The following is a 121896-nucleotide window of genomic DNA, read 5'->3' as shown; positions in this document are numbered from 1 at the left end:
GGGCATAGCCCAAGGTTTGGACTCCTAACATTGTGATCCAAACTTGCTAGCAGTGCCCTTCCGAGGGTGGGGTTGCTGAATGCTCTGGGGTCAGATCCAGGAAGGTCGAAGCTGGGTCAGCTTCTTGCCCTGGTGACAATATGCTCAGAGAGAGGATGCATGCTACACCAGAGTCCTGACTGGCTTCGTATGGAGTAGTTCCAGAGCATTGGCCCGGTGATTCTGTGACACTAGGTAGGTAGGCACTAGGCACTGATTCTGTGACACTAGATAGGCCTTCGTGGGACTGGGAGGCCAGTTGCAAGCATTAATTAGGAGGCTATTCCAGGCATACAGGCCTGCATGAAAGAAGGCATGGAGTTGGGTGTGGAAGGAGGGAACAGTCAAGAGAAAGCACTGGATGGAGCTAGGCAGTGGAAAGGGGTGTGGGAAGAGATACTTAGCATGTGTGTCGTGCTCCTCGCCATCAAAGGGCTTTACAAATATAAACAAATGAATCCTCACTACACCCTACAATATAGCTATTATTATTATTCCATTATACAGATGAGCAACATGAGGCACAGAGATGTTAAGTGACTTGCCCATAGCGACAGAGGGAGTCACTGTCAGGAGTGGGATTTGAGATCAGGTGTTTCGTGTTCCCAGTGCTGTGCTCATGCCAACAGGCTAGTACTGCATTTGATATGAATTATAGTACACAATCACAGCACAACCCTAGTGGTTTCAAATAGAGCAGGATTAGGCCCAACAGCACACATTTATTTATGCAAATAAGTCAAGCAGGATTTGGGCCAGGTAATGACCCACACTTCTAGACAAAATAAACTTGGTCACTTTCCCCTCCCCCTAAAATAGCCCCAGGTACTCACGTGCATTATAAACAACAGGACTCCGCAACATCAGCTTAAATGACAAAATCATTTTTGAGTATAGTGGCATAAAAGAAACAACTGAACTCAGCAACTCATTGCTTTTGCTCTCCTGTGACTTGAAAACAAAGACATGGATTTTTTTTTTCACGTCAGGTTTTAAATCTTGTCTATTTTTTATGGCCTAGCAACAAATGCTGAAATATAAGGTTTCTGTCACAGAAATGGTAACAAACCTTAAAGTACAGCCGTGCTAGTGGGCACTGTTATAATAAAAGAAAGCTCCTGTTTGGATACACATGAAATAGAAAAATCGAGTCCAAACTCATCCTGTTAATTAACTCCCCAAATGGGCCAGAGTATTAAAAAGATTAAATTAATTTGTCATAAGAAATCTGAAGTCTTCCAAATATATGGGTGTCAGTTATACAGCAACCACCTTGTCAGGCTTTAAGCAGAAGAATGTGCATAATAGATGCACCAAGTACAAGAAATAAAGAGCATGACTACATCTGCATTGTTTACAGCATTAACCACATTAGCACAGAGGACTGTTCTACACAGAACCAGAGTTTGAGAACAATAGGCAGAAATATATGTGAGTATGCTCACTAAATCCAGAGCTCAGTTTGATCCAGTCACAATCAGATCATTTTTGTCTGCTTTTCTACAAACATTGCCTAGCTGTGTTGTGTCTGCATAAACACTTGCGGGGGAGCGAGGGGGGGTATTTGTGTGAATACAGGTAGTAGGGTTACCATATTTTGAGTGTCCAAAAAGAGGACACTCCACCGCTCCAGCCCCGCCCCCGGCCCCGCCCCAACTCCACCCCTTCCCCAAAGTCCCCGCCCCAACTCCGCCCCCTCCCCTGCTTCCCGCGAACATTTGATTCGTGGGAAGCCTGAAGCAGGCAGCAGGTAAGCTGGGGGTGGGTGGGTGGGGGGAGGAGGCGCAGCCCAGTCTGGCCCCCCCAAACCGAGCAGCTCCCTCCGGCGGCCGGCCCCGGCCCCAGCGTCTCCAGCCTGGCTCGGCTCCTGGGGTGCCGGCCCCGGGCCAGCCCCCGGCCTGGGCCCCGGCCCAGCACCCCCGGCCCCGCACCGCCGGGCCCGGTCCGGCCCCGCACCCCTGGGCCAGCCCCCGGCCGAGCACCCCCGGCCCCAGCCCAGCACCCCCAGCCCGGCACCCCCAGCCCAGCACCGCCGGCCCCCGGCCCGGCACCCCCGGCCCCGCACCCCCGGGCCAGTCCCCGGCCCCGCACCCCCGGGCCAGCACCGCCAGCCCCGGCCCAACCCCCGGCCCAGCACCCAGCGGCGCCGGCCCCTCCCTATTTTCCCGGACATGTTCGGCTTTTTGGGATTTCCCCCTGGACGGGGATTTGAGGCCCAAAAAGCCGGACATGTCCGGGAAAATCCGGACGTATGGTAACCCTAACAGTTAGCTGTTTATGATCAAGAGTATTCTCTGTTCATCTGAGGTCAGAAGGTAGAAACCATATCCTGTGACTTTGCAGGCCAGTCACACAGCTCGAACAGTAAACTCTGAATACTTAGTATGAATAGTTAGCAAAAATCCAGCAGGCTGAAACATGGTTCCTAAACTCTATTAATCAAATAACAAACAAAACAATTAAAAAGGTCTAAATCTGCCAAATTAATTATTTCTAATGAACAGTTCATGCAGTTTTACTCAGAAGCTCAGAACCAGGATTTTCAGATTGATGCATGTACAGATATGCACACAAAAGTAGGTATGGATTTACATGTCGAAATTGCAAGTACTAGCAATACTGCTAGTTGGTCATTTGTGTGTACAAGTTAGATATACAAATGAATTTGCATATTTGAGTGTAACACTGTCCTGGGATATTTTCTTAATATGTCTTGTACAAGGAGCACAATATCAGCTCTTAGCACATCACAATTAATTTAAATGTAGTTCAATTAAGTAACTGTAAGACTTTCAAGAGCACATTGGGCAGAGAAGATTTCAAATTATTCAGATGAACTCCCCCTTTTTTACACATAGGGGCTAATAAATATGCATTAGCAGGGCCAGATATTTTCTTTTCCGGGTGTTGTGATGCTGACCTACAGAGATGGATTTAGCTGCAAAACTCTAACCTGGTGGGTTTGGATTCGGGATGTTCAGTTAGCCCTGAAGTCAATGTAGTTACCCCTGTGTAAAACTGGTGTAATGTAGTGCAGGCTTAGGCTCAGGGAACCATTAAGTTTTGGAGTATGATCTGGAGTTTGGTTTGAGCCTGAGCCCACCTCTGCTGGTAAGTCTCCCACATTTGGCAGCTGCCTTTTTCCCACACTGGGTTGTAGGTGAGTTCCTACATCTTTGAGCATGGGGAAGGAGACAGCTAACATGCAAGCTGAAGCTAACATGCAAAAGAAAGGAAAGATAGTCTATATCTGACAGGGGCCTGGTCCACACTAACCCCCCACTTCGAACTAAGGTACGCAAATTCAGCTACGTTAATAATGTAGCTGAATTCGAAGTACCTTAGTTCGAACTTACCGCAGGTCCAGATGCGGCAGGCAGGCTCCCCCGTCGATGCTGCGTACTCCTCTCGCCGAACTGGAGTACCGGCATCAACGGCGAGCACTTCTGGGATCGATCGGGATCGATTTATCGCGTCTAGACAAGACGCAATAAATCGATCCCAGAAGATCGATTGCTTACCGCCGGACCCGGAGGTAAGTGTAGACCTACCCATATGTGGCCCATTGACTTTAGTGGGATTTAAATGTGTGCTTAAATGCTTTGATGAATCAGTGATTAAGAGTGCTGATTATCCCCCATGTGGACTACTGCAAACCTAAAGTCTGGTCTACACTAAAATCTAGGTGAAAAATCCATACCCCTGAGTGACATACTTAAGCCAACTTAACTCCTGGTGTAGACAGCCCTAGGTCAATGGAAGAATTCTGTTGACCTAGCTACTGCATCTCAGGAAGGTGTATTACCTATGCTGATGGGAGAACTCCTCCCATCAATGTAGGTAGTATCTACACTGAAGCACCACTGGGGTGTAGCTGCAGTGCTTCAGCTGTGCCCCTACAGCATTTCAAGCGTAGAAAAGCCCTAAGGGTCATTTTTGGTTCTCTCTCGTCTACCTTTAATTCCTATCTATTCCCAGCATTTAGTACCATTTGCATTTTTAATTTTTTTCCCCAAATGGGAGATTTTACCTCCTCTTTCTATATTTAGTTTATTCCAAGTAAATCCTGCTTATTTTCCTCCTTTGCTCAGTATTATTCATATTAGCGGAGTCGGGCGCGGGGGGGGGGGTTCTTGCTGTTCTATAAATATCCAATTCCAAAGTCTTTGCAAGAGAAAGCATGACAGAGTGGAAAAGGTGATATCAAGCAAGAGAGGCCTTTGCCCTGCTCTGAATACAGCCGCTACAGTGGCTTCTATTCAAAATGATTTTTACCTCATCTGGAGAACAACGGTTCAAAGACCAGAGTTATTGCCACTAATGATTTACTTGGCTGCACTCAGGTTTTGCTGACATACTGTGTAATATTTTTTGCATGGAAGTGTCACTATGAGGGAAGTTAATTGCTTTTAATGTGGATGGTGATGAGAATGTTTTCAAAAAGCTATTTGCATACATTTTCTAGAACATAAAATGTGTAACTCCATCCAAGGCTGCGTGCTCAGGCAGACTAAGAGTGTTCCAATGGATTAGTGAGCTTCACAGTATCCATCAGAAAAATTAACCACCAGAAATTTCCCAGCATCAAACATAACTAAAACCAGACCCACTCAGTTTGGATGTAGGGTTACATGTAACAAATAAAATAATAATACTTACTCAGACTACCAAGCCATAAACAATATATATGACATTGTAACAAACCATTAGCTACTTGGGGCTTCATAACCACCACTATGCTGTTCAGTAAGATCATTCTGAATTTTATAGCAATGGGAATAGAACCCAGGTCCTCTTATTTCAAAAACATAGGCTTCACCCACTTGAGTCCAAGCAACTTTATTAGTTAGTATATTAATATAGGGCCTGTGACACACAGCTAATCAGTTCTGATTCTTTCCAGCAGAGAGAGAGAGAGAAAGAGAGCGAGCGCGCATATACACTCACACACTCCAGTTCATTGCAATACTTTACAAACAAGTTACTATATAGATCCCATCTTTCTTGATGTTCATTGTTGAATATACTCCGCATGTTTATTTGTATGCAGATTTTACTACAAGGAGATTTTAATTCTGTGTTGTGTCTGATCCACGCAAACAGCTCCCTTTTCCTTTAATGGAACTTTTATACGTGGCCCAAGGCTAGCGTATCTCTCCAGGTGTCCTGGATATTTCTATAGCACCAGCCATTGTATTCTGGCCTAATACTTTTTACTGAAACACTAAGACTCTCCCTGCCAAATTGCTATGTTTTACAAAAACAGAAAACCAGGTGCTTAGAAGCACCAGGTATTGACAAAGACAGGAGTCTGGACCATATGAACCTACTGTGTGGTCTAATCTGGTATGATAATTATCTTACATTTATATAACATCTTTCTGTGCAAGGAGCTCAAGGCACCTTAAAACTGATTTGTTACTGAAATGCAGTCAGCTCTTCGGGAACTTGCAAGATGCAAAGCACTTCCTGTGAGAGGCTAAGTAACCTCAATTCCAAATGAAGTCAATAGGGGGTTGTGGATGTTCAGCCTGTCTATCCACCTACCCATCTTATCCATTATGTTGCTCTTGCCACCACTGTATTTGACACCCTGTACACACAGCAATAGTACAAAAAGATGGGACAGGATATGTGGAATATCATTTGGCAATAAAAACTCATTGGGAGTTTTAGGGAGGCAGAGTGTGATCATCCATATTGGAATTCAGTCAAGACACCATCGCTAACATTCTGACAGTTATCACAAGTGCCATGTGATCTTGAATTGACACAAGGCATAGCAAGAACCAACACCTGGAAGCTGAAGCCAGACAAATTCAAATTAAATTTATGCACATATTATTAACAGTGATGATGATTAACCATTGGCACAAACTACCATGGGAAGTGGTGGACTCTCCATCTCTTGATATCGTCAGATCAAGACAGGATGCTTTTTGGAAGAGATGCTTTAACCAATCACAAATTATATTTTAGTCAGATCCAAGCAGAGGTGAAAGTAAGCCAGTCCAGTCCAGTCCAGCATACCAGTAAGAGCCGGTACACAGCCGACCGTACCGGCAGGGCCACTGATGAGGGGAGCCAAAAGGGGCAGCTTCCCCGGGGCCCAGCAATTTAAAAGGGTCTGGGGCTCCCGGCAGGGGCCAGAGCCCCAAGGCTCCCAGCTGCCGCTACCGCTACCATGGGGCTCCAGTGATGATTTAAAGGGCCCGGGGCTCCGGCCCTTTAAATCACTGCTGGAGCCCCAGGGTAGCACTGGCAGCGACGGCTGGAAGCCCCTGGCCCTTTAAATCTCCACCAGGCCACGCAAATGGCTGGCAGGGAGAGTCTGGCCCCAGCCCTGCTCCTTCTGCCCAACCCCCCCCCCCATTCTGATTGAGCCCCCCAACACACACACATCCTCTCCAACACAGAGCACTGGCACCACAGCTTGCATATCAAGGTGCATGGATTTTTATATTCTTAAGTATCGTTGATTCGTTCTTCACAGCTGCTGAATGTTGCTAAAGGCTATAGTTCAGTGAAGACAGTGCCTTATAACAATGCAAACTAGATTTTGCTTTTCAATGTGCAATTACAGGAATAAACTCTGAATGTTACGTAATCTGTGCTTAAACGATCAAGTTGAAAAGGAATGAAACTTCTAACACCAGGCCAAATCTGGAGACTCTGACTCAGATTTTATTCAGTCCTTTCTCTGGCAAACTCCCATTGAAGTCAATGGAAGGCTGCTTCAGTAAAGACCCAGGTTCTGATTCTGCAGTCACTTATACTAGCTTCACATAGGCAGAATTCCATTGACTCCTAGCTAGTTACTTCAGAGATGAGGGGGTGAGATCAGAATCAGGCCCTGAGCAGGGCCGGCTCTGGCTTTTTTGCCGCCCCATGCAAAAAAGCCTCCCGCCACCCCCCGCTCCCTGGCGGGGAGCGCAGCAGGGGAGGGCGCTGAGCCTGGCCAGGACCCCGTTCTCCCCGACCAGCCGGAGCGCCAGGAGCAGGGCGGCGAGCCCGGCCAGGGCCCCGCTCTCCCTGACCGGCCGGAACGCCGGGAGGAGGTGGCAAGCCCGGCCGGGGCTCCGCTCTCCCCGACCAGCTGGAGCACCAGGAGGAGGGCGGAGAGCCCGGACGGGGCCCCGCTCTCCCCGACTGGCCGGAGCACTGGAGGAAGGGAGGTGAGCCCAGCCGGGGCTCCGCTCTCCCTGACCGGCCTGAGCGCCGGGGGAGGGTGGTGAGCCCAGCGGCCCCGCTCTCCCTGGGTGAGCGCCGCCCTCCTCCAGGTGCCGCCCCAAGCACATGCTTGGAGGGCTGGTTCCTGGAGCGGCCCTGGGCCCTGAGGCAGGACCTCAGGTTCTGGCATAGAGAAAAGGAGTGGTTGCTGGAAGATCCCTACCTGAGGGCTCATTTTTTACACTATAGAGGTGAAAACAAATGAGGCTAGCTGACATCACTTCTCCGTCAGAAGAGAGGATTCCAAGGAGAATCCTCTCATCTGGCCAAGGAAATAGTCCTATTAACTGGATAACGTCAACCCTTCCTCTTTCTTAAAAGTCCCCCATGAATGTCTCACCTCAGCTTTGGAATGCCTAGCTACATAGTTTCTATTCCATGTTAATTCATCATGTTTATTTGTTTCATTAAATCAACTTTGACCTGTGATCAGGGCTGCACTAGCTATAGGCAAACTAGGCAGCTGCCTAAGGTGGCAGATTCTGCATAGGGTGGCTGGGGCAGCTGGGCCAAACCTGAGTGGTGCTGCAACCCCATATGCCAGGTCAGAATGCCCCCCACTCAAATTTTGCCTGGCTGCTCCATCATGACAGAAGGGGAGCTGGGCCAACCCTGAGTAAATGGTGCTACAATCTGCAACTTGACACAAACCCCCGTCACCTCCCTCACCCTGCACCCCTACCACAAGCACTGAAACATCAGAAGGCTCACTGCATCCCTTCTCCCCTCTCTGTTCTAGAGAGCTGGAGTGGGTAGCATACTGAAGTTTGCCTAGGATGGCAGATTGTCACGAGTGGCCTGTGCCCATTGCTAGTGCTAAGCCTTTATCACTCTGGATTTCTCTTTGTATGTCTCTTAAATCTGCACGTCTCCCTCTATCTCAGCTCCAGAGACCAAGGACCCAATTCCAGTCCTTTGTTTAGGGCAAGAAAGGCCATACAGTGTTGGGAACTGATGTCTCTAGATGTAAAATATAGGTCCTGTGTGTAGCGTACTAGAAGTGATTTGTATGCTGTGTGTTCATGAGAGCTATGCTTTAAGAAACATAGCCACTGTTATCCTGAGGAGGAATTACAGAGATAGCCTAAGAAACAGGACATTCTACTGATGAAAGCTTCAGAGATGTGCCCTTGAAAAAAAAATTCCTCTAATAAAAAAGGAACTGTGAGAGAGCGTGTGGTTTGGTAGTTACAGTAAGAGTCGACACACTGAGTTTCTTATTCCTAGCTCTGCCACTGACTTGCTGTGTCACCTTGGATAAGTGACCTGACCCCATTTTATCCATTAGGAACAATGCTCAAATAGCAGAGGCAGCGTGGTCCAGTGGATGGGGCATTGGCCTGGGAGGCAGAAAACCTGGGTTCTATACATTGGCTGCAGAGTATCTGGCACAATGAAGCTTTCATCATTGAGTGGGGCTCCTAGGTTCTACTGCATTATAAGTAAATACATTACTATTTATTTATTATTGTTAATAGTTAGTATTTACAAAAGAGACAGAGGAATGAGCCTGTGAAATCCCTCAGTGGTCAAGGAGATCTGCACGCCAACTGAAGATGGGAAAAGGCTGGTGAAGACATGGATTATGCAGCATTCCATCAGCCAACCAATAAACTCTTCCCTATACTGTCCCCCTTTTAATTAACGTGCCTCAACCCTGACCATGGTCAGAGAGGAGTTCACGCTCCATGGCCCACTGTCCTTGGCCATTCTGCTGAGCCTGCCAGCAAGGGTGTGATATGACAGTATCCCTGAACAATGTCCCCTCCCTGTGCCCTTTGGATTACTGTTGGGCTGGGTCTGTGTCAGTTTCATTCTTTATTATTTTATGACTGATAACAGTCATAAAGTGTTGACTCTGCTGGTACATCATGCCCAGCACTGCCCACAGCCCATAAGGTGTGATTTATTTACATCTCCAACTGTCCTGAATAAACTCAGGATTTATCACTTTAAAATATAGAATTATTAAATGAAAAGCAAACAAACCATTGGACTCCAAAGTACCTACCGATTTCCAAGTAACTAATACAAAGGGGGCAGGAGAGGTGCTATCTGCTGATGGCTCATGCTCAGATCTTTCCAAATATATTTTATTAAGATTAAGATAAGATAAGAAGATATAAAAACAGCTCTGTTATGTGAAGGGTTTGAAACAATTTTCAGTATTTTATCAGTCAGCCTGAGAGAATCCTCCCCATCTGCCCAAAAGCAATAAAGCAAGTACATTACATGACTGTCTCTTCCTCTCCCTTCTTTCAGTGGCATGCTTAGCCTTCCTCTCAAAAATTAATACATATCCTGAGTTTGATAGCAAAAGTCATTCATCATCAGTTCACTCAGCGTACAATGAGTTCTCTTTCCTCAACCCCATTCTGAAGTGTAGGGGGGGAAATAAAATAAGGGACTGCAAGCAGATGATCTTCTGACAAATAGGTAATTTCACAACAGTTCATTAGCATCCACTGTGTCTGGCATGGGTCTGACAGCATTTGAGGAGTCGCTGTGAGCCTGATCCTGAGGAATGCTGAACACTGAGCACCTCTGAGGTGAGGGCGTTCTATCAACAGGATGGATGCTAGAGCACTGCTGGTATAATCCTTCTATAAACTCACAAACATGCAAGCAAGGGACGTGGACCATCTTAGGCCCATTTAGGTTTTGATGTTACATATCATCTTTAGAACACACAACTGATTTTGCCTGCAAAGTGGGCCTGCATCCCATTTTCCACATGCAGCTCCAACAGCCAGCCATTGTCCTGCATGTGCAAAAGTGGGCACCCAAAATCAGAAGCTGACTTGAGGTCAGCTGAAAATTTGATCCCTGTCTTATCTTCACTCAAAGAAAGTAATTCCTTTCACTTATTTTTTCCCATTGCAGAGCCAAGATGCCATGATAAAGAACATCTTATAAACATCTGAGATAAAAAGGCCCAACTTCAGCTATTAGTTTCACTGATGTAAGTCAAGTATCAGGGGGTAGCCGTGTTAGTCTGTATCTACAAAAACAACAAAGAGTCTGGTGGCACCTTAAAGACTAACAGATTTATTTGGGCATAAGCTTTCGTGAGTAAAAACCTCACTTCTTCGGATGCATCCGAAGAAGTGAGGTTTTTACTGATGTAAGTATATCTCAGGTTCTTCTATAGCTCCCAATTATCACAATCTTTAATGTATTTATCTACATAACACCCTGTGAGGTAGAGAAGTACTATTTTCTCCATTTTACAGATGGAGAATTGAGCCATGGAAAGACCAAGTGACTTGGCCAAGGTCACATAGGAAGTTTGTGGCACAGCAGTAACTTGACCCCTGGCTTTCTAAGCCCAAGGCTACCACCCTAATCACTGGACCATTCCTTCTTTCTTCAAGAATAAATCTAAAGTAACTCTGCTGACTGCAGCTAGTTACCTACACATTTACACTGGTATAACTGAGAAGAGAATTTGCCCTAGACCTGAAGATTAATTATTTCTCCCAAGCTTCCAGTGCACGGGTTACATATAGTTAGGTGCTCACGTGTGTCTGCTCTTAATTATAATCATAATTATTTATTTAGGCTACTCTGTATTATTCAAGAAATAAGATTAAATACAATGATACCTACAGCCACATCATTTTGGATGAATTTTAAACAATTATGAAATTCCTGGGATCTTTTAAAAGAAACATTTCAACACACACATTTGCCAGCAGATGCTCATTAGACACACATCAAAAAACCACAAATGAAAAGTCTGCAGAAAGTCCCCCTGCAAAAAATGATCAGTTTGTGTTGTGCTGGTGCTCTCAGAGCATGAAGAGCCCATCTGTGCAATTATGCCACCCTAGTATTTGGTTCAGTTACTATCAGTGTCACTGACAGTTTGTTTTTTGTTTCCTTCAGTGATGTCTCTAGGTCAAAATGTCAAACACTGTGGTAAGTTCCACCTCTGAATCAAGTACAGGAAATGGGGATTGTTCCCATCATCGTCATGGAGTATTATATAGTTTGTAACCTTATATGGTCTGGGTCCTGGCTGTCTGAGAGATGTACCAATGAGATCGCCTGAGATAACTCTGCTAGCAGTCTATAGATTTGAAGGCTGAGACTGGATTTCAATGGAGCTATAATAATTTACACCCCTCAAGTTCTGCCCTGGAAACTATAAACTCTCTGTATTTCCCAATCTTCATGTATGTCTCCCCAGTTCCCATACACAAACACCTTATATGCCTCCCCTGGTTCTTTGTACCCCCTTCCAGGTCCATCTCCCTTGCCCATATTCCTTGCCCTCCTTTCCTATGCTCCTGGGCTCCCCTGCCCATATTGCAACCCTCCTTCCATTCCACATCAGCACCCTGCTCTCCTCCAATGCATCGCCTCCTTTGGCTTCCTTCAGAGCCCACCCATACTAAGGTTGGGAGCATGGCTCCGTGCCACCCTTCTATGTCTCTCTGATTCTCTATTCTCAGTCCAGGTCCCCCAAATCCCCTCCCCTTTATTCCCCTTCCCAAATTCTTGTCCCAATACATTTTCTCTGGTCCCCTGCCCCCCAATCCGTTCCCCACTTCTGCCCCAGCTGAGTCAAGCAGCTGGAGTTAAACTGACCTCCTTCTATATTATAAACAGTTCTATTACTGGCCTTGCACTTTAGACACATTACAATCCCTTTATATTAAAGGCTCACCTCTTCAGCAAAGCCAACAAACAAATATGGAGCTTCTAGATCAGTGGTTCTCAACCAGGGGTACATGTATCTTCTGGGAGTATGCAGAGGTCTTACGAGGGGCGGGGTACATCAACTCATCTAGATACTTGCCTAGTTTTACAACAGGCCACCTAAAAAGCACTATCGAAGTCAGTACAAACTAATATTTCATACTGACAATGACTTGTTTATATTGCTCTATATACATAGACTGAAATGTAAGTACAATATTTATATTCCAATTAATGTATTTTATAATGATATGGTAAAAATGAGAAAGTAAGCAATTTGTAGGTAATAGCGGCTGTGACACGTTTGCATTTTTATGTCTGATATTGTAAGCAAGTACTTTTTAAGTAAGGTAAAACTTTGGGGTATGCAAGACAAATCAGACTCCTGAAAGGGGTACAGTAGTCTGGGAAGGTTCAGAGCTACTGGACTAGATCACACCAGTCAGGAAATATAATAACCCTAAAAAAAGCACAATAAAAAAGTAAACTCCAGCTAAATTTTCAGACTACCATGGCTAGTCCAAGAGTCTGTCCTTTTGTGCCAGGCACAGCTCAGGTGTCAGGGAAGGGGAAGGGGCACAAGTGGCTAGAAAATACCTTTGTTCCACACCAATCCTAGGACCATTGATGAATGAAAGATGCTTGCTGGGCCAGCTGCCCATGGCTCCCAAGGACCATTCCAGAAGCTGAGGCACATCACCAGGGCACACAACAGCCTTAGCCATGTCCCCGTTTCTCTGGGTATGCTTACTGCACAAGGTTCTGGGGTGGGTAGCATATGAACCCTTATGGTGACTCTAACACTTTCACTGATCGTATCCATTAGATAGCTCAGTGGTTTGAGCATTGGCCTGCTAAACCCAGGGTTGTGAGTTCAATCCTTGAGGGGGCCACTTGGGGATCTGGGGCAAAATCAGTACTTGGTCCTGCTAGTGAAGGCAGGGGGCTGGACTCGATGACCTTCCAAGGTCCCTTCCAGTTCTAAGAGATAGGATAGCCACCCAAAGTTGATTATACAGGGAGAGTTGTGGGGGTATATCTGTCCAGAAAAAGACAGGAAGCCTGAGTCATAAACCCTTCTATAAATTGCAAGCATGGTCCTAAAATGGGGGAAGGAGGAATAGCACCTCCTCCAGTTTTAACATTTTTTTTAAACACACCTACATTTTATTCCATTTTGATGCATATTAGAATAACATTCACAAACACATATACAAAGTGAGTATGTAAGTGTCTGCAAAAACCCTAACACATTACTGGATTGTGTATGCATAATGAATAATAATCCCAGTTATTAAACTTGGATTACAACTTCAAAAGGGCCTCCAAAAATGCACCCAAAATGTGCAGGCACATATGCCTGTGTGCACAAACCAGTCATTTTCTTGAGGCACTCTTACTGGAAAGTGAAGTGACAGATCCTTAGATTCCTTGCAGGGGCTGAAAAAGAGCCTTATAAAGGAATAACATGGCACAGATATCTATTTTAGTACTTACACTGTAATATCTCACCTCTTTACCATCTTTAATGTATTTTATCCTCACAACACCAAAGCGCTATCATCTCTATTTTACAGATGTAGAACTGTGGCACAGAGAAGTTAAATGATACAGGCCACACAGGAAGTGCGTGGGAAAACAGAGAATTGAAACTGCATGTCCCTAGTCTCAGGCTTATGCCCTTACCATTCAGTTGTCCTTTCCCTTTCTTGTGGCACAATTTGGTGATATTTTTATCAGTTAGACATTTTCATCCAAGTATGTTTTGACACGGATTTTGAGACACAGTATTCTGATTCAGCTTGAGGGTAGTTTGATACAATGCTATTTAGAGACAATTGCATTTTGGTTTAGCATCAGGATGAAAGAACCATTCTGACACAACATGAAGATATTTTGAAATGATGGATTATCACACTTCAGTGATTGAATCATAGAAGATTAGAGTTGGAAGAGACCTCAGGAGGTCATCTAGTCCACCCTCCTGCTCAAAGCAGGACCAACCCCAACTAAATCATCCCACCCAGGGCCTTGTCAAGCCAGGATAACATCGAGATAATTTCAATGGTGCTTCTGAACCAATCACTACATCAAAACATCACCATGATCAGACAAAAGGCCACGCTTCCAGGCACACAGAGTTTCAGTATCATTGAGTCGGATCACAGCATAAGGCGACCTGCCGGTGCAGAGATGTTTCTTTAGGCAGCACTACACGTAGACGCGGTGTGAGGACCCAGCACGGCTGCACAATCACACCATCAGCTGACGCAGCGTCGCTTGCCAGCACTTGCAAGTGTAGCGTGAGGCTGAAGATATTGAGTGTTTTCTTACAGCCCCAGCTCCTGCAGCCATGTGATTACAGCACGAGCTCGACTTCCATGTAGAAGAGTTAAGTCCGTCCCCTTCCCCCCACCGTTGGCGGCTGTGGTCAGCGCCTCGCTTGAAACCGTGGCGTGGCTGTACTAACGCGTCACTCACTGGAACCGCAGGGGCTGTTGTGCAAGCTCGGGATTCCCGGGGCTGGGGGCAATTTCAGATTTGCGGGCTGGTGACAGCAGCGACGCGATGACACAGCACGATGCCATGGCAACCGCGTGAGGACACAGCACACTGGCATGACGCGGTGGCTGCTCTCGACAGTCCTCCCCGCAAGGCGCTCCCGGGGGGAGGGCGGTGGCTCGCCTCTTGCGGGACCGACAGTTCCCACTCGTCACGTGACACCACCGCCGGGTCACGTGAGCTGTTCCTGTCCCTTTTCCGTCACGGTTAAATCTCACCTTCCTCGTCCCCGCCCCTTCGCTCACCATAGAGTTGCCTAGAGCGCCGCCGCCGGCAGAACCCGGAAGCAGGAGGCGCACTGCGCAGCCGCTCCCGACCCTGAGCGCTGTGGAGGACTCAGGAAGAAGGGGCGGGGCCGGGGCGGAGCGCGCGGCACGATGGCGGAAGTGGAGTGAGTTGATTCTCTGTAGGGCGCTGCGGGACGAGGGGAGAGTTTGCAGGGCGGGGGGACCAGGCCCTCTCCCCAGCGGGGCGGGAATACGGGGGCGGGAGGCCGAGCCCCTCATTTCAGGCCCAGCCCCAGGCCGGGGCTCTCGCTGTGGGGGAGGGGCAGTGGTAGCCACCCCCCTAGCTCCATTGCCTTGGCTTATCCAGTGAGCGTATAGCTGCTGTGTGCCCCTCCCCCCGCCCAAGGGGCCCTGACATCGCTACTGGGCCCCTTGTGAAACGGGGCCACCGGCCCTGCCACCTGGTGCAGGAATCGCAAGGCCCTCTCCCCCGTGAAATGGGTCTGCCCAGTGCAGCCACTGCGAGCCCCTCGGGGGGGGGAGCGATAGCTCAGTGGTTTGAGCATTGGCCTGCTAAACCCAGGCTTTTGAGCTCAATTCTTGAGGGATCTGGGGCAAAAATCATTTAGGGATCTGGGGCAAAAATCTGTCTGGGGATGGGCCCTGCTTTGAGCAGGGGGTTGGACTAGATGACCTCCTGAGGTCCCTTCCAACCCTGATATTCTATGAAACAGGGCTGTCTGGTCCCGCTGCCACATTTGTACAGGCAAAACAAGCCCCTCCCCAGCACACATGCACTGCTGTGCAAATTAACCAAGAGGCAGCTCTGTGAGGCTCATCTGAGTGGGATGGGGCCTGCCCCTTCCCTTGGGTTGTGAGTGAGCCAGCCTGCTCTGGCAGGTATGTTTGTCTTACAGTTGAGGTTTGTCATGATGCAAACCCCGTGGATAGGACATGCACAGTCAAATGATGGCCAGGCAGTACTGGTGCACTGGGGTGTAGCAGAGTGGTTTATCTTTAAAGGTGGGAAGGCTTAAGTACCATTAAGTGAATCATAGGCACATCTCAGTTTTAACATGGTAACAAGGCAAAGAATGGTCATCAAATGTCCTGATGCAGTATTTAATGTATAGGGGGAGGGACCCTCAAAATATTGCCACTTTGCCTGGTACAGTAGTGTGCAAATGCAATACCGTGGCACCTCCATGGAGATTACAGTAGATTTGTTCCACTGGACACACTAAGCCAAATAAGTCCCTGTCCACACTGCACACCTTCCATTCATCTGTGTGCTAAATCCCAGCTCCAATACAAAGTATTCTTTGCACACAGTGAGTGAAAGAATTCAGCAATAAATTGTTCCACGTGCCTGAAATCCTAGTACTTGCACGTGGGCCCATTATTAGGGACCACTTCTTTAAGGCAGCTGCACATGATTATCATTAATTCTGTTGCCAAGATAACTTGCTGATGAGTTTTGTTTTTAATCTTTCAGTAGTTTTGTGCTTCCCCCTGACCGACCTCCCCCACAATGTCCAGCTTTTGCTAAGTCTAATCATGTTCTGTGTTGCCCTGACAGGTTCTCAAATGCTACCCATGAAGTCCTCAATGTCACCCTCCACACCACGCTGTCCGTTACGACCAAACTGGTGGTTCCTACACCTGCCAAACCTATCCTTCCAGTGCAGACTGGAGTCCAAGCTCAGCAAGAGGAGCAATCTAGTGGCATGACTATATTCTTTAGTCTCCTTGTATTAGGTGAATGCTGAACTGAAAAATCTCTTATTGTTCACTGTTGAGTTTGTATTATGTCTGAAACATTTGTAAGATGCATGAGTCCTGGGGATACTTTTTTAGTATGGTGCTGTATTTCTCCTACAAACCCCCAGCCATGAAAGTTTGTCATATAGACCCAGATTTTTAGAAAAGTTGGATATGCAATTACGTGTTCAAAAAGGTGAGCTTGCGGAACTGAGTGACTGTGGAATAAACTCCTAAGGGAACTAAGGACCCTCACAGACCTCACCACCTTCTGCTCCAAGTGCAAGGCATGTTTCTTTGCGCTTGTCTTTACTATAAACACATAGCAATGTGTGTGTCCTACCAAAACAAAATACTGCACTATGCACAGTTTTTCCCCTGAGGAGAGGATGAGCGAACACATGAGAGACATTAGTCACGTCGCTTAAAGCACTGCTGGAAGGCGCTCAGCTATGGTGAAGAGTGCGGTGTAAGAACCTGTATAGAATTTGCATGCACAGTTACCATAATTATACATAAATTAAGTAACTATAGTGAAAATTGCCACCGTTTTTCATAGGCATGTACACTTACCCAGTTTGAACACTAATTTGTGATAATTGCACAGATATTTTGCACATACAAAAAGAAGAACAGGAGTACTTGTGGCATCTTAGAGACTAACAAATTTATTAGAGCATAAGCTTTCGTGGACTACAGCCCACTTCTTCGGATGCATAATACAGTTTGCACATACAGTTGCACACTCAATTTTTCTGAAAATCTGGGCCATCAGTCTGTCTGTTTACATTATACAACTTTTTGATAAACAGTGTTAATTGATATCGATCTAGTGCAGGGCTGGGCCACATCTGGTCCGCAGGACAGTCCTGTTCGGCCCCCGAGCACCTGGCCCGGGAGGCTCACCCCGGCCCCTCCCCTGCTGTCCCCACTCTCCCACAGCCTCGGCTCTCTCACTCCGCTGCCAGCACAATGCTCTGGGGGGCGGGGCTGTGAGCTCCTGGGGCAGCGCAGCTGCAGAGCCCGGCCTGACCTGGTGCTCTGCGCGGCGTTGTGGTGGCGGCGGCAGAGTGGCCCGGCTCCAGCCGGGCAGTGCGGCTGTAGCGCTGCCAGCCACTGGTGCTCCAGGCAGTGCGGTAAGGGGGCAGGAGAGTTTGAGGTGGTGGTCAGGGGGTGTGGGTGGTGGTGGGGAAACGGGGTTGAATGGGGGCAGGGGTTCCGGGGGGCAGTCAGGAAGGAGGGGGTTGGATGGGGCAGTGGGGGGCAGTCAGGGGCTGGGGTTCTGGGGAGAGTCGGGACAGGGAGAAGGGGTGGTTGGATGGGGCAGGGGTTCCAGGGGGGCGGGGGGCTGTCAGGAATGAGAGGAGGGATTGGATGAGGCAGCGGGGGTCCGTGGGCAGTCGGGATAGGGAGTGGCGGTGTGTGGATGGGGCAGGGGTTCCAGAGGGGCCGTCAGGGAACAGGGCAGGTTGGATGGGACAGGAGTCGCGGGGGGGATGGCAGATAGGAGGTGAGGGCCGGGCCACGACCCCCTACCCTAACCGTCCCTCCATACAATTTATGAAACCTGATGCGGCCCTCAGGCCAAAAAGTTTGCCCGCCCCGATCTAGTGTAAACTATACGGTAATCAAAACTGTAACAACACAGTTTCAGTAGTGTGTTTAAGGGTTTTTCCTACCTCTTGCTGTATGAAATACAAGCAAAGTGGGGGACCTATAAACAAACCGCAATAAGAGATCCTTTCTGAAGAAGTATGTAATATTACTTGCTTGGTTCTTCAATATCTTCTAGAGCAGGGGTCGGCAACCTCTGGCATGCGGCTCGCTAGGGTAAGCACTGCTGACGTGGCAGGTTCGGCCAATCGCGGCCCCCACTGGCCACGGTTCGCTGTCCCAGGCCAATAGGGGTGGTGGGAAGCTGCGGCCAGCACATCCCTCGCCCGCGCCACTTCTCGCAGCCCCTATTGGCCTGGGACGGTGAACTGCGGCCAGTGGGGGCCGCGATTGGCCAAACCTGCCGCGTCAGCAGGTAAATAAACTGGCCCGGCCCGCCAAGGTGCTTACCCTAGCGAGCCGTGTGCCAGAGGTTGCTGACCCCTGTTCTAGATGATCACTGTTTGCAGTGTTGATATGTGGCTTGTGTCACAATCTGGCAAACTCAGTAGGAAAACATGTGTGTATTTGTCATAATAGCAGATTTTATAAGTCCACTTGGATAAAATCCTACCTGTGTCACCCTCTTTGAAGTATATTTTATTAAATGCAACAAAGAGAAAACCCAGTCCTTTAGATATATGCACATCTCCCTCTGATGTTCTCCCTGTGACCAATACCAAAGTGATATTTGAGTAGGTATTACAGAAAAATCAAAACAAAATGCAATAGATCAGAAAAAACATGAAGTTTAAAAGAGAAATTCTGAGTGTGTGTGTGTGTCAATTGGAATTTAAAAGGCTTATTCATGGTAAAGTTTCTGCATTTTTTCCTAGGGCTAAAGAGTAGGGTCACAATTCTTGGCTACATTCCAGCCCCGTTACCCCACTCCAGCAGCATAATGGATCTTGGAAGCAGCTGAATTTCCCTTTCCTCCCTCTTTGCCCCCTCCCCCCAGCAAAGGAGAGTTTCCAGAGCAGTGGATAGCCAGTATAAGAGCTCTGTGCTGCCCCATTCATAGCATCTTGTGCTGCCCCATTCATAGCATCTGACAGAGAATGTGGTGGGGATGAAGGAGGGTGTGGCCAGAGTGCTCTGGGCTTTGACTGTTTTGGATAGTAAAGTGGCCCCTAGACAGCTATGGGAAGCTGCCCTAAATTAGAGTAGCCAAAGGAGCTGCTTTACTTTAGGGCTGGATAGGTCCCCCTCTAAGCCCAAAATTCAGCAGGCCAGAAGTGACACTGCTTAGTCTCTGGCCCCAGGTTTCTGCAGTCTGCTTATCTATTAAGACAAACCCCAGTTTAACTTCAGTACCTTGTTTGGCCAAAAGGGCCTATCTTTGTAACACTTCTTTCCATTTTATACAGCATCCTAGTAGATAAACGTGGCTCGCAAGCTCCCCTGACCTGTGTTACGGGCCCTTAATCTTCTTTGCCTTCTTTGTGTGACACTCAAACCCTCCACGAAACCATTTGAAGCATTTTCTTGTCAATCTCTTGACTGCTTCATGTCATGCCCATAGAAGAGGGTGCGGGCAGAGCAGAGTAAATAGTCAATTACCAACTGGACAAACTATTGCCAAGAGAATAGGTATCAAATAGCTATGGGCAACCAACCTGCCACTCATTGTAATATCTGTACTGGTAGGAGTCCATTATCTGAGCCTACAGTTGCACCACAGTATTTCTTTTTTGTTCAAAGAAATAGAAGTGGGAAGGTGCTGGCATTTGGATCTGCTAAACAGAAATTGTATTATTAATAAGGCAGTAGTAAGAGCTTTACATTCACAAAGTGCTATATAAACATTAATTAATCGTCCAGATTCCCTTGGAAGGTAGATATTATCCCCATTTTATAGATATGAAAACCGAGATGCAGAAGGTAAGTGATTTGCCCAGGGCCAACACTTGTCAGCAGTACAGCTAGTATTACTGTATATATCAGGAGTCTGCTCAGTTCTCTAGTCTACCGGGCCTGTCACTTGTAAATTTACTAAATGCAAAGCACACTGTGTGTGAGGTGCCTACCAATATGAGTATAACAATGTGCAGAATTCTGAACACAGTGGCATGACTTCCATTTCTGAACAGTATAGAGGGAAAGTCCTTTTCCGTGGGACAAAGGACAATAAGTGACAAGTTCACTCATGCTGTAGGTACTTGAAAATCATTATTTTCAGTGAGGCCATATTCCAAAGGAATAGCATATAAAATAAGCGATCTGCTTGAAAGCCACAATCAACTCTAGATCAGAAGCACATCAGATTGCCCCCTTGAACAAAGACAGTTCAGTGGTAGCTAGGGGGAGTTGCTAAAGCTTACCATTAGTCCATTAGTAAGAGCAGTTCAGAGAAGCTTTTTAGTTCTTGAGTCAGAAACAGGTTTTGTTGCAGTCTAGTTGCAGGAGCCTTGTGGAGGCTGGAAACTGAATTAGCAAAAGACCCCCAAATGATTATTTGGCACAGTGAGGTAAGGGAATGAAGATAGCCTTAGTAATTACTTTTCTGCTTTGTCACAATAAGCTTTATCAAATATCAAACAGAGTTTAAAGACACACTCGTGGGATTGACAGGTCCATAATTTGATCCATCCCCTGTTAATTTGTGTGTGTGTTTTTTTTATATATATATATATATATATATATATATATATATATATATATATATATATATATATATATATATATATATAATGTGTGTGTGTGTATACATTCCCCTTCCCCTCTGACTAATTCATCTTTTAATTTAACCCATTTCTAGGAATCATTGAAATATTTGAACAACAGTTTATCATCTGATTACTTTCAGATTTATTTTTTACTAGGAAAGTTTCACAGTTTGTATTCATGGAACATTGTTTAGAAGAATGTCTTTTTCTGTCCTACCAGTTACATATTTTAATACTGTTTTACTTCTTCCCCACAGCTATCTGCATCATATTGGTGCATTTACTGATAAAATACAGACTACATTTCTTGCCAGAGAGTGTGGCTGTTGTTTCTTTAGGTGAGTATTTCTGTGACCACACTTTTAATATTTTTGAAGAAAACTTGATTTATGTTATAATATTTTTGGATAAAAATAGGGTTTACATACTTTGGTGCCCTCTTTAACTGGTGTGACAATGCCTGAACTACTTACTGTGTTCACTTCTGCGCTGACTATTACTAGAAAGATGTAGGCACACTGGACATAGTTCAGAGAAGAGCAACAGGAATTCTAGGGATGGAGGGACTAATTTAGGAAAGAGTTAAAGAGCTAAGCATGTGTTATGACCCTGCAAAGTGATACATGTGAGCAGACCCTTCTGGCTGTGTGGAATCCTATTGAAATCAATTGGACTCCATGAGAGCACATTTCCATGGACCACTTTGCAGGACTGGGGCACTTGCCTGATGTGTTTAGTGGGGAATCATGATAACGCTCTAAATAGCTAAAGGTGCAAGCACTACATTGGGAGACGAAATATCTCGCATGGTAAAGAGGGTATAACTGGCATTAAATTAATAAAAGGAAACTGGAATGCTAAATATCATGAGAATCTTTCTGATAGTGAGATCCACTTCCGTAGGAGGAAGTGGAAGCCCCATCTTCGAAATGATTTGAAAACTAGACTGGACAAAGCAAAATGTGTTACTGCAGGGAACAATCCTACACCAGTTGGGAAGTGGACAGAATGACCTAATAGTGCTTTGCAGTGTTGTAGCTGTGTTGGACCCACCTTGTCATTTGTCATTTTTAACATCTAAGGGCCAGATTTTCAAAAGAACCCTGTTCCTATTTCGGTATCTAAATGAAGTGACTAGATTTGCAAAAGTGCTTGGCACCCAGCAGCTCCCATTGTTCTTCATCAGCTGATGAGTGTGATAAATCAGCGAGTAATCAAAAAGAAAAAGGAATCATCCCCCAGTGCTAGTGCTAACATTATAGAATCTTCAGGTCAGATTTTCAAAAGGGCTGAGCACTGCCCTCAGAGCTCAAACGAAATTGCTGGACACTGAGTGCTTCTGAAAATGTGGCCCTGTGATTCTATAATTTTAACACTAGTGCTGGGTGATGGTTCCATTTTCCTTTTTTATTATTCCTACCTGACTTATCACAGTCAGCTGATTGGAAACATGAAGATTGCTACTCTGCCTTTCAGAAGTTAAAATCGGAAGAGGGCAGGAAATCACAAGACTCAGTGAACAAGCCAAGATCAAAAAGATAAACTGGCCAGTAAGGTCAAATGGCAGGATGTTGCTAGTATGCCATATTTCCTTACAGAGTGCTTTATCTTGCTGTCTAGATTTTGAGACCCTAATTCAGGAGAGCACTTAAGGATGTGCATAAGTCCATCCCTGGACAGGAAAGCACTTCAATATGTGCTTAAGTCCCATTTACTTCAAAGGTGGACCTGAGTGAGGTGTAATTCTCTGCAAAACTGGGATGCATCTAGGAGGAGGGGAATACTTTACCAACTTCCTCTCGCACATGCATCCTCATTAACCTGGGGTAAGATACAATGGTGGCACCTGCTACCATGAATCTTCTCTCCATTTATGAGGTCAGTTTATTTTAATTGCAGAAGAACTTTGTGTGGTACATGTGATTTAACCTACTCTGAGAATATAAATTTCACTAGTAGCCTGAAAACTTGCCTGGATTACTAGATGCTGAACTGTCCCTATTGTACACTTGGGCTCTTTCTATGACTTGAGGCAAGAGAATGCCACCCTTAATTCAGATCTAGCTCTTCGCCCCTTCTTAATAAGTCTGAAAAGTTCACGAACCTGATTCTGCTCTCACAGTGGTTATACATTGGTATAACTACTGATTTCTGTGCAGTTACTCCTGATTTACAAATCTGTAAATGAGAAGAGAATCAGGGATCTCTAGACAATATAATATCTACTTGAGTCCTATCACTGAAATAGAGTATTTTCCTTCGTAAGTCATCTCAGGCAGCAGCTTTTCAACTGTCTCTGTAACTGCTTACCATAATCTTTGTGCAGTGGTGATATTTTTACTTCAGTCACTAGTGGCACTCACACTGTCAGACTAAAAATACACCACAAAGGAAAAGATGCTTAGCTATAATACTAAACTAAGGGTATGTCTTCACTACCAGCCGGATCGGCGGGCAGCAATCGATCCAGCAGGGATCGATTTATCGTGTCTAGTGTAGACGCGATAAATTGACCCCCGAGCGCTCTCCCGTCGACTCCTGTACTCCAGCTCGGCGAGAGGCGCAGGCAGAGTCAACGGGGGAGCAGCAGCAGTCGACTTACCGTGGTGAAGACACCACGGTAAGTCGATCTAAGTATGTCGCCTTCAGCTACGTTAATCATGTGGCTGAAGTTGCGTAACTTAGATCAATCTCCCCCCAGTGAAGACTAGGCCTAGGAGTGTAGTAGTGTCATACCTACTGAGCAAGTAGTTCTCATCTTTCTCCTGGACTTCTGCCTGCTGCATTTTCTGGTAGGTTAATAGTGTTTTCATAAAAATTCTCAGAGTTCTCTCCATCAGATTACTGTGCTGGAGGAAACAAAGCCCTCCGGTGCTTGCAAAACCTTAGGGCTTTCACAGAAATAAGAATGTTGCAACCTTCTGGGTGTTGTGCCAAAAGGATCTGAATTCAGAGTCCTTTCTAAGTAGAAAGGAAATCAGATTCTCTCCTCCCCAAGCATAAGACGTATTGCAGATGCTTTTTAGTTCACAGTACTTGATTCATGGCACGTTACATTGCCCACAGCAAGATCTATATTAGGAAATCCTTTAGCTTAAAGGGACACTCATCTGAAAAAACATATTTGGGCACAGATTAGTCTTAAATTGAGAAGCAAATAGTTCTTAGACTCCAAGGCCAGAAGGGATCACTGTGATCATCAAGTCTGACCTAGATAGATTTCTGGAACAGCGGTTCTCAAAGAGGGATCTGGGGCCCCTTGAGGTTGTGCAAGCAGGTTTCAGGGGGGTCCACCAAAATAAACCCAAGAACAGGGCTGGCATTAGACTCCCTGGGGCCCAGGGCAGAAAGCCAAAGCCCAAATCCTGCCACCCAGGGCTAAAAGCTGAAGCCCGAGCAACTTAGCTTTGCAGGGCCCCCTGTGGTGCTGGACCCTGGGGAATTGCCCTGCTTGCTAACCCTTAATGCTGGCCCTGGCTTTTAATTTACTGGGTATTCAGAAGAACAGTTGTGGCACAGGTGGACCGTGAAATTTTTATATGGGGGGGGTGGGGCTCAGAAAGAAAAAGATTGAGAACCTCTGCCCTAGGGCAGGGTTTCTCAATGACTGGTGCCGGTCTCTGAGATCTCCCTGACATAGTTTAGGAAGGCAGCAAGCCAGTCCCTAGTATCAAAATGATTGAAAGACACTGTTCTAGAAGACCAAGCATTTCCTGCTGTATCTAGATTTATTCCAGCAAGAGGTAGATTGTCTGTGTTTATCTAATTTAGACTGTAAGATCTTTAGGGTAGGGTAGTATCTTTTCATGTTCTATAAAATGCCTTACATATTTCAGAAAATCTGTTTCTTTTTCCATTACTTGGTGAGGTGGTTTAGAGCAATGATGTACACACACTTTAGTGGGAATGTGGTATTTTGCTTCGACTGCAGTAAAACCAAAAGAAAATATGATATATGATGGGGTTAGAAAAGCAGCTGACAGGAAACGAATACGTCAAACATTGACTATGACCCCTTAGGGTAATTTTCCTTTTGCATCAAACATCAACATGAGGCTTAATAATGCTTCATTGTGAAATTATGGACGAGATTAAATTGTTGATATTCAGTGCTTGTTAATAAGTAAATTTGCCTAATAACTATTTCCTGAATGTTTTACATTTTCTGTGCTACTTGAAGAGACACATACATTCTGGGCCAACTTCTGCTTTCAGTTACTTTACTCAAGTCAGTTGGAGTTACGGACAGTAGAATTTGGCCCAGCATGTGCATTGTTCCCTCAGAAACTGAGTGACTTTATCATTAGGGCAAATATATTAATAGAAGTCATTGTTAGAAAGGGAGACTCCCAAAATATCTCCTTTGTGCTTTCCATATCAGGGCTTCAGTGTAGTGTTAGTCTGATAGAGGGACAGAAGAGGATATCACCATCCCTCTTTCCCGCACCGCACACACAACTTCCGATGAAAGGGTAGGCGTTTCTTTTGGCTCCTAATCCAGTTAGCTATCACTGTGATTTAGGTAAACTCAGATGCAATCTCCATCCTGAAATGTAGCTATTCACTGATGGCTCCTTCCGGTTTGGTTTTGGCCTCTGACTCTTGGCTTATTTGAAGATTCCGCCCCAAGGGCTTCACAAACAACAGAATTTTACTGATACGAGAAACTAAGTGTTGCTTTACTACTCCTTCTGGGGAACACTGCGCAGGAACTGCAGAGGCTCTCTCTCTCCCTTCTGCAGAGCATTCACAGCAGCTGTGGAGGACTGTGGCTAGGCCACTGTGGTCTGTACTCCTGCTCATAGCACAACCCCAATAGAGACTGCAGTGAAACTTTCTAAGATCTCTAACTAAGTAAGGCTGCTACTGCAGCTCAGGGTATGTAATAGGTAGTGGTGGTCACAGCAAGGGCATCTAAAGATGTTTCCAAATTGGATGGAGTATAAGATTGGGGGGGGGGGGGGGGGGGATAGCTTAGTGGCTTGAGCATTGGCCTGCTAAACGCCAGGGTTGTGAGTTCAATCCTTGAGGGGGCCATTTAGGGATCTGGGGCAAAAATCTGTCTGGGGATGGGTCCTGCTTTGAGCAGGGGGTTGGACTAGATGACCTCCTGAGGTCCCTTCCAACCCTGATATTCTATGATTGTCATGGGCTCACAGGCCCCATGCTCTCTTGGCTCCCTATAATCCCTGGGAGGAACCCCCATGAGTGTGACAGCCTTTCTTATGGGTCACACTCACTCTTGTGGTTAAGCTCTGGGCTCCACCACCTTCCAGAACTGCACCTCTCTGAGCCTTCAGCATCCCTGTCTCTCACTGTGGGCCTCCTCAGGAAGTCCACTCACTTTCTGGACCCCTGGGGCCTCCACACCCAGAGGGCACAATGCAACCCCGATCTCTAGACTGCAGTGACTCTCAGCCAGCGTAAAACAGAAGGGTTTATTGAATGTCTGAACCCAGCACAGGAAGTTCTCAGGGCCCTCGAGCCTGGTACATCTCAGCATAGTCCAGCTGGTTCTGTCTCAGTTCCAATGGGCTCGGGCTGCTCTATGTCCCCAGTCCTTCAAGCTGATCATCCTATGTTGCCTTCCCCAACAGCCCCTTCTCCATCCTTTGTCTGTGGTTCCAGGCAAACAGGTTACCTGGGCCTCTTCCTTCCATCCTTTGTTCCCCCACTGACTGAAATCAGGTCACTGGCGATCACTCTCCTCAGCCCTTTGTCCTCCCATTGACCAGAACTGGCTGACTTCCAAGATGCGGTGGGCCTCTCAATCAGCAGTTGCTAGGGTGCCCAATCTCCAGGCCGTTGTCTGGGATCCCAACTGCTAGGTGAGGTCACACCTGATCCTCTGCAACAAAAAACACCCCCCCCCCCTCACCTCGATAAACATGCAGCACATAGGAGAAACAGAGACACACACAGTATTTATGCAAACCATTAAGAATAGTTCCCACTTTGTCACAAGGATAATACATTCAATGTTGTTTTGAATGTAAACTATTACATAGCTGCTGTCTTTCCAAATCTAGACCTGGTGTAAGCAGGTTCAGTTGCACTGAAGTAAATAGGGGTTGTGGCCACTTACATCAGGGCTGTGTTTGGCCTTGATCTTTTGAGTCTTACCTGTTTAGTTTACCAACAGAATCACATTTTTGCTCTTGTCAGCTCTGTAGAGGAGATACAGCTTCTGCTTCATTAACAAAATTGCCAGCTAATTGCCATAATAAAGAATCCTTATTGCTGGTGATGATCTATGCAGCTGAAAGAGCACAACTACATTTTTAAGTACCCAGTTCTGCCGGTGTGCCAGAAGTTAGATATAAGCAAATGTGCTGTGACAGTCACTGAGGGAGAATTAATAGCACAGCAGAACAGTTATTTTTATAATCGCTTTTCTGCCAATGATCATCTTCTTAATTGTTTGTTCCTTTCGCTTTTAGCAATTTCTAGCTACACTTCTCTTATGAGGGGCAGGAAATGAGTGCATTCACTGGACCAGATTCTGATCTTCCTTACTCAGATGTAAGTCCCAAGTAGCTCCTTGAAGTTAATGGAGTTCCATTGCTGTTGCACCAATGTGAGATCAGAATCAGGCCCTTTGTTTATCATTGAACAGTAACTCATTTCTCGAGCCAAAGATTATTTTCAACAAGGAGCTGGTTATAAAGTTATCAAAGGAAGGACTTTTGGCCTTTGAGACTATTAACTTTCCAGCTTGCACTTGACGAAAGCGTTGAGTAATAACATAGTAAGAAATCTGCTCTGATAAAAGTGCAGCCATTAAACTAACCTCTAAGGAAGAGCAGTTTTAGTGTCTGCTACAAAATGAGGTGGGTTTCCTCCATTATCCAAAACCAGCACAGGAGGTTTTTTCATTCTGCATCCCTCCAAACTAAGGGCAGGTCTTCACTACAGGCGGCGGGGGTCGATTTAAGATACGCAAATTCAGCTACACGAATAGCGTAGCTGAATTTGACCTATCGGAGCCAACTTACCCCGCTGTGAGGACGGCGGCAAAATCGACCTCCGCGGCTCCCCGTCGACTGCGCTTACTCCCACCTCCACCGGTGGAGTAAGAGCGTCGATTCGGGGATCGATTGTTGCGTCCCAACGAGACGCGATAATTCGATCTCCGAGAGATCAATTTCTACCTGCTGATTCAGGCGGGTAGTGTAGACCTAGCCTAATATACTGATGAATTCTATGTGGACAGCTGTCCTTCCTTTTTTATGGTAATCATAGTGGTGTCTTGCATGTTATGTAGCTAGAACTAGCTTGTACCCATTTAAAAAGTCATAAGCTTGGTATAACTTGTGCTTCCTCCCATGGACGGTGTGTGCACCCCCCCTGTTTGGGAAAGCTCCTTCCATTTTCCCCCTCCCCCTTGCTCTCACCGGGTGACCCACCGATGCCGCCCTGTACCCCGGCCAGACTGCCAGTGCCTGGAGCAGTCCAAAGGAGCCCTGAGCCTGGCCACCCAGAGAAGCTCTGAGCCCTGCCATGGCCCAGCCCTGGGTCTGCAGCGGGAAGCATTAGCCAAGATCTGGGGGAGTCAGCCTACCACAGCCTCCATTACCCCCTGCCAATGCTTCTTCCCTTTACTCCTCTTTTCCACTCACACTCTGCTGCTGCCTTATGAACTTCTTATTGTTCAGTAGGCTTATGGTATTAGGGGAAACTCCCATCTACTGCTGGAGGATATTGGGACATTAGAGGTTGTCACTCCTCCTGTTCATCCTTCTTTCCTCATTGCCTTCTATTAATTTTTGTGTATAAACAGGCTGTAAGTGCTGCATAAGTCCTGTGCTGCTCCTCTGCTTGAAGCGAGTTTCACCAAGATACACTGCACATATTTTGGGTATCTCCTGTATTAGCTGAGGCAAACTGCTGGTTCTGTCCTCTCTCACAGTTCAGGGCAATTGCACCCTGTGTCTCCCCCTTTGTGGTCCAGCAAGGGCACCTACTCTAGGCTCCTCAGCCATCCCTTCTCTTTGTCAGAGACGTGCCTCTCTCTCCCTCCTGACTGGGTTTTTCCAGGCTGCACAGGTCCCTGCCTACACTGTGTTATTTGCAGAAAGCCAGATTGCCTAGATAGACCAGCATCTGCAATCTCCTCAGAGGCTATGAATAACTGTAATTGCCCATACTTACAAGTTACCACACAGCTCTTTATAAGCAAGCACATTTATTCTTAAGGTGAAAGCATTACCGAGAAAACATATAAGAACTAATAAAAAATTCCTATTCACATGCTAAATGCTTACCGGAGGTCACCCATCAGTCTTATGTGGCCTCAGTAAGCCAAAGTCCTTCCAACCCTTCCTAGAAAGGATTGGATCCCTCCTTGGACAGACCGACCTGTATGTTTGCTTGGTCAGAAAGCAGTCCCTGAGTCAGTTTAAACTCAGGCCATTTATCTAAAAGTCCTTTCTCTGCCTATTGGTCTCTGGAAAACCTAGTTTGAGCTAGTATATGTGAGCCTCTCCAGGTGGCAGTACATCTTTGGAGACTTTACAGCCTGAGTGCACTTGCCTTATCACCCTGCACTGTTCTTAAATCTTGGAGTAGGTGTGGTCATGCTCCCCTATGGAATTATATATAGTGATACATAAATTTAATACAGTAAGATCTTCCAATGATATTGCAGGAAATTGCCATGTTTGTCACAACGTCCCCTCGAAGTATTTACATCTTGAAATCCTGATGTCTGTTGTAATTCAAGTCCATTTAATCATATCTGTTACCTGCAATATCTATTTAAAAATAAAACAAATGCAAATGTCAGTGTTATATTTAGAGCAGAGTTGCAAACTTCTGCTTTCCCAGGGCAAGAGATTACTTTTCCCAGGCCAGGTAAAATATACATACATATATATTTATCATCATGGAAAAGATAAATGGGTGAATTTTGATTTATTTAGATTGTAGTTCTCCAAGTAGGGACTATCTGTTACTCTAAGTTTGTGCAGTGCATGGCACAATGGGGCCTCAGTACGTTCCTCTTTAGACATTACTATAGTAAACGTGATTAGTAATAAATAATTTGTGCCTAAACTGGTAAATTTTCATGAAGGTTTTGCAAAACTGATTTAGAGGCACGCACTAACTGTTTTTATCACATTGTCTTAACTACTCGATGAATTCCTTTGTAATAAAGTCATGTAATAAATGAACTTTGCAACACTACAGAAGACTAAAGATTATAGTTTTATATTTATTATGTTGATAAAGAATCCACCATTTTAATGCAGTTGCATATAAAACAAATAAAAGGAAGTATTTCTTCACACAACGCACAGTCAACCTGTGGAACTGTTTGCCAGAGGATGTTGTGAAGGCCAAGACTATAACAGGGTTCAAAAAAGAGCTAGATAAATTCATGGAGGATAGATCCATCAATGGCTGTTAGCCAGGATGGGCAGGGATGGTGTCCCTAGCCTCTGTTTGCCAGAAGCTGGGAATGGGCAACGGGGGGTGGATCACTTGATGATTACCTGTTCTGTTCATTCCCTCTGAAGCACCTGGCATTGGCCACTGTCAGAAGACAGGATCCTGAGCTAGATGGACCTTTGGTCTGACTCAGTATGGCCATCCTTATGTTCTAAAGCTAGAAATGATACATCTATTCTTTGAGAATAAGCCATCAAAGAAATCTACACAAGCATTATAAAAAGGTTATTAGCAAACATACAGATGTTATATCATGACTGCTAGTGTGACTACAGCTTTGAGAGGTAGTTGAAGTGTTAGATTAGAACGTAACAGATTGCATTCTTTGACAAATCGCTACCCAGAGGTGTCAGGAGTAAAAAATAAACAGGGAATGAAGACAGTAATTAAAATAGATAGATTCATAGATTATAGGACTGGAAGGGACCTCGAGAGGTCATCGAGTCCAGTTCCCTGCCCGCATGGCAGGACCAAATACTGTCTAGACCATCCCTGATAGACAGTTATCTAACCTACTCTTAAATATCTCCAGAGACGGAGATTCCACAACCTCCCTAGGCAATTTGATAGATGCAGGAGATATGTTGACTGCAGAGGTTTCAAGTAATAAGCTAAATCGCTACCATTTCCCAGACTCAAACAAAGCTAAAGTGGAAAGTTCTCTGAACAAATTTCAGGAACTGGTACAACAGACAGTGGTTTTTCTGGTGCCTTGATCAGAACAGGGAGCATAATATTTTTTTTAAGAGGGAACAAAAGGCTTGGTGAAAGGCCTTCCAATGCCCATGCAACTACTGTGTGGTGCAGCTTGTGATTCAGCTCTTCCATCTTCCCAGAAAAAGAAGTTCTCCCAGAGGGGGCAAATCTGTTCATGCATCCTGAACACACAACTAGATACCTGTGGATGTAGAAAGCTAAAATCGATAGAGGGCCTCGATTCCTATGAGGGTCTGAATAACATCTGTTGGCTGCTGAGCATCCTCCACCCCTCTTGACATCAGTAAGAGTAAAGGGTGCCCAGCAAGCACCTTGAAGATTTGGACACAGGCCAGGTTGCCTGTGCCCCTTCTTCAGTGCTCCTTTGCTCCGTTACTCATGTGTACCTAACTGTGTAGTGGTGGTGTGGTGGAGAGCAGATTGAATTGACCTAGACTGTTAGCCACCCCTCAGTCAATGACAGATTAGTGTGTAAACCCAGGCTATAGCTCAACTCTCTTGTCTGGAGCAATTTGAAAGTCATATATTTACCCTCAGTGTTTGATGATAAATGTTATATAACATCTTTCATATCCACTTCCCGGTATTAATAATGTTACTTTAAAATTATATGTTGCAATATCTAAAGTAATTAGAGAGCAGCAGAGGGAGAAAGAATCCTTCCCTGGGCCATATCTATACAATCATTTCCTCTTCCAGTTTCCACCGCTTCTTCCTCCTGAATGTTCCATTTGTATCCACCTTCCACTCGTCTCTTCATGCCTTTGTGATTGCTTCTGCTCCACACCTGTAATTCCCTCCCAATAATTATTCACTAAGTCACTTCCTGCTTGTCACTGAAGTACCCCCCTTAAAACGCTTATTCCAGCGGGGGGAGCTTCTCAGTGAAAATCTATCAAACATAGAAAGTTTGTTTGAAAAATACACTTCTTGAAGTCTCAGCTGCTGATTTTTGCTTCATATATGTGGGTTATACTGTTTTTCTCATTTGGAATGTATTTTCCCTGGGGTATATTCTGTCATCAGTACTGTTTCTAACACAGTCAAGCCTACTGTTTGTGCTCAGCAAATAATAATCAATTTCCCAGTCATTGGCTTCCAACGTAGCTCGCATCCCAGAGTGGAAGGGCTACAAATTGGTAATGGGACTTATGAATTACCATGGCAGATTCCATCCTGCATCAAAGAACAGCAGATCTTTGGTGTTCCTGTATTAACATTTTGTTTTTGGTCTCCTTTCAAACCATCTCACTGAGGAATTATTTGTATCCGCTTGGACAAGCCCCTTGAAATATTTTTGTATGAAAGAAGGCTTAGTCCTCATGGAACATCATGTGTATGATGCATCCATCAGGAGTGGTCCATGTGATGCTATTGTGAAATTCTTTTGATAACTACAGTGTGACAGAATAAAAATTACATCAGTTTCCTTGAAAACCTACTTTAAAACTTCTTAGTTACTTAGTCATCTTGTACTTTTCATGCAGTGTGTTTCACCTTTCCCAAGCACTATCATTTGATTATTACACCCACACTCTGTATACAAACAGAGAAACACAAAAACGGAGTCTGAGTAACGAGATGAAGCCTCATCCCTTTCTGTAATCCGTTTGGGGCAGGCTGTGAATTATGCCCCTGACTCACACTAAAAGTTGTCCTCCTAGTTTGAAGTCTTCATTCAGATCTCTCTGGAGATGCATTCAGTGGGAGAGCATCATGAGCTTTAGCAATTCAGCCTTTAACATATTTGGTTAGATTAGTAATTATTCTATAAAATGACCATGTGTGAAATGGGCAATATATTTAATATGCTGGTGACTTTTACAGTATGCCAACCCATTTGACGAGTGGTTCTGTCAGTTTCCCCACTCTGATCAGAAGTGGGTTCCTAGTTTGCTGCTTCTTGCTCACATCCGGGTGAAATCCATCTCTCTGCGGAGGGTCTGTGCACTCTCATTTTCCACTCCTGCCCTATTCTGATGGTTTAAATGGCCTTCAGTGTTGTGCAGATCTAGTGCTGACACAAGGTTGGATTTCACCCATCAGTCCCTATTTGAATAATTGACTCAGTAGGAAGAGAAATTGGGTTTTTCATTTGCTTACAGGTGAAGAACCTTTTTAAGTAAGTAAACCTGCTGTTCACACTTGATGAAAGAAATGAAAAACAAACAAATTGCAAAGTTACAAAAGTGTTCTCCAAAATCTATTTTCCTTATTAGTTGTGAACAAAACCCCCTCAAAACTTGTGTATGGCATTTAAATATCCTATCTGGTAATCTTTGGTGCAGTATGAGCATGTTTTATTTTGAAATGTACTACAGAAACTTTAGTAAGACAGAAACAGTCCTCTAATATGCTGTTCTAGGAATGGGAAAATGTTTTGCTTTATTTATATCTTGCCTTGTCTTTTGCTTTAAATAATGTTGTTTAGTATATGCAGAAAATATGTCTATGGAGTTGCAAATAACAATTTAAGATCCTCTCGACAGAGAGTCAGTGACAGTAACCTGAAGAGTTATGTGTTTCATGATTAGTGAATTAAGAATGTTCTCTCTCTCGCTCTCTCCCTCCAGGTATCCTCATGGGAGCATTTATAAAAATTATAGAGTCTCAAAAACTGGCCAACTGGAAGGTATATTTGAAGCAATTCCTTTTTAATTGTAATCATGTTCTCTGGGATTTTTTAAATGTTGATTATTGTTTGCAATATTAATTATTTTAGGCTTAGTTCCGAAGGGTGGTTTTTTTGGGGTGTTGGTTGGTTTTTTTTGCTGCATACCATGGTTATTTTCGAATAACCACAACCAGATACTTGTGTTTCCCTGCTAAGGGCCTGATCCTGCTGGATAGTAGGTACCTTCTCCAAGGTGTCTTGCCTCTTCTATTCCCATTGAATTAAATGGCAGTAGAGGGTGCTCAGTATCTTGCAGGATTGGAACAATTTTAGTAAGGAACAAAGTTCAATTATTTTTTCTTAACAACTCCCCTTCTGGTTGAATCAACGTACTTGGTACTGTCACTGTAGTCGGTCAGTAGTTTAGAAGCTCTTCTTATAAAATACTGTTCTTATACTCAGACAAATGCAATTTTTTTGCCTGTGACTGTCGAGCCAGCCTTGGCAGAGAAGAGCAGAAACCCTTCATCAAAACTATTTTGCTAAAAATCAAAAGAAGCCGCATTTACTGATTTTTATATTTTTAAAATGGGCTTTATGTTTTGAAAATTTAGCAACTGACTGTGTTTAGCACCAATGAGTAATAAATCAAACCCTTCCTTAAAACACTCGCATTTTGCACTCCATGTTTCTTGGGAACCCCTAGAATTGTTTGCCGATAAATGCTACAGAAGCCAGAGGTGCTTGGAGCAGCAGCATTTTCTATACTCTGGGAGCCACGTTGGAAAAGTCACAGAGCAAAGCAGGGCATGCACATGAGTCCTGTTTCCAGTCAAAGCCTACTCAGGAAAATACAACGGAGCATAAACTCTGGGAAGTCAAGTGCAAAAGTATAATTATACAGGCCAAAAAAGTATTGGAAACGCAAAATTAAAAGACACAAAAACTAACAGCAATTTTTTTTTCAATATATCAGAAGGAGGAAGCCTGCCAAACAATCAATGGGGCCACTGGACAATTGAAGTGCTAAAGGAGCACTCAGGGAAGAGAAGGCCGTTGTGGAGAAGCTAAACAAATTATTTGGATCAGTCTTAACTGCAGAGGATGTGAGGGAAATTCCCACAACTCTGAGCCATTCTTTTAGGTGATAAATCTAAGGAACTGTCCCAGACTGAGGTGTCAGTAGAGGAGGTTTTGGAACAAATTGATAATTAAACAGTAATAAGTCACCAGGACCAGATGGTATTCACCCAAGAGTTCTGAAGGAACTCAAATATGAAATTGCAGAACTACTAACTGTGGTATATAACCTATCACTTAAATCAGCTTCTATACCAAATGACTGGAGGATAGCTAATGTGACTCCAATTTTTCAAAAAGTCTCCAGAGGTGATCGGCAATTACAGGTTGGTAAGCCTTACCTCAGCACTGGGCCAATTGGTTGAAACTGTAGTGAAGAACAGAATTATCAGACACATAGATGAACACAATTTGTTGGGGAAGAGACAAAACTCCTTTTGTAAATGGAAATCATGCCTCACCACTGTATTAGAATTCTTTGAGGGTGTCAACAAACGTGGACAAGGGTGGTCCAGTGGATATAATGTATGTGGGCTTTCAGAAAGCCTTTGACAGGGTGCCTCACCAAAGGCTCTTAAGCAATCATGGGATAAAAAGGAAGGTCCTCTCATGGATCAATAACTGATTAAAAGTCAGGAAACAAAGGATCAGAATAATCGGTCAGTTTTCAGAATGGAGAGAAGTAAATAGTGGTGTCCCCCAGGGATCTGTACTGGGACCTGTGCTGATCCACATATTCATAAATAATCTGGAAAAAAGGGGTAAACTGAGGTGTCAAAGTTTACAGATGATGCAAAATTTCTCAAGATAGTTAAGTCCAAAGCAGACTGCGAAGAGTTACAAAGTCTCACAAAACTGGGTTACTGGGCAACAAAATGGTAGATAAATGTAAAGTAATGCACATTTGCAAACATCATCCCAACTATACATACAAAATGATGGAGTCTAAATTAGCTGTTACCACTCAAGAAAGAGATCTTGGAGTCATTGTGGATAGGTCTCTGAAAACATCTGTTCAGTGTGCGGCTACATCAAAAAAGCTAACAGAATATTAGGAAAGGGATAGATAATAAGACAGAAAATATCATAATGTCAGTATATAGATCGATGGTATGCCCACATCTTGAATACCGCATACAGTTCTGGTTGCCCCACCTCAAAAAAGATATATTAGATATAAATGGAAAAAAGTACAGAGGTCAACAAAAATTATTAGGGGTATGGAACAGTTTCCATATGAGGAGAGATTAAAATACAGGGACTATTCAGCTTGCAAAAGAGATGACTAAGGGGAGATACGATAAAGGTCTATAAAATCATGAATGGTGTGGAGAAAAGTGGATAAGGAAATGTTACCACTTCACATAACACAAGAACCAGAGGTCACCCAATGAAATTAATAGGCACCATGTTTAAAACAAAGGGAAGTACTTCTACACACAAAGCACAGTCAACTTGTGGAACTTATTGCCAGAGGATGTTGTGAAGGCCAAAAATATAATGGGCGCAAAAAAGAATTAGATAAGTTCATGGAGGATAGATCCATTAATGGTTATTAGCCAAGATGGTCAGGTCAAGATGACTCACTCGATGATTGCCCTCTGAAGCATCTGGCATTGGCCACAGTTGGAAGACAGGACACTGCTAGATGGACTTCAGACCCACTAGAGCCATTTTTATGATCTTAATTTGTTTCAAAGGGTGTAACAATCCATTAAAAGTAGTATTTCCGGTGTGGAACAGCAGCATGTTGAGGTGCAGGTCAAGGTGACACTGGCTAGGAAGCAAACATGGTCTTGGACAGCAGTTTTATTATTTATTGAACTTGCACTGTGTTCAGTACAAACATAAGGAAACCCATCCTTGCCCTAAGAATTTTACAACGTAGATTTCTTGCAGCTAAGTCTGAGTTAGAGATCAGCAAAGCTTGTACTTACTTTCATGATTCTTGGTGGCTAAAACAGACACCATAATCACTTGCTTGTCCTGTGCTTAAATTTGTCCTCTTCTTTTCCTATGCTCTCACTTTTACCTAGATTTAAAAAATTGTAATACTAGAGAAAGAATGTGTTTAGTGGGTAGCCTAGCATACAGTTATTGAATCAGAGTGAAAACCTGGTATTATTAGACATATTACTAAACTGAATTTCATATAAAGGAAAAATCTAATATTATATTTCCATGAAATAATCTTCAGTGGAAGAGATGAGTTTCGTATGCTGATGAGTCCACATAAATCCTCTGTGTTAAGAAGGTAAATTCATTACATGTGCAAATGTGAATGAGGTTTTAAATAGATAGGTGTTTCTGTTTTGCAGGGTGATACTAGGAACAAAGTTGCAGTTTTTCCTTGCAAGGATACAGCGTAGGAGTTACAGTGTCAGGACTTAATATTGTTCAACCTGGATTTAAAGAATCCTTGTTGCTGTTTATAAAGGCAGCAGGCTTCTTAGGCAGTGCCCCTGGAATCTTGAGGGAACCGGGGGATGTAAAGAGAACCACACTGGGCCAAAGATTGTGCACGAGTGATTCAGCTTCTTTGCTCAGAGTGCCAGCAAAAAAAAAAAGCCATTTTTGAGGGTGGCTTTTTGTAAGGCAGTGCAGCCCAAGTGCTTAGAATAGAGGAAAAGGAGTCAGGAGACTTAAGAGCCTGATTCTCATTTACATTAAAGCTATGTCAACACAGCAAGCTAGGGATCTGATTGTCTTGCTCGTGTACACATACTCGTGTTAGCTCTCATCAAGCTAGTGTGAGTATAAATAGCTGCGGAGCTGCACTAGCGCTGGTAGCGGCAGTGGAGGCATTGATGAGCTGTGCTGAGTACTTACCTGTGATGAGCATGTACTTGGCATGTCTCAGCCATGCCTGTGCTACTGCTACCAGTGCTACTGTGCATACGCTGCTATTTATAGCCATGCCTAGTGTAATGATAGTATGTGCACATGAGCAGGGGAATCACACCCCTAGCTTGCAGTGTAGAAATAGCCTAAGGCTCATTTACATCACTGTGACAGTGTAAAAGGGCATTAACCTGGACATAAATTACATTTGCAAATGAGACTCAAGCCCTTTAAATTTTTTCATTGGCATCCTGTGAGCCTGATTTAAAGCTCATGGAAATAAATGAGTCTTTTCATTGACTGCAATGGACTTTGGATCAGGGCCTATGTGACCTTGATCTCTTTCTTCATTGTTTTCTCTCTCTCTAAAGAAAGGGATAATAAAGTTTACTCACCTTTTGTAAAGCACTGTGAGATCTTCACTTTAGAAATGCAAAGTATTTAAATGCACATGTGCCCACCAGGAACTGTACTGAGACGATGAACTGATTTCACATGGTCCCCTGATCAGCTATCTAATGGCAACAGTATTTGGCAATTACTGTCCTGGACTAGATTCAGATCAGTGACCTAAAGGTGAAAGGTGTGTCCTTTTAGCATTTTCCACCAATTTCCTTTCAGGCTTTGAAAGCCTGCAATAAAAATGGTAATGCTTCTGTAATATAGAAACATTTTTCTTTTTTGCAAGCAGTCTGTTTTCCATACAGTACATTTGGGAACAGTGGTTCATGATAAATAACATGTCCTGTCTCAAACATCAGGTAAAAAAAGTTATTTAAAAGGCAATCCTACGGTTGTTTACCATCCTGTAATCCTCTTTTATTTAGTGGTGGAAAATGAGACAGGTTAAGTATAATTTGTATTTCCAAGTATTTTTGCTTGTTAAAAATGTTTCCATTTAGGTAGAAACTTGAAGGGACTAGATTTGGTATTATTTCAGTTATTGTGCAGTCCTTGAAATCCCTTTGCATTTTTTATTTTGCAGGAGGAAGAAATGTTTCGTCCAAATATGTTTTTTCTTCTCTTGCTTCCACCTATTATATTTGAATCTGGATATTCATTACACAAGGTGAGATACTGCCAGGTAATCATTTTACAACTTGATCTCTCCTTTGGACCAAATTCTGCCTCAGTTACTGTGATGCAACTCTGGAATAATTGCATTGAATTCCACCATACTTACACTCATGGAATTGAGAGTGGAACTTGGCCTCTTGGACCCAGAATGCAGGGCATGTAGTTTCTGCTCCTATTAACTGAGCATTGGCAATGTACTATAAAAACATAAAGAGTCATGTTCCATTCTCCAAGAAGTTTCTAGTCTGATGAAGGCAAATCAAGGAAGAAGGATCTAAGAAGAAATCTAGGCTATGTCTACACTGCCAATTGAATGACAAAACTTTTGTCTTTCAGAGGTTTTAACCCGCCGCACCCTCCAAAAGACAAAAGTTTTGCTGCGACAAGTGCCGGTGTGAACAGCGTATTGTCGGCAGGCGAGCCGACAAACAGTGGCTACGCTGCGCGACTTTTAGCGACACAGCCATGTCGCTAAAAGCTGTGTAGTGTAGACATAGCCCTAGAGAGTTTTCTCTTCCTTTTTAGAACTTGGCTGTAGTGTCCACACTTTAAGCCTTTGCTTTGGGCTTGGCTGAAGTCAAGAAGGCCCTGTTGTATTTTAGTGACAAGCTGGAAGACACATTCCTTGCCCCAAAGAGTTTAAAATCAAAGCTATTGGCCCTAAATAGGAAGTAAATGTATTAAAATATATTCTTCATGTTATTAAAAAAAGAGATGGGTTTTCTTGTTACAACATATTGGGAGGTACTTTTAGCTGCTCAGCTCTTTAATAACAGCTTAAATCTGAATGAACTTTTAATTCCATGATTAATATCAGCCAGGGCTTCTAGTATCACTGTGTGGAGAATCTTAATAACCATACTGAGCTAAATGAGAATTAGATCCTGCATAAAGAAGACTAGGAAAGAGATTAGTGTAATCTATTTTAATTATTAGGAGTAAAGTAAGTATTTGCAATGAAATAAAATTTCACTTCAATCATACTTGTAAAGTACAAACATCAAAATGTATTCGTTTTAAAAAAGTATTGCACCTAAAGGATTTTCAGATTTATAGAAGGAGAATATGTATTTAATTTGAAGGATGCAGAACAAAATAACAAAACAAGCAAGGAGATTCTGAGTTAAGGGTGAAACTCTGTTTGTAAAGGGTCAAGACTGATAGAAATAAACGAAGGCCTCCCAGCTGTGCTTTGGTACATGTCTATGCACACTGTCAAAGCAAGTCTTGTAAATGTCTTTCCCCTGCCTGCTTCGTATAGATATGAATATGGGTACATTTGAGCTCAGTCCAACCAAGTGCTAAGCACATATAACCCAGCAATTGGAAGACAAATATATAGGAATCTGCTTTTAACTTCTTAGGTTGTTTTGGGGATTTTTAGTTTTACGGTTCATTTTCACTACCTCACTCTGTCTTGCTTTTGTGTTTTCAGGGTAACTTCTTTCAGAACATAGGTTCCATCACTCTGTTTTCTGTGTTTGGCACAGCAATTTCAGCTTTCATTGTAGGTGGAGGAATTTATTTTTTGGGTCAGGTAAGAAAAATGTCTTTGAAACTCCTGCATGTAATAGGATGGTCTTTCGAAAGCCTATTCTTTTAAAGAAGGGTCAATAGCCAATGGAAAAGATTATATAAAACAAGAACTGATGATAAGCTTTACATTACCATGTATCCCACACATTACGTTACAAAAAGCGGGGGAAGGTCTATCAGTGTATGTAATTTCCTAGTTAGCTCCTGAAGTCAGGCAACTGAGGTGCACAAAAGGTGGATCAAGATGGAAAAGTGCATTAAACAGGAGAATCAGAATTAATTGCTTTTTCAGAAATGCAGCATGGGCTAAACTAAAGAAGTGATCATAGGACCGGAGTAAGGCACCTCTATGAGTTCTAATCTTAGCTCTGTCACTGACTCACGGAATAGCTTGGGCAACTTCATTTAATCTTTCTCCTATCTCTTATTTCCTCATCTCGACAATGGGGCTAACAATAATTCCCTACCTCACTGATGTCCCGTGAGTTCTAGTTAGAATTTACAGTCTGTAAAGCACTTCTTGGGTATTAATTATTAATTTATGATGAAATTTTTATCATTTTGCTGTATGATGCACACATGTACATCAGGATTAAAGTGAAGTTTGAAACAAAGCTCTTATGAAATTATACTAAATATATACCTAGTAAAAATAATAAAATGAAATCTTTACACAGCTGATTGTAACTTTTTTTTTTTTTTTTTTGGGCCTGTCCTTTTAGGCTGAGGTAATTTATAAACTGAACATGACAGACAGGTAAGTTCTTGGTAAAATTGCCTAGTATCTTCCAAGAGGCATTCTCCAAAATACTGCAGTAGATGTGATGAACAGTACTCACCCAGGTGTTCTGATTGTGTTCTGGATCGCTTAGATTTAATATCACTTGTAAAATCATTAATCAGAATTAACATTTTTAATTCTTGTAATGCCTTTTTCCTAATGAAGTATATTAAGACTTACTAATCGATAGCATTATCTGATCAAAGTGACTGGAGCAACAGAAACACAATAACGAACAGCTTGGCACAAAAATATTTTTTTCCTTGCAAAATCTTTTTTCCCAGACTTCAAAATTAAAATGTGTAAATTGTGATGTGTGTTTGATAACCTGACATAATTAAAATATATTATAAAGGGATGGCCTCCTTACCCAGAGCTTCTCCTTAAACAAGGAGTGAACTTGTGAGAATTAATACCATAGACTTTTCAAAGCACTTGGCTGGCAAAGGCTCAACATAGTTTTCTAGAAACTCCCCAAACTGCACAAGAGGTCAGATTTCTGCTCTTGGTTACACTAGTATAAATCCAGTGTAACTGGATGGAGAACTTGCATTTACTTTTTTGTTTTTTTGTTTTGGTTTGTCTTTTATCGTGTACACAAGCACAGAAGATTTGTATTAAAGTCCACAAATCTGTTGGCTTATTCAGAACCAGGAAACGTGACAAGAAAAAGTATGCATGAACTGCAAATGTCTTCCTTACTGGCTCCAGCATCTGGCTTTGCACAGCTGACAGCTCTTGATTTTGTGGTCTCTACCTTTTGGTATAAGATCTAAGGAAGCTTTAGCATCTTTTTTTAAATGTTTCCCTTTTGTTCTACATAGGAGGAGTATTGTAAGTAGCAACTGATAGCATGGCTAAACCAGCTCCTTGTTTTGGTCTGACTCAGTCTTTTCTATTAGTCGTCTAGTCTACGAATAAGTATGTAAGAGTCAGTTCCTATGTCAGGGTTTTTTCTGACAAAATAATTAAGTTCCCCACTATGTATGCACAACTAAAACCCAACATAGTGATGTAAGGAAACCTACATTAAAAAAATAAAATAAAAAAGTTTGACAGTCTGACAGTGTATGTGAAATCCGAAATGTAAAATATTCTAACTGTGAAAGAAAACTAGGCATTACCTAGTTGATAAAAGCCTCTTTCAATTTCAATAACTTTAATGGCATGACAGTAAATACAAGTGTGACCACAGTCAATTTTTCAAGTAACTGTCTAGGGCAGGTTTTACATTGTTAATGGGATTCTATGCAGTCTGTTCACTCTGTATCATTGTACATATCTGATTTGGTGGTTTGGATTGTCACATATTGAAAATCTGTTTCCACAGATTTCCCTTTCTTGCTTTTAGTGGGACACTTTTACTTACTTCTGAAAGTCTGGGGAGGCATATTGCTCCTACTTCTTTGCAATTTGGACATCCATAGGTCAGCCTGAGTTATCAGGCTTAGTGGAAAACTCAGAGTACATAAGATCCCCATGAATTCATGGTCTATTAACAAGTTTTGCTGTATTTAACAGATGATCCTTTCTTCCAAAAAGAGAGAAAAAAATTCTCTTACTTTTTGTTTTAAATATTGCTAGTCAAGTGCTCCTTAATGAGAAGATACAACTTTCTGCAAAATATACCTATACTGTTCCCTAGAAAATCCACTGGTATTTTCCATGCTTTTTCATTCGTCAGTATTATCTAATATGCTGTACATTTATATTGGCATGTTTTCTTTTTTGGGTTTTATTTATTCTCGCAGTTTTGCATTTGGCTCCTTAATATCTGCTGTGGACCCGGTGGCTACTATTGCCATCTTCAATGCCCTTAACGTAGATCCTGTGCTTAACATGTTGGTTTTTGGAGAAAGTATTCTCAATGATGCAGTCTCTATTGTCCTGACAAAGTAAGTGCATTTGAATTTGTACTGTACTGTAGCACTCCCTTGTAGATGGCCATAAAGCTCTAATTAATTTTGTTACAGATCCCCTTTTAGACTTACAAAATTCCTGATTCTTAACAAAAACTGTATAGGCAGAAAATACATGTTTTTCATCTCATATCGTTGTGTTGCTTGCCTATGTATCCAAAGTTATAACAGGGGAACTAAGTATTGTCATTCTGCTTCTATTCTAATATTATAATAGCAATCACATTAGCTTGACTATCTCTTATCCTTAAAGTGCAGTTCTACTCTGAAAAATTACCTTATAAAGCGACTTTGTTGAGCTTTATTTCAGTAGTAGTTCATTGATTCCAGATCAGATTTGCTCAGTTTACATGTTAAATTTTTTCCCTCCTCACCCCAGTCCTGGGATCTGAAAAGCAAGCTTTGTTCTTTCTGGCTTATTTAAAAAGATTTTGCTAGCCAAATCCTTCTGTCATTGCTCCTCTTTGACTCCTGGTCATTGGTTTATGGAATCCTGACTGCAAGCCAGTGGGGTTGCACTGGTGGCCCTGCAAAGGGAATTAAGTTAATAATTCTATTGACAGTACATGAGCCAGAAGAGAATCCAGTTCACTCTCTCTTAGCTATGTTGGTTCTGCAGGGCTGACAGGAATAAAATGTTCCCCAATTTTACTGTTTTCATTGAAGTCTGTAGATGTCACTAAGAATACATAGGGACAGCAGATCTCCTGAGTAAAAAGGTGCTATATTTACATAGCCATTTTCAGGGAAGAAATGTACTTTAACCACTATCTATCATAGGTACTTTTCAATAAGGCCAGGGGGTCTGCGAGCTCTAACACAATTGGGCTCTTTCTTTCCATATTGCCTCATGCTGTAGCAGTTTCATATTCCATGGGCTCCAAAGAGCTCTCCCCTTTCCTCCCAGCCTCTCCCCTAAATCACTTATTTTGCCCTTCTTCAGTGACCCTGCAGCCTCTCTCCTCTACATGGGGATGGGGCTTTCTGTTTGTTTGTTTACTGTCCCACATAAGGATCATGTGATTTGTCTTTTTATTCCTTCTCCAACCTTTAGTTTTTACCATTGAAAAATGCATTTTCTTTTCCCTGCTAAAAGTGTGGAACCTGTGTTGCTGTGCTGGGCATCATTGTAGCCTATTGATCCATTGTGAGAAGATTTCACAAGAGCAATGTTAGATTTCCAGATTTTTAATGGAATTAGGTTTCCCTTTAGGGATTATACCAACACTTGATTTAATATCTTCTGACATTGCTCTTGTTATATCACAGTAAAAGCCTTTTAAAAGCAGTAGCAACAGAGAACTGTAGGTTGCTTGAATTTTTTTCTAAAGACATTTGGCTTTTTCAGATCAAGTCTTCATAACTGTTTGTTGCTAATGTTTTTTTTTTTTCTTTTTTAAAATCATTCCCAGCACAGCAGAAGGTTTGACAAGAGAAAATATGTCAGATGTAAGTGGATGGCAAACCTTTCTCCAGGCACTGGGTTACTTTCTTAAGATGTTCTTTGGCTCTGCAGCACTTGGCACTCTTACCGGCCTTATTTCTGCATTAATATCCTTTTTGGGGGTAATGTGATGCACATGCATAAATTGGTGAAGTCTACCGTTCTAACAATGATTTTCATCCAGTCATTCTGTAATGTTCCTTAGAGGGATGATTTTTATATAAGGTCTTTTTGTGGGCATGATATTTTCTCTCGCTTATTTTGTTTGTAATATTAGTGCTAATGGGCCTATTTTTAAACCTTACATAAAAGCTTTGTATGCTTAGATGATTGTAATTAAGGTCTAAATTATTGTATACTATTTTAGATTATATGTAGATAGTGTTATAAATTTGCTAGTTGTTTTCTAAATTCACAATATTCTGTTTTCAACATTGATCCGTTTTAATAGCATACGTCCTAGTTTTCACATGTAAAAACGGTAAATTAATCTTTTAAAAATAAGAAAAATATCTTTCCCCAAGAAATTTTAAAGTCAGACCATGAAATCTGCCAGTCTTACATGTCATATTCAGCGACCTGAATATGGATACCGCTCAGTTTGGGTTTATATGCTGAATTATATCTGTGGCTTTCTACACCAGCTTGAATTGGTTGCTAAACAACCCGAGAGCTTCTCCCCTAAGATAAGGAAGGTTTGTTTAAACCAGACACCTTTGTTGCTTTTGAAAGCTTGCTTCAATGTTTAAAATAGAAACCTGTTTCATATTTTTTGTGCTAGCCTTATGCTACAGTTATTTGTTTAACCTGTCCATATTGTCAAGTACTTTGTTTTGTAAATGAGAGGACCAGAGTGTTTGTTTAAACATGGGCACATTTGCGATCTTTGTTCATTAGAATTGTTCCATGCACTTTTGATTCATTCAAAACATCTCAGCAAAAGAGAGAGACTGATATTTTCCTGATGCAGCTATTTTTCATTCAGTAATATCTAACTGACGAAGGCCAAACAGAAAAGCAGTTTAACTGCTCTGATATTTTATTGTTGTTTGAGCCTGAAAATATTAGCTAGCGCAAAATATTTCTGTGAAGCAAATAAAATTTATAATAGTTGCCGGCAGATAGATATGATTGAAACTTGCCTGCTCATTAGCCTGGAGGAACCTGAACTTCCATGTCACAGATGTCTTCTGAATTTTAACAAAGATGAATGTGGACTATTTTGAAAGTGAGACAAGAGCATGATTCGTCAAGTGCATGAACATGTTGATGTAGATGTTATCGCTGATCAGTCATGTCCATTTGGAACGAACTCAAAATCTAGCTGAATATACAACTGATGACATATAGAGCATGTTTGCCCTACTAAACATATAAGGTGAAATCTTGCTCCCCTCCTCTGCAACCATGTTGTATTTCCACTGCATGATATGGCGAGGGGAAGCTCTCATACAGGTAGTAGAGGTCTGCTACAGTGAATCTGAACGGGTGGATTACACTAATTCGCAGGTAGTGTATGCTGAGCCACTGGTTAAATCTCCTCCTGAGTTGGGAATTCACTTGCTTTGGGTGCTGCTGCAGCCCTGAGGCTGTAACACCAGCTATGGAACAGCTCTGATTCTGCTCTGCTCCCTTCTTCCCGAGAGAAGCCCAGCTCGCAGCCTGGCCAGCTAAGAGGTGGGGGTGGGGGTGGGGTCCAGGTTTGGTTCTAACTTAATTAAACCCTTTGCCCTTTCACAGTAAAGAATCATTTTGCTTTTAATTTTTTCCAATCTTTGATGCTAAGTGGGAAATAACTGTATTACAGCTGCTTCAAAAGCAATCTAGGCCAGGGTGAAATCCTGGCTTCATTGAAGTCAGTCCTCACATCTTCTTGTCAACTGTCTAAAATCTTGATTATCACTCCAAAAGTTTTTTTTTCTCCTGCTGATAATAGCTCATCTTAATTAATTAGCTTCTTACAGTTGGTATGGCTATTTCCACCTTTTCATGTTCTCTGTATGTATATATATCTTCTTACTATATGTTCCATTCTATGCATCGGAAGAAGTGGGCTGTAGCCCACGAAAGCTTATGCTCAAATAAATTTGTTAGTCTCTAAGGTGCCACAAGTACTCCTGTTCTTTTTGCGGATACAGACTAACATGGCTGCTACTCTGAAACCAGTGGAAGCTATGCCATTGATTTGAATGGAGCCAGGATTTCACTCCTAGTAAATCTTTCTAGAACGAATACAGGTGCAGTCAGAGGTTAGCTCACATTTTCATAAACGTCTAAGCAAGGACAAAAGAGGATTTTATTTCTGTCAAAAGTAGAAATCAGAGAAAACGTGTGGGCCATTTCAGTTCTGAGTCCCAGCTTCTAACCCATCCCATATTGATAGAAAGCCATTATTGTTTGAAGACTGTTCTGTGACTTCTCTGCAATAAATTTGGTGGTCTCAGTTCAGTTCTGAAGGAACAGGAATACACATCATGATTGGAAATGTCTGCTAGTCTGAGTGGAGGGGTCAACAAGTGAATGTGCATACAAAAGTGGTGCTTCTAGATCCAGGTTTAAACACGTTGGCATGCTGCTGTCCATATTTTATGTACTCGGTAAAAAAAAACAGTGGCCTTCAGTCTCTAGGGCTGTCTGTCTAACAGCTTTCACCAACTTTAATTTCACTTCAAACCCTCCATCCCAGAAATGATTAATCAATCCACAGGATGTTTTACAGGCTTAATATTAGCAATTCACGAAACAAATATATGAAATGTGGTGAATGGTGAACCTATATGGAATAGATGAGAATTTTTCTGTGGATTTCTTTTCTTACTTTTTCCTTAATGGTTTGATATGTACGTACTAAAGCACATTGATTTAAGGAAAACACCCTCCCTGGAGTTTGGGATGATGATTATCTTTGCTTATCTTCCTTATGGACTTGCAGAAGGAATCTCACTCTCAGGTAGGCAGCAAAATGAATATGTGCAAAATTAGTTATTGAATTGTAAAAAGTTAGCAATCTGGATGTACAGGATTTTCAGTTTCTGGTACTGGGTTCTCTTCCCCCCAGTGTTCCAATGTGTGTGAGATACATATTGACACTAATATTAATACTGTAGTTTCAAATGACTCATTCTGCATATTTGCATGCACAATTACTCTGTGCATACAGTCATGTTACTAAGGCATACAAATGGAAATGTGAACTATTTTGAAACCTGACCTAGTGGTTTAATGTGTTAAAGTATTTGGTGTTGCTGTGAAAACAGGCTTTGCCCTGTAAACAAGCTATGCTAAAATACTGACCATATTACATAAACATTTCAAAACATGAAACCTTTTTATTCCTGGTACGTATTGCATAGTAATATAAAAATCATTGTAAAATACTGTAAATTAGTCATTAATTATTGTGTATGGCAGAGAATGTTTACAAATATGACTTCTTAATTGCTGACATTAGAAAGTACTTCACTTCTTTTTTAAGTACGTAACACGTTGTAATGACAAAGTCCCTTATTTGTTCAAACTACTTCCAAAAATGATTAATCAGAAGAGTAGAAACTCTGAATAACCTTGGTCATGTTCTGTAACTACAAAGGTCATCTCTGCATTCCAAACAAAGGATTCTTTTGAGTACACTTCAGATACGTGTTCTTTTCCTTCCATTCCAGTTCATCAGGGCCATCCTGTTTGGGCATGTAGCTGTAGTCAAATACCGTTAGCTTTTCAAACTTTCTTTGTTTTTGACTAAACAGGGCATTGTGTTATAACCCTCAGTTAAGTTTATCATTATTCCCAAATGTCATTTAGTCCTTTCCGTAATCTTCACCGCAGTTGATTTCCTCTTGAGGAACATGTTGTGGCCTTGTGCTTACTTATTCCACAAATTCCTTACAGGTGACAGTATAGTAACTTCACCAGTAAGTAATGTAATGTGTTTCCACAGAACTGCAAAAATCACGGCCACCATCTTGGATTCACTCTTTCACAGGAACAAGACCCTGGGGTTGCTTTTGAAACTTTTAAAGCCTTTTTTAAAATGTTCAGCTCTCCATGAACAACTGAAAACTGCACATAATGCTTTCTTATTGCTTCTTGAGTGCTCAGAGAAAGTAAAACATATAGCCCAAGAACTGGATGGAAAATGGAGTAAAGTAATCCTCCCCCAACTTAAAGCAAGGGTGCAGGACTGCACCATACTACCTCACTTTCTAAGGCTGCTGCTCCAGCCCATGGGGTGGAATATCAACTGCTGGCTCAACCTGCCACTTGCATATGGTGTTAGGGCCACAGATCTTTATAATTGTAAACCTAATGTCCCCTCCCTTAGCTCTCTCCACTGCTACTTTCCATGCTAACCTAAAATGGCTGGGTTAGAGGCCCCCTCTGCATCATTCTGGGCGTGCATAGGCCCACCTTGCACAGCAGCTTTACCCTGGCTCCATCATGGGCCATAAGGATTGTGCCATCTCTCCCTACCAATGATAAAATTCCCCCTCCATCTCAGATTGATAGTGAGCAGTGTGTAGAGCGGGGAGACTAACTTTGCTTGGAGAATTAAATGATGCAATTTCCTAGCCCCATAGATTTGAGTTTTTCCCTTTTGATCTTGCCTATCTTTGCTGTGTGTCAGGGAAATTAAAAGCAGGAAAACATGGTTTGGGTTCAGCGTATTACACACCTCATGGACATCCTGATAGGAAAACCTGAAAGAACAAGGGTTTATTCTTTAAACTAGACATGGAGTTCCAGATCCTGCCCTTGAATACACCTGTGCAAGCTTGATGAGGTGAATTACATTCCAACAGCAGCCAGCAATCCATCTACACTAGAGCTCCCAATGTTCCTATGACTATGGCGCTGAACCAGTGTTAGCAATGATGGGAAAATTTCCCCTACAGTAGACACCCCCTTAACCTCTTCCTCAGCTTTCCCAACTGTAAAATGGGATAATCCTACCTTGTGATGGTGTTGTGAGGATTAAGTAGGCAGTGTTTGTAAAGTTCCATATAAATGCTAAGTATTATTCTGCTGTTTGACAGTTGCACTGTATCCACAGGTATCATGGCAATCCTGTTCTCTGGCATTGTGATGTCTCACTACACACACCATAACCTTTCCCCCGTTACACAGATCCTAATGCAACAGACACTGAGAGCCGTTGCTTTCATGTGTGGTAGGTACTACCTTTAGCTTGAGCCTAATATCCATTAGATTAATATTTGTTTTGTATGAAAGGAAGATTCTGTTAGGGTCAGGAGGGAAGGCTGAGTGATCCTCTAGCCAGTCGTATATCAGTACTACATGTCTCTACCAACACACTTACTACTATGAAGGCTGCCAGGTAGTCTAAAGTCACCTTTACTGACATATTGGGTAAGCTATACAGTAAATCTTCTCCCTCCCACATCCTTCAGTCCAAGCTCTAGCAAAGACTTGACACACAATTGAGAACCAAATAGATCTTCTTGCCTCCTTTTCCCCTCTGGCCTAGTTTCAGTTGAAGGAGACTTGAACATGTCCCTATTTTTAAAATGGTTTTGGATATAAAGAAGCTATTTGAAAAAATAATAGTGTTTCAGACATTGGCAAAGATTAATAGGTATCTCCAGTCAAACCGCTCGGAGCAATGCAATTGGTAGCCTTTCCTTTTTTTCCTGTTGGCCAAACTTGTGAGGAAGAAAGGGAGAAGATTCTGCATCACAATATAAACTTACGTTTAAGGGCACCTGCATGATACCATACCTTTGTGCAAGAGGAATAGCAGAGTATGTCTACACTACCTGCCGGATCGGCGGGTAGCGATCGATCTATCGGGGATCGATTTATCGTGTGTAGTGTAGATGCGATAAATCGATCCCCGATCGCTCTCCCGTCGACTGCTGAACTCCAGCAGTGCGAGAGGCAAAAGCAAAGTTGACTGGGGAGCCGCGGCCGTCAATCCCGTGCCGCAAGGCCGCGAAGTAAGTAATTTTAATTCCATCTAAGATACGTCAACTTCAGCTACGCTATTCTCGTAGCTGAAGTTGCGTATCTTAGATTGATTTCTCTCCCCCCTTCCCCCCCGCGCCAGTGTAGACCAGGTCTCAGTGTCTCTGTCTCTCTTCCTAACAAAGAGCCCGCTTTGCTAGAACTAGATCAGCTGAAAATGCAGTAATCATATACATGCAAAGTCTAATCATTTTAAAACACATTGAATGTTCTAAATAGCATATTGACTTTGTGCTTCAGAAATAAAGTGACATTATGAAAATGCCTTAGTAATTGTTAATGGCATTATCGGAGACATTTGTAAAAATAACTTCCATGTGTTGTTAGAACAATATATTTGCTTGTATAATGCAGTATTTTAATTTATCATGCAAAGCATTAAGAAGTGCAGTAATTTAGTAAGATTTAAATAATTATGCATGTAACTTTATAATCAAATGTTTGACTCAGAATGTTTGAAAGTTCTGTGAGATATTCATTTTTATATAGGGCCTGATCTAAAAAAATCCACTAGGGTCAATGGGCGTCTTTTCATTAACTTCAATGGGCTTTGAAACAGGCCCAAATTCTTCAAGCAGGCAAGCATACCAGTGAAGACATTTTTCAGTAATTTAGGGTAAAATTCTGCTAGCCTTCTTCACGCTGATTAATATTTACTCCTGAAATCAGACTACTCATGGAGTAAGGTGCTGCTCAGTGAGAATAAGGGTGGCAGAATCTGGCCCCTGCATTATGGTAGATATGTCTATTTTGAATCTGGCCTGAGTCGAAGAAGCAGGGAGTGTGTGCGTGCATATATATAATGTATGTAATAGCCTAGTACAGGAGTAGGAAAGGTTGTAGATACCAGCTTTTATTGACCAGCATAGTTTTATTTGAATAACTAAGTTTGATCTCTTTTTCAGAAACCTGTGTTTTTGCATTTCTTGGTCTGTCCATTTTTAGTTTTCCTCACAAGTTTGAAATGTCCTTTGTCATCTGGTGCATAGTAAGTATTTACTTTCCTCTGAAAGCTTTTAAAACCTTTTACAGTAGTTGTAAAAAAAAAAAATTACAGTATTTTTCATGGTCTATAGGGCTCAAGAGTTATGTTTTTACAAAACCTCCTATGTTTATTTTCATAAAATATTCTCAGGCTATTTATATATTGTACATCATGCACCCAGAATCCCCAGCAGTGAAATGAAATTAACTATTTCTTCTGATTGTCCACACGACTTTGGCATGGATTTCTAAGAGCATATTTTAAGGAATTCTAATGTAGCTAGTGCAGCTTGTGTGTATGAGATTATTTGAAAAGACCTCAGGAATCCCTGCTTGAGTCTGACTTTCAGTCAGATTTATTAAAATAGCACCTTTTCAGAAGTCCCAAAGGGTGGAAAGATTATGAGGGGAGCACTTCTTCTCTACGTAACATTTTAAGTTCCTGAATTTTTTACATATTTTAATTATAAAGTAAAAGAAATAAATGATACTTTAGATTATGCCTCACACGAGGATAACGTGCCTGTTACTATTATCATAATATCAGTTTACAAATGCATAACATGCTCCCCTTTCACAGAGGGAAAAGAACAAAATATTAATCCACAGTGGGGCTGGCCTAGAGGGTAGCACCAGATGCTACCACATTTGCGTGTATACTTCAGAAGCGCCCTTGTTCTGCCATGAGAGACGTTGAGGTGTTGGTCTCATCTGTGGGAGCTGAGAGGCTGCTCTCAATACATTACATTTAACTTCCTCTTCTCACAAGCAGAGTGGCATTTCATTCTCGTTGGAGACTGCCTTCACAGCCCAAAGGCAAAGGCAGTAATTATGGCTGGTTGCCAGCCCTAGGAACTCCCACACGTTCTAGCTCTAGGATATTTATCTTGTCAAGGCATGTTTGTTGCGGTGTTCTTTCATGAGCAGCATTACCGGAACTCCACCTTATTAAGCAGAATTTTCCTTTACATTTGTTGACATTCATTGTGTAGAAGAAAATTATCCTCAGTTCTCATAATTCTATTTGCATATATTGGGTATGTTCTTTTATAATGATTTCTGGGAAGTGCTGAGGGACTGAATTATAACCAGCTGTTTGGCTTTCCGCCCGTTTCTCTGAGGCACTGGCCTATGGGGAGGCAGCAGAAATTTCTGCTTGCCTTTCAGCTGCTCCACAAATGATTAAAGGAGCTGGACTGCTTTTGGGGGGCTATCAGAGGCACTCAACCTGCACTCAAATGAATCCCTGGGTTTTTTGGAATGCCCTCTTGGCTTTCAATTCACTTGTCATTTGTAAAACAGCATCTGGTAACTTTTTCAATTATTTCTATAGTCTCTCTGTAATGAGTTTTAGTTCCAGTGACTTGGTGTTTGAAAATGTAAGCTCCACATTGACCTATGCTGAGCAATTGCTTTAAGTTGGATTACCAGTATAGCTAGTTATGAGGCATGTATGTTGAGAGTAATACATTACCTTAACTATTCACAAACTGGTTACAATTTATACTGCTCTGTAGAGAATGGATCTAATGCATTAAATAGCCTTTAACTCGTTATCTAATTTGTTGCTGTTAACAGGTACTTGTCCTGTTTGGCAGAGCAGTGAATATTTTTCCTCTCTCTTACCTGCTCAACTTCTTTCGTGATCATAAAATCACCCCCAAAATGATGTTCATCATGTGGTTTAGTGGTAAGTCTAAGCTTGGAGTTTATAGCATAGTGTATCAATAGTAGGTGCTGCTCTGCATAATATTGTGCCTCTGTCTATGGTGCAAACGCTAAATAGGCATTTGTGTCCTTCTCAAATCTACATGCAGCCGCAATGCTATGTTTTCCCTATGCAGGTGAGCCAGGCAGTAAAGAGCCCAGTCCGGGAAAGTGTACAAAGACTGCCTTTAAAATAGCCTGATTTTAGGGACCTAATAGCTTGACAGATTTGCATTCAAAAGCTGTAGAGATCTGATTTGTTTAGAAATTCAGATAGGCAATCAAATGCTAGGGTGATGGGCACAGCATACGAACCTAGATAGCCTTAAAACATGAAATAGGTTTAGAAGAAGAGACTTCTAATAGGTTGAACATCATGTTCATTTATAAGGATACAGAGGCCAAATCTTGCTGTTGATGTAGTTTTTATTCTTGGTTTATAATCCTCTCTGATCAGGTTTACGTGGGGCAATTCCATATGCCCTGAGCCTCCATTTGGGCTTGGAGCCAATAGAAAAGCGGCAGCTCATTGGGACCACAACTATCATTATTGTGCTATTCACAATTTTATTGTTGGGTGGAGGAACCATGCCCCTTATCAGACTGATTGATATTGAGGATTCTAAAGCGCGAAGAAGGAACAAGAAGGATATTAACCTCAGCAAGACTGAAAAGATGGTTTGTTCCTTTTATTCTTAATTTTTTTAAATGAATGATCATTGATACTTTTCTTTAATTTTCAAAAAAGATCAATGCATAATAAATATAAAGTGGTACTTTCTGTTGGAAAAAGAGATGAAAGCAAAGAAAGGAGTTTTTAAATTAAGGGCTAAGACAGTGTGGAGGGGCACACAGTTCAGACAGAGACATCCTTTAGGGGAGGATTTGTTTAAGGCAGGGGTTCCCAAACTTAGTTTGCGGCTTGTTCAGGGTAAGTCCCTGGCAGGCCACGAGACACTTTGTTTACCTGAGCGTCTGCAGGTACGGCCGCTCGCAGCTCCCAGTGGCCGCGGTTCGCCATTCCCGACCAATGGGAACTGTGGGAAGTGGTGGCCTAGCCCACGCCGCTTCCTGCAGCTCCCATTGGTTGGGAACGGCGAACCGCAGCCACTGGGAGCTGCGAGCGGCCGTACCTGTGGACGCTCAGGTAAACAAAGCGTCTCGTTGCCCGGCAGGGGCTTACCCTGAACAAGCTGCGAGCCAAGTTTAGGGGATTCTCTTTATTGTTGGTTTTCAACTTGTGGTCAAGATAGTTAAGTCCAAAGCTGACTGTGAAAAGTTACAAAGGGTTCTAGTAATTCTACCCCTGTCAGTCCCAGGATATTAGAGAGACAAGGTGGGTGAGGTAATATCTTTTATTGAACCAACTTCTGTTGGTGAGAGAGACAAGCTTTCGAGCCACAGAGAGCTCTTTAGGTCACTATTATAGTGACCATAATGCCACTATATATATAAAAAAACCTGAGGGAAAGCTTGTCTCTCTCACCAACAGAAGTTGGTCCAGATGAAATTCCATGTTGATAAGTGCAAAACAGTGCACATCGGAAAACATAATCCCAACTGTACACACCAAATGATGATCTCTACATTAGCTGTTACTACTCAAGAAAGAGATCTTGGAGTCATTGTGGATAGGTCTCTGAAAACATCTGCTCAATGTGTAGTGGCAGTCAAAAAGGCTAACAGAACGTTAGGAACCATTAGGAAAGGGATAGATAAGATAGAAAATACCATAATGTCACTATATAAATCCATGGTATGCCCACACCTTGAATACTAGATGCAGTTCTGGTCAGCCATCTCAAAAAAGATATATTAGAATTGGAAAAGGTACACAGAGGGGCAGCAAAAATGCTTAGGGATATGAAACTTCTTCTATCTGAGGATAGATTAAAAAGTCTGGGACTGTTTAACTTGGAAAAGAGACGACTAAAGGGAGATACAATAGAGGTCTGTAAGATCATGAGTGGTGTGAAGAAAGTGAATAAGGAAGTGTTATTTACCCCTTCACATAACACGGGAGCCAGGGATCACCCAATTACATTAATAGGCAGCTGGTTTAAAAACAAAAAAACTTAAGGATGAATCTCTTCACACAATGCAGAGTCAACCTGTGGAACTTGTTACCAAGTTATGTTGTGAAGGCCAAAATATAATTGGGTTAAAAAAAGAACTAGATAAGTTCATGGAGGATTGGTCCATCAATGGCTATTAGCCAAGATAGCAAGGGATGCAGCCCCATACTCTGTGTCACTAAACCTCTGACTGCCAGAAGCTGGGACTGGACAACAGGGGATGAATCACTCGACAATTGCCCTGTTCTGGCCATTCCCTGTGAAGTATCTAGCATTTGCCACTGTCAGAAGACAGGATATTGAGCTAGATGGACCATTGGTCTGACCCAGTGTGGCTGTTCTTATGAAAATACACTAAGGGATAAAACCTTTTTCATCAGGGCCGGCTCTGGCTTTTTGGCCGCCCCAAGCAAAAAAAAAAAAACAAAAAAAACAAAAACCTGCGGTGCGGCCGGAGCACAGGTGCAGGGGGACCGGCTTGGGGGGGGGGGGGGGGGGGGGGGGAGAAGGAGCGGGCGGGAGAGAAAGAGAAGGGGGTGGCCAGGGCTACAGCATGGGCGCTGCCACGCGGCCCCTCCCGATGTGCTTCCGCCTGCCGCGAGGGCTCTGCTCCGGTCGGCGGGGAGGGAAGGAAGAGGACTGCCTCTGGTTCTCGGCGCCGCTGCCCCCTACAGGGCGGCCGGAGCGGAACAAAAAAAAAAAAGCGGCCGTGCCGCCCTAGCATTGGGCAGAAGGCCGCCTCGAACAATCTGCCGCCCCAAGCACCAGCTGAGCAAGCCCTGCTTGTCATTTTAAAATATTGTAAAAGCATGACTAAACCAACATTTATGTGAGTAACTCTATTGAAAATGTAGGGATCTAAAGTAATGACTATAACCCAATCTAATTACAAATAGATCAACACAAAATAAAGTAACCCCCATGGAAACACAAGCAAGATTCAGGATGGACTAAGTCATATACAAATCAATAATAGCTAGTCCCGTGTTGCTGAGGGAGGCCACTGGCACCTCAATCATGAGAGGCAGGTGAAAGTTGTTTAAAGGAACAAGTTCAAAACAAAAGCAAAAGGTGGAGTGGTCAGATTTATAAGGGTATTCCAATATGTCTGATCTTTTTAGGGTAATACCATTGAATCTGAACATTTATCAGAACTCACAGAGGAAGAGTATGAAGCCCACTACATAAAGCGCCAGGATCTCAAAGGCTTTATGTGGCTTGATGCCAGGTATTTGAATCCGTTCTTCACAAGGCGGCTCACACAGGAGGTGGGTTCTGCTTGTTTTGTTGTTCTGTGGTAAGTGTTGGCATAGTATTTTGTGGAATTCCATTCAAAGGCTTGCAACTTTTGAGTTGGGCATAGTGAGGTGACCAGTCTTACTTGTTTATTGAGAGTTGACTGCCTTGTAAAATGCTAATTTGATTTAAGTTATCACTTTTCATGGCTTCCAAAGTTTGTAATAAATGTACAGAAGTGTGAGCTTTTATTAAACTCTTCTTTAATGTTACAGACTAAGATACCTATGTCAACAGTTTGGTTACTAAACTTAGGCTTAGTAGACATTTGTGCCTAAAAATGGAAGCATCAGACCTGGCAAAGCTAAAATGTTAGTGTAAAATGTTGCCCACACACATGCATGCTTTTTAAAAACCCTATGGCACAAGCAGGTGCAGTACTGGTTATACCCAGGGCCCCGTGTATATTGCAGCTGTGGGATTTGCTGTAGAATTCACCCCTTGTCACAGAGTTGTGCACTGGAATTGCAGCTCTCACTTAAAAAGTTTCTGCTCCTTCTCCTTGTGAAGAGAACTTTGAAACTGTGACTCGAAAGCAACCTGATGCCTCTGCTTCAGGCTCTCTACAAATTATGACAGAGGTGTGAACTGCTCTACTCTTCTCACTCCGAGCCCCGTAGACTCTGGGATTCTGCGGCCACAGATTGGGCATTTTTCCCCACATGCTGTGGAATTCAGCATTTTTTGTTGCAGAATTCACCGTTTTGCTGCACCGGGCATGTTTTATTTTGTCTCTGGGCCCTGGTAAACCTGCTTTCAGGCTACATCTTGCTCTGCGCCTTTCCCTGCAAGAGAAAATTAATTAGATTCCAGGGCATGCTCCCTGCACTGTTCCATAGAACCAGGCAGTGCGGGGGTTGGGAAACCAGAGCTAGAGTCCATCTTGTGCCAGGGAGCCAGAATATAGGCTGCCGGGAGAACAGAGCAGCATCCAAGGCCTGGGAAGATAGAATGAGCCACTGAAGCTGACTACAAGCTTCCTGCTTCAACCTGACGTACATGCAAAGAAAGGCGATTCGGAGCCAGGCCACCCAGAAGACATTACTGCTGACAGCTCAGCTCTGTGGGCCTCTGGAGAACACGGGGGGGAAAAGTCTGCCATCAGAAATAATCGTTGCTGAAAATAACCACTGACGGATTGTACGTTGATGTTTATTTTCCACTGTGAGCATAACTGTGTCTACGCTTAGGGACAGGAGCGATAGGAATGAAGGGTATTTAATGAAGATATAGTAAATCGTCACTCTCACTCACACAGTGCTGTATCTAAACAGCAATTTTGATTTCCTTTTGCCTTAGGACCTACATCATGGACGCATACAGATGAAAAGTCTCACCAACAAATGGTATGAAGAGGTGCGACAAGGACCCTCAGGGTCTGAAGATGATGAACAGGAGCTGCTATAGCAGGCTAGAGGAGGAGGATTGTAACGAGTTTATGATAGAGCACCAAAAACTAGATTTAAGTAACAAAAGATTCTGACTGTACAAAAGCCCAGGGTATTAAGAATGAAGACTTCCCACTGCAGGTCCCACCATGTGCTGGTGTACTTAGGTTTCACAGAACCATATACACTGTACTTCATAAGACCGGTCGCTGCAGGACCCCCCCTACAGTAACACAAAAGCAGAATGTGGGCGGAGGATAGAGCTGTACCTTTTAATTCTGAATATCACAGCATTTGTAAGTTTCACTTAGCCCATTCAAAACTGCATTGAAATAACCTTGAAGAAGAGTGTCGTCCATTCTGATGTAAGCTGTAAATGCATGTTACAATACAGGTTCCATAATATGGCTCCACAAAACAGAATGAGTTGCACTTTATTGTATACTTTAATACTCATTCATATCTTGGGGAGTCATGATGGTTTATACTGTGAATTTGTGCCAATAAGAATAATTGAATCTTTGTCTGGACCAAAACTGTAATTTGCATATTATGGATCCAGAATGCATAGTGAGCCCCCAGACAAGAAGCAGATGTTGTGCATGGACAAAAGCACCAGAACCTTTTAAATACTCTGTGTGTCTGCCATTGTTGTTTTTTTAATGTTGAAATGACTTAATCCACAGTACTTGACATTGCCTAAAGTGTGTTTTTAAATGAGAAAGCGTAGAACTGGATTTGAAATCCATAAATTTTTTTACTTATCCCCCCACCACACACACACACACACACTCCTGTAACTTATAAATAGTTACACTTTTTTAACAAAAATTATAATAAAAAAGGTTGCTTCTAGCTACAGGCTTTGAATCTCAGGAAGCAGCCGTTTTTGCTTTGCCTAAATTCCTAAAATATCCCTAACACGCCTGAGGGTTCATGAGGAATGTAGGGAGGTTTTTAAATTCTAGAGGCATCAGTAGCAGGCTTTTCCATATAGTTTTTTTGGAAACACAGAAAAAGCCCCCAGAAAACCTAACCTAGCGGTGAAAGACTTTATTATGCATTGCTGCAGCATCCTCTGTTGGGAAATGCCAGACACTTAGCAGTCCATTAAGTTGTCCTGCTACTTTAATTTTTTTATGGTCATAGTAGTGTGTAAAAATGATCAGCACTGTTTTGCTTTTCCCACATGCAATGGACCATTTGTTCAGAACTGCACACACACAAGTGTGCACCTTTTCATGGTGCACACTTACTGTGTTTCAGCTACAGTAAATACAAATTTTTATTGCCTCGTTGGTCATTTGCACATGCTTTAAAAAAAAAAAACTTTACCGAGCATTTTCAATCATGGATCTATTGTATTTTTTCTGGACAAATAAAGGACACTTCAGGAATGTGTTCAAAAAGCATAAATGCTCAAAATCCTAAATATGGATTGACTTACTAGTTTTTCATATGTGTGTGTGTTTGAAAGCTAGTCCTGATGTTTAAGAAAAAAAAGTACAGCTGTTTCTGGCTAATCTCTCTGGTGAGCATTCTGTACTTTCGAGCCACCATTAGTGGTATCTGCATCCCCTAAATCAATACAGATTAAGGTGAATAGGGAAGTGAATTAAAGTTTTGGTTCCCTTTTCTACATACCCACTTTGAAACAAGTCTAGTGGCCGCACTCGAAGCTGGCAGCTTTCCAACAGCTGTAAATTAGACATGCTAAAGTTCGGCATTGATATCTGATTAATTTAGCTTTGAAGCAGAGCATTACTAAATATGTGGGCCTCCTAAAGCTATGCCCCATGCAGAAGCAGAACTGTTAGAGAATGTGCTCTCACCAATGAGGGAGACAATGTGTGATTTGCATGATGCTGCCATTAAAAGGTTGATTGTATAGTCCAGCCCTCCTCACTTTAATTTCAGACTCAATTCTGCATTTTCACTTGAAAAATAATTAATCTTACTAGGAAAGAACACTTTTTTGGGGGTAACAAATCAAGAAACCTCTCTCTGCTAATCAACCATGACATGCACTTTATTTCCTACCCTTGTACGTGAACAGAATTTGGCTTCATGCTTTATAGAACTGGAACATGCTGCGTAATGTGAGCATGAAGGGGAATGAACTCAGATTATTTCCAGTGTTGAGTACTGAAGAATCACATCTTGCTTGTTGTCTGGGAGGAGAACAGATCTGTAAAGAATCCTACTAACCAGGCTGAAGGAAACTCTAATATTAGATCTTTGTTCCTAGTTCAGAGTTAAGGGTATATGCTTGAAAACATTTTTTAGGATGTGCAAATGCTAGCTGCAGTACTATAAGGTAGGGGTGTGTGAGAGAGAGCGAGGAAAATGTAAATTCCACTTTATAATACAGCTATTTCCTCAGGTGCCCATCCAGACTACGCGCCCGTTTGTATGGTTTTTTATGGGATGTCACACTTGCTCACGAAGAATAGTTTAAGCTGTGGGGGCTAGGAACCTTTTGCGGTTGCTGAGTATATGAGGATCGCTTTGCCAGATACATATGCTCTTGGCTTACAGGAGAACGGTAGAAATTGTGGTGGTGTTGTTTTTTTTTAAAGACAGGTGAGACCCAGCTTTCCCCGTTCAAACAATGGGCTGCATGTTAGACAGCAGTTTCTGTTGTTTTGATGCACTATGGTAACTAAATAATTGAGGTAAATTGTCAGTTCTTGGAGGTATTTTTTCATCCTTGAGATGTCAATCATTTCAGCTTTCTAGTAATAAATAGCAGCTATTGTCCTGATTTACCTGTTCCTAAGAATTGTGTGGTGTAGAACACAATGGTACCAATTCTTGGCTACGCCTGCATAGTGCACTGTGCACCTCCAGATGGAGCAGGAGAGCTGCAAAGACAGTTTTAAGTCACTCTGTGCTCCCTTTGTGCCAGACATAACTTAGGGCACCCTGAAGGCAGCTTTAAGATACGCTGGCTGCCAAGAGCCCCAAGGGACTGTTATGGCACCCAGGGACTGCCAAGGTTTAGGGAAGTCTTGGCCATACCTCTTGTTCTGTAGACATTCCACAGGTTAGCTGTGGAGAGAAGGAGTGGCACGTGAGCTGCTATGTTGCCTCTTGCATCACTGAAGTCCCCTGATTGCCCTGTGGCCATTAGGATGGGTTTAGAGCCACTTTGTAATGGTGATGCAACATAAAACAGCCGAAGATCAGAGCCACTGTTCTCAGTTAGCTAGTTATTTCACTGAAAGACGAGGCAATCTATAAAATGAATAAAGGTTCTATGCTAATATATTGGACTTTTGTGGAAGTTAGAGATCATGATAAATTGATCATTTCCTGCCCTCTGCTGGTAATTTTTGAAAATACAGTTGGATCTAAATTAGGAAACATTTGCTGCGAATAATTTAATACACATTAAATGGATGCAATGAACTGATATTTTCTGAATTAACGAAAGCAGCCTGAAACTCCTAATTTCAAGGCATATTTACTTTATTTAAATGTAAAAAGCAACGGTGCAAAAACTTTAACAATGAGATCCTATTTAGTGGATTTATCAAAGACTTGCATCTGAGAGGAAAGGATGGGTTTGTGGTTAAGGCACATCACTGGGGAGTCAGGACTCCTGGGTTCTAGTCTAGCTTTGCTGCAGACTCACTGTGTGACTCTCAGGCAAGCCAGTTAGCCTTTGTGTGCCTCAGTTTCGTTAGCTTATTCTGATTTTTCTTTATTTGTGCCTTTAGGATTGTAATCATTTCAGAGATCTGTTTGTCAGCCATGACCCACCACTGCCCAGCTCTTTGTCCATTTGCAGGACTATAGAACTGAGGTGCCACTTCGGGTAATATTTGAGAGCTTCAGAGACACTGAGGCAGGCTTTGTGTGAACCATTCTGAACATCATGTTTTAGTCTTGCTTCTTGCAGTAACTGGGTTTTTCTCTGACCACAAGACAAGACAGGGAAGAACCCAGTTCTGACATTTTATGGTGATGACTGATTTGTAGGTACATTTATAAATGTGTTGGCTTTTCTGTGGCATTGATCACTCTATTGTGGGCAGCTCAAACATGAACAGATTTATCTTTACAACACTTCTGTGAGGAAGGCCTGTATTATTACTCCCTTTTCACAGAGGGAACCGAATTACAGAGAGATCAGTGGCTTGCACAGGGTGCCACACAGAGTAGTGTGGCAGAGTAGTGAATTGAATCCAATTCCCAGTCCGATACCACAACTGCAACCCCATCCTTCTGCTGGGATCTCAACTTTGAGTAGCTTTCATTTGAAAAGGGAGCAGAAATCATGTTTAAATGGAGACTGTCAAGGTGCAATGATGAAGAGAATGTCCTCTCACCTTTTGAGAGCACTGTTAAGATCTGCCTCAAATCCAGTGTTTGCTCGCTTTCTCCAATCATCCTCGTGTGCGTTTGTCTAGTTAGTTCTTGTGCCACTTGCTGACCTTACTTCTGACTACTTCTATCGCTCAATCCAATTTAGTCTGAGTCCTCCTATCACAAATATGAGCAATAGGTCTTGGAATAAGATCAGGGTTATAAACGTGTTTGCTAAAAGGGTGGTACATGAGGGCAGGTGTCTGAATGTAGGGAGTATCATTCTTGCCAAGTTGACACAAGCAGGCTAACAATTCTCAGCTAACAGCTTTTCTTTACAATTGGGCATGTCTCTCTGAACAGCCTGTTTCATGGTCCATAGATAAAGGATTCTGTAGCATCAGCAGAAAAGTTTGAGCCAAAAGCTAGGATTTGCTTCTCCTCCATGTACCACCAGAAATTACGTTCTAGCAACATGAAGACATTGAGACTGCCATTGCTGTAAAAAGCCCCCTCTCCACCATACCGAAGACACAAAAACGTACAGCTTTTACGAAAAATTCTAAACTGTTGACAGTGATATCCCCTATCCACCTCCCCCCTGCAACATCCCCAGTCAACGTATGGCCAGATTTTCCTGGGAGTTACACTGGCATAACTCCATTGAATTTGACCACTGTAGAAAGCAGATTCCAGAGCAAAACAGCTGTCCGCTGACAGCACCCTGCCACTGGGCCCTAGACATTCTGATCCAGGCAGCATTAGCAAAAGACCTTTTATACTATCTCTCAGCAATTCTACAGCTCCTGTCATCATAGTAGGTCGGTGTCTGAAGTAGACAGGACCAATCGGACTGGGAAGATCAATAGCAAGATCTTGAGTTATAGTTGGAAGGGACTAGGGTGGTTGTGCAATATTGGGAAAATCAATGCAAAAGCTTGTAAATTAATATAACATTTCTGGATAGATTTGGTGTCTCCGTTGCCTTGGAGATGAACTGATTGTCACAGTTCCAGCTCGAATGAACAACAATTTACCTTATCACTGCCATGCATTTTATTCAAAGAGGCACGATGAACATTTTGGCTTGGCTGTATTTCAGCGTCAAACATTTCCCATTGCTCAGAGCTTCCACTCGAACTGCTAAAGGAAATGGCTAGCGTGAGTTGCACTATTTTAGCCGTAGAGTTTCTTTGAAGGTGAGCAAAGCACACTGCTAGTCAGCTTTCTTGGAGGTGAAGCTGCCCTTGTTGCTTCTATTTAACAGTTTTTAGTAGAAGTTAAGCTCAGTGATCAGTTTTCAAGGGTTAATATTTTTCACAGAGATCACTGATGGACAGGGTGGACAACTGAGAAAACAGTTGGTTAGTCTTGAAACTCAAATGGAGTGGGGAGGGAGATGGCAAAGGAAGGTTATTTGCACGACTCTGAGATTTTGTAGTCAGAGCTTTGCTGTAAAGCATAAGCACAGAAGGAAACCTGGTCATACAAATACTTTCGCAGCCCCTGCCAACCCTAGCCTCTGTAGTGCTTGGTAAAGCAATATACTAGAGTGAGCTGAATGAAGCCTACAGATAAATAACTTTTTACTGGGTTGGAATCACAGGCTTCCTGTTTTATCTATGCTCAGCAGCTAGTGTATATGAAAAATGTACAGTTATATGCTCACCAAGAGATGCTCAAAACTGAAGCATGATCCTACACTCTCTTCACCCATTTTGTAATGTATCACCAATAAATCCAAGGGGGCATTTGGTTCCGTTCTGTTCTGTATCATTTGAAACTGTTTCTAGAGACGTCCTGTACAAATTCTAGGGGTTCCACTACACCACGTTTCCATGCACTTGTGCACACCTGGGTATTAAATAGCCCACAAAATGTATCCAGACTGTTTTTAAAAAAATGGATCTTGAAAGGCTGCAGTGATTTAAGATAGTCCATGTGAATAGCACTGCTGTATCAGGGTTCATGCTGCAGTGTGTAATCACGTGAATGAGGCTATAATGATATACAGCCCTGGCTTTGAAATGAGTAGCTTATCGCAATTAAGAATTTACTTTCTAGTTTAATGGAAATTGAGAGAGACATTCTTCTATTGGAGTACACATAGAATCATAGGACTAGAAGGGACCTCAAGAGGTCTTCTAGTCCGGTCCCCTGTACTCAAGGCAGGACCAGTTATTATCTAGACCATCCCTGACAAGTGTTTGTCTAACCTGCTCTTAAAAATCTCGTATGACAGAGATTCCACAACCTCCCGAGGTAATTTATTCCAGTGCTTAACTACCCTGACAGGAAGTTTTGAAGCCCTTTAGAATAAATGGGAACTCGTGTCTAAAGCCATGTTCATCTGGTTGAGGATCTACACAAATCTAAATACACAGATTGTAATTATTTGGCTCTATAACGCTCTGGAGAGATCCAGAGGAGTTGGGATGGGGCGAGGTTCACACCATAATTATTGTATTTAAACTTTGACACTAATGGAACAGGGGAAATAACTACCCCTTCCCCTCATGTCATTTTATTGCATGACCCAGAAGTTTTGCTTTTGATTGTATTTTTGCAACAATAGCCAGTTCTGCTGTGCAACATGTAAAAATTGATCTTTCAGCTTTTGAGCAACACTCTATACAACTTTGCAGGTTTTTCTGCCAACTTTCCTTCCCCCCCCGCCCCACTTTGCAGTGAAAAATGAACACCTCCAATGTTGTATATACTTTGAAGGACAAATGGAATCTGGGCTGTGCAAACAAGTTTCTCCAGCACTTTTTAATACAGCTTTAAGTAATTGGTGTTGCATCCAAACAGAAGTTATATTGATGGTCATTTTCTCCAAATCCTGAATTTCAATGAATGTCACAGTAAATACATTCCATATCTAAAACACAGTTTAAAATCCAGCTGTGACAACTGTATTCCCAGCAAATTATTCAGGCCTTTTACTCAAATGACATGTATGAAAACATACATTTCAATTTCTGCTCAAGTTGATAGTGGAGAAATGCAGGACTGGTGAAGGAAGCTGATAGTCAGGCACTTGTTAACACTGTATAGATGTTTGTACCAAAGTGATTTTAAATTACTTTATTTGCATGCATAATCATGGTCTACTTATGTGCAAATTAAACCCACAATTCTGAGAATCTGGGCACAGATAGCTTTTGAAAATTGCCTTATGATTGTAACTGGGGTCTCTGTTTCAGTCTTTATCAGATTCCTGCCTTTGAGAAATGGTTCTTATTGCAATGAATTTTTTAGTAAATTTGTGTTATTTATAAGGGGTGTACAGAATCCAAACAGACATATTTGTCTGAGCAATATAAACTTCATGGAGTTGTAAACTGAATAGGACATTTATTTATTTTGAAATAAAAGTTATAACCAGAAAACTGCAGTAATGTGTCTTATTCCAATACTACAGGATGTGTAATGTGATGTAATTCTGCTTCATACTATTCATGATTTATTGCTGTTTCTGTGGGGTTCACTCTTCTAGTGTCCGAGTGCTAAATACAACTGAAGTAGTGTGGTGTAGCTGCAGTTTGTGTCATGCTGGTAGAAATCCGAGATAGAAAAGACCAAATAGTCTACTTCGCTACCAGGCTGGATTGTTCTGTCAATACTTTCCAGATGTGCATGGTGGCCCTCACCCCACATGCTGCCCATCTCCCCCTTGCAGACATGAAATATGTGGTGTATTGGATTGGGGCTGCTATGTTGTTATGACCCTGCTAGCTCTGAGCTCAAAAGTTAAATCTAGTTTTACCTGGGGTTGATGGGGGTGGGTGGTCAGTATCATGTATTCTACAGTTCTCCCTTCCTTCCTTGTTTACTTTAAAATGTCTTGAAATCCAGTCTTGTTGTATTAGTTAAGTCCTGGAACTGTACATCAAGTTTAAAATAAGTGTTGTTGGGAAAAGCTATAGAAAAACTGAGGTGGCTCAGGTGAGGGCTTAGTTAGAAATAAAGCCTTTTGTCTTGAAGTCAAGGTTCAAATCCTTTTAGACTCCTTATCTCACAGAGGTTTGATATTGAATGTGACATGAGCTGGTGAGCTCCAGACAATTCTTAGTGGGCTGATGCACACCCTTTCCAGCAGTAGACCATGACTGAATTAGCCCTGCTCTAGAGGGTAGATTATCATTTTTTGTCAAGATCCAAATTTCTTGGTCAAGATAGAGTCAAGGTCCAGACACAGGAGAAAATAATTAAAAATAAATAAAAATATTTCATTTAATAAAATAATAAAAATAAAAAGATTTTGGGGTCCATTCAAAAGCATCTGGCAGTCCAGATTTGGGCCATTGACTACCTATTGCCAGCCCCTGCTCTAGCGCCTAGAGGTCACTGGGTGAGGAAACGTGCATTACTGCTCTCTGTTCCAAAGCTAAATAGGACTTATTGTTCCAGAATTTGCATTTGGCCCTCTTAGAGACCCAGCCACTAAGGCCTATCGACACACAAGTTGCATCAGTCTAACTCAAAATTGGTTTAGTTTAAAACAAAAACCCCACACACAATGCGGTCCCATTGTGTGGACACAAACTGATTTAGTATGCATCCGAAGAAGTGGGCTGTAGTCCACGAAAGCTTATGCTCTAATAAATTTGTTAGTCTCTAAGGTGCCACAAGTACTCCTGTTCTTTAAACCGATTTAAGAGTAGCTTATATTAATTGAACTTAAGTTGGTAAGGAACTGGCTTAAGTCCCATTGATATAAGGCACGCTGGCTGATTTAAACTTCTGACAACAACTTGAGCATCCAGGAGAAAAGTCATCGGCAACGTTTCCTATAACAAGGAGGGGGCTCTCCCTATTTTCTGTACTGGTTTGTGGCCATGTTCCTTTTGACCGAGCCCATTCACAGGAGAAGGTAGCTGGTGACGTGGCCTTTTAAGCCAGCCAGGATATAGTGCAATTGTTTGTTTATTCTGCAGTGGCATCTAGGAGCCTCAGGCATGGCGTGGCCCAGGACCCCACTGCACTAGGTGCTGCATAAACAAAAAGACAGTCCCTGCCCAAAGCAACAACACTAATCCGCGTTGCACCTAAACTGAACCATTCTGCTGCTTTGAGGCGATCGCTGGGGCCATAGCACTTGTTGCCAAGCATGCTGAATTAGTGAGTGCAGGCAGGGCCTGTTGCCCTGCTGCTACTTCAATAAAACGTTAAGAAAAACACTGGGGAAGGCAGGGGTTTTCCACGGATCAGTTTTGTAACACGTTTAGAAAAAGCCAGCTTTTGAAATGCAGTTCTTCTGCCAAGGTGAGATCATAGCCCCATTAACCTTCTTCTGTGTTGGCTTGACCTAAAATTCAGCCATCTAGGTGTTCTGCCTCCCTGTCTACCAAGCCTCTTTCAAAACCAAGGCTGCACCAGAGGCAGGTCATTGAGGAAACTTGCATTACTGCTCTGCATTATCTAAACCCTTTATAGTTTAAACACGGGTTTAGAAGACAAACCATCACCACTAGAGGACAGCAGTTATTCATATTTACATTCCATTGGTGGCCTATGGATCTAGATGCTTGCTAGGAAAGGCATCAGGCAGTAACACAATGAGCCTACAAGCGTCAAGGCTAGCAAGGTAATAAGCGTATCTAATCGAGTCATAAAGCCCAAGAAGCCTTAGCATAAGCAGCTAACCAGGAGTAATCATAGAGCACCAGATATACTTGTCAGCAGTTTATCCAGAATGCTCTAACAAACAAGGACGTGATGCCAGCTTATACCATCTTTAGGTACTTTAAGTTGGGGGGAGAAATCAGCAGACATTCGATGACCAGATGCCAGGGTAACTGATGTATAAGCATGGAGGTAAAAGGCCTCATCACCTACAGGAAAAGGGCACCAACATTATGAGGAGAGGAAATACAAAATATGGGAAAGGGATGGAAGTCCCTACTGAATATGCATTAGGCATAGTGGGAGTCAGCATAACATTACAGAAGCTGTATCCCAGCCTGCATGACTTGGGAGATGCCAGGACGATGACCAGACTGAGGACGATGGTAGTGAGGATGATCAAGATAATAACCAACACTTCAGGTTTTTCTGCAAGTGGTGGGCAAGTATACGGATGCTCAGATGCTCGATGTTTTGACCATTTTGTATTATCGCTGTCTACTTTGCTGGATGGGCGTGTTTGTGCTTTTGTTAACGGGGCTCACAAAAATATTACAAGGGCAGAACCCGTTTCCTAAGCAGAATTGCCTCTCTCCTGCCCAGCAGAGCCCGTGTAATAACTAAAACTTCAGGATCTGGTCACAAGGCTGAACCCTGCAAAGCTAGAGTGTAAGTGGTATTTCTAATCAATCAATCCATAAATATAAGTAATCAAATGAAAGACAAGGTGGATGAGATAATATCTTATTGGACCAACTTCTGTAGGTGAGAGAAGCTTTTGAGCTTCCACAGACCTGTTCTTCAGGTGTAGGAAAGGGGCTCAGTGTCACAGGCCTGGTCTACACTACGGGTTTAGGTCGACTTTAGCAGCGTTAAACCGAATTAAGCCTGGACACGTCCACACAACGAGGCCCTTTCTTTCGACTTAAAGGGCCCTTTAAACCGGTTTCTTTACACCACCTCCGACGAGGGGATTAGCGATAAAACCGGCCTTTGCGGGTTGGAATTAGGGTAGTGTGGACGGAATTCGATGTTATTGGCCTCCGGGAGCTATCCCACAGTGCTTCGTTGTGACCGCTCTGGACAGCGCTCTCAACTCAGATGCACTGACCAGGTAGACAGGAAAAGACCCGCGAAGGTTTGAATTTCATTTCCTGTTTGCCCAGCGTGGAGAGCACAGGTGACCACGCAGAGCTCATCAGCACAGGTAACCGTGATGGAGTCCTCCCAGGATCGCAAAAGAGCTCCAGCATGGACCGAACGGGAGGTACGAGATCTGCTCGCCATATGGGGAGATGAAGCAGTGATAGCTGAACTCCGTAGCAGTAAAAGAAATGGAAAAGTATTAGAAAAGATCTCCAAGGCCATGAAGGACCGAGGCCATAACAGGGACACACAGCAGTGCCGCGTGAAAATTAAGGAGCTACGGCAAGCTTACCACAAAGCCAGAGAAGCAAACGGAAGGTCCGGGGCAGAGCCGCAAACTTGCCGCTACTACGCGGAGCTGCATGCGATCCTAGGGGGTGCAGCCACCACTACCCCAACCGTGTGCTATGACTCTCTCACTGGAGAAACACACAGGGAAGACGGTTCGGGGAACGAGGAAGATGACGATGGAGGTACTGTAGGTAGCTCACAGCAGCAAGGAAGCGGAGAAACCGGTTTCCCCAACAGCCAGGATATGTTTGTGACCCTGGACCTGGAACCAGTAACCCCCGAACTCACCCAAGACCCTCAGGGCACACAGGAGACCTCTGGTGAGTGTAACTTTGTAAATATTTGTAAACATTACAAAAAACAAAGCAAGCAAGTCTGTTAACGTGTATGGGGATGGAGCGGAAATCCTCCAGGGACATCTCCAGAAAGCTCTCCTGGTTGAAATGGGGTGATTTTATTAAGGGGGACATTCAGAGGCGCCCGTTCCTGCTCTTCTGACCAGAAATGTTCCCCGCTGTTAACCACGCGGTGGGGGGAGGGGTGAAGTGATCATCCCAGAGAATCGTGTGTGTGTGTGTGGGGGGGGGGTTATTTGTGTTTGTGCCGCATGTTAACCGGGAAACCGCAGCCCCCTCCTTTTACATTGAAACCCCATTATAAATGGACAACCCAATTCATCCTTGATATGGGAAATGCGCTGCTGTTTGCAACCTTTCCCGCATGTTAAGAAGGTTAAAAAAGCCAAAACACTGTGGCCTACGATGGCTGCCTGCAAGCCGAAATATGCGACCTTGTAATGAAAGAGTGTACCCATTGTTCCCTAAAATGTGTCTTTTTTAACCACCTCTCCCTTCTCCTCCGCCAGCTGCAAATGTTTCTCCTTCGCAGAGGCTCGTGAATATTAGAAAGAGAAAACGTAAGACGAGGGACAAGATGTTCACGGAGCTGCAGATGTCCGCCCAGGCTGATAGAGCACAGCAGAATGCGCGGAGGCAGTCAATGTCGGAGATGAGAAAAGCCCAATATGAACGAGAGGAGAGGTGGCGGGCTGAATCGCGGGAAGAACAGAGCAAGTGGCGGGCTGAAGACGATAGGTGGCGTCAGCTTGCAGACAGACGGCAAGAGGCAATGCTCCGGCTGCTGGAGCATCAAACTGATATGCTCGAGCGTATGGTTGAGTTGCAGGAAAGGCAGCAGGAGCAGAGACCGCCGCTACAGCCCCTGTGTAACCAACAGCCCTCCTCCCCAAGTTCCATAGCCTCCTCACCAAGACGCCCAAGAACACGGTGGGGGGGCCTCCGTCCACCCAGTCACTCCACCCCAGATGATCGCCCAAGCATCAGAAGGCTGGCCTTCAATAAGAGTTAAAGTTTTAAAATGCAGTGTGTCCTTTTCCATCCCTCCTCCCCCACCCATCCCAGGCTACCTTGGCAATTATCCCCCTACCTCTGTAAGGAACTAATAAAGAATGCATGAATGTGAAAAAACAATGACTTTATTGCCTCTGCAAGCGGGAGGGGAGGGTGGGGTGTGGTGGGGTGGTTGGTTTACAGGGAAGTAGAGTGAACCGGGTCGGGGGGGGGGGGGGGGGGTTGGAGGGTTCATCAAGGAGAAACAAACAGAAGTTTCACACAGTAGCCTGGCCAGTCACAAAACTCGTTTTCAAAGCTTCTCTGATGTGCACCGCGCCCTGCTGTGCTCCTCTAACCGCCCTGGTGTCTGGCTGCGCGTAATCAGCAGCCAGGCGAGTTGCCTCAACCTCCCACCCCGCCATAAATGTCTCCCCCTTACTCTCACAGATATTGTGGAGCGCACAGCAAGCAGCAATAACAATGGGGATATTCTTTTTGCTGAGGTCTGAGCGAGTCAGTAAGCTGCGCCAGCGTGCTTTTAAACGTCCAAATGCACATTCCACCACCATTCGGCACTTGCTCAGCCTGTAGTTGAACAGGTCCTGACTCCTGTCCAGGCTGCCTGTGTACGGCTTCATGAGCCATGGCATTAAGGGGTAGGCTGGGTCCCCAAGGATCACGATAGGCATTTCAACATCCCCAATGGTCACTTTCTGGTCCGGGAAGAAAGTCCCTTCCTCCAGCTTTCGAAACAGAGCAGAGTTCCTGAAGACGCGAGCATCATGTACCTTTCCCGGCCATCCCACGTTGATGTTGGTGAAACGTCCCTTGTGATCCACCAGGGCTTGCAGCAGCATTGAAAAGTACCCCTTGCGGTTTACGTAGTCGGTGGCTTGGTGCTCCGGTGACAAGATAGGGATATGGGTTCCGTCTATGGCCCCGCCACAGTTTGGGAATCCCATTTCAGCAAAACCATCCACTATTGACTGCACGTTGCCCAGAGTCACTACCCTTGCTATCACCAGGTCTTTCATTGCCCTGGCAAATTGGATCACAGCAGCCCCCACCGTAGATTTGCCCACTCCAAATTGATTCCCGACTGACCGGTAGCTGTCTGGCGTTGCAAGCTTCCACAGGGCTATCGCCACTCGCTTCTCAACTGTGAGGGCTGCTCTCATCTTGGTATCCTGGCGTTTCAGGGCAGGGGAAAGCAAGTCACAAAGTTCCATGAAAGTGGCCTTATGCATGCGAAAGTTTCGCAGCCACTGGGAATCGTCCCATACCTGCAGCACGATGCGATCCCACCAGTCTGTGCTTGTTTCCCGGGCCCAGAATCGGCGTTCCACGGCATAAACCTGCCCCAGTGACACCATGATTTCCACATTGCTGGGGCCTGTGCCTTGTGAGAGGTCTATGTCCATGTCAATTTCCTCATCACTCTTGTCGCCGCGCTGCAATCGCCTCCTCGCCTGGTCCGGGTTTCGCCTTGGCATGTTCTGGCTCTGCATATACTCCAGGACAATGCGCGTGGTGTTCATAGTGCTCATAATTGCCGCGGTGATCTGAGCGGGCTCCATGATCCCAGTGCTAGCTATGGCGCCTGGTCAGAAAAAAGGCGCGAAAGTAGTATCTGATGGACCAGGAGAAGGAGGGCGGGAGGGAGGGCCGAGTGACGACATGGCGTACAGGTACAGGAACAGGGAGAAACACAAACAACTGACACACAGAATGGTCCCCCCAAAGATTAAACTGGAAACCCTGGGCTTAGCAGGCCATTGATTTCACGGAGGAAGGGGAAGCAAATGAACACAGAACAAATCTATTTTTTACATCTTAAGGTGGCAGCCGACGGTGCAGCATGAGTGACAGCCATACCAGTACGATGACGATGGGTACCAATCATAATATACCATCATCTGCCAAAAGGCAAGGGGCTGCTGCTGTGTAGCAATGCAGCCCCACGTCTGCCAGCCCCACGTCCGCCAGCACCCAGCATCGCCCTCGGCCTCTTCTGGGTGCTTAGCAGACAATATTGGGCAATTGGCAGAAAATAGTATGTTACGACTGGTAACCATCATCATCAAAACAGTAGCATGTCTGCCCAGGTGGCCATGATTGACAGCCATACCAGTATGACGATGACGGGTACCAGTCATAATATACCATAGCCTGCAAGGGGCTGGTGCAATGCAGCCCCACGGCTGCCAGCCCCACGGCTATCACTCATGCTACACCGTCTACCGCCAAAAGGCAGTTAGCAGCTGCTGCTGTGTAGCAATGCAGTCCCACGTCTGCCGGCACCCAGAGGACATATGGTGACGGTGAGCTCAGCTGAGCTGAGCGGGCTCCATGCTTGCCGTGGTATGTTGTCTGCACAGGTAACCCAGGTAAAAAGGCGCGAATCTATTGTCTGCCGTTGCTGTGACGAGGGGGGAGGGGCCTGACGACATGTACCCAGAACCGCCCGCGACACTGTTTTGCATCATCCGGGCATTGGGATCTCAACCCAGAATTCAAAGAAAAGGCGCGAACCGCTTCTCGGCTCTCTGAGCTGTGGCGCAAACGTAGTATCTGACGGACTAGGGGAAGGAGGGAGGGGGGCCGAGTGACGACATGGCGTACAGGCACAGGGAATTAAAATAAAGAACGGTGGCTGTGCATCAGGGAGAGACACAAACAACTGTCACAGACTGGTCCCCCCCAAAGATTAAACTGAAAACCCTGGGTTTAGCAGGCCGTTGATTTGACGGAGGGAGGGGGAAGCAAATGAATACAGAGCAAATCTATTTTTTTACATCTTAAGACAACGGTGCAGCGTGACTGATAGCCCTCGGCATCTTTCTGGGTGCTTGGCAGCAAATACGGGGCGGTGTATGACGATGGTCTTCAGGCCTATTGCAAAATCGGCTGCTCAGGGAAGACTCTGCTAACGTGCGATGACCCGACTTGTAATAGGATGGCTAACAGTCGTAATACACCATTTACTGCCAAAAGGCAAGCCCCACGGCTGCCAGCACCCAGATCGCCGATGAAGGCTACCAGTCTACTGCACCGTCTACCGCCAAAAGGCAGTTAGCAGTTGCTGCTGTGTAGCAATGCAGTCCCACGTCTGCCGGCACCCAGAGGACATATGGTGACGGTGAGCTCAGCTGAGCTGAGCGGGCTCCATGTTGTCTGCACAGGTAACCCAGGTAACCCAGGTAAAAAGGCGCGAATCTATTGTCTGCCGTTGCTGTGACGGGGGAGGGAGGGGCCTGACGACATGTACCCAGAACCGCCCGCGACACTGTTTTGCATCATCCGGGCATTGGGATCTCAACCCAGAATTCCAAGGGGCGGCAGAGACTGCGGGAACTGTGGGATAGCTGTGGGATAGCTACCCATCGTGCAATGCTCCGGAAGTCGACACTAGCCTCGTACTGTGGACGCGGTCCGCCGACTAGAGCACCTAGAGCATTTTATTGTGTGGACACACACAATCGGCTGTATACAACCGATTTCAATAAAACCGGCTTCTATAAATTCGAACTAATTTCGTAGTGTAGACATACCCACAGCTAAATTCCTTTCCTACACCTGAAGAACAGGTCTGTGGCAGCTTGAAAGCTTGTCTGTCTTACCAATAGAAGTTGGTCCAATAAAAGATATTACGTCACCCACCTTGTCTCACTAATATCCTGGGACCAACAGGGCTACACCACTGCTTACACAATCAATATATCAGGCAACACATTGTTTGTAAACAAAACACTTAGCCAAATTTCTAAAGACTCCAGTTCTGCTCCTCCCATCAACAGAATGTAGATGCTTAATGACCTGACTGTTCCTATAGTCAAGTAATATGAGCCACAGTCTAACAATGGCAATGTCAAGAAAAGATGCGACGGGCTAGATCCTCAGCTGCTGCAAGTTGTCCTCAGAGCTCTCTCAATGGATTCCTCTGTCATGATGGTGCTCTAACAAATTGACACCAGCTGAGGCTCTGTTCCCAGGTCTCTGTCCATTTGATCACAGCTGTCTGTAATGGTATCTGAATCTTTTCAAGACAGAAAAAAAAAAACCCCATCAATTGCCTTAGTATCACTAATGAGCTGCTACAGTGGAGATCCTATTACACTTCATTTTAATGTTCTCCTTGACTTGTTTTCAAACTGAAAGCTATTCAAGGTAGATGATGGAACAGTGCCAACCTCTTTCAGATTTCTTCATCCCATACTGTCACAGGGTGACTGGTCCCTTTAAAGGAGAAATGGGGCCAGCTCCACTTGTTCCCATAATTTGCTGCCTCCCAGACTGAGAGGATGGGACGAATGGGGTCAGACATGGGCCTCATAAAAGGCCAGAGAGAAGTTAGGAAGTGAGAAAATACAGGAAGCAGGGCAGGCTCCTGTGGGAGGCCATGAAGCAGGGTCTGCCAGAAGGTGCTGAGTCCCCTGAGAGGAGAGGCAGTGGGAGCCTGCTAGGAAAGAGATTCAGGGCAGGAAGCTGTGGGAGACAGTGCTCAGTTAAAGGGCAAAGAAGAATGCTGTAGGGCCCAGGAATAGGGGAAAAAAGCAGGGAACTTCAGTGAGAGGTAGATTGCAAGAGGGACTCCAAGGAAGGCAGCCCGGGAGTTAGTATTCTAGAACAGCGAGGACTGAGAACCGAAGATGGGGCTTGTCTACACAGCAGATGCTAAAGCAGTACAACTATGGCATTGCTGTTCCTGTAGCACTGTAGACACTTGCTACAGCAATGGAAGGATTTTGTTTCACCCCCTCCCCTCCCCTCCCTTCCCTTCCCCTCCCCATTGCTGTAGTTAATCCACCTCTCCAAGAGGCAGGAGCTAGATTAAGGGAAGAATTCGTCACAATTCAATTCCTACCTGTGCCACACACCTAATAAATAATAATAATTAATGGAGACATCCTATCTCCTAGAACTGGAAGGGACCTTGAAAGTCCAGCCCCCTGCCTTCACTAGCAAGACCAAGTACTGATTTTGCCCTAGATCCCCAAGTGGCCCCCTCAAGGATTGAACTCACAACCCTGGGTTTAGCAGGCCAATGCTCAAACCACTGAGCTATCCCCCCTGACTCCAGGATCTCTGTCCCCTATCTGATCAGTGGATAGTATACTTCTTTTTGTCAGTTTTGTATATTTAGATTGTCAGCACATTGGGCAGGGCCCATCTCCTACTATGTGTTTGTACAGCTGCATTATGTGTACAGTTTGTACACTCCCCAGTCCAGAGGCCACTACCCACTACAGTAATAACATGGTTGCTGAATACCCAGCTAGAAAATTCAGGATTTATAAAGTGTCTTAGCCATAGCAAAGGTCTGCTGGTTTTCCTGGCAGCTGTGAACTGTGCCACTAAACATATGCCTCAGGTCAGTGACAACACAGCAAGGGAATCCCACGTGCAAAATTCCCCCAGTGGCAAAGCCCATTTGTAGAAAGTTTTATCTTGGGTTTGCAGCGGGATCTAGCAAAACCGCCCAAGCAAAGGAAGCAAGTGGTTCTTCGGTGGAGATGAGAAAACAACCAGCAACATCTTTACATGCATCCCTATTCTTGGCCCTCTTTGCCATTGTTTTCCACACTATTACAACAGATGAAAGGACACCTACATTGAGGCACATTAAGTTGCTGCATCACCCTTCCATGAATTCTCCTGCAGCTGCACAGTGGTTGTCTTTAGACTTTCTTCATGGTTCCAGTTCTGCCAGGCTGTACTGGTGCATGGAAAGAGAACAGATGTTAGAGCAGGGGAATGACCAAGAACCATGTGCATATCTGTAATAGCTCCACATCTAATCAGCACATTTAGACTCCCAATGTGTGAGGGGCTTTGAGAAAGCAGAGCGGTGCACCAGGAAATGACCATTTCATGGGACGATAGCCAGCTGCTTATTCCCTAAACGCTGATGGGCAATGTTGGAAGCCAGGGGACCTAATGTCTTTGAATTAGCAGATCTCCGGCTCTCTGAAAGGCTTGATACCTTTTAGGGTGACTGTTACTTGTCACTCAGAGTGAGCCAGTCTGGCAAGAGCTGGCACACTAAGTTATCAGAAGGCAAGTCTCTGTACCATGGTGATGGGCGCAGCACAAGAACCTGAAATAGAAGGCAGGTTAATCAATATTTGATGTTCAATCTCAGCATGGATGGAAGTTCTCCAGGCGTACAAAGAAATTAACATTCCAGCAGCTCTGCTGAAGTGGCCTATTTCAAGAGGTGGCTTTTTAAACAATTGTAAACAAATTAAAAGCTATGGATAGCGCTCCATGCAATGCTAAACTTTTAAAGTGGGGTGTTCATTGTGCCAGCTAAAAACAGTGCTTGATGGAAACAGTATTACTGGCTTCAAGTATCAGAGGGGTAGCCGTGTTAGTCTGAATCTGTAAAAAGCAACAGAGGGTCCTGTGGCACCTTTAAGACTAACAGAAGTATTGGGAGCATAAGCTTTCGTGGATAAGAACCTCACTTCTTCAGATGCAAGTAATGGAAATCTCCAGAGGCAGGTATATATCAGTGTGGAGATAACGAGGTTAGTTCAATCAGGGAGGGTGAGGTGCTCTGCTAGCAGTTGAGGTCTGAACACCAAGAGAGGAGAAACTGTTTCTGTAGTATTACTGGCTTGTGTTCACAGAATTCCTTCCAGCAGCACAGAGCAGTTTTCACGGAATCCAAGAGGAATAAAACGGACATTCAAAGCTGGGACTTTTATTATGAGCCTCTTGGTCCAGGAGTAGCTGGAAAATGGCTTCTAGGACAGGATGTGACCGCCAAGAGAGAACTGTTCCACTGCATGGGAAACAGCTGGGTCTAAATGGGCTCCTTTCAGAATGCCCCGGTTCATAGTCTGCACAATCTAATAGACCCAGTCATTGGTCCAATAGAGTATCCCACAAGAAGGCAGCCATTGCCACCTTTCCTCAAGCAAAAGTTGAGCTGAAGCTGTTTTATTCTGAGGAATACAAAGCCCCCATTTCTATTTCCTTAAAAACAAGGCAACCCGCATTGTACAGTAAACCCTCTAAAGAGTGAGCAATCTGAGCTTTACATGGTCTCCTACAAGCTGTCTTCAGAGGAAGCATGTGAAGGCTAGAACACGAAAAAAAAATCTGTTGACAGTTTATTAGCTAACAGAACCAGGTAACATTGAGCTCATCTAGGCTCTAGCTTGTAAGTGGACTGAGCTAATTAACCTTTGAGCTCTAGGAAGCAGTGAGCAGAACACAGTGCTTTGACGGTGGAAAGCGTAGTGTACATGCTGAGCCCTGAGCTGTCACTGGTACTGCACAGTCAAGATATGGCATGTAGGCACTGTGCTAATGCAAGCAGGCTAATGGGGTGGGGCCAGATTCCCTCTTCTCTTCTGCCCTGGCCAGCAGAGCTCACCAAGGCTGGGGAGCATGTGCTGCCAACCCTGGGGAATGTTTAAAGCCTGCCTTGTTCACTTCTTTATTGCAGTAAAATCCAGAAGTGATGCTGCTGGAAACAGCTTTGGGGCCTGAGCAATGCCCGCCTCTCCGTTATTGTGCCTGAAGTCCTGGTCAGTGGTTTGGCACAATCAGTGAGCACTTCAGCACAGAGAAGTAAAAATTAATAATAATCATTTTGCTGCAAAACATAAGATTAAGGTTTAAATTAAGATTCAGGGCAGATCAAAGAATTGTGATAAGAAAATAATTAAACTAACTGCAGGGCAGTAACAGGGCCCTAATTGCTTCTGCTGAAAAATCAGAGGAAAGGACTGAAGGGGGATTGAAAAGATCCTATTGTTTCTCCTCTTTCAGTCCCTGCAAGGCCTGAGGCTGTTCCAGCCTGACCCTTGCGGGTTGTTGGGTTGGGCTGGGCTGGGCAGGTCACAGGCAAAATGAGGACCTCTCAGATTCAAAGCACCATCCACTGGCTATTACACCTTGGGGAATTCTGCGCCACTGCGCATGCACGGAATTCATGTCCCACACAGATTTCTTTGCTTCCCCACAGAAAAATGACTTTCTGACAGGGAAGCAAAGGGAAGCCACAAGAGCGGTCATGTGACCATCCCCAACAGTATGTTTTGGGTGTCCAGGGCAGCTGGTAGACAGGAAAATCACTGTGGGGAAGAGGGCGGGGCTGGGGACTCCTACCCTGCATTGGGCTCAGCTGCTAGCCCCAGCTGGGCTGAGGAAGACGGGACTTCTTCGTCCCATGCATGGCAACTGGGGCTGGGTCAGATCCACCCCCAGATTTCTCCCCAGGTTGCAGAAAGCTCTGCAAAGTCTCTTCTCCTCCCGCCCCCCCCCCCACTTCCTGCGCCCATCACTCCCCAGCTGCAGGGGAAGGGATCACTGTACAGGAAGCTGTTCCCCCATCTGCCCAACCCCCGTGCATCCAGACCCCCTCATACCCAGACCCTCCTGCTAAGCCTCACCCGCCCACACCCAAAAGCCCCCCTGCCAAGCCACACTCCCCCTACACCTGGACCACCCTGATGAGCCACCCACATCCAGAGTCTCATTACCACTGCACCTGGGCATCCATACCCCTCCCTGCACCCAGATCCCCCACTGAGCCACCTGCTCCCAGATTGCCCCACACAGAACGCTCTCAACCCATACCTGGATTCCCCCCCCCCACACACACACACAATAAGCCCCTCCATACTTGGATCCTGCCAGGATGAGCCTGCCTGCCCATACCTGGTGCACCTGGCATGGAGGGGCAGGGCCCTGGGGTGTTTCTGGGGCAGGCCCAGTCCTTGCTCTGTGTCAGGGTTGGGTGCAGCCTCACTGCTGAGTCCATGTCCTGCAAGAAAGTTACAGAATGATCTCCCACCTCTGTGCAGCCAGTGGCCTGTGCTCCCCAGTGCCATGCTGGCACCTCCACATTTATTTGACAAATAAAATTTGCAGAATTTTAAAATATTGTGCACAGATGGGTTTTTTTGGCACAGAAATTTTAATTTTTTTGGTGCAGAATTCCCTCAGGAATATGCCTATGTTTAAGAAGTGGGGAGAAGAGGCAGCACCGGGCTAGAGCAGCCTCTGCGGGAGTGAGAGACTCTCCATAGCTCACCCAGAGGAGGAGACTCTCCATAGCTCACTGGAAGAGGCTCTTCTCTGGTACTGCAGCCACCATCACCGTTTCTCCCCAACGGGAAGTACAGCAGCAGCTTGGGAGCAGCATGGCCAAGCAGGATGCTGCCTCCATTGCTCCAGAACTACAAAGCCCATTGTATAGCTGGGTCAGGACAGCAGATCCCCGTTCCTCATTGGTGCTGCTGTCAAGGAGGTGAAGCTGGCTGTTCACTGGCCTTTGGATAGGAGCTTGCCCCCACTGCTGCTACTTTTCCAGATGGGAGTTTCCAGTGAAGGACTCACTCCACCCTCCCCCTGCTATCACTGTTTCTGGGTCCCAAGAGACTGGCGCTGTTTCAATATTAGTTATTCTTCCAGAAGGAAGTGCTGCTCCTGGGGGAAGCTGGGCTCAGGTAGGGCGTTGCCTTTCAAAAGGACAAACTGGAGGGAGCTTGGCAGAGAGCAGCCAAAACGACGCATGAGCTGGAAAGTCAGAGCTCTGGGTAAGAGCTAGGTATGGGCATTGTGGGAAAGAGCTAGGGGAGGCCTGACAGCTGTCTACAGCTCTGGCAAGGGCCAGTAGAAAGCAGAGAGGGATCAATGATTAGTCATGAATCTATGGGGATAGAACAGCGATGGGCTTCACTGCTCCAGGGCAGCCCAGGCAGAGCCTTAGGCATGCGTTCACATTGGGACATGCCGCCAAGGGCACTGGTGGAATCACATGCCCTAGAGAGCCAAGGAGAGACTGGACACCCATCTCTCCCCTGTTCTTCCTCAGGACTTGCAGCAAGGCACCATGGGAAAGGGTGGGGGGATGGTCTCAGAAGAGCTTATACCCAGGCGTGTCCATTCCTACTGCCCCAGGAAATGACATGCAGTAAGTGAGCCAGGCACAGCGAGGATGTTGGCTGTGAAGCCCATGTCAAAGGGAGCCCACTGGGTTGTGATGCTCATCTCTGACAGCCATTTTCCTGTCCCCCTGCTGTTTTGCACATGCAGACAGGTCTTGACATGAAGCTGCAGCGTCTTCTGGTTGGCCAGATTGTCTCACTCTCCCTTGTCTGTGCTACAGCGTTAAAAAGTCTCAGGCTTTCACTCCCCCGCAGCTCCTTCTGGAAATATCCCCCTTGACCTTCACTGTCATTTATTTAAGGCTACAGTTCTTTAAAAATGTATCAATGTGGTAATCATGGCCCAACGTAAGGGGGGAGGGGGAGTTGTCAAGTTCCTTCCTGGCACAATTCCAGTGAAGTAAGTGGGTGAGACTCCATTGCCTGCAGCCCAAGGGCACAGCTTACCCTCCCCTGCCACAGGTCTCGTGCATTAGCACTGTTACTAGAATCCCAGTCAGGAGCTACCACAGTTACTCTCAGAGCATGTAATCCACACTCATGCCTGGCAGCAGGAGGCTTTTTCTTTCTCCCTGAAGCATCTCCTGTGGCTGTGTGTCAAGTCTCATCTCTGATCTCTAAGGACACTCTAAACACCTTTCAAGTCAGATCAGGAATCATTAGCTGCAGTGTTCACCCCCCCATCAGAGAGAGGTGTGAGCTGGACCCAGGGTCACAGGCTGCAGGGCAGATCAGAGAACTATTTAAATAGCGACCAAAGCTGGTGGCTGCAGCTTACTTGTAGTGCAGATAGGAGGACAGCCAGTCTGTCCACCAAAAGGGATTTCTGTTCTCTGCAGCAGATATTTGATAAGCAGATAGTTCACTTGTTCTTGATTTTACAGCTTCTGGGTCTCCATCAGACTTTTCCACAATGCAGATTTTGGGGCAGATGTGCAGAAGCTGGTATTATGCAGCACCACAGCAGTGCTGAGCACTAGGCAGGCAGCTCATGGGCAGTTGTGTTAGTTTACAGTAGCACTTAGAGGCCCCAGCGTGCTAGGTGCTGTACAAACACCATGAGACAGTCCCACTTCCAAGTGCCTACAGTCTAAACAGACAAAGGGCGGGAGAAAGGAAACACGATTTCTTTTATATTGATGGGAAAGGAGGTCCAGAACAAATAAGTGACTAGCCCAAGGTCACACAGGTTGTCTGTGACTGAGATGGGAATTTAGCTCAGATCTCTTAAGTCCCAGTTCAGTACCTTAAGAAAAGCTCTTATCTCCAGAGAGGAAGAAGTTTTCTTATTTATCCCCTTTTGCTAAAAAATAGGTAAACATTGGACATTAGCATGCTTGTACTTGAAGCCATTTAAGCTGTATTATGCTAGCTCTGTGTAGCTCAAAGGCTTGTCTCTCTCACCAATGAAAGTTGGTCCAATAAAAGATATTACCTCATCTTTATAATAGCCTGTAATTCTATAGTACCTATCACCCCAAAGATTAGTACCACCCATCCCTTCAGGGGCATGTCACTGTCCCTCAGTTTCTGCTCTGGGATGGTGCTCATCTGCCTTTGTAAAGTTCTTGGAGATCCTCGGAGAAGTGCTACCCCTGTGCAATGTAAGAGCCCAATCCTGCAAACATATACCCAGATGTGCAATTTTACTCGTGCTAGTGACCCCATTCAATGGGACAACTCATGTGACTAAGGTTACCTATGTGCCCAAACGTTATTACCAAAGACTTTAGAATGGTAAGTGAAATTGACACCATCAGAATTTAAAAAAAAAAAAAGCACCAGGCTAGTAGGACACATAATTAGTTTATAAATATTTGAAGGCTGGAAACAACAAGGAAGAGGAATTACAAGCAGCAGAGGAAGGGGCAATAACTTAGGGATAAGGGGGATGAAGATAAGCAAAGGAAAACCTTCCTGACAGCAACATCTGCCAGCTAAATGAATGGTCTCTTCCAGCAGAAGTGCCATCACATGGGACATTTTAAATGAATAGGACAGAACCCTACAAGACATGCTCCAGGGAACAGAGCTAAACTGACAGGTAGAAGGACTAGTCTCCAGTTTCTGTGACTCATCCCTGCACATGCACACATGGTACCATGGCTTGATCAGCTGCTGACAGATCTAGCATATGCCAGTAAATGCATCACATTGAGTCTTTTCAACCAGACAAGGGAATGTAAATGTCACATTATAACTGACTCACTGAACACTGATCCAGAGTCTAATCCCTCACCCAGAGATTTGGATTAGAGAGGGACAGGAATCCCCAAAGCTGAGAATGCTCCAAGGCTGGATCTGTAGCCTTTCAGGTTACAACACGAATGTAAAATCAGAAACTGCAGTAAAGTCAGTGGATCCCCCTTAACAGGGTCATTCACTGTTGGAGTGTTTCCTTGTGGCTGCACCTGGGGATTAGCACCATTCAGGTCTGATACCCTCCTTCCAATGGCTGCTCACATGGTGTCTCTTCTCACTCTCCAAGACTTGCAATGCTCCCTTTTCGTGACTCAGCCCTCCAAACAAGTCCCTTCTTCTTGGGTATCAGAGTCCCACTGGATCAGCTATCCACATGCCATTCCAAGTCCTGGTCCTGGGCCCCATGCCCAGTAGGGGAACCCAGGCCTACCCCCTACTGTAGATTCCAGACAGGGGCTCTACATCTAACAACTACAGTTTGCTTGCTCCTAGACTCCCTCTTCCTTCCCTTCTGTCTACCCCCTCTCCTTTAGGTTCCCAGCCCAAACTTCCTCCTCCTCCCAGGCAATGACTATTGATTACTTCTCCTCTTTCACATTTCCCTAGGTTCTCAAGCCCTAAACAATCCTCTCTTCTCCTAGGGAATGACAACAAGCTATTTCCCCATCAGCCCACTTCTCTTTGCAGCTTCCTCGCTTTATACAGGCCCAGCCTGCTCCTTCCCAGCTGAACGTCATCTTCCATTAGGCTTTATTGAGTGCTGGCCTCCTCCAGGTGCAGCATATAAAGTTAATTTATCTAAATTAAACTACTCTGCCTGGTTGGGGGCGGGGAGACACCCTGTCACCACCCTCAAATGGCCATGTGATACCAGCCCCTCCTCTTCTGGTGCTCTTCAGTAACTGTGTCCGTGTGCTCAATGAATGTTCTTAGGACATAAAGGTCACTCTTATGCCTTTATGTGAATGTTGATATAAGACAGTAAAGATAAACATGGGCCACTGTTGAAGGGATAGTTTTGTTTCAAGATGAGATTTCTCTCCTGCTGCACGCTGGGATTCTAACCTTCTGAAGTCGCAGTCTGTTTTTAGCACTGAGTGGCAGAAGATAAATGACACAAAGTCCCTTGAGACAGCAGCAGATGGATTAAGATTGTCAATATCATTGAGAAGTTGAACATAGCTGCGTGCGCTAAGTGTTGTTCCTACATTGGGCATGAACAGCAGCTAGGTTAAATGCACTGAGCAAATAACCAAGAGATAATCTCACCTAGAGGAGGAAATGAGGCTCTCGGTGTCTGGCAGATTGGCTTGTCACTGTGTGTGCTTCGGGATCCTTCAGCTAGGGGGCAGGAGTGTTTGTGGAGGGGTGTTGATAGTGGATACAGACCTCCCTCTGCAAAGATACTTTGCCTTGATTTTTGCAACCTTGTCTGGTAGTAGCCATGGCAAGAAAACCTAACAAGCTGCAACGGGCCCCAAGCCCAACGAGCAATGAATGAGTGCAGTTGTAATTCAGAAAGACATGGTGCCTCTAATTCTAGGTTGAGCAGGTTTCATGGGGAGTTTAATAATTTTTATTGAGAAACAACATGTGCTACTATTCTAAGTCTCCAGGTTTGGGAGGGTTGCAGCCTGCTGGATCTGACAACGAGCAAGTGTCTGTCTTGATCTGTTAGTTCAACAGCCTTGTTCTTTGGGGTTATTACAAGCCCCCTGTTGGTCGGTCCTGGACATGCTAAGCTCTGAGAGACATCCCTGCAGGTCAGCGATGGGTAACTAATAGCTATCTGGCGAGACAAAATCCTGTTCACACAACCAGGATTAGCAGTTCTTCAGAAGTAACTCAAGACCACGTCTCTTTTCAAAGGAGAGCTAAACCTAGAACTATAAGCCTGAGATGAGATGAGATGCTAACGGTCCCTCACGTGCTCCTTACCTGAAGGTGCTGCTGCACTGCTTAGGGGTTCTAACTGATTACCTTGTCTGCCACCAAATGAATCTTTTTAGCATTTCAGGTTGTTTATTCCCTTTCTATCCCCAGGCCGGAAAATAGGACTTCCCATCTTCTAGTCTGCATTGGTCCGAGACCGCTGGGATCAATTATTTCCATTGGAGTGCAAAGCTTGCCCAGTAGATGAATGCAATCCAAATGGACAGGGCAGCTGAGGGCCGTCTGGTCAGAGAAGCTTGCACAGGGTGGGAATCAGGCAGCAGGGGGAAAGCATCAGGAGAGAAAACACCCTGGACCTGCGTAGCAATCTTTTAAGGGAATTCCACCACTGTGATGAGCTGGGAGCACACTCTGACCATGCAGACCCCAGCACATGGGGGAACACAGCCCACGTCAGCGCAGACTGTAAACTCCTTGGCCATGTCACAGAGAGAGAAATATTCTTCATCTTGCCACACACTAATCATGTTAAAGGGGACGACTAAGCAAGTGAACTGATGCTTTGCACCTAGCAAGGGGCAGCAGGCCATGATCGCATACGTGCCCCATTTCAGAGCCTTCTCCGTGAGGGGCTTCATTCAGAGCCTTCTGCAGCCATGAGCCTGTCCCAGGGCCTATGCTGAAGCCAGCTCTCACTCACTGTGCTGGGGGTGCTGCAGAAACCTGTAGTGTCTGAAATAGCATTGCTGACGGCTCCAAGGTGGCTTGAGAAGGCTGGTGGAATGAGTTAGTGGCCAGTGCTGGGGGATGGAATTCAGAGAGAGGCCGCAAGGTCTGTTCCTCAACGAATAATGTGAAATAAGGAAGCAGAAAGAAACAAAGGAGCCCAAGAGCAATTTCAGCCCAGTCCTACAACGCTGGACAAAATGCCCACCCCCCTCCAAGGACAGCCTGCCTGGGCAACCATATGGACAATTTTTCTGCACTAAGACAGGGGAAGCTCAGCTGAGGTTAACCCCTCGTTCCCTGGGAACCAGGGCCTATAAAACCTAAGATCACCAGACCAAAAGGCCCGCCCCCGCAGATGAGGGAGGGACTACAGAGCTCTGGGTTCAACTAGCACTGGGAAGAATGACTGAGAAAATAGGGGCAAGGGCAGTGCTTAATTTGCGCCAGGGTTTGCCCATTCATAGCCCCGGCACTGCTGGGCTTGCCGCATCAGTTATGAAAGTAAAAACAGTTGCTTGACCCCTAGCACCTAATTGGTTGAGCCCTGGCATCTCTTTCATTACAAATTAAGCACTGGGCAAGGGTGAAGTTCACGGAGAGCTGGGAGGGACACGGAGCAGAGGACCTCACGCCAGGGCCCAGGCTGTGACCTGGTGCTTGGAAGGGAAAGGGAGTGTGTTCAGGACACACAATTCAAGGTCAATTCCCAGAGCTTGGTCTTCGTAGGCAGCTTTAATCCCCATCCCTTGGGGAAAGAGCAGCAAGCTGAGGCCAGGTCACAGGCACTCTGCAGCTGCTGCACCTTGAGATCAGATGGAGAGTTTAGTTCATTGTCTGCTCAAAGCAAAGAGGTAACAGTAAATCAGAACCTGCCTGTGGGAACTCAAAGTTGTTAAGGTCCAGGCAGGCTCAGGAATCCAGCTCCCCTCTCTGTCCTCAGTGTGGTTTGCCAGAGCGTTTTCTGAGTGGTACCTGGTGAGATCTTCCCTATGGGGCTTCTTTCAGGAGCCTCTGGTTTTCAGATAACCCTGAGTGACCTTTCTGAGAGGGTAAGGTCAGCAGGTGCTTGAGGGGGTATGTGAATGGCATTGCATGACTGGGGCTACTTTTGTGAGTAGGGTTGGCAGGGTTGGGCCCACAGCACAGAGGTGCAGGAGCAGCGGCTGATTCGTGCTCCTCTCTCCCAAAAGTTGGGAACCAGAACGTTCCCTGATTCAGGGCAGCCCATGGGAGTATTCACAAACCACAGCTGAGCAGACACCGCAGCGGTCCTGGGGTTGGCAGGAGCAGCTGATCCCCTATTCTGGTCTGTCAGGCCAGATGGCCTGTTCTGCTCTTTGGTTCTGGAGACAGCAGGAAATGCTTGTGCCTTGCCCAAAAGCAAAAACAAGTTGTCAGCTCAGGAGTTTGTTCCCCTTTCTGAAATCCAAGTGGGTGTTCTCAGCTGACCACGCATCACTGATCAAGGGCAATTGCACTGACAGCTGCAGAAGGTCCTGCCGAGCCAGACTTGTGGCTGCTAGGAGAGCTGATTAAAACAGAGAGAGCCTGGAAAAAGGAGCTCTGTACCTGGCAGTAAGATGTAACCATGCTAAAGCACGTTGGCACAGGGCTGGCACATAGGACGCTGGACTAGGAGGGCAGGATTCTGTTCCCAGCTCTGCACTAATTGGCTCTGTAACCCTAGACTTCATCACTTTGTGCCTCTGTTTCCCCTCCTACCTCTTGTGAGTCTTGCCATTTAGACTGCAATCTCTGGGGGGCAGGGACTGCCTCTCGCTATGTGTATGCACAGCACCTAACACAATGGGGCCCTGAGCTCATAAAAATTATAAACAATAATGTGTGCTGCCCACCTATTGGCTCTTCCCCTCAGATTTTAGAGGCCACCTCTTGCTGATAGTGCTGCAGCCTAAGTGAGGCTGTTTAGCTCAGGCAAGCTAGCCCCTAATGTCCATCCAGAAAGGGGCCCAGACTTGCTCTCCATGTTGCTATTTTAGGCTGAGTCGAAGGAAATATTTCCTTATGGGGAGATCAAGTGGACTGTGGAGTGGTGTCCCAAGGGAAGTGGTGGCCTCCCAGCTTGTTTGAGGAGTTATATACACTGCATTAGACAAAGCTTAGAAGAATAAATTGTAAGGAACAATCCTGAACTGATCTGCCCAATGGTTTGGACCTAATTGCTCCAATCCCATGTCTGGAGTGTATGAGCCTTTGATACTCAATAGTATGTTAGTTGGCTTGATTCTCTCCTGGTGTCACCCCACTGACTCACTGCAGTCATTCCTCATTTACACGGATGTGAGTGAGTCAGAATTGGGCTCAGTGTCTATGGGGAGTAGTGTGGGGTGAGTGGCTAATCAGCTGGCTGAGGAGATGTCCCTTCGAGAAGGGCTGAAATTTTGGAGAATTTCTCTCCCAGCAGTGCTAGTACTACTGACAAATGAGCCATTCCTACCATCTCCTTGATATAGTGCTCTTAATCCATGAGATTTCCGTATTCTCATGCCCAGGGGGACTCGCATTAGCAGTTATATTAGTTCAGCAGAAGGTGGAGAGCTATCTTATACAGGAGAGTGAATACCGGCCTAACTGAACTGACTTCAATACAAGTTTTGCAGGAGTGAATTTATTTTAAAAACATACAATTTTTGCAAGACAATGAATATTAAACAGAGAAAGAGAGTGTTAGGTATTTCCTCATGGGCAGGGGTGTCACCGTGGTGGGGGCATTCCCAGCAGTAGCCCTACATATTTCTGTAGCAACTCCTGAATGATCTTGGCCTGGCTCAGGTGGGATTTGCTGTCTTGACTGGCCAAGGCGGCTGTGACACACAGATAGTTGCAAACATTTGAAACTTGGTTTTCCTTTGGCTGTTGTCTTCGTTTGCTGCCCTGGGTTTTTTTGTTTGTTTCCCACCCCACCCCCCAGATTTTGCAAATATTGTAAGTTTTTTGCAAAGCATGAACAGAAACCAAAGCCCAGATTTTCAGAATTTGACCTGTTCCATTTGTACAAATGGATGTCTAACTGGTCACTTGCACATGTACATGAAATCACAGTACTGGGGAGAGGGGTAAATGTGCACTCAGTTCTGAAAAGCTGAGCCCCATTCTTGTTCACAAACCCACTCACATCATAGGGAATTGTTAGTTAGAAGAGGCTAAGCAGAGACCACTGAAGCACGAAGGCATATGCCACCATTCACATGACTGTCATGCTGTCACATGCTAGTTATAGTTATGCAGCAGAAGCTGATAATGATCATACACGTAGAAAGCACCTTTCATCTAGAAGGTCCCAGAGTACTGTTACAAGCCTTGCTGACTGATTTACTGTCAATGTACAGCAATCACTTTCTCCCCCATTGGGGTACAGCCACTTCTGGGTTAAAGTGCAGCAACCATTCAATGATCCATAGCAACACGACACAATAGTCTAAGGACAGGACATGGAGGATACTATGTGTAATAGAAACTGCTAGAAAAATGTAGGTAGGAAGAATATAATGACCCACCTTGGAATTCGATCAGGACATTGGGGGCTAACACCCTATTTCTTTTTTTTTTTAAACTGCCTGCATATCTGCCATCCTCTTTAAACCCGAACGAGACAAAGCCCCTAGAAAATACACAGTAGGGAGTGAAGCACTGGAGTGAAATCCAACCCCCACTGAAGTAATGGGAGTTTTGCCATTGGTTTCACTGGGGCCTAGGATTTTGCCCTAGGTGGCCAATGGAAGGTGCCTTCTATCTCTAACCCCTATGATCCTATTTCCCCACACTTCCTCTGTTTCTGCCTTGCTCCAGCCCTCAGTCCCTTCTGGGAGTCTTTACAATTTCTACAGCACCTGGGTCGCACAAGCGATGGCCCGGGATAACTCTGGATAAGTCACTTGTGCATTTGCACACTGCCTGATTCTATATCAATTGAAAAGTGGGCGGGAAGGTGTGTCAGTGCAGCCAGGAACTGAAACGAGTACGGAATTCACAGAATTCGGGTTTGGGCCTTGGAGGGCGTCCTTTGACATGTGGAGAATGAAGATTTGCTGGGATGTAATGATGGGCAGCAAACTGCTTTCAGCTCAGTCAGTGGCTGGGTGTAACTGGAACCCTTACTGTCTCCTCGCTGGGCAAGGGGCAGCTGCTCTCACTGCGGTCACTTGGTTTACAGGTGTCTCTTCTGGACACCTGTAAAGCAAAGCTTGTTTCTGATGACATTTTTCATTTCTCTGGACAGTATCGGCCCAGTGGAGAGAGACACTTTCTTGAGGCTTCCTCAGTGAAATGGGACACCCACAAATTTATCTCACATGAAGCCCGAAACCATAGCCAGTATCAAATTACAGGAGAAACTTTTGGACCGTGTGTCATCTTATCAGCTGATGAATGATTTGCCTCCTTCCTGTTTCCTGCATGGAGTGTAACTCCCTCTCCCCAGGAATGTGAGATTTGCTTTCCTCTTCGACCCTGTGGCCATTCTTAGCCCTAGATGTTTTAGGCACTATTGGATAAACTCTGTGAACAGGGGCAGGAGAAGTATGCACAAGAATTATAGTCATGGTGAAGGCACAGTACTTGGAGCACAGGCCTGAATTGTATTCCCTGCTCTGCCACTGATTTATTGGGTGGCCTTGGGCAAGTCTCTTAACCTCCCTATGCCTCAGTTTCCCTATCTGTAAAATGGGGATAACACTTTTCTCTTTTGTAAGATGCTCAAATTAATTAATATTTTGTAAAGTGGTTTGTGCTCTCTAAATAACAGATGCTGCTACATAAGTGTAAAGTATTAGCATTACTGAAAAGTCCACACAGTGCTAAGAAAAGATAGCAATATTCCACTGCTCAGAGAGTGAGTTCTAAGAATAGCAATATCTGTATCTGCAGAGAATAATCCATGAGAAAGAGATAAGAATCAGATTACAGAATAGAGAAGACAAGTAATTTATTGTGTGCTGTGGAAAGAATACAGAGCAACATGTTATCACAGTGGCACTGTATATGTGAGATGGTATTTGCCAATAGCTCACTAGAGAGAAAATAATTTACCATTCCAGTTAAGTGCCTTAATGGTCTAATGCCACTCCCCTGCAGTGTTCCTGAATGGATTGTGGAGCAGGGTAGTTTTGTTAATTAACTAATGATACTGAAAAATTGATGTAGAAAATCACTGTTAGGAGTAGCTCATTAAATGTGACCAAGAAGGCAGCTTGCTCTAATCACTACACGAGGGAGCTTGGGTTTGTTCCCACTTCTGCTATTGATTCTTTGTGACCTTAACTGTGTCTCTTGACATCTCTGCTTCTTGGTTGACCCTTTTGCAGATAGGTATAACAATTCTTACCTACCTCACAGGACCGTGGGAAGGTTAAATTACTTGCTGACTGCAAAGTAATGTGAACTCCTGTGATGAAAGGAGCTATGTGATAAGCATCATGATTTCAGTGGTAAACAAAATGATGTGAGAGCATAGAGGGCTGGATTCTGATCAGCACAGCTCCATGACCTTGGGCTGATTCCATGCTGGCCTCAAAGTATTTCAAAGCAGCTCAAAATTATTCTGGGTTCCAGGAGCTGGCTGTATCTGCTAGCTAGAGATTCTCCCAGCAGAGCGGAGTCCCCAGCTAAGGAGACCTGGTTGCTTTCTAGCCCCATTTGCACTACCCAAGACATGTGAAGAGACCTTAATGCAGCTTAGACCCAGAGAGATCATACCCTTCACTTAAGGGTTTCAAAATAGATAGTGAAAACAACCTCTTTCTGTTTTGGCTTCTGCTCTGTCTATGGGCCAATTGTCATGATGTGGTCTAATGGGTGTTCAGGGTTTTCAAAATGTTTTCCTTGTTCTGCCAGGTGACTCTTCACAGTGTTGCCAACAATTTCACAATATTTAGTGTTTTTCTTAAAGCTCCAGCTCCCAGATTCATGTGATTAGGTGAGAATTTCACTTTTCATTTTATTTATTTATTTCATACTTATGGTTACAGAGAAAAGCTTGAAAACCTCATGGAGGCTCAGCAGTCAGAGGGAAGTATAAATTACCCCAAAATTTATTTAAATCTCAGGATGTTTAAGCCAATCTCCTGGGTTTCTGGGACCTGACTCAGGATTTTTGAACAGTTGGCACTGGCAATTCTGCTCCTGTGTTTCTTATTGGTAGTTAGTGTCCCATCTACCTCCATGTGACACTGATTGGAGCAGCTGTTACCCAGTCACTGGCTCTGAGAGTTACTCTGGTTTATGACAGACCTATATTTCTTAGTATGAAACAGAAGTAAATACTTAGGATTCTTATTTTCCAGGATCTCGATCAACAATGCTTTTGCATTTCAATAGCCCCTTTCATCTCAGGATCTAAAATCACTTTAGAAACCTTAGCTATAATCAGGCTTTCACAGAGGCTAAACTATCTTACAAATGAGGAAACTGAGGCACCGAGAGATGATGTGAGTTACCCAAGGTGATGCAAGAACTGAATGGCAAAGCTGGGAATAGATGTTGTGACTGATGCCTCCCAGCCCTGAGTGCTACATTAAAGTAATAAGAGTCAAACCAGGGGGGAGAATTTTGCAATCTTGTTTTAATTATGTTTGTCAAATTTAGTTAGTCTGGAAGCAGTTTCTGTATTTCGAGCAGTGGCGGGAGTTCTTTAGGCATCTGGCCAGCTGAATATTAGTGCAGATACTGTGAGCCATTTAGTGTCTGAGCTGCTCTGTCTTTCCAGAGGATGGGAGCATCTGTTTATTTAGGGCCAAATTTTGCCACCCATACTCACACTCAGTAGATCCTTACTCTGCACGTAGCCCCATTGAAATCAATATAGCCAATTGTGTTAGTACGGTACAATTCAATGTGAGTGTGGGTTGTGGGGCATCAAAATCTGGCCCTTCGCTGTTAGAAAATATGTATTATCTTCCCCCTCCCCCACCTTCCCTGGTGATGGAGTGTAAATCCCACACTGGTCCTGAGAGGGTTAACAGGAGCCTGTGAACTCAATTAGCCTGCCTGCTGGCACCTGTAGGGGTGGTAAGTAGGTCAATTAGCAGATCCACCTGAAGAAGAGTCAGGTGTTCCTTAAAAGGATTTAGAAAGCTCAGTTAGAGAGGATGCTATGAGCTCCTGTTCTCTGAGATTACTGCCCTTAATAAGGGAGTGGTGATAGGAGGGAGTTAGCACCTATAGTGGATTTCAAAAGAGGGATATGACTTCAGGAAGGCAGCCCTGGGGAGCTGGTCTTCAGCTGAGGAGTAGAGTATCAGGGAGGCGTTCTGAAGTCTAAGTCTAGTGAGGGTAGAGGTGGTTTAAGTTTATATGGTTGGTTTGGGATCCTTCAGAGAACTCCAAGGGGAATCCTGCAAACCGTAGCCCTGAAGGACAGGTGAAGCCTGAATCCTTCAGGTAGGTGTGAGGAATGTTGCTACAGGGTGAGACCAAGAAGGGGCTGTTAGGGAGGCCTGTAGATAGCCGAGGTAGGAAGAAGCAGAGGGCCTGAGTAGACAGACCTTGCCTGCTTGATACAAGGTCCCTGGCTTGGAACCTAGAAGAGAGGGAAAGCCTGGGTTCCCCTACCAACCACTGGCAAAGGTGGTTGAAGACCCCAGATACTGGGGCGGGGGGTGGTAATACTAACAAGTCCAGACTTGCACCAAAGACTCATCTTGAGGCCATGAGACTATTGTTTGTTGGACTTTAAGGGGTGGGATGAAAAGCAGTCTGGCTGGAGGGCTGAGTCACAAGATGAGCCACATCACTGCAAGGCTGGAGCAGCTGTGGGCAGGGGTTGCCAGACAAGGAGGGCCTGCTAGGCCATCCTCAGTCATGGTGGGGGCTCCAGCGATGAGCTTACTCTTCTACACCTCCGTTCTTCTTTTATTATATTTTTGTATTTCCTAGTCTGAGCATATTATCATTCTCCCCACCCCCACTGCTGTATTTTAAGGTGGAAATTTTTCTTAGCCAGTAACTTCTTTCAAAATGCAGAACGTGTATGAGTTACCTGGCTTCTGCTCCATTTCCAGTGTGTATTGTTTTCTCTCACTCCCCATTTGATTAGTGGTCCTGGTAACCGACAGAGTTTCTACAGGATCTTAGAAATGTTTTGCATATTATACAACATGGTAGCTAGTGTTCCATGTGCTGAGGATGTTTTTCCTGAGGGTGTTGTATTCATTTCATTTCCCCAGTTTGTTTTATGGTTCTGGATATGTAATTCCAATAGCCAACTCTATAGTAAAGAGACTGGACATCTCTCTTTGTCTTCCATGTAGTCACTCTTTCTCCAGTCTGGGTCTCTTGGACATGGCATTTCTGGAGTTTGATCCTTTTGTATATATCCAGGACATAGCAGCCTTTTTCCTGTCACAGAAGGATATTCTTGTTTTGGGGATTCCCTTATTTACCCAAATGTTCTAGTAAATTGCATTCCTTGCAGTGCTTATGCAGGAAGAGTTGTGCATATATATAGTATTTGTGCCCACTCTGTCAGTTTTGCCATTAGAAGGTGGAGTTCTGAGAACAGGAAGCAATGCGAGCTGACCAGGTTGTGGATTGGTGCACGGGCTTCTCGCTGCCATCTTTTTCTGCCTCGTAAATTGCCCTGTGGCAGGGTTCAGCCCGTAATCGGGAATTTATTCATCAACTTCAATGGACTTTGGATCATGCTATTTGATAACTGCTCTGCTCTGCTCTACCCCAGTCCCCTCCCCTAGGAATGTGTTGCCTACATGTTGTTTAAATAGCACCTAAAAGCTAAATGGACAATAAAGCCCAGTTTTGCATCAGTGCAAATCTACCTAAACGGATGTCCTGCAGTTTCAGTCTTGCTGTTCACATGGTGGGGAGCAGCACATGGAATCTGTACTAGTTGAACAGGATCATCTTAGACCCAAATCCTTATTTGTAGGACAGGGCTTTATTTTATATTAATGGTGGGGGTTTGGGTAATATGGCATAACACAGAGTGATGTCTCTTGAGATTTAATACAATACTGAGTGCTTATATAAGGCTCTTTGGAGTCAAAGCACTTTGCAAACATTAACTACTTAATCTTCACAGTCCTCCTGTGGGGTAGATGAGTGGGAAAACTGACATGATTAAGTGACTTGGTTGCAAAAGGCTACAGGGATCTGGATCAGACCTGGGGTCAGAACTTTCTAGCTCCCAGCCCTGCATGCTAGACAATGCTTCTCAAGAGAATAAAGTTCATGCGTGGCCATCAAAGCACCAGAATATGGAAAAACAAAGATAAAGGGCCCTGAGGAGTGTATTTCAGTGGAAACATCCATAACTGTAATACATAGTCAGATTTTCAGACACCAGTGTCCCTTTTTACAGGGGCAAATTGTAGGTCCAAAATTGCAACAGCAAAAATGGAAGGCTGGTGTACAGTTTTCTGTATCACATAAAGGGCATTTTTGCAGGTTAGGACCCATCAGGCATATAAACAGATTTTTTTTTTTTAATATATGAAGCTAAAATATTCCCTGTTGTCTAGGATGGGGAGGCCTAGCCCTGCTCAGGAGCTCCTGGCCTCTCTGGATGCTCAGATAAGATCTTTCACAAGGTCTGAAGGCAGAACGTTTCCTGCCACGCTTGTAGTCCCCATTCCCGACTTCTTCCTGGTAACAAGCACCATGACCTGCACAGTCCTTTTCAGAGCCGGCTGGCAAGCAGGCCTGTCTGCCAGGAGATTGGGCCTGGTTGTAGGGTCGGGTTGCTGGGTGAGCTTATAGCACCTGGGATAGTTACTGAAACATTCAAAAGTGTCGTTGCAGTTCCTGCAAGCCCCAGGGGACTCAGGGAAGGCTGTGGAGAGCCTGGCAGAGGTTCTGCCCTCTCTGGTCTGGAAAGACTGGAGTGTGACGACACTTTGGTGGCTGCAGCAGATGACGGCACAGATGGCCTGCAGCAGGGACAGGTCTTTGGAGAGGAACTTCTGGAAGTTGGGTTTGAAAAGCAGATAGACCAGAGGGTTGTAGGTCGTTGAGGACTTGGCAAAAACGGCAGAGAGTGCAAAGGCCAGAACTGGAACCTGGCTGGCATCTCCAAAGGCTGCCCACATGGCAACAATTGCATACGGGGTCCAAGCAGCCAGAAATCCAATGCACACAGCAACGCTTAGCTGGAAGAGAAAAGGAAATGACTATGGTATGAAGCATAGTGTTCCCCCAACACTCATGAAGTGCACACAGGCCTATGCCATAATCCCAAGGCCAAGCAACCCTAAGTTTTGAGAGGATGGGAGGTTACACTTTGAACCTAATCCCAATTCAGCCATGGCCCCTAAGGGCCAGAGCCAGCCCTCTGGCTCAAACATTCCAGATCAAACTTTTCCTCAGCAGCCCCTCTGTAGCATACACATGTGTACAAAGAATAATAATAAAGACAGCTCCTAGCTTTGCAGTGAGCATTTTGGCTGCCATCCCATCTGCAGCAATGTATCTAAGGGGAGAAATGATGCCACAGACCCCTGGCACAATAGTTAGGTGGGTCTCTGTTTTTCAATATTCCCTCCCAGTCACCAACAGACCATCCACACTAGATATGTTTGTGGGGTCAGAAGGCCTCACTGCAGGAAATAGCTCCTGAGAGACACTGGTGCTGAAAAGAAACCAGGTGGTGTGTGATATCCCCTTTCTACCTTCTCCTGCTGTGAGGTCTTAACCCTATCTGTATGTTGGGATGGATGTCCGTTGGGGTGGTATTTTGAACACAGTTTGAGAGCCCTACTCCTCTGTTTATTTACATAGCTATGATCTGAAAAGCTGTGTGATGCTTGGACGTGCAGGAAAGGTTCAGTATGTAAATAGTTAAATTGCCAGCCGGCAATGTAATATAGGCAAAGCAAGTCAGCATGTTACAGCTCAGATACGTTAGTTGCTTCAACCATATCATTCTGTTCTATATCACATAGGACGCTTGTTGGGGAAAGGTTAAGAATTCTGAGGCTTTCCTTATCATGATGAGCTGTGAAGGCAAAAAGCACAAGTAGGCTGAACATAATAAGCTCTTTGGGATAGAGAAGAATGATTGTATTACAGTCACACCCAAAAGCCCTAACTGGAACAGGGCCCTGTTGTGCACAGTGAGAGACAGTCTCTGTCCCAAAGAATGTATAATCTAGAGAGAGACAGCAAACAAATGGGGAGAGGCATTTTTCCTCCCATTTTACAGATGAGGAACAAAGGCACAAACAAAAGAAGTTAGTGGCAGGGCTGGGAGCTGAGTGCTGGTTCAGTGGTTTCACCACAAGCACATCCTTCCTCCTATACCGCACGCACATTTGAGTCTATGTTAGAAAATCACATTTTCTTCCTTTAAAAAAGGCATCAATTCTTTTGACAGACTTCTCCCACACCCCCTGGTAAATTATAGTATTAGCGGTAGACTGGGGAACAATGAGTCATGAAGGCAGCATTTTTTTTATTATTTCCAATGTAATTTAATATGAAAACAAATCCATCAGATGGCTTTAAATAAGGAGGAGGAGAAGGGATGTATTACTAGCAGCACAAATATAAACACCTGGAGAATTAATCTGGCTTGGTAAATACTTCTACTTTTCAGAAGCCTTCAAGGAGTCTCATTATTTTAGGTGCAAATAAATATGGATTTGTGTGGACTCGTTCAAATGCTTGACTCAGAATTCCAAACAAACCAGTGTTTGATTGCGTGAGCAAGACCCTAGCATGTTTGGATATTGCCTCCAGGAAGCTGCCTCCATCTGTCACTGGTGAAGGTGGCTTTGCCACCCTGGCTCCAAACTCCTCCATAATAAAAGGAGAACGTGTTTGCCAACAAATCAAGGCAGCTCTGGGAACAGTTATGCTGCTGTCACTAGATAGTCAGGAAACGCTCAGATTTTGAGATACGGGGGGGGGTGGTCATATTTTCAGCCTGCATTTGCCTTTGTTTTAATGTTTTGTGCCTGCGGAATGTGGGGGAGGGATGGAATAGTTGCAGACAAGATTATTTGTTGCTGATCTGATAAGATTTTTTTCTTCTTTCATGATCCTGTGTGTTTCTTTCATGTGTCACTATGCAGGGAAATGGTAACAGCCATCTTTTCCCTTCCTATTTTCATGTTCTCAATTATTTATTAGCCATGCTTTCCCACCCCTCCATTGTGTGTCTTGATGCCAGAGTGCTTAGGTGGTATTTGGATAGTAGTGTACGTATTTTTCCTTTTGGAGAGGAATAGAAATAGGATAGAGCTTCAAAATTTGGAGCCAGGGTTCAGATCCAAATTTCACCCAAAATTTGAGGGCTTAGCATCTGGCTTTTGGTTTGAGCCTATTTCTAGGGAGGAGCAAGTGGCTTCAGAATTCTTAGTCTTCTGCTGAATTTGTCTAGATATACTTGGGCCGATCTTCCAGTGACTCAGCAACTACAAGCCTAAAATGTGTGTGCATTTACTGCAGCTGTGCAATCAAATGGGCTAACTGTGGACCTTATGTAACTAATTAGCCATGTGCATGCATATTAGGCATATATTTGCATGCCTAGCTTGTTTGAGAATCTGGCCCTCAAATCCTGGGCAGTGTTCAGGGTGTCTCAGCTGACAGAGCAATTAATTGCTCAGGAAAGGGTAATGAACCTTCATACTTCTGGCATCAGCTGATCCCTGCTGGTGCTAGGAAGGAAAGGCCCATGCAATCAATTGACCAGCAGCCTGGAGAAGAGGAGGGCACTTTGCGCTCAAGCAGTGGTGCTCAACCTATTTACCGTTGTGAGTCGCATACACAGCTCTCTCTGTGTCATGTGGGCCGCATCCACACAATATGTATACTACCTCTTTGGCCCTGAGAATGTCACATGGATTGCAGCTGTGTGCTGATTGGGCCACAAGCGGGTTGAGAACCACTGCTCTAACGCATGAGGTATTGGCCATTGCCAGAGGCAGAATGCTGGACTTAAAGTACTAGTGACCTGATGCAGTAAAGCAAATCATGTGTAATGCCATACTGTCCTCTTCAACCAATGAGCTGGGCAGGAGTTCCAGCTGCACTAGAAGACCATAGGAGTGAGAGATCATTGAGTCCATTTCCCTGCAAGATCATCCAGCCCCCACAAGCCATGTATCAGGCCCTACCCTGGTAAGTGATGAACAGAGAATGGAGAAGAGATACAGGCAGTGTCTGATGTTTTACCTTGTCTTAGAAGCTATGCTCAAGCTGCAGAATTCTGCTGCAAACTGGCTCAGAGCTTGAACTTTCCCAATAGTTCAGCAGGCTCAAATCAGATTATTTTTTCCAGTTATTTTTTGTTTTAAATAATTGATAATACTTAGCACTTTGCATGCAAGGATCTCAAGGAGCTCCACAAAGCTGGATGAGTATCATTATCCCCATTTTACAGACAGGTAAACTGAGGCACAGAGAGGGGTGTGGCCTGCCTGAGGTCACAGAGGAAATCTCTGGCTGAGCTGGGAGCAGAGCCCAGGGATCCTACATTCCAGTTTATGCTGTATCCCCTTAGTAACACTTTCCCTATGTGTGGTGAGAGATCTCCCAGCAAAGCCCCTTTGCTTTCATTGCTGCACACAAGTCCCATTGCCCTACCTTGACAATCAAGCTGTGCACGCTGTTGGCTTTGCTCTGCAGTGACATGTGCTGCTTCACGGCTCTTCGGGACACTTTCACAGTCCAAAGGATGAGCGAGTAGGAGATGAGGATCAGAAGGCAAGGGAAGAGGTAACAGAAGATGAAGAGGACCACGATATAGATCATTGCCTCCCTGGTTGAAGCTTTCCACTTAAGGCAGCAGGCTGTCCCATAGGGCTCTGGTCCGTAACTGCCCCAGTTGGCTAGAGGAGCTATGGCAAAGACAAGGGCGTATGCCCAGACACACAGTAACAGGACACCAGCGTGTGTGGGAGAGAACTTATTGCCTGCAAAGAGAGAAATGACAACAGTTGGCAGGTTTCTAAAGAAAAGGGCTGAGGCTCCCTCAGTTCTGAGGGGATGGCGTTCAGAAAAGGGCCATAATCTGGAGCCGTTTATCGGAGCCAACCCCAAATGTAGGGCATTGAGATGAAATAGGACCCACATATGACCCCCACCCCCTAGTTCTGGTTTTGCAGAGCTTAGAAAGGCAGGTTAGCGTTATCATCCCCCATTTTAAAGATAGTGAAACTGAGGCACCACAGACAGGCTAAGTGACTTGCCCAAGGTCACAGACAAGAGGCAGAGCTAAGAACAGAACATGTCTCCTGCTCCCCAGCTCTGGGCTTGTCCCCTGATTCATGCTGCTTTTGCTGCAGGTAACAAATGCTCTTTTGGATTGATGAGGTTTTTTTACAAACCCAACCACCCTTAGCAGAGATCCCTCTCCCCCCCCCCACCCCACTACTCTTCTCAGGTTCAGTCAGTAGCGTTACTTGAATAACTATTGTTCTCAGTTTTTACTTTCAGAGGAATTGTGTGACAAAGTGTTGGTAGCTCCTCCAAGGTTTTCAACAAAGCTTTACATTTTACATTACATGGGTCAGGACTGCGTTTTCAAAGGGCTTCTGGAATTTGATGCACAGTAAATAGTCTGCACCTCTGCGCATGAAACTTTGCGTATTTACACACATGCACGGCTGCACCTGCAAATACTTTCAGAAGCCATTTGAACATGTGTCCCTTAATGTCAGTGCTGATGGACAGCTCCAGTCCCAAGGGGTATAGCCTCCTCTTGGTATGTGCCAGTCACTGCCATTTGTTTTGATAGTAGTCACTGTATGGATGCATCAGCAGCAGTTTATGGCCCCCACCTTCCCAAGTAATACTCTAGCAATGTTGACTGTAACCCAAAAGGCAGCGTTTCCTCATAGCTGCCATGGGCAATGATCAGAATGGAAATCCAATACACATGTGCACTGAAGGCTGATTTTGCGTGTGTGTGTGTCTATATACCTGGAACAGGCTGGATTGGGTATTTTCATACATTACCGTATGCAGGACAGTACTTAATATTTGACTTTAATTTGGGTCTAGTCTCCGGTGACTGGTGTCCTAGCTATCAGAGTAAGTTGTTAAAGACAGACACCAAAAATATGGCGCTTTGGAATTAGTGTTGCTGAGGCCTGCATTTTCAGTAAGATGCATGTGTAATTACACGCCTCAACCGGCACAAAGTTACCATGAACATGTGCACAGTCATGGTCACTGCATGCACAAATGCACCCGTCTGTCTCTCTGGGTTCTGAGTAGAGATCCACGGTCGCTCTGGTCTTCCCCAGGAAGGTGTGCCAGAGCCTTGGCCCTGTTGCTGAGAAAGCCCTGCTCCCACAAGCTCCACTGGAGGTTGGCAGCTTCTTTGTTCCTGAGAAAAGCAGCTGTGAGGGAGGTGTTACTTCAGAGGGCGCCTCTCCCTGTGACATCTCAGGACAATCCCCTGTAAGGCCTTGAAGTTTAGCTCTGAAACCTTGAATTTGATGCAGTGTTTCACAGGGACCCTGGGTAGTAAGCAGAGCATCAGGAGTTGGGGAGAATGAAGTGCTCCTGGTGACTGGTGTTGCTGAGGAGAAGACTGCTGTCTTCTGGAGTTACTGAAGCTTTCCTGATGTTGGAGTGTTCATATCTAGATCCAGCGAGCGGCAGGAGTCCAGCCTGGAGGGTTGGAGGGCCTTGATCTCTACGGCCAAGCTTCTTGGCTAAGCTGAGGTGCAGTTTTCTGGCTAGTCACAAATAAAAGAGAACAATGTGTGTGGTCACAGTGTGGCATATGCTCATCAGCAGTGAGGAGTCCAGGAGGGCTGATGCCACCATCTTCAGCAGAGACCTTTGATGCAGGGCAAGGTGATGATAATTGGTAGGTCTCCAAAGTGTTTCTGTCTTCTCCCAGCATCACCTGTGTCGTGCTTGGTTTCTTCTTCAGCCAGGCAGAAGGAGATGAGGCTATTTGCAATGATATATAGATGACGTCCTCTTTGGTGTTGGCATTTGAGACCATGGTGTTTCATAGTTCCCCATAGGTCTTAAGAGTTGGAGAAGGAGGACTGAGCTTTATGGGACTCCACAGATCTTTGGTCTGAGGGGGGAGGAGGATTTGCCTATCGCCCTTCTCTCTGAACATCCTATAAGGTAGGACAAGAGCTATCCTAGAGCAGTCCTGTCAATTTCTGGTACAAATCAGGTGGCTTTCTGGAAATGTAGCTTGAAGTCCTCACGGTTTGCAGGCACATTGTCCTATATCCAGTGGGTTAAAGTCATCCCTGGTGTAACTCCAAGTAGGATAGAACAGAAAGCTGTCAAGCAGTTGGTTGCTGGGAAGTGAACCTTTTCCACTTCACTGTAGTTACTTTCAGTGAGATGAGATGCTGATTGTTACAGGGAGCTCTGCCCGTGTAGCGAACTCTGGGCAGGAAGCCTGAGCTGCCTGCCATTCACCACTTTGACCTGTGTCCAACCAGGAGGATGTCTCCGTGAACACTGTGCACAGTATGGCACTCCTGAGCTGAAGCAATCAGCCTTGGCTTAGCAGAGAAACACTGGAATGGATAACAACAATCTGCCTGGAGCTGAGGACCTTGGCGAACTTAACAAACACTAACTAATGAAGCCTCACCAAGCCGCTGGGCCGGGCAGTACACCAGGGCTTAATTTGTAATGAAAGAGATGCTGGGGCTCAAGCAATTTTTTTTTACTTTCATAACTGATGCACCAAGTCCCAGAGGTGCTGGGGCTCTAAACTGCCAAGCCCCAGAGGTGCCGGGGCTCAGCCCTGGCACAAATGAAGCACTGCAGTTTACACGTACTCTCATCCCCATCAGACAGCCAGGGAAAACGAAGCCCAGAAGGAGGTTGAATGACTTGCCCCAATTAGTGGTAAAACCCTGACTGATGGTAATAGCTAGAAATCCTGAACTTCCTCTTTCATGTGGGGGCCCATGGAATTCATGGTGAGATGATTCACATAACCAGGGGAAATTGAGGTAAAGCCTGTTTCACCGGAATAACCGGAGAAATACCCAAGAGTGAGATCTACTTCACTGGCAATAGTCTCACATGCAAGATACGGAGAGCATCAGCATTTGGATAGTTAAAACTGGACCAGGCACTTCTACTTCGTAATATTCCCTTTCCCCCACTCCTTGCCTTCTAGGGCTTGTCTACACAGGGGAAGGAGGTGGGGTTTACTATGCACTAATTTGGGGGCTGAGTTCATTGAAATGACCTGTGTACACACAACACAAACCCTTCAAGCATAGTAGCTCTGCAGTTAAAGTGTACTCTATGCTACACTTTGAAAGTTCACTGCATATTGAGTGTGTACATTCTTTAGAGCAGGAACTGTGATTACTTAATCATGTGTATAGTGCCCATTATATACATTTATGGATGACAAGCAACCTACAGTATAAAGGCTAGTAATCAGGGCCAAAGTGCTGAAGAATATGCTGAGGGGCAGTCCTGCAAGTTCTGTCCTGTACTGGTTCCAGGGAAGATGGCTTTGATGGACCTTTTTCAGCTCCAGTTTCTATGAGTCCCTAAAATTCTGGAGGTGAAATGCTAAGTAAGATGCAGATTTCCTAAACCTTGATGAAAATAAGGGTTTGAGGGAGGCGCCTGGGGGGATTTGCATCTGGAAATGGAGAAAGATCAGAGCTTTTATTTTAAGTTTTAAATCAACAGCGTTATCAGAGTTTCCTTCAGAAAAGCCAGTTGATGAAACATGAGTTGGGTTTTTCTCTGAGTTCCCTCCCCCCTCCCTTAAATCCTAAACTCTCTGATCTTCTAAGGGCTTAATTTAAAGAGCTAAATCTTCAGACATATGTCGGAATAACTTTTCTTTGAAACTAAGCAATTAAAAATATGCTGAGATTAGTCATTTCCTAGTGGAAAATGCACAAGTGCATTACAGGAAGATAAGCTTGAGAAGCCACACAACCAAGTGCAGTAATCATCTAGAGAGCAGAAACAGAAATTGCAGAGGGAAAAGATGCTGGTACCTGGCTGTCTTTTAACGGCCAAATTTAATCTTCCTTTTTTCCCCACCTTTTGTGATAATTTCTGCAGTTATACAAAGTGATCCCATAAGCTTTCTGTTGGCTGCTTAACTGAGGTGACTTCCTTCCAATGCTATCTCTATGAATTGGACCGTTAGCCTCTAGGGACAATCTGCTTTGTGGCTGCCGGTTATGCATCTGCAAAAGTTTGCAAGCAAATCAATGTGTCCCTGCAGCTTGGCAGTTGAGTTCAGCTGTGGCAAAGCAGGGGTTTGCATTGTGCAGAATGGAGGCACCACAAGTTTGACAGAAGCATTAACGAGAAATCAGCTGAAAGTTTGGCTCTGACTTTCATCTAGTAATATGCTAAGTAACAGTGGCATTTCTCTCGTGTCCTTCATTTCTTTCAAAGTACTTTACATACAAGCAATTAATTATTGCAAATCCCCAAATGGTAGGTCACTATTTATTATCTCCATTATACAGCTGGCAGAAGCACAAACAATCAAATTACTTCTGCTAATGTAACACAGGGAGTCATTGGCAGAAATGGGACTAGAACCCAGGCGTCCCTGCTCTAGCTACTGGGAGTCCCTTTCCTTACCATTAAGGGCTAGGTTCTCCAAAGAGATCTCAGACTTCAGAAATGTGAAATGTACCTTCCTGCACATGAATGGGCATTTTGCACATGGAAATGGGGTAACTCCTCCTGTCAGTATTTGTGTATGTGCGATCACACCACTGGGGTATGCAAAAGTGTGAATTTGCAGGTGCCTTGTGCCACTCCAGTCAGAGAATGTGGCCACTAGTGGCATTTGCCAAGCAAAGTTCTATAGGATGTTTTGTGTTTTGTTTGTTTTCCTGCAGAATTTAAAATTTGCTTCTCTCCTTTTGGTGCTGCTTCCTCCCACTGTGTGGCTGGGCTGGGAGAGTGTAGAAAAGAAAAAGATTGAGAGGGGAAATGCCAGACATGCCTGCTAGAACAGAAGGCACGTTTCCAACCTGGCTGGAGGTATATGCTCCCAAGCGGGGCACAGGCAGCTGCCACTGGTGGTTTAAGGCTCAAGGGCTGCAGAAGCTCATTACCGCAGTCTGTTCTTCGGGTACTTATTCGTTACCAAGAAGGACACCAATTTACTCACTTAGCTGTGTCTGGATTCCTACAAGGTACATGGCATGTTCTGCTAAGCATGACACAGCTCCTCAAAGGGCTCTATCCTGCTTATTGGAGTCAATGGCAGAACTCCCATTGACTTCAATGGTGCAAGATCAGGCCCTAATTACCCAGCCTCGTGGCCTCCTTTGAGATGCTGCTTTGTAGGCTGGCCTGGGCTTCCCTTCCCAGGCACACCATTTCAGAAATATGCTGCTGTGTGTTAGAGTGTGTATAAATCACCAATCTACCAAATATCAGAGGGGTAGCCGTGTTAGTCTGGATCTGTAAAAAGCAACAGAGAGTCCTGTGGCACCTTTAAGACTAACAGATGTATTGGAGCATAAGCTTTCGTGGGTGTATGCCCACTTCATCGGATGCATGCATGACGAAGTGGGTATTCACCCACGAAAGCTTATGCTCCAATACATCTGTTAGTCTTAAAGGTGCCACAGGACTCTCTGTTGCAATCTACCAAACTCAGCCACAAGATGGATGCCAATGCAATGAGTGACTGAAATCCAGCTACTCAGGTCCTTCCCACACAGTATCCATTCTGGGTTGCTACAGAGGGAATTTATTGGAGAATATATCTTGGAGAATTTGTCTGCAAATCAAGTTAATATTGTTGGTTTCTATTATATTTATATTTGTCTGTAATCCAAAATCTGTGAAGATATATTGGTTGGCAGGTTCAGCTGTCTAAATGAGAAAATGCAAGTAATTCCTGCAGGACAATATAAAAACATATAGGGTACATTTATAGATAGGTGTCTGGACCTCAGCTCTTTTGTAGGTGCAATTTGTACCCCAATTTTTGTACCCAGACAATGAACTGCAGGTGAAAATCTAAGTACATATCTCTTTAACTACCTCATTCATACCCACATTTGGTGTGTTGCAAGCACTCAGATTAGCATCTACAACTAAAGTCCCGGCAACAACAATGCAGGTGAAAATTGTGCTGCAAAAGGGAGTTGCCCCATTGTGAATTTGGCCCCACAATGTTAATTATTTCCCAGTGTTATATATGTCTTGCCAATAGTGGGTCAAAATAAAAGGTCAGCACTGAACATGTCACAGTCAAGCCTGCCCTCCATGTCCTCCTTACAGCCATAGGGAAATACTGCGTTTTCTTGCAATATCATGGTTAGATAAATAGCAACAGTTTAGAGCCAGATTTTCATGCCACACCTCATTTCTCATGCATGAGTCTGGCATACGCTCACTACTGTGTGCCTATGTATAAAGATCTAGGCTCTAGTTTGCACCACTCAGATTATGCTTTGTGATGCAATGTACTTAAAATACAACCCTCCGGGAGTGATGTGCCCACTGGGATGAAGCCTAGGCAGGTTATTGTCCTACTCACCCTTCCCTTCCCAAAGGCTGAATGGAATTCAGCCCAACCTGCAGCCTCTGTGCAGCCACTAACTCGCCTTGGCTGTTCTAGAGCCCACCTCAGACCCTCCTGTTGGGGGTGGGATGTTCCTGTCCCCTGTGTTTGTGCAGTTGTGGATCCAGTGGCTCATCCTCCAGCCTTCCTCAACTGCCCACTGCACTGGCCTGGCTGGAGCAGGCAGGGAGTCTCTCTCCATAGCACACAGAGGATTCAAAGACTCCCATAGACAGCTGGTCTTCCTGAGGCCCCCATACATGACCCCACTGTGGGGTTTAAGTAGTGTGGAGGGTGGATGTTACCCGCAATGACTACATCTGCCATCCAGCCCTAATTTGGGGGTTGGAATTCTCCCAGGCTTCCCACTCATGTGATTGTGAAAACAGCTCTGATTCTCTAGTGTTTTCTGGCCCTGCTATGGAAGCTGTTTCCTTGGCATTAGCTAAAGCACACCACTTTGCCAGAAAAGAGTCAAGTCCTTTTTGCAGCATTCGGCTGTCTTTTTATTGGTGCCCCAGGGCTCTTGCCCTGGCTATATGTAAGAGCAGTTCTGGTTCCTGTAGCACGAGCCTTTTCCTCAGTGGAAAATAGCCTTTCTAACAATCAACTGCAAATGAACAACTAACGATCCCAGCAGCCCTCCAACTCAGTCTTCCCCCAAACTTCTCCCTCCCTCACCAATCTCAGCCCCTAATAAACCCCATCTCCTAACGTGTTTTGGGGCCTGATTCTGCCACCCTTACTCACATGGGCTAGTATCTGACACTGCAAGTGCTTCCATTGATTTCTGAGAGACCACTTGGAGTCAGGTACTACTCCATGTGAATAAGGCACTGGAACTGGGCTCTCGATAAATGCATATGCCCTGTATTGTGCCCTGAAGGTCCAGTGACCTGAGCCGTTTCAGACTGAGGGCCCCTCATGGAGAATGTTCTGTTGCCACCTCCCTCTCTTTTAAGTGGAGGCACTCTCCAAAGTCAGAAAGTCCCAAGAAAGCTATTCGCCAGGTTTCACATCAGAATACATGAGACAAGAGGTCTATGAATTCACTCTATCGGGGCAGGGGAGGGAGATGATGGCCCAGACATTCAGAATTACAAGTGCTCATCTGTGCATGCTGTCTGTGTACCTAATTTGGGTCCACAGCTGCTAATCATCCTCCAAAATGGCAATAAGCATTTACATGTCCAATCACAATAATTGTGTGCACAGATTAGGTGTGCAAATGCGTGCAAACTTATGCATGTACAGTCCTAAAAATCTGGACCTAGAATACATTTTTGTTTTGCTATCTCTGCAGTGTAATCTGTCAGAAATAGGGCCCTACCAAATTCACGGTCCATTTTGGTCAATTTCACGGATGTAGGATTTTTTAAATCCTAAATTTCATGAATTCAGATATTTAAATCTGAAATTTCATGGTGTTGTAATTGTAGGGGTCCTGACCCAAAAAGAAGCTGTGGGGAGGGGGGGTCACAAGGTTATTGTAGGGGGGGGGTTGCGGTACTGCCACCCTTACTTCTGTGATGCTGCTGGCAGTGGTGCTGCCTTCAGAGCTGGGTGGCTGGAGAGCAGCGGCTGCTGGGCCATCATTCTCTGGCCTCCCAGCTCTGAAGGCAGCAGCACAGAAGTAAGAGTGGTGTGATATGGTATCGCCACCGTTACTTCTGTGCTGCTGCTGGCGGGGTGCTGCCTTCAGAGCTGGGTGCCCGGCCAACAGCCTCCGCTCTCCGGCCACCCAGCTCTAAAGGCAGTGCGGAAGTAAGGGTGGTAATACCGTGACCCACCCCAAAAATAACCTTGCAACCCCCCCTGCAACTCCCTTTTGGGTCAGGACCCCCAATTTGAGAAACACTGGTCTCCCCGTGAAATCTGTATAATACAGGGTAAAAGCACATAAAAGACCAGATTTCACAGAGGGAGATCAGATTTCATGGTTCACGATGCATTTTTCATGGCTGTGAATTTGGTAGGGCCCTAGTCATTAGGATCAGTTTGGATAAACCCTGCCTTGATTGTGAACAACTGGGGGGCCGGGCTACGATTTTTTTTGTATTTCTGTCTTGCACAAAACCAGCCATATGGCTAACATTCAACTAAAAGATGGTGATTAGATCTGAATAACCCTTAGACTGAGAGCCATAAACCAGGGAACTTCCTAAATCAGATGTGCAGCATTTCCACTGCACATCCATTGCATTTCCTATGCAAGGACAGAGTCAGTCAAGCAAAATGTATTTAACACTAAGGTAGGAGCTCACACATGCAGCATAACTGTTTTTATCTGCAGCCCAGCACTCAGACTGGTGTGAAATTGCCTGGCCCAAGACAATCCATGAAATCCTTAAAACCAAAAGCCACACAGAGCAGTAGGGCAAAGGGGCAACAACCACACTGGCACCCCTAGGACATAGCTTTTGGAAAGGAACTGCTGATCCATAGATCCCAATGATCTCTGGGAGCAGCGATCACTCAAAGTGATGCCCCGTTGTGTGTACAATTAGTACATGGAAAGGATACTGGAGCTCTAACACATCGCCCTATTTAATTAGGGGTTGTGAAATAATAAATTTAACTTGCTCCCACCCACACTTCTAAGGACCTGCTGCGTTGATTGTATGGCACCAAACAGTAAATGGGATGGTGATGAATTTACATATGCAAATTAAAAGAGGAAAACAAGTAGCTATGGTATTATTGTTTGTGTTAATTAGGGTAATTTAAAATGTTTATGAAAATGTTCCCTAATGGAGAGCTTTTCAGGGGGCTGTTGCCAAAAGATTTGTGACTAACCTAAGTTGTGAAAGAATGGGGAAGATGGAGTGAGGTTACTGGAAGTAATAGCCGGATGGCAGAAGTGGAGAGAGTAACATGGGTTACACATCCCAGCACCTACCACATGCTGGATAACAGACCTTCAGGCAGCAAACCGTGCTTAGCACTGTCAGGCTGGTAAGACTGCAGAGGCCAAAGAACATGCCGGAGAATGCATAGAATGTGCACATCGCATGGTTAAACAGCCATCTGGAAGGGAAAAAGCATCAGGTAAAATCAAAACCTTCACAGTTACACCACATGCTGAGCTCGCCAGGCTTGTGATTCTGTTGAGAAGGAACTTGTCTGAGTTGCTTTGTGCAGTTCATGAAGTCACATGGGTATTTCCCACGCGGCATTTCAAACCAGACACTTGATTACAGAAGTTTGGCACCACTCCAGCTCATGGTTTGACACAGAAAGCAAAACTACCTAAGCGGAAGAGCTGCGCTCTAGGAGGCTGTTCTGGTGGATGCAATGGAATGGGGAAATAAATACCTAGGGCCTGATTGTCTAAGGAGTTGTGCATGTGATTGTGCCCCTACGGTACACACTGTTATCATGGCTGTGAGCACAAACTGAGTCATTGTGAATGCAAATTACAGTGATTAGCTAGTCACACATGCAGTTGTACACACAAGCTGCATGTACTGCTTTTAAAAAAAAAGCCTTCTATATATTTAACTGAAACAGTTTCACTCATTGCACATTACTGTTGGAGTGTCAGTTTCAAGGAAGTAGTAATATTGTTTAGCACTTTTCATCCACAGACCTCAAAGATCTTTACAGAGGATGGTTAATATCATTAGCCCCATTTTACAGATGGAGAAACTGAGGCACAGAGAGACAAAGTGACTTGCCCCAGGTTGCACAGCAGGTCAGTGGCAGAGCTGGGAATAATCTCTGGTCTCTTGACTCCCAGTCCTGTGTCCTAACCACTAGTCCACGCTACCTCCCTCAAAACAGAAAGGTGATAAGTCAGTTTCGGAAGGACGCTGCACGTGGCTGAAAGATTTTGTCCTAGCAAAGCTCAGTTTAAATATGCTGCAGCACCTGCTGGTACATACTGTACAAGTCCCGCCAGCCCCCTGCCATCGGGTGGAGCCAGAGTAGAGGTCTGCTTGGGCCTAATTTTAAAGCCCAACCTGGTCCCAAACCTGACCTGAGCACAGCTGACCCCAACCCAACTGGAGCGTGTCAGGTCAGTTCTGAAAATGATTCCACCCAAATCCAACACTTTGCCCTGAACCTGTGTCGGCACTCCCCCTTAGTCCTTGAGTCCCTGGGCCTGGTGGGGGCTTCCTGCGCTCTACGTCCCATGGCCACGATCTGTCTCTGGCTGCTTCCCTGTGGGGTCGGGCTGGCGGCTGCGTGTGCTGCTGGTGTGACGCTGTGCTGTGTGTCAGCATGCTCACACTGCAACACATGCAGAGAGCAGCAAGGTGGTGCCAGCCAGCAGGAGTGGGGCACACAGCTGCCACGCCTACCCCCCGGCCAGCAGAAGGTGAGCAGAGATGACCCAACCCGAGGCTGGGAGGGTCAGGTTGTTTTCATACCCAAATCAAACCTGACACTTGTCATCAGGTCCTGCAGGGTTGCAAGGCTCTAGAGCAGGGGACCTACAGCTCATGAGCCACATGTGGTTTCTTTGGACCACATTTGCGACTCTCCCTACTGCCCCATGTGGATATATCCCCACAATGCCACATGGATTCAACTAAACTCCTACTTGCAACACCAGGCAGTGGTCAGATTGATGGCTGGGCTCGTACCTCTTGCTGTGGGGAGGGGAGGTGCACCCCACAATAACCCTGTATGGCAAACCAGAGGAGGGTGAACAAGGGAGCAGCGTAAGCCAGTGCAGGGGACTAATTGCAGCCACTGCCTCTGAGAGGCGCGTATGTGGTGGCCACAGAAGGGCCAGCAGCACTAGCTTATGTCTTGGGGGGGAGTTGCCGAGGGGAGGCAGGGGGATGGTTCTTCCTGCTGAGGTGGCTCATATCTGATTATATTTGGCTCAGTCCCTTGGGAATGATCCCTGTTCCCAGTGCAGGATATGAATTCCTATTAGGAGAGATCTGGGGCCAAACTCTGCTCCCACTTACACTGGTGTAAGTCCTTTGCCTTCAATGGGATTATTTCAAATTTACATTGCTGTGATTGAGCTCAGACTTTGGCCCCTAGTCTTCATTCCTTCTCCAGGTCAAGGCAGGATTGGCAAACTGACACCCGCAGAAATGCCCGTTAAATGCAATGCCATGCAAATGAGCTACCTGTGTGCAAAGAAGGATGGCGTGGCCAAAGGGAAGAGGGTCACCGTCATGCCCAGGTCACTGATAGCCAGGTTCACAATGAAGAATTCAGCAGGCTTCAACATGGATCTCTTCCGATAGGCCACCAGCAAGAGCAGGGAATTTCCAAAGAGAGAAACTATGCCTGAGAAAAGGCAGAGAGAGACAGACTCAGTATAGGATACCCAAGCTCGATAGCAGCAGTGCAGTGCATGACATAGGGACAGGGAGGGCATGTGTGCAGGTCTGTCTTGCTGGTCACTTACTATCCTCAAACACTGATGGGTTGTGTTTATTTGGCAGCCGTGTACGGGCAGAGATGCCGCTCACTGCATGTATGAATGTGTAAAGGGAAGAACAGACACAGATCTCACACATGCCGATTTCCCACTTTAGGATCTGTGGGGCCCTATAACACTCTGGGTCACATCCCTTCTTAATTGCTAACCAGGACTTGGAAACATGCAAGGAGAAAACTGCGTCTCAGCTTTTACCCAGCGTCCACTGTGTGCTGGTGCAGGACTTTGGAGTGTAGTGAGTACATGGGGAATACTCAGCCGGGACCGACGTGATCAATAAAGCACTTGGCTTTGTACCTCTGCTGCATCAGCACCTGGTGCAATGGTTAGCGAGCATTTGGCAGGCAGGCAGGCTGGAGACAAGAAGAAGGGTTTTATATGGACTGCTCAAGCACTCTGTCCCATCTGTCTGTTCTGGCTCTTGGAATGATATAGTTCACACTGGGCATGCTCCTTCCACACTACCATTACCTCATCTCCTCTGCATAGCCATGGCCATTCTAAGAACTTGGTAACTGCCCTTTCAGTTTGCATTCAGGAGCTCCAGGTAACCAGATATAGGGCAAGAGCCAGGCAACTCTCCAAGCTCTCCTGGATGCATCATTTTCATGCTATACAAAAGGCGGAAGTGTCTTCAGGCTTTTCAAGGCTGGTCACCCCCTGGTATATGATCTGCTTCCAGGACTTGCTGTACTTGGCAAAAAGAGTGTCTTCAGCTGGCACAGTGAATAACAACCATTAGACACCTAAGGGCATGAGGATGCCTGAGCACTTTTAGAGCAACTTTAAATGGGAATGTAATTGTTAGATGCTTTGGGGATGGGGCAGCAGGCAGAATGTCAGTGAAACGGACTCTGGGAGCAGAGTCCAAGGCAGAACTGAATTCCTCTGACTGAAGACCGGGAGCCTCCAACCCTTTCCAGCCGGATAAAGAGTGTGAGCTTTGTGACAGTGTTGTTATGGTGGTGATGCCAAGAAGCTGAGCATGTTCCGCTTTTAATTCCTTCCTGGCAATCTCTCTAGTGTGAGTCTGTGCTGTACAATATTGCGTTTACAACATAAACAAAAGGACATTATGAAGATTAGGGTAAATCCAGCCTAACCAACAGGAAAAAGCCATTTGTTTCCTTGGAATGTATTTAAAACAACACTGGTAAATAAATGTTCAATGTCTGTTAAGTAACATTAAAAGAATTTTCCTGTGTATGCACAAAGGGGAACCTAGCTACTCAAGGGGCAGGTTATGTGGGACTCGAATTAATTCCCAGTGGATTAGCTTGTAAATGAAATATTATAGTTACAATTACATGCCAAAGCTGTATAATGACTAATATAAATATGTTATCCTCAATAAGTAGGACTCCTGCAGGGGAGACTTGCTCCCAGATACATAGTTTTTGAATGCTTTTTAGGGGTCACTTAAGGGGAACTAGTTTGCAAATGCACATCCTTGTTTCCAGCACTGCTAGAGGACTCCTCCACAAAGCTATTTTGACTCCTTCCCTGGCCTCTTCATTAGCTGTATTCTACTAGCTTTATTATCTTCTAGGATCTTTCTTAGCTGCATGCAAGAGCTGCTGACTTTCTCCCTCTTACTCAGAATGGCATGAAGCAGGCTGGTTTTTTCCATGTATGCCATTTCATTATGTGAGCGGGTGCACTCCTGTGTGCACATGTGTGTTTGTTCCTGTGTCTGTTTCCATATGCGTGTGTGTGTGTTGAGTGCTCTGGTATGCACATGTCTACCTGTGTGTGTGTGTATGGTCATTTGTGTAGTTGTGTGTTTGTGTTTCTGTGTACTCCTGGTGTGGTTGCATGTGTATGTGTGTTGTATGTGCACGCTTGTGTGTGCATTTCTGTGCATTGCTTGCACACCTCTCATCTTACAGAGGTCGACACATGGGACACAGAGTGAGTGTATGAGCTCAGGCTGTTTAAAATGACATGGGATCCATTTCTTCAGCGTAAGTTCAGATAAGATTTCCTGCGATCTTGCTTTGCGATCGGTTCCTGGTTTTTGAAGTGAGTTTTCTCTGATAGTAAAAGTGGAAGATTTGGGTGGGATGGAGGAAAATTAGGATGTGAAATGCAGCATCCCAGGCAGGAGTGTGGGCAGACTGGTCCTTCCCTTCCCTCCCTGGCTTTGACTGGGAATCAGCTATTGCAACGTTGCTAATCTCAAGCATTCAAAAGTCGAGTTGGGCCCTTAAAAATCAGGAGGTTTAAACAACCCAAACAAGCTGGATTGTTTTTCTTTTACCTTATAGCTCTCGAGCCTTCAGGGGGCACTTGGGGCACATTTTCAAGCTTTTCCTCCACCACAAGAGCCAGAAACTTTGTTGAAAGGGGAGATTTACATGTAATCACATGACTGCACGTGCCTGGGATCTGTGAGAAACACCAGATGTCACAAGACTCATGATTAAATCTCAAGAGCTGGCAACGCTGCTGTTGGGAATCTTTTGCCTGTAGAATAAACTGCCACCTACACACACAGCTCACAAGAATGAAAATACGAGGACTTGACCAGCCTGGGCCTAAGCTGTGGGGGAATGCAGAGGAATGGCACAAGGCCGGCTCGTTGGTCAGGGGACAGAATTCTGACCTAGGAAGTGGTCTTTGAGATGTAGGGCCTGGATGATCTGTGTCTAGGTCTGGCGCCCATGCCTGATCGGACGTCCTGGGTGATCACTTTATGTTACAAACTATTTATTTTTTCCAGAGGCATCCAAGCCATTAATTCCTTCCCTCCTTGACAGCAGAGATCCTTTGTTCAGCGCATCATTAAGCATCTCCTAGCCGTAGACAGAAGAGACGCTGATTCATTTACCTTGCTATCTATTGAAACCTGAAATGAACAAGACATTGAGAAGGCAGCTGTGTGGGACAGTGTGTCAAATCCTGTTTTCAGTTAAACTGGTAACTCTACTGGCTGCAATGGAGTTATTCCACTTTGACACCAGTGTAACAGAGACCAGGATCTGGGTCTATGAATGTTTGCAGATTATCCTTCATTTTCTTTCAGGATTTATTCACCTCTCCTCACACCACAGTGTGTGTCACAGGGCTTCACTCACAGCTCACACTCATTCCTAGAGCTGGGCGAAGAGAGCTAATTCCTTTCCCCGAGGATTTTGGTATTTTGACATTTGGTTTTGTTTCAGTGAGGAACTAAACCAAAAATTCCAACATTCTCTTCAAAAGTGAATGGAGCCCCAGCCTCAGGGTGCTTTGCCTGGTGAGCTGCCCTGCAGTCACAAACCCTGCAATCCCTGGGGTTCCCATCCCCAACGCAGTCTGCAGGGGCAGCGTGCCCCAGAGCCACACACCCTGGAAATTCAGGCTCACCAGCTGTGCACCAGGTAGCTGCCCAACAGCCAGAAGGACAAGCTGGCAGGAAACCAGGCATGTTTCTTACAAGAACTCCATTGGCACTTTGGCCAAATCGAACCATCTCCACAGAACATTTTGATTTTGCGGAATTGACAAATTCTGCCAAAAAATTGTTTTATTGGAATTTTTCTGACCAGTTTTTCTCCTTACTTTCCTCATTGTTATTTTTACAGACAAAACGCTGCTAGTCTTACTCATGTGAGCAGGAGCAGCCCCATGGGAATCTATGGCATTGCTCACTTTAGCCAGGATTAGGCCTTGTCAAAGCATGTCTTTACACCTCAGCTTTACTTATTGGCTTTCAGATGTCACCAGTGCCCCCTGCTGATAGTGAAGGGCAGTTCAGAGGTGTACACGCTCCTTGAGGTTAATGCATTTTGCATGCTTGAAGCTAATAATAATGCTAAGTAACTGAGGCCTGATTCTTCTCCCAATGGCTGGCTGTGGTAGGAGTTGTATCAGGGCCTTATATATCACTCTTCAACTTCAAAGCATTTTAAAACATGAATAAATCCTCACAACCTTTTGTGAGGGAGATATGTACTACTAGCCCCATTTTGCATGTGGAGAAACTGAGGCACAGAGCACTGATGTGGCTTGCCCAAGAACCCAGAGAAAATTGGTGTCAGGAGTAGAATCCAGAAAGTCCTGTGCTCATGCCGTACTTGTCTGTGATGGAGGAGAGTGTGGGAGGGGTGAGCTCAGATGAACCCAAAGAACATGGAACACTTTTCTGGAAGTAATAAACTATTAGTGGAAGTGAATGCAAGGTGCCTGAATCTCCCTGTGACAGACCTGTCAGTAGCTTTTGCCATGGAGATGGGTGTGAGATCACCTGTGTAAGAATCAGTCTTTCCTTACCAAAGAGCAAATAGAGTGTGCCAAAAATCAGGTCTTCTCTCTCTGATAAGGTGGACATGAACGCTGAGGAATCAGAGGCATTTCCCATCTGCAAAACAGAATACAAATGTAAGGGGAGGTGATTTTTTATTAATTCAGGAATGTTCAGTTTTCCCTCTTCCTGCGGGAGCATGGCTATTGGAAAGACACATTTTTGGAATGAGGCCTTCCTCAGGCTGTGGATAAACAAAAGTCAGCGGCTAGAACTGCATGTACATTGCATGGGTGCCGTGAATAAAGAGAGTGACACAGTTCATAAAGAGTGTGGCGCTCGGCTAACTGGCTGCACAATGGGCTGATGGTAGGATCAGACTGGACTGCATAGCTGCTGGTCATCTCACTCAGAGCATGGTATAATTAATTACAAATTACACTGACTAGCTGCAAGTTAATACTTTTTAAAAGCATCTGACTTAGATATTTCACATGACAAAAAGGCCACTCGCTGATTCAATTGCCATGTTCCTCTCTATGGGTGAAACCTGGCCCCATTCAAGTTAATGGGAGTTTTGCCCTATTTTAGCGAAGTGGTTTTATATCAAGCATCTTTCTCATCTGCCAGTGGGATTCCTTAGGGTCTGACCTCCATTTTTCACGTGTTAAACTCATGCAGATTGCAATGGGCTATATACGCTCACAAAAGATGACCAGTAGAAACTAAAATTGAAGGGCTAGGTTTTCAGCCAAGCCCAAGGCAGCCTCCAAATATGCATCACCACTTCTTTGCATGTGCAAAACCCTCATTTCCACCTATGTGCCTGGTCTCTGCACACTGATAGCCATTTGCACATGCAAAACACCCCCAGAATTACTTTTGTTAGGCCAATCAGTTGCTCACACAAAAGTCGGGGTGCTGAAAACATGGCCTTGAGTGGCTGGTTATGACTTTCTGCCCACACAGGCAAGAGGTTGGTTATGGTATACATCAAATACAATCAATGTCTTTCTGATGGATAGATTTATCTGTTGTGGTATTTGTGGTGTGGATAACACTAAAGACTGGACTGCAACCACACATGCCAGTGAGCAACATTCAGTTAGCTGTCTGAAAACATAGGCTCACTGTGCAGTGGCAATTAAAACAGCTAACAGAATGTTAGGAACCATTAGGAAAGGGATAGATAATAAGACAGAAAATATAATGCCACTATATAAATCCATGGTACGGCCACACCTTGAATATTGTGTGCAGTTCTGGTTGCACCATCTCAAAAAAGCTATATTAGAATTGGAAAAAGTACACAGAAGGGCAACAAAATGATTAGGGGTATGGAACAGCTTCCATATGAGAAGCGCTTAATAAGACTGGGACTTTTCACTTAGAAAAGAGACGACTAAGGGGGGATATAATAGAGGTCTATAAAACTATGAATGGTGGCGAGAAAGTGAATAAGGAAGTGTTATTTACCCCTTCACATAACACAAGAACCAGGGGTCACACAATGAAATTAATAGGCTGCAGGTTTAAAACAAACAAAAGGATGTACTACTTCACACAACACACAATCAACCTGTGGAACTTGTTGCCAGGAGATGTTGTGAAGGCCAAGAGTATAACAGGGTTCAAAAAAAGCATTAGGTAAGTTCATGGAGGATTGATCCATCAATGGCTAGTAGCCAAGATGGTCAGGGACACAACCCCATGCTCTGGGTGTCCCTGAACCTCTAATTGCCAGAAGCTGGGAGTGGACAACAGGGGATGGATCATGTGATAATTGCCCAGTTCTGTTCATTCTCTCTGAAGCCCCTGGCATTGGCCACTGTTGGAAGAAAAGGATGCTGGGCTAGGTGGATCATTGGTCTAACCCAGTATGGCCGTTCTTACGTTATAATCAGGTAGTAACCACTTTCTGTCACTATTAACCTGAGCTGGATTCAAACTGACTCCTTGGTTTTGAAAGGCTCCCCAACCCATTGCCTAGGCCCAGAATCATCCAGTTCCCTTCTTTTAAACTTTCCTGTTCGTGAGTCTCCTGGTTTCATCCAGGAACCTAGCAGAAATACAGTTTTCATGGTAGACAGCCCAGACAAACCCAGGTGCACTGTGAAACATTCAAGAAACCCTGTTCCTGGGAGATTCCCACTGCAAAGACATTCAGGACTATTGGATGCTCCTCTGATCTGAACCACCAAACCTTTTTCAGATTCCCTTGCAGCTAGTATGTACTAGCCAGTTCTGTCAAAGATGGCAGGCCACCCTTGGAGTTAGCATGAGGGAGGACCTTGTTGAAGGCCAGCTGCTGATCTGAGCTCCCCTGGGTGAATGTTATTTGCTAAGGACTGATAATGTACTCAGCCCTGTGCAGGGCAAAACCAAAGACAGGCCCTGCCCTAAGCAGTTTACATTGTAAGCATAAAAGAAGGGGTAAATCCTGCTCCCTTTAAGTCAAAGGAGTCAAGATTTCACCCAAGATGCTCAGGAAGACCCAGAGGAAGAGGTAGGTTTAAGGCTTGATCCAAACCTCGCTGAAATCTGTAGGAGTCATTCCATTGACTGCACTGGACTTTGGATCAGGCCCTTACCTGTGAGCAGTTGTCTTGGGGTTTGTTTTTATTAAGTTGATGACGCGTTAAAGTTTGTTAGCCTCATGGACTACGTGGGTCTGTAGAAACTTCCCCCAAACGAAAAGGATTACACAATTTTTGTCCTCAGGTTTCACCCACATCCTCCCTCCAACAAAACAATCAACTTTGTATTCAGTTAAAGAGTGCGTCCTGGATTGAAAGGCAAACAGCTAAAGCGCTGAAGGCAATTTAATAATGTGGTCTGTGGTTATGTCTCCATGAGCATTGAATAAAACTTCTTTTGTTGCTGTTGCCTGATTACTCCTTTCAAGCACTCTCGTGATGGGTGTAGTACAAGAATCTGTACAAAGTAGAACAGAATGTTCTACCCCATCAAAGCTGCTGTTTGTTCATTAACTCAGTTTACCTAAAAATCCAAAGCCAGATCCCCATGTGACATGAATCAGTCTAGCTCTACAGCTATCCACAGAGCTAGGCCAGTTTACCCAGATGAGGGTGTGGCCCCAAGTTTTAGAAAAGCAAGATTTTTCCCACAGGAAACAAATTATGATCATTCTTCTCTTGCAACGAATGGACCTTAATTTTTATTTTTCATTAAGGACAATGGGATGCCAATAAAGAACACAATACCTCCACACCTTTATTCGCTTCCTGCCTGTGTCTGCAGCATCTTCCATGACTCCATGTAGCCTGCAACCTCGCTGCCTCCTTCAAGTCCCTCTTAAAGGTTCACTTGGTGAAGGTACCCTCCAGCACTGATCTCCTGTCTTGCTTTCACCCATCTCTATCCCCAGATTACATGCTGCAGTTACAAACTAATGATGCCGTTTTATTTTGAAATGATTCACTCCTCTCTTTACCTTTGAAAAAAGTGACCTACTTGGCCGAGGCCACCCAGAGAGGGAATGACGGAGCTGGGAAAAGAGCATCAGGGCCTGATTTTCACAAGTGTTTCACACCAACAGTTCCAGCAGATTTCAATAGGAGCAGAGATTGCTCATCACCTCTGAAACCCAGACACCAAGAAGCTCTAATCACTGTGGGCCAGATTTTCAGGCACACAATATGTGGAGCATACACTTGCATGCCCCTGATTTACACCTGCAAACGTCAGCACACATGCATGCATCAGTGTAGAAAATGTGAGGCTATATGTCTACTATATACAGGGCTAAATTGTGCCTGTCCCTTCACACAGATGCACAGTGGTGCAGGAGAAGGATACAAGGAGTCTGTCCCACCTTACGGCATGCATCTAAGAACTAGGCACAATTGAAGTTCTGTTGCTGTGAGGAGCTCAGGGACTGCTCCCTCCCTGCTCCCATGGAGGGCACTCTGTGGTGCCTCAAAGGGGCCATGGTCCCATCTTCCTCCATCTTACCAGCCCATAAAGTATGACTGGCATGTTGGGGGGGAGGAGTAATTGAGCATTCCTAATGCTCACCAAGAAATGTTATGGGATGTTGTGCCTTCTAGTGCCCACCCTCTGCTTGTGCGACTCCACCTCACCCCCACTACAGGGATGTGCCTTCAAATCCCGAGATCCTGTCACGATTTGTAAAGAAGTAGTCAGTGAGCATTCAGTAAAAAATGTCCTTGTCAGGGTAATCGCACACACAGCCATGCTGTTTGATTCTAGCTGCTAACGGCACTTTCCATATGGCCTCCTATCTTACAGTCCATCCAGGGTAGGTTCACAGTCTGTGGACACTGCCATGTGCTACCCCTTCCATGAGTTGCAGCACCTCATATGCAAAGAGGCTGGATTCCAATACATGCTTTTTGGAAAGAGATGCTGCTTCATACCATTAAAAAGCCTTCTGCAGCCAAGGATGTATGGCTGCAGCTTGAAGATGCACCAAGTGCCAATACTGGTACATCAGCCTTAGGGTGTTTTTTAATGACGATCCTTTCTTATGCAATTCAACTAACTGCTATGCTGTGAGTAACAGCAAATTCCCAGGCCATGGAAGGCTACAGGATTTGCTCCTGGCAACCCAAATTCTACTGGTGGGGTTTGTTTTAAACCATTTCTGTACTCAAATGATTGCATAAACTGCTTCACGGAGATTCCTGCTCCATAACCGGACTTTGATTTTACCGTCAAAAGGAGTTAAATTAAAGGAATTGTCTATTTTATATCCTTGGAGCCCACACTTTTTAAAAAAAAAAGTCTTGTTGTTTGTTGCACTATACACCAGGGGCCTGATCCTCAGCAGGTGTAAATCAGCATTGCGCCACTGAAGTCAATAGAGTGACACCAATTTTACACCAGCTGAGGACCTGGCTGCAGTTCTTCATTTGGTGATGGGCTGTGAAACTTCCAAAACCATTCCCGTCCCAGCGGGACCGTTTCTAATTTCCATTGCCATGTGATATCTGAAATGGCACTAGAAAGACGATGAGGCAGACACATCTGTTTGTGAGGAGCCGTTGAATCACCTTCTGTCCCCGCATTTCATGGCTGTTTCTGGTTGGTAATTTGTTTATTTGTTTGTTTACTCCCAGTACTTCCTCATTTAAAATCCTGGCAGGATAGACAGTAAGCTTGCTGATATGGGTGTATTTTAAAAAAAAAAGTTAAAAAGTTATGTTCACTTTCTTAGGATGCCTAAGTCATCATGTTTTATTGGTCTAATTAGTTTTCCTGTTATTTCATGCAGCTGAACCAAAGGTTCCAAGGTGCTTAGAAAGTTAATAGGGGGTAGTAAAGTGGAACGTTTGATGCTTTTCAGAATATTCACTCCCTCTGCTGATAACAAATAAATGGAAAAATATTTTACTCATTTAAAAAAAAAACAGGGGAGGGAGGGGAAGAAATAATGAGATAATTACGTTTTAATGGCTCTAGCCTGCTTCTGGGATGTTTAATACCTGCATTATTTCTGTTCTTTTCTCTCTGCCCCCCACTTGTGTACCATATGAGCCCCTTATTAATAGGAGCCATGCCAATGAGTAATAGACTGGCAGGTGTTGTAAAAGGAATTCAGCTGAAGACAATGTGAGGAGAGGGGTCCCCATGTGCCGGGCAGGACAACTGACACTCGCACTAACTGTTGGTGGAGTGAGGAGCTCCCACCCTGCGATGAAGTGCGAAGCCAGAGGTGATATGTGCTGAGGGTGTGTTGGGTGAGTTCTGCTATAAGAACCATCCTAGAACTAGTGCATACTGGAGGTAACTGGACATCCAGCAATGCACACACACACACCCCTGCCCCAGGCAGAGCAGCTCAGAAGAGCAGGTCCTAAACAGTGTGCTGGGGAAGAGTTATGAGATCCATTCGACAGATAGTGCTACTCTAGATGCATGACTAGTCCGTCCCGCAGTGATGTGAGAGAATATTGAATACACAGTAATAGCTATCTCCAAAGAGAGAGAAAGTGAGAATGTGCTGGGGTGAGAGCCTTCCTCCCTGCAGCTCCTTCAACCAGGCAACAGCTTTTCTGTGTCTCTTCATCGCATTGATTAGCTGGGCCCTATTTCCAGAGACGTGGGATGCAATAGAATATCCAAACACTGGGTTTGAATGTTCGGATTGAAAGGACATTTAAATGCTGAACTGAGCTTCCATGTGCAGGATTTAAATGTCTCAGTAAGGTGCCAGCAGGTGTGAAAAAGAAAAATTTGGCTCCCTGTCTCTTTTTGGATTTTGAATTATTTAGGAGACCCCATGGGGGTATAACCTGGACTAATAGGCTGGAACTGAGAAAGGAGAAATGTGAACTGAATATCAGGAAAAACTTCTTGACAGTGAGTTGTGTCAAGCATAGGATTGTCTCGAAGGGGAAGGAGTGGAAACTCCAGTGCTTAGAATTTTAAAGCTGGACTGGACAAAGAAATAGTAAATGTACTGTAGGGAACAATCATGCATTGCTCTCAGGGATATGGGCTGGATCTCTTCCACCTTCAACTTCTGTGATTCTGCAAGCAAGATAAGTAGTATTACCTCCATTTTACAGATGGGGAAACTGAAGCACAAAGCGGTGAAGTGACTTGC

At 44.7% G+C, this 121896-nt stretch overlaps 2 protein-coding genes across 3 annotated transcripts; one reads left to right on the top strand and one right to left on the bottom strand.

Annotated features, from left to right (window-relative positions):
* Window positions 1–14854: 14854 nt before the first annotated feature.
* Window positions 14855–65436, top strand: SLC9A8 (solute carrier family 9 member A8). 2 transcript variants are annotated; one of them, XM_054045969.1, is made up of 16 exons: window positions 14855–14926; window positions 16342–16520; window positions 21100–21180; window positions 33583–33641; window positions 38530–38613; window positions 40057–40158; window positions 40880–40914; window positions 42690–42833; window positions 44270–44408; window positions 47146–47251; window positions 49352–49468; window positions 51189–51271; window positions 52846–52957; window positions 53432–53652; window positions 56171–56317; window positions 57645–65436. In XM_054045969.1, the coding sequence occupies exons 1-16, from the start codon at window positions 14913–14915 to the stop codon at window positions 57750–57752; spliced, it is 1731 nt and encodes a 576-aa protein (XP_053901944.1). In that variant the 5' UTR covers window positions 14855–14912; the 3' UTR covers window positions 57753–65436. The 2 variants fall into 2 exon arrangements, with proteins under 2 accessions (XP_053901944.1, XP_053901945.1); XM_054045970.1 differs by lacking the exons at window positions 53432–53652; window positions 57645–65436 and having other exon boundaries at window positions 56171–56255.
* A 29137-nt stretch (window positions 65437–94573) lies between these two features.
* Window positions 94574–115421, bottom strand: LOC128847066 (opsin-5-like). Its single transcript, XM_054046389.1, has 5 exons — window positions 115334–115421; window positions 110763–110925; window positions 108572–108699; window positions 98751–99079; window positions 94574–95311 (listed from the first exon to the last, which is right to left on the bottom strand). Exons 1-5 carry the CDS (start codon window positions 115419–115421, stop codon window positions 94733–94735), a joined length of 1287 nt encoding a protein of 428 aa, XP_053902364.1. The 3' UTR covers window positions 94574–94732.
* Window positions 115422–121896: the final 6475 nt, after the last annotated feature.

This window comes from Malaclemys terrapin, chromosome 12, assembly GCF_027887155.1.
Source record: "Malaclemys terrapin pileata isolate rMalTer1 chromosome 12, rMalTer1.hap1, whole genome shotgun sequence".
In the NCBI taxonomy this organism is placed as follows: domain Eukaryota; kingdom Metazoa; phylum Chordata; order Testudines; family Emydidae; genus Malaclemys; species Malaclemys terrapin.
The sequence above is the reverse complement of the archived record's forward strand: the minus strand, read 5'-3'. Positions and strand labels throughout refer to the sequence as shown.

Excerpts from the sequence above, each read along its gene's own strand:
- SLC9A8 (XM_054045969.1), top strand. Across the intron at positions 40,159-40,879 it reads GAATTTATTTTTTGGGTCAG|GCTGAGGTAATTTATAAACT; the intron begins GTAAGAAAAATG and ends CTGTCCTTTTAG. Across the intron at positions 47,252-49,351 it reads AGAAGGAATCTCACTCTCAG|GTATCATGGCAATCCTGTTC; the intron begins GTAGGCAGCAAA and ends CTGTATCCACAG.
- LOC128847066 (XM_054046389.1), bottom strand. The coding sequence starts at position 115,421 with ATGGGAAATGCCTCTGATTCCTCAGCGTTCATGTCCACCTTATCAGAG. Across the intron at positions 110,926-115,333 it reads CACACTCTATTTGCTCTTTG|GCATAGTTTCTCTCTTTGGA; the intron begins GTAAGGAAAGAC and ends GCCTTTTCTCAG. Across the intron at positions 95,312-98,750 it reads TGCACAGCTTGATTGTCAAG|CTAAGCGTTGCTGTGTGCAT; the intron begins GTAGGGCAATGG and ends TTTCTCTTCCAG.